We start from the raw sequence: 144179 nt of genomic DNA, 5'->3' as shown, positions 1-144179 counted from the left end.
CAGAGAAGAGTGGTTTAGGGAAGAAACCCAACATGTAATTGGATAATACCTTCATCTTAGGATGGTAAACTCTCCTATATCCTTTATGGAAAAGATCCATGCTTTTGACAACTGTGATGGGTGTTTCCTAGTGTCTGAACCTAGATCCTTTTAAACAGTGACTCTCAACCTTTCCAGATTACTGTACCCCTTTCAGGAGTCTGATTTGTCTTGCGTACCCCTAAGTTTCTCCTCATTTAAAGACTACTTGCTTACAAAATCAGACATAAAAATACAAAAATGTCACAGCACACTATTATGAAAAATTGCTTACTTTCTCATTTTTACCATACAATTATAAAATAAATCAATTGGAATATAAATATTGTACTTATATTTCAGCATATAGTGTATATAAAGCAGTATAAACAAGTCATTGTATGAAATTTTAATTTGTACTGACTTTGCTAGTGTTTTTTATGTGGCCTGTTGTAAAACTAGGCAAATATCTAGATGAGTTGATATACCCCTTGGAAGACCTCTGCGTACCCCCAGGGTAAAAGACTGATTGCTTTTGAAGAGACTTTTTATTCAAGCCCATAGGACTTTGGCAGATAGCCAAGCACAGAACACTGCAGATACAAACATAAAGCTAAAAATGCTGTCCCGATAAGGAATGTTAACAGAACTTGAGTCGCTGGTACCTTGCACATGTGTTTCCCTGAACGTATGCTTTATACTTTAGAGGAGACCTGAAAAGCTTTTAACCTTGCTCTGACTGATTTGTGAGTTCTGTGCTTTTATTTAACTTTGTTTGAAATCACTAACTCCTAAAGCAGAACAGAAGTGCAAGAGAATGCTGCTGCTGGGTGTTAGGTACAGTTGCAAGGGAAATACAGAGCAGATAGTTCCAGACAAGGCAGTTAAGTGAAAAATACTGTAATTTGATTTGCAAAAGCAGTTGTAGTTCACGTTTAAACATGTAAATGTGGTCCGTTAAAAAAAATACACTGACAGAATGTTCATGTTCTATGAGTCAGTCTTTTTTCCTGGAACTCCATGACTTGGGATGAAATTGTCTTCCAGCTTGTTCCTGCAGATTTCAAAGTATTTCATGGATTCCAAGGCCAGAAGGGTTTGTGATAATCTAGTCTGACCTGTATAACACAGGCCATAGGGCTTCCCTAAATACATTTCTATTTGAATTTTGAAAGAGCATCTCTTTTAGGAGAACATCTAATATTGATTTACAATTGCTAGTGATGGAGAATCCCACCACAGTTTTCGATAAATTGTTCCAATGGCTAATTACCATCCCAGTTAAAAATGTGTGCCTTATTTCTAGTCTGACTTTGCCTAGCTTCAGTTTTTTATTTTGGTCCAGTGATGTACCTCACATTAAATCCGATTCAGACCCAGACCCTGTAGGAAAAGGTCCAGAGATTATAGTTCAGCTCCAGTATACTGTTGGTTATAGCAGAGGTTCTAAAACTGTGGTCCGCAGACCACTCCATTCAGGTGGTCCATGGATAGTTCCTTGTAAGGTGTGCACCTGAGCAGGCACGGCTCCACTAATTAGGTGCCTGGACCCTGGTGAAGATGCACATGTAAGGTGAGGTGGTGGCCTCAGGGGGAATAGGGGATAGGGGGGAGGGTGAGGTGGGGGAAATAGGAGGTGAGGTAGGTGGGGGGGTTAGTGGGGTGAGAAGAGAGGGTGGGGGGAATTTGGGACATGCAGGGCTGCGGCAGTCAGAGAAAAGCGACTTGCTCCAGGGCTGCGGCTGCCGGGAAGAGAACCCTCTCCTTCTTGGCCCCAGCTCGGGTGCTGCTGTGGTTGAGGAGAGAGGGAGAGACACCCCCTCCTTCCCAACCCCAACTCGGGAGCTGCCGCAGTGGGGGAGGGAGGGAGAGACCCCCCTCCTTCCCAGCTCGGTAGCTGCTCCGGCTGGGGAGAGACTACTGATAGTAAAATATGAGTTGTGTGCTTTTATTTGTAGAACAAAAACATCTTGTTTTATTATTTAGGTTTTTTTATATAGCACTTTTATCCAAAGTGCTTTACAATAGTTAGCTAATGGTACAAACAACATTTGGAAAGATTATTAAGTGGTCCGCCAAGACGCTCAGCAATTTTCAGCTGGTCCGCGAAAAAAAAAAGTTTGAGAACCACTGCGTTATAGCAAGCATTTGGGTAACAAAATGAAAACAAATCTAAGGCCAGACTTTTAAAGTTCTCAAGACCCAATGAGACCAACAGGAACACTTTGAAAATCTGGCTCCTGATCTCCTCTATCTTCAATTTTTATTTCCTACGGTTGAGCATGTAAAGTAAACAGAAGTACTATACTACAGTCTGTTTTGTATGACATAAAGAAAGATACTGGAAAGAACTGTCCTGGCAATTTTAGCATGGATTAAGGTTCCCTTTGTGGAATTAAGGAGCAGTGCAAACTTAAAGCTCCTTTAAAAAAATAAATTCTATCTGTTGTGGTTGTGAAGATTCCCTCCATCCAGGAACGGATTCATTGTGCCTGTAGAGTCACGCAGCAGTGTAACAACAGTTCTGGGACCAGTAAGCTGTCCAATTCAACTCAATGGTATATTAACTCAGAAGCACAACAGTTTAGGTCATTAATTGTTGCACTCCTGATGCTGTGCTTTATTCCTATATGATTGAATTCATTTGAAAAGATAATAGAATAATGTAAAGGTGAAAGATGCAAATGGGAATGAGCCCAAGCTACCCCAAGATTCCTGCAAGGTCTCTGCCAGATGGGTTGGGCACAAAAATGAGTCAGCTGCCTCTGCAGCCCCCTCCCTTTACCTTGTGGGTCTGAAAATCTGCAAGTTGGGAGGAAGCAAGTCAGGGACAGACATTGTCTTCTTATTGGAACTGTGGAGATATGGCACAGACTTTAGATTTTAACTTTCCATGATGGAGATCTGCTTTCAAATTTGTTCCCTGTAGGGTCCACTGGCTGAGGAAGTCTTGAAAGCGTAGCTTTAGTGGAAGGCTACAAAGGACCAGGGTGGGGCTTTCCATGGATATAGAGCCGGTCAATGGCATGGAATTCCTGTGCCTCTGAACTCTGGCCTCTTGCTGATCCTGCAAAATGCTGTGGAACTTGGGAGTTGTTCTGTATGTAGTAACCCCACCCCTCCTTCCCAATAACAGTCAGGAAAAAGTCTCAGGAAACCCTTATTGCCACTTCTTCCTCTGGGCCCATTGTATCGAAAGTCTTTTGGGGGAGAGCAGGGCTCCCAACATAGGTATCTGAAAAGGGGAAGAGATGCTTACGAGGGATTGAAAGATCTCTAGGGCCAGGGAAGAGAATGAGGAAATAGAAGGGGGACTAAACAATGTGAAGATTAAAAAAATTAAATAGACTCATAGACTTTAAGGTCAGAAGGGAACATTATGATCATCTAGTCTGACCTCCTGCACAACGCAGGCCACTTGCTGAACAACTTATTGGTGGGTTATTTAAGTAAATTTGCTTAACAAAGCAAATATTCTAAAATATTTCTGCAGAATCTGGTGTGTGAAATTCTGCATATAATTTCCATGGCATTAGCTATAAATATATAGCTTTTGCAGTATTGTAAGATGCTGTTTACTCACCTGAACTATATTTGGACTCTAAAATGTAGCTTGTGCAGTGTGTGTTTATTTTCCACTTTACCTGAGAGGTGGGTGTGGCTCGGAATAAAACGAGTATTTTAGCTACCAAAATTCAGTCCTCACAAATTAGGAGTTGGCAACTATTTTACAATTTAATTACTCTGAATAGTGTTTTCCTAGTGATGGCTTAGTTTATGCTTGAATGCATTATAATGCATATGCACCTATCAAGTGCATATAAATTACAAAATAGAAATGAAAACCCTTTCAACTGACTATAATCATGGACAAATTAGCCCAAAGGGTAATTCTTCGAGTGCTGGTTCCTACGTTTATTCTGCTGTGGGTATGTGTGCACCCCACGCCTCCCCACAGTGGGATACATGTAGGGACCACACATCTTGAAGAACCTCCAGTGACTAAGGTAAGTAACTGCCTCTTATCTAAACGTGAAAGATATTTCAGCTGTTTTTATTGTGCTTGGGATGGGATGACACTCATGGCTTCTTTTTGAAACTTCATACTTAATACACACTCAGTTCTTAAGGAAGGCAGGTGCCTCTGACATGTTACTTTGTCAAAGTAAAGCGATGCATCTTATTAAATCTCATACTATATGTTGTGTTTTGGTATCATTTTTATAGATCAAAGTACACTGCTTCAAGTTTAGTCATGCAGAGTGTGCATAAGTGGCGCTTTGCACTTTAGCAGGTCCAGCTACTGCATCTCCCTTTAATCTACCTGCTAGGTACCATCAGTTCAGTTACTCTTTTGGCACTCCAGTGGAATTTATGCCCAAGAGCACATCTTGCTTCCAAAAATACCAAAACTCATGAGACTTGGCTGCAGGATTTTAGACGTGTGATTCGTTCTAGGTGTAGTACAGAAGCAGGAATGAAGCCTGGGAAGGTTCTTGGGTTGACCACATCACTGGAAAATGTTGTTGGGAGAAGAGGGAGTGGACAGCCCTTAGGGTTTCCCTAGCGATCAGACTCTGATAAACTCATTATAGCCTGGAACAAACATTTGGGGAGTGTCCAGGCTAGCCTTTTCCAAGCTGTTGACTACCTTGAGTTAACTGGCAATCCCTTTAGCTCAAGGTAAACAGCTCTAGTAGAAACAGGCCCCAAGACTCTTCATTACCAGAAGTGTAATAGGAGGACATTTTGTTAAGCTTGATTTCAGGATGGGTGAAGGTTAGGGTAAATTCTTACTTCACCTGAACTGGCTTTCACATCACTGTGGGCCAGTTCTTAACTCTTTCCAACAATCATTCCCAAATTCCTTTGTGTGTTCTTTGGTGGAATAAGTTTTAGCACCTCTCCTCTGAAACTTTTCTAGTAGCTGTTTTGCACCAATTTAGTATCTTTCAGTTTCACTAGCTTTTTCTTTTTCTGAAGCATCCAAAAATTTGTCTAAAGATGTATCTCAAATATCCAAAGTAGACACTGGTAGTAATTTTCAACATTCCTTTATTGTAATGTCCTCTGGTTTCTTCCACTTCCTTGCCCCACCTGCAGAATTGTCTGACTGGTCCGTGCATGCGAAAAGATTATATATATTTTTCACAATTGGTGTCAGTGTGTGCTTTTTTCTTTCTGTAAAGTTTTGCTTATTATAGTCCTGTTCTTCGTTGACGGTCAAGTACACAACCCTGTATTCTGTTGTCTCACTTGCACATATAATTGGGTCATTATGTATAATGGCCACCCCCCCAAAATTCATTAATAGATTTTCCCCTTGAGGTGTTCCCCGCACACCTTAATTTTCTTGTCCTACTGAATCCAACAGCCTCCCAACAATGTCTGCTCAGTTGGTTGGAGCGTCACCTGGTCATAAAGCCTGAGTAGTCTCAAACCGTTCTGAACAATTCTAAAGGAAGAATTTTTGTTGCCTGTGTGAATCAAGGGGTGTGTGTGTGTGGTTTTTTTGTTTTGTTTGTTTTTTTCCCCCCTTCTATGGCGTCTCTTTGGAGTTTGAGTCAAGCAAAACAGGACTAGCAGAGTTCTGACCTTCATGGAAGAGGCTACTCTTGTTCAAGGCTATAACGCTCCTGTTCTGGATAGCAAAAACATGCAGTAGTATCATCGGACAGAAGTCATTCTGTTGTGACAATAACACTGTATTACATGCAGATGAATTAATTTACTTGTTTAAATTATCATAGTAGTTTTAATCTGTAGTGTATAGGAATTGAGTAGTATCCTTTTAAATAGTTTGGGAGCCCTCTAGTGGGCATTTCTATATTCTATTGCAGAAGCTGCCAGAGCCTAGCAGAGTGGAAGTGTACTCACGCAGCTAGGGCTTGTATGTTTTTATACAGTTAGTAACCTCTGTTGTCTGAAACCCAACTGTCCCTATGGCTTCCTCATATTCTTTGTTTTGTGTTGATAGCAAGGATGTAACCGAGTCTAAATTACAAATGGGAATCATGCATTGAACTCATGACCCTCTTTGCACTCTCAACATTCCTGTGCATTCAGGACAGCCCTTTAGGGCAGAATCACAATCCAGCTGGGCAACTGCTAGCAACAGAGTGAAACAGAAGGGCCAAATTCTGTGCTGGCCTACCCGCTGTCCATCCTTATTGGCCGCTAGTCACCACAGAATTTGTCCTTTCTCAGTTTTCCATTAATAGGAATGTGCCGTTCTCCAGTGCGGAGGGGGTTGTGTTGAGTTGAGTGGTCGCATTCTGGTAATACAGGACGGGGTGCGAGATGAGACATGTAGGTCAGGAAGCAGTAAACGAGAACCTCCTGATTCATGCAGTAATCCAAGTGGGTAATCACTAGCGCATGGACAAGGCTTTTGGTCGGTAAGACTGGAGAGGAAAGCCTTGAGCAGACAGAAGTTGGGGGCTGGCTATTTAGGATTCATTCATTAATGTCCATGAAACGCAGAGATTCTTGTAAGGAAGGTGCTATAGAAATGTTTTCTTTAATTTTCGAATACTCTGAGGAGAAAGCTAGTCAGCCCTCTGGAGACGCTTCCTTTTTATTGAGCCCCACCTCCTCCCCCACCCACCGAAAATTCCACCCAAAAAGTACATCATAGACAACAACTAATTAGCCCAGGAGAAAAGGAGATTCAGTACAGAACGGTTTGTCATCAAAAAGTACAATACAGACGGGGGGCAGTTAGCTTGGGAGAAAAGGAGATGCAGTGCGGTACATTTTTGTCATCAAGATTTAAAACCATCAAATGAACAGGAGAACTTAGTAAACCAGTATCTTTCAAGCCTCAAGGGCTACTGAGAGTAGCATAACAATTATGAGAGTGGGTGATAGCGAGGCTATGGTGATATGAATCGGGTTTGTTTTTCTTCTTCTCAGTAGAGTTTTGCCAAAAAACAGACTAGTTCAGGATTAAACTGTCTACTACGTCTCTCTGTATCTGCATGAGAGTGCTCTGAGAGATTTTCTCTTGTTGCAGAGGAGACCTTCCTGCTGAACACGGTGTTTCTGTTACATGCCTTGCATAGATATAAATGTTAATTAAGGTGGGAGCAGACTTGCTCCCACCCATTTGAAAAGGATGCATTTTCTGGCCAATTGTTGGAGTGCAGAAAGGACGTTTGCTTCAGAGTTTTGTTTTTTCTCTGGATTTGTTTGAGTTCTCGCAGACGTGTGGTTTGATTGGGGCACTTTTCCAAGGAATTCCTTACTCAGGTGGATAAGTACATTTTCCCTAAACAAGTTCTGTCCTGGGACACTCCCACACAACATGAAGGGAAGCTGATAGAGTACTCCCATGCTTTGATATTTAGTTGGCAGCTGTGGATATGTTTTGGCACATGTGTATAGGGAGGTGGAATCTGCCATCATTTGAGATGTACTGCCAAATAATTAGCCAACACTAAACGAGGATTAACTCTGAGGCTCCCAAGCTGACTGGCCTTTAGACTAATGGTCTGGCATTTCTCTTTGGTTTGAGGAATTTACCACATATTTGAACATATACAGATGAAGTAGTGCACTTAAGGGAACACAGGCAGCTTAAAAACACTTTCACTAACATTGTGGTGCAAAATGTAACCTTTCATTTATGGGGTTTTTTTAAGGTGACCTATGAAGATTATTACAAAAAATTTGGGCTTGTGCCATTTTTAATAGCTTTGTTGAAATAAAGGAAGAGAGAAAGAGAGAGAGAGAGAAAAAGTCTGAAATGTGTTGGCTTTTACATTCAGAAATTTCTTTTTTAAGTTTGCATTGAAGTTTGTGTGTTTTTTAAAGTTCAAACACCAGGAATGATAACAGGTTTCAGAGTAGCAGCCGTGTTAGTCTGTATCCACAAAAAGAACAGGAGTACTTGTGGCACCTTAGAGACTAACAAATTTATTTCAGCATAAGCTTTCATGGGCTACAGCCCACTTCATCAGCTGTAGCCCACGAAAGCTTATACTCAAATAAATTTGTTAGTCTCTAAGGTGCCACCAGGAATAATGTCTGTCTTCCCTGGGTTTGCTACAGGGCCTCTTTGTGGAGCTAGTCAAAGAAGTTTTGGAAGTTATGGAAGTTTTCACCAATAGTTTTTGTTGAAATTTTGTCAATTTTGAAATTTGTTTTTTGTCCAACGGTGAATGTTTGAGAGTTTGTACACTTTAAATATCCCTAGCTTTTCAATTAATCCTTAACAAAGGCTTCTCTTTCCAAATGCTCAGTAGCCATTGGGATAAGTTTGTGTGCATAGAGGGGAACGTAAGGAGGGGAACATTCTTGAGTTTTAAACAGCTTGATTAAAATTCCCTCCTTTGTGTTATTCAGCTCTTAGTCTTTTAACTCTTGTGATATCATGTCACCAGTTCTCCCATCACCACAGTGGCTTTCAGAGAAGAAGAGACCTGCATTTCTAATCTGGGGGAGGGATGGAGGAGAGGAAAAATCTAGTCATCTTTTTATACAGCTGTAAGACATAAAAGGGCACAGGCCCAATATATCTCTCTTCCTTTGTAGGTCACCTTTTAACTATAACTTTGGCAGGACAAAAATTCAGATAAAGCTCCCCTTTGTATCGAACAACAGTAAGTATGGCCCACCTGTTTCCATGAGTTCTGATCAAGTGGTTACCAGCATAAACTGGCTCCAGTTAGCCTGAGCTCAAGTACAACAGAATGGGTTTGGAGATAAAAGTAAAGTACTTGTGACTGTGCAAGAGAGGCTGTAGAGATTATCGTCTGAGATCCCAAAGCGTAGTGATTAGGAGGCTAGCACTGTACACTCAATAACCTTATTGTCATTGGGATTATACCCTCCACCCCACTTTTCAACACTGTGTGCTGGGCAGAAAGAAGTCGGATGGTCAATAATGGTATAGTCAGAGCAATTCTGTTGCTGAAGAAAAAGCAGTAGTAAGTTCAAATGATTACAAACATGCTCTCTTTGTCACAAGGACAAGTGTCAACATTCTGGGCAACTTTTCCACTTTCTTTTTATAATGCCATCCATCGTCAAAGTGAAAGCTCTGCTTTTATCAAATGAGAGAGGTATTTTTTACTTCCACTTGAAAGCAAGCGCTAGAGAGGGATTTGCCCAGGGATCAAACTGGGAATGTACCTCTTATCTCTGATTAAAAGTACAGCCAAATTTAAGCGACACAGAAAATGGATGTATGGCAAATCACACATTGAAACAGTGTAAAGAGAATGTGTTCAGGCTTTTGTGACTTTCAGAAGCTTTGCAGTACGTGAAACTCCAAAACTCACAAAGCTCCTTGAACTGTGAATTTCTTTCAGATTGTGCCAAAGAGTTTAAAGAATTTCAGGGCTTTTTTTTTTTTCTTTGCCAATTTGCATGTCCCTGACCAGACAATTCTGATCATCTGAAGGGAAGTGGAAAACTTTTTTATTTTTTTAATAGATGAAAATTGCCTTTTTCTAGTTAAATAACAGAACCCTTCCATCCCATCCTGTTACGTAAGTTAACACAGAACATTGCTGGCTTCCTGCTCTCCATCTCCAGACTTGCATGTCTAGTAAACTCCAGCAAAAGCTTAATGTGGTTCTTGGGTGCATTGTCTCTTAATAGCAGGCACCCCACAGCTTGCTGATCTTAAAGAAAACAACAACAAGCCATGTGAGCACAAAATTTGAGGTGCTTCTCTTATAGCAAAAAGTCCATGGGCACAAGATTTACTTTTACACAATTTTCATGACCCATTTGAAAACCATAACAAAAACTTACTAAATGATCGTTATCTTAAGTGTTTTAGTAATACACATGCAGATGTCTCAACATGTACAGGTGCAGAATTCTAAAACCATGTGAAGCTTTTACACAAGATAGGTGGGCATATATGCATATGCCTTTTATCCAGAAGGACCCCACATTTAACTCTTAAAAGCTTATTACAAACTATACAGAGATCACTTCTGTATAGCAGAAGCACAGTTGCATGCTGAGCAGGGCTGGATTAAGATCTTTAGAGGCCCTAAGCACTGAAAAGATTATGGTGCCCCCCCAATATGTAATTCAAAATAAAAACAATACTATACCGTAAAATAAAATTTTATATTTTGAAATGACACAAAACGTACATGTGTGCTGAAATTAAAATAGTTTCTTTCTAGATTTTCTGATTGCAAAATTCTGGATAAGTTCATCGAAGCTGACTCGACGAAGCATGTCAGCTTCCATACACAATAGGGAAAGTGAATCAAGTCTGTCCTGACACATTGTTGTTCTCTGAGGGTTTTTTAATCTTTTCAGCTGAGAAAAAGAGCGTTCTGCAGAGCAGTTAGTAATCATCAGTGTTAGAAAAATACGTAGTGCGATCTCTACATTTGGAAATACACATTGTATTCCGTCTTTCAATATTGTGTCATGAAGATCAATGCCACTGAATTTCATTTTTCCTGTTTCATTAAACTTTGTGCACATATAACAGTGGAACTGCCATACTTCTCTACAGAGATTCGTGTTCAAGTCAACAGGGCATGAGTCAACTAGCTTTTGGGAACCTCATGAATATTGTTAGTCAGATAAGTCCATATCATTTAGAAAAGAAAATCTACTTGATACTTCTTTGTACACTTCACCTTTCCTCTTCATATGAGCTTCAAATGTATCGATTATAGCATAGTAAGTAGATACGCGAAATTTGTCTCTAGGGGCTAGTTTACACTTACCAGCCAGGTCGACGCGGTGAGTTTGACTTCTCGGAGTTCGAACTATCGCGTCTAATCTGGACGCGATAGTTCGAACTCCGGAAGCGCCGCGGTCGACTCCGGTACTCCACCACTGCAAAAGGCGGTGGCGGAGTCGACCTTGGAGCCGCGGACTTCGATTCCGCGGCGTCTGGACGGGTGAGTAGTTCGAACTAGGGTACTTCGAATTCAGCTACGCTATTCACGTAGCTGAACTTGCGTACCCTAGTTCGACCCCCGCCCTTAGTGTAGACCTGCCCTAGGATTCAATGCTATTTCTGTTGCACTGCTATCATTTGCTTGTTTTTCCTGATTCGCTTGCGGGACTGGGCTTCTTTGTAGTTTAGTATCAGGCAAGATATCTTTTGATATGTCTTCAAATCTTTCAAAATCATTCCTCAAAGTGTGTAAGTGGTCTGCTAATGATTGACAAGAGGTCTGCACATGTTTTCAAATCCAATTCTTTTTCTTGGAGAGCTTGACTTGTGTGGTAAAAGTGTTGTAAAATTTCATTCCACATGGTCAACATGAATACAAACTCTAGTTCTTGCATCTTGTTTGCAATGTTTTCTGCCTCTTGTATAGTTTCTCCCTTTTGTGATTGGTCTTCAGCTATACTTTCTAATGCATCCACAATCTTTGAGTAGGACTCCAGAATTGCACTTGTTGCCACTGCATGTGCCTCCCGCGAGTATTAGAATGAGATTTCAGCATACGATCATTGCCTAAATATGTTTTAAGAACTGCCCATCGGTGTATTGAGGGAGAGAAAAATGTATAAAGTAACTGGACTGTTGAGAAAAACCTTACTGCCACCAGACAACAATCAACAGCACTGCGGCCAACAAGATTGAGAGAGTGTGCAGCACGTGGTATGAATGTAGCATATTTGTTCTGTTCTAAAAGCTGCTTATGCAGTCCTTGAAAATGCTCTGACATGTTGGCAGCGTTGTCATAAGATTGACCTGTGCACTTTGAGAAATCTATTTTGCAAACTTGGCACAGATAATGCAGTACACCTCTGCCCCAATATAACATGAATTCGGATATAGCGCGGTAAAGCAGCGCTCCGGGGGAGCGGGGCTGTGCATTCCGGCAGATCAAAGCAAGTTCAGTATAACACAGTAAGATTTTTTGGCTCCCGAGGACAGCGTTGTATTGGGGTAGAGGTATACTTGATTTGCCATTTCTTTACCAGTGTGGCTTTTCAAATTGAGGAATGTTATAAATCGTTCAACTGGTTTTCCATCTGTGGGAGACACACATCTTAGTACAGTACTCAATTGATCAATATGTGAAAGATCAGGTGTAGAGTCGACAGATAAACTGAAGTACCCAGCAGTACTTATTTCATCCACAATAGCTGAATGAACTTTGTCACTCATTAGCCCAATGAGTTCATCACATATTGTCTTGGATAAGTATGATGGGTTACTTTTGCCAGCATTCCCATATTTTGAGATATGGCCTACTAAAAATGGATCAAACTGAGCCACAAGCTCCAACAATCCCAAGAAATTTCCATTCTGCAATGATCCAAATGTGTCATTTGATCCCAGAAAGGCAGACCACGTTAAGCTAATCTTTGAATAACAGCTATAACACGCTGCAAGACATGTTGCCAGTATTCACGCTCTCCTTTAATTTGTTCTTCCAATTTTTGTGTCAATCCAAAGCCCTGTCTTCAATTTAAATATGTCAACATTGAATCTCTGTGAGTAGTGCTATTTTCATGTTGTTCAATTAAAACAGTATTCCGCCAGTCACTAAATCCATCTGCAGCAAACCGGGATGTTGAAGGTTTATATGCAAAAAGTTTGCAAACAAAACAGTACACAGACCCTGAATACAGATGGTGAATACAGTAGCCATTCTCGAGCGTATTTCTCACTATTTGCTTTCATGCCGAAAAATATTTTTTGTGGACAATATCTTGTTTGTTTGCCATTGGTAAAAGTCCGACGTGATTTCTCAAATGGCCCAGTGTGGTGTTGAGTCATTTGGTCCACGATCTATCCAGTAAGCTACATCATCAGAACTGAAATCAACCCACACACCACAGTCTTTCTCCTATTATTTACAGCATGAGCAGGTTCAGTCTCTGATACATCCACACCTTCTAGAACAATGTCTGTTTTACCACCAGGAGTAGGATGATCAGTTACAGTCTCTGACACATCCACATGGTCTGGAATAGTCTTTGTTTCACCAATAGAAAAAGGGTCAGTCTCTGAAACACCTACAGGTTTAGAACAATGTCTGTGCTACTGAGAGAAGATGTTGCTTCTGATGGATTCGCTTTGAAAAATGATGTCAGCTTTGGAAGATTTTGGAAAATTTCACTAGTTTTTTGTTTCGTTTTTTTCGCCAGTTTATGTTTCTGTGCTCCACTCGGTTATGTTTCAACCTGCCCCTTATCTCCGTTATCTGAACTTAAAAAAAAATAATTACACAACGTACACTATTTCTGTGTGTGTGTAATATATATATGAGAAAGGAAAAAAAATCAAGTACCTATAACTCAGAATAATATATCAATAATAAAACATAAATTTATTGCAATACATGGCAGGATCTGATTTCCTCGCATTATTTCGATCTACGTTAGTAGGAAGCCTCCCTGGTTAAGTGGGGATAAGTAATAAAAAGAGAACAGAAAAACAGAGGAAGTGTGTGTAGTGCAGTGTAAGGAAGTCAACAAAGTTCTCATTTTTTCCATGATGACTACATCGATGCTTTTTTTTGAAATATCAAATATCAAAATTAAAAAATCTTTTTTTTTTTTGGTGCCCCCTGCTTTGCTGGTGCCCTAAGCAGGTGCTTAGTCTGCCTATTGAGTAATCCAGCCCTGATGCTGAGTGAAGTGCAGACAGTAGCATATAGCAAGAGTACACATGTTTTTAGGGTGGAAGGTGAAACTGCAGGGGGCTTTGTTGCAATGTGACCAGGACAAAGATCTCTTTTTAACCTCTGTTGACCAAAAGTGGTCCAACCGTCTGCTTTAATATCTTCTGTATCTCAATGTCCCTTCACACTATGCCATGTTAGAGCATTGGTGCAGTACTGAATTACCAGTACCACTTTCTGCACCAGCATGTCCTTGGAAATCTCCCATCCAATAACTGTCTAGGCCTGATTCCTATCCAGTTCATCTCGGACAACAATCACAGCCAGAGGTGCTCTGGCTTCAGACTTAGCATAATTATTGGTGTGAGATATAAATGATAGTTTGTGTTAATGTTTGCCGCCCTGTTGGGGTGAGGTTGCATATTTTCCCTGTGGGCTGACACTTGTTGGATGAGTTTCATTCTGTTCCCAGACACACCTTGGTTTCAGTATAATTAATTGGTGCTTATTAAAAAAAAAAAGATATTTTAAGTTTCTAATGTCTTAATTTAGGTGAGGGGGGGAAGCATTTTTCTGTTAATCCTTTCTCCGTCCCTAGCCTTGATCCATGCTGTATTTCAGGATGTTGTAGTGTCTGCAGAGTGCAATAGGATGGGTTGCTAATGCTGGATGATCAATATAGCAGTTGGGAAATGTCCAAGTTTCCTATTTTCCTTATCTGATATGAAGAAGAGAAACAGGCCTATAGTTCCTTCTCTGTTCTTAAGAGCAACTTTGTTCACTAGATGGCAGTATGGACAAGTTATATGAAAAGCTACTTTAATTCTAAAAATCAAAATAATGTAGTATTCATCATACAGTTATTTCAGCAGTGATTATAGATGTGATTGCTGAACACTGCATATCAGGAGAGATCTTTAGTTGTCAAGCATTAGTAGGTGAATGACTTGGGAAAAACACCTTAATTTTAAAAAGGAAGAGGAGTACTTGCGGCACCTTAGAGACTAACAAATTCATTTGGGCATAAGCTTTTGTGGGCTAAAGCCCACTTCATCAGATGCATGCAGTGGAGAATACAGTAGGAAGATCTATGTACTGAGAACATGAAAAAATGAGTGTTGCCATACAAACTCTAACGAGACCAATCAATTAAGGTGGGCTATTATCAGCAGGAGTAAAAAAAAACTTTTGTACTGATAATCAGAATGGCCCATTTCAAACAGTTGACAAGAAGGTGTGAGTAACAGTAGGGGAAAAATTTGCTTGGGGAAATGGGCTATCACTCTGACTAACTACAGACTAACACAGCTACCACTCTGAAACCTGTCACCTTAATTTTAGACTGTCTAAATTCTTGCTGGATAGGGAGAGTTTGTGGTGAATGTTCATAGCTACAGGAGCACTTAATCCCAGATCATCATAGCTTGGGCCTGCATGTTTGGAAGTGGAGACATTAGAATGAGTCACGTTAGATACCCTTTAAGGGTAGTTAAGGAAATGCGGTTAGGGTTCAGAATGAGGAGCGTGGATCAGGCACTGAAAGTCTCTTCTCTGCAGAGCCCTTCTGAATATTTTATTTGGGAGTCTGAGTTAATGCGCTCAGAAGAAGTGGAAGAGGAGAGTGGGGAGGAGAATGAGATGTGTGAGGCATCTCAAATTTCTGGGTTTGTATTGAAGTTACCTTGAGATATCTTGCTGCTTCCTCTGAAACGATGCCCATTTCTGCGGAGCTGCTGGGGGATGATGTCTTTTAAAAAAAAAAACAACAAACATTTTTTCTGGGTTTCTAAGAACCTGTGAGGAAAGAGTTGGGTTTTCCCCATGTTTCTTTATCTCCAATACACGTATAAAAGAGCCAAGTTTAGAGGTCTGCCCCCAGATGTCAGCAGAAAGCATGAGTCACAGACCTTGTCTTGGCAACTATAGCCAAGCCAGAAGCTTTGCTGCAGCTCCTACACTAACTAACCGGGATAAAGTCCATGACTAGAGCTGGTTGAAGACACTTTTTGATGGAACCATAGCCCATCTGTATATGCAGTTATGTTAAAATCAAAATACTTAGCAAAATTTGGTCAGTTTTGCTGGAATTTTGTTTCTGCAAAAAAACTGGCAAAAAGTTCCAACAAGGTTGAAGTGTCCTGAATGAACATTTTTCTGAATGAAATGTTTCCGTTTTTTGTCGAAACTACTTTTTGTTTGATTTATTTATTTTTAAATTTGGGGCTAAATTATGAAACAGTGGAAATTGAAATACATTTTCACAAAATCAAAACATTCTGACATGTCAGTTGATCAAAAATGTAAATTTATTTGAATTTTCTTTTGTGGAGAATTTTGAAATTGTCAGGTTTTATTCTGATTATGAAAAAAAGCCAAATTTTCAATCTCTAAATCCTTCATGAAACAGAACTTCTGTCCTTTGCACAGCTCTATCTACTGTTAGAGCTTGCTGGAAAATGGATTTTCTGTCCAGTGGAAAACTGAGATTTTTTCATGCTGAATTGGGATGAAAAGACAGTGTCAAAACTATTCACAAACAAAATTTATTTTAGGTCAGTCCAAACTATTTTGACACTTTTAAAATTTGTTTTATGTAACCTGGACATTTTAACACTTGCAAAACTTTTTTCCAATTATTTTCAAAATTAATTTTGTCAGTGACTTCCCAAAAAGTTTTGATTTTTCACTGAAACAGCATTTTCAGTGAAAATTCTTCCAACCAGCTTTTCCCACTACCTCTACAGTCTCTTTAAATTTAAACTCTCAGGTAGTTTTCCAGCAGGGGAGTTAGATCCAGCTTCCCTTTCTAGTGGCAGCACATTGTACAAGCCATTCCCTGGTCCTTCATTAACCGGTGGTGGGAAGTTTCAGGCCAGTATGTTTATTCCTGTGTGAAGTTCTTTGTGTTTTCTGTTATCCCTGTGATAAGTGCCTGGGAGTTGAAACACAAAGAAAGTGACAATATATAGAGAACACCAATTCTTAGGTTAGTAATTGGTGCTGCTACCTGCCATTCAGGGACATCAGATCACAACATATCAGTCATGGATTAGTTGATTTGAGGATGCAGAAAACTAAGGGTGCAATCCTGGTCCCATTGACGTTAATAGTTTTGCCACTGATTTCTGTGGGATCAGGATTTCACCCTAAACGTTTTTCACTAATATTCTTTCTGTTTAAATTCACTAGTGGTGGTGTTTTATGTTGAAAGGATTTGAATAGAAGGTGGGAACAGAGGGGAGTCAGAAGTCCCTTTCCAAGTTGAATGGATCTACTGCATGTATATAAGCAGTGAGATAACAAATGTCTGTACCTTCTGACACTGTTAATGCCAGAACATCTTTTAGTGTTTGTATGGGTGCAGCCTAAGTACTTCCTGCCTGTCAGAGCTTGTACACCCAAGGAGAGAGAGACAAGAGGTTCCTTTTCATAAAACACAGGACAGTGAACTGTATAACCACTTGCATTTTAGTTTCAAATTGAAAAAACAAATTACTGGCAGGTGTAACAAATTTGTGCCTAATTACTCAATCATATAGTAGCTTTAGTGGAAAAAAAATCACTCGAGCTCTTAAGTGAAAACTAAAATGTGCCTTAAGAACTCTAAACTTAATTTCACTAAACATTTTGTAGTAGTTACTTACTAGCACCATAAACCATAAGCTTTTCTAATTAGTAGTCAATTGTTTTATTAGACATGACACACTCAAAGGTCAGATTAGTGATATGGAGCAGAACTGATAAATTATGGAAAGCGACGTTAACTATTTCAAACTAATCAGGTTCTTAGAATTCAGGTGTCTTTTTAACCTAAAGCAGCTGTGGAGAGAATCTATTCTGCATGTCTCCATGCTTCTAGAAAAACAAGAGACTAAGTCTTAAAATGTGCCAGGCAACCCTCAAAAAAGAATAAACGGTAAGTTTCAAGCTTCACATTCTCTAACACTATTAAGACAGTATCTTCAAAGCAAGGGCTAGCTAATAATACAGCCAATGCAGTATATTTAATGAAAGCTTTTAATTTTTAAACACTCCCTCTTTTATAGTGTTGGGTGGAGGTGCAAAAGTGATCTTGGCGAAATTAAGCTGGATTTAATTACAAGTGTCCAACTCTTGTGCTCCTGGTTTTACCAGGTAGCAGTTGTTTAACTGTACAGGGCATATATTAGGTTGAGTACATAGAGAATTCCAAATTTACAGCAAATATTCTCAATGCACTTTAAATAACTACAGTGATCTTTATCTAAGGCCTGGTCTACACTGGGGTGGGGGGTGTCGATGTAAGATACGCAACTTCAGCTATGGGAATACCGTAGCTGAAGTCGATGTATCTTATTCCGACTTATCTCCCGTCCTCACGGTGCGGGATCGACGGCCACGGCTCCCCCATCGATTCTGCTACCGCCGCTCGCTCTGGTGGAGTTCCGGAGTCGACGGGGACTGCATTCGGGGATCGATTGCTACCCACCGATACGGCGGGTAGTCTGGACGTACCCTTAGAGCCAGTTAAATAGTACAGAAATAGTCATATTTTCATGGAATAAAGCTGGTAAGTTTATTATTTGTAGGGTTCCTAATTGTTCATGAATATTCAGATGATGCTGGTTTCTTCATTGAAAAAAATCATGAATTTTATTATAATTGATGATTCATTCACAGATTTATACTGTAAATGTTATTTTCTGTTAATATGCCTTACAAAGTTTGTCACTCCATCAGGTTGCAGAAACAATATAGTATGATTTTGATGACCAATAACACATACATGAGCCAGAGACTTAGCTTAAAACAGACAAGTGAAGCATCTCTTGAGTCCTGTCCCCCGCTTTTCCAGCTCTGGCTTCTGTTTCTGATGATGGACTAGCTCCCTTGCAGGATCTGACATCTTTTCTCTTCTGACTGGGATTTTTCCATGCTCCAACCCCCATCAGTTGCTGGGGGCAGAGTTGTTAAAAGTCAGCCTCTCTGCTACTAGGAACCTTGTTTCAGCTTCCCAAACAGTCTTTCTGCTACTAAATGGAGGTTCCAGTCGACACCGAAAGTTACAATTATAAATGCTGTTCATAAAACAGAATGGAATTCATAAATTGACTTATTCCCCAAACTATCACATTAGTCGGATAGTCTGCACTCGAGTATAACTTGACCAGCTGTAATCAAAAGAAAGGCAGCTTTATTATTTCTTATCTGAGCATTGTGATTGTGTTTACTCAATAAAGCATGGTGTGATTCCTATCCCAAATAGCTCCCAACTGGACAGATAAGTGGTTTAGACACAAGGCACCACCTGACCAGATAAAGATAAAAACTGAAGATGGTGCAAATTTATTTAAGTGTATGCACTTCTTCTGAAATGGATTGTTATTGATAGGCTTCAGAGAAGAGAGGGATCTGAGTAGAGAAAGGGAAGTTTCCTGATACCCAAAGAAAGGGGGAGAAGTCTAAGTTTAGGAGGAGGAATGGACAAAGGCATGAGGATGCAAAGGAAGCATTTAAGAGGACTTCATTTTTCTGACTGGCAAGCCAACAGTGTTCATAGGCACTACATTCACTAACACAGGGGTCCCCAACGCGGTGCCCGTGGGCGCCATGGCGCCCGCGGGGGAATCTAAATGTGCCCGCGGCCTGGCTGGCGGTGGAGCATCCACCAAAATGGCGCCGAATTTCTGCGGCGTTTCGGCGGCGACGCATCTCGGTGACGTCACTTGCCGCCGACAAGCGACGTCATCGAGAGGCGTCACTGCCGAAATGCCGCAGAAATTTGGTGGCATTTTGGCTGGTGCTCCACCGCCGCCACGGTCCTTCGTCTGGCGCCTGCCAGACGAAAAGGTTGGGGACCACTGCACTAACACAAACCAAGCTGAAACATTTTAAGGTGCTTTTTATTATATTCTAAAGACACCCCTGGATTTTATATTTCCTGACAGAACTTTAGAGTCTGTTCAGTTGTCACTACTTATGCAGTTCGTTTGCTTTCTGCATTTCTCCCAGACTGGACAATGAAAACCGACTAGTCAGTTTTTCTTTTGTTTATAATCAATTTCTATTTCATTTCACCTTCAGATTCTTATCCCCTAGCACAGGCTGCAATATCTGGGTTGCAAACACTTCAGGGAAATGTTTGTTTTGAAAAACAACTTCCTCTAGAATTTTTTTGTTTTTAAATTGAAAGCACTGCTACTTGTCTCAAATCATAACATTTATAAACCCAAATTTAGAGCCACAGTTGACCCTGAAAAGAGAATAAAGTTTCAGTGAAAACATTATACTCCACCAAAGATAAATGAAAATATATAAGTACTGTAATATAAGTTATTTAGGAAATGGAGTAATAACTAGTTTACATAACTTGTGTAACCACTGCACTGCTTGTTCTCTCTAATTTAAGTCAAAGTATTTTATTATGACCAAGAGAGAGGAAGTTTATGGACAGTAACAGTGGTTGTACTCCAAATCCTTGCAAGAAGCAAAAACAAACTTAATTTGCTGAAGTTTTGGCTCATTAAGACAGTATCTTTTCAGGTAGTAGAGTCTATAGAAAATTGGCCTTTCAAAGACCTCTACTCACTTTTTACAGTATAGCATTCAGAAATTCACGTGGCAAGACTGATCAGACACCAATTGCATGTGAAATCGAAGCTTTTAATAGAAAGGAGCATATGAGTTTCTTTGATGAGGCAGTCATATTGCTGGAATGTGAGACTTGTGATGCTTTACCTGTGTGGCTTGTAAATTATTCAGTTCATACCAGTAAGTGAGCTTTGTGTCAGACCTTACAAGCCAATTTCTACACTGCTTTAAACATCTACTGATTCACTTTAAATGCTGCTTAAAAATCATTGTTTTTCCAAGACTGACCCAGGTACAGGTATGAAAACAAAGGGACTGTTTTGTTTTTGTTTTGTTTTGGTTTGTTTTTTTTTCCAGAAGAGCTGAGCACCTATAATTTGAGTGGGGAGTTGCATGGCACCTCTGAAAATCAATCCTAGGTGTCCCCAGTTGGACAGCTAAAATTAATGGACACTTCTTTGAAAACGCTGGCCTGGATAATGTGTCCAAGTCACGGGTGTCTTATCTCTCTCTCTCTAGTAGTTGGTGCACACAGAGGATAACAGCTTACTACTGCTACCAGTTTCTCTGGTAGTTCAAGTGGTAGAGGTCTCTTCTATGAATTTAAAGGTTGAACCCTGCTAATGATCCAAGCTGGGGGTCTGTATAGCACCACATGAGAGAATTTCTGTTTATTCAGGTTGTTTTTAAAAGACAAAACGAACAAAACATTACTTTGTTTGTTTTGTTTTACTGTGCCAAATGTGAATGAGTGGCAGTGCAGCCCTATGCACCCAGTCACAACACCACTCACTCAAATTTGCCTCAGTTTGCCACGCCCCCACCTCCTACCCCATAGATAGACTTGGAAGAATTTTGAAGCTGCTCTTCTTTGAAGGCAAGTACAAGCCAGCCTGCTAAGAAATGTCATAGTCATCAGTTATTGTGATTACTTTTTCATTTTCCTAATGCAAGAAAATCAACAGTTAAGGTAGGAAAATGGTTGGGGGAAGAATACAGGTGATAATTAGCATGGGAGGAGTTAAAACAAATACATTAAACCAACTGAGTTAATGAGAGTTACTTTTGCTTATTATGTTGACAGGGAAATAATTTAAAAACAGGTTAGATTAGATTGGTAATCTTATAAACATTCCTAGTAATCATTACTCCTACATTATAACTAGGGTAAACTTACACCCACATTATAACATGTTTTGCACCAAACCATAAACAGCTTACTATTTTTCAACATTTCAATTTTCATCACACCATCCTAATAATGTTCCTCAACATCCTTTAGAATGACCACTTCTAGGAAAAGTAGGGAGTTCAATCTTTATGTCCCTTAGACATTGGCGCTTCTACTGAGATAGCCAAGAAGTGCCACTTGGGTGTTGACATAGCTACCTGTACTAGAAGCTGAATTAGGACCACTTACTCACTTCACATAGGCCACCAAACAGTTAACTGGCAGGCAGTACTTAAATATTATGGCTTGAAGTATATGCAGGTGAATTTTATTACCATTAATCGGTATTCGTAAAACGTGTACAGCTCTGTATCTGGGGAGTCCGATCAGGTTATTAATAAGGCCGCTACTTGGAGTTACACAGCAAATGTGTTCAAGATCAAGAAACAAGGCTTTCCCTAGAAATGATAATTACAGTAACTGGATTTGCGTATAAAGACAGGCTAACTAGACTGCAGTTTTGCAGTTGTTTCTTGTTTTTCACTATCGTGAAGTTTACACAAATCTTCCACTGAATTGCCAACTTCTACACACCTGTCTTGTTTAGGTATTTTTGAATATATAATATAAATGTAACTAAACTTTCTAAGTAACTCAGTATTATTGCCCAGTATTTTAAATGCAGCTGATCATATAAATTAATAATAATAATATAAATAATATAATTTTCAATGCTTTTCTTAAATTCTTAAGACAAAATTTGTTGCTATGCTAACTGATAAAATGATTCGTATGTATTGGGTTGTTGCACTGTAATTCTCAAATGATCTCAGATTTTCTTTTAATTGATTTTGTCCTGTATTTTATTATTCCAGTAAAATAAATATAATAACCTCTCCAGCTCTCGTAGGTTATGCTTAGTATGTTCACAAATCTAAAGAAGATGAGAAATGATTCATAGGCATTCTGTTCTAATTTTCTGTAATTATCTATATGCCCAAAGTTAAATGAATTCTACCAGTAGTAGTCCTTGTATTATTGTTTATTTGCTGTTGATCAGTAAAACAAAGTGGACTCTCCCTAGTCTTTTGCACCTTGAATTACTCTTCTTTTGACCTCTGAACAGGTGCAAATTGGCACTGGTTTGCCGTGTTGTTTTCATGTTTGTAGGCATGTGACCCAGGTACAGACAGACTGGTCCAGAAGCGGAGGTAATGGAGGGTGATTGTAGTGGACTATGATTTATTGGAGTGTGCGACAAAATATGCAGACCATGTTCTCAAAGCCCTTTCCCAGAATGCACTTCCATAGCTCAACACACCCAGCTCCCTTTTGGAGTTGGTAGTGAAGCACAGGGGTTGTACAACTGTGTCATGCAGGCTGGCCACCTCTCTCTCCATGCACCTGGAGCTCTGTCCTGCAAGGAACTGATTGCCCTTTTCCATTGACTTCAAATTATCAAATAGGAAACCTTGATTTAAAGAATCAATTTTAATCTTGTTTTCTATTTATACTTTTCCTAAAGAAAGTTTAATTCTCATTGCTTTGGTAACCATTAAAACATGTTGATTTGCAACTAAATATAGCCTTTACACTAAATTTGGTGGGACTTTTCGCTAACCAGGAGGTTACACTATATATATACACACACATTTATTTAAGAATTATACAGCCCACCATGCATTGATTCACATTCTTAATGTTTACTTTTTTGTTACAAAATGGTGCATGATGCATTTCTTACTTACTAAAGGACTAATTTTTTACTTGTGACTTCTGTCAAGCTATATTTGGATGAAAATTAGATTTCAAATTTAAAATGTTTGTTCATTTTTTGATCTTTTGGTCAAATAAATCTACCTTAAATGTGCTGGGTACATAAGAAAAAAAGATATGTTTGTGAAAACGTATTCTCCATTTGAAACTGGTCTGTTAAACAAAGGAAGTATCGTTTGTGAATAGAACTGATTGTTTCTGGTCACCATGTCCTTTGAGGTTTTTTTAAAGTAGTAGATCTCATCCTCTTACCTCATTTTTATTCTGAGATTAAAAGGAGAAAAACAAGATTTCCTGCTTTTGCAATTTTGTTTCTCAACTTTGAATGAACTGATCGTTGAACTGAGTTAGTTGAATAAGGTAAAACAAAGAAAATATTTTCTCTGAACCTGTAGAAGAGGCTACTACTGTCAAATGCTGGTTTTAGCATTTCTACAGGCTCTGTTAGCCAACGATATCTCGCAGTTCTGTGCTTTGGCTCTTTTAAAACTTCAGCAGCAAACACGTATTGCTTATTTTTATTTATATATATGTAATATTTTAATTTAAATGATTTTAGTAGATTATAGTAAGGTTAGGTCTAATGTTTTAATTTCAAATTTAATTTTAATTTTAAATAGATCTATTTTACAAGTATTTTATTTAAATAAAAACACTTTTTTTCATTGATTTTGTGACTTCGGCTCAAAAAGATAAAAATGTGGCTTCCGTGTCTTTTTAAAAACTAGCTTCATTTTTACCACAGCTCTCCTGACCTGCCTTGTGTTTGTTCAGTCAGAAGTATGAAAGAAAGGGAGGAGTAGCTGATCTGGCAGGTTTTACACAGCAGGTACAGTATTTGGGTTAGAAATAAGTATAGATTGTGCTTCTCATATCAATAATTTGCAATTCAGTTGTTGCAAATTGTACTCTTAAGCAATTAAATGCCACATTCATTTGTAAAATAAGTGCTCCCTGTAAGACTGACATGCAGCTTTGATCTGTACACTTTGACATCTAAGTATCTTCTTGTTTTTTGGGAATAGTGTAAATTAAAGAGCATTTCCAAATGAGTTTAGTTATTTAAATACCATCTGCTGTTCCTAAACTTGGCTTCTCAGGAGGTAAATGCATTACTTCATTTCCTTGTGGAAATATAACTTGTCTGTATCTCCTTTATAGGTGGTGTGGTGTAGCTATCATATGATGACTTTTAGCTAAACTTAGATGGGGGTTATCTTTCAGTATTTAAAGAACTTTAGTTTGGTTTGTGATCCTGGTAGCTTTTACTCCCTGCTGATCATTCTCTATTTTTATATGTGGAAATTCAGTATGATGGCAGCAGGTAAGAAACTTAACTGAAATCTGTTCATATCTGAGTAACTTTTTATCTTTTGTATACAAAGTATTTTTATATTTCCCTTCTCCATCTTTCAAGTGCTGTAAAACATTAGTCTGCTGTAAAAGTAAAGACTTAAATTGTAGTCTTTCTGCAAAGTAGGGTCTACTTAATTATCCAGAGCATAAAAAATTTATTCAGGCAGTAGATTGAGCACTCACAAATATTAAATATGCTCTGTATTTCCTTCTCCAAAGCAGGACTTGTTTAGTGACATTTTGAATTTTTTTTCTCCTCTCTCCACTTTCCTGTTTATCTCGAATGAAACAAATGATGTCATTCTTACTATTAACATTATTTTGGGGAAAATGTCATATTTACAGACCTACATTGATGGTACCTTAAAAAATGAGTGTGTGTGTGTGTGTGTATATATGTATGTATGTATGTATATATATACACAATACCTATTTAAAAAAAATTACTTCAGAAAAAGGCATTAGACATTACAAAACTTAGAGCCGGTCAGAACCAAAAATAAACTTTTATGATTCTCCTGCTCCCCCAGTTAATATTATGTTACAGCTGTTCTGGCAGCGCTACATGGGACCTGATCAAAGACCACTGATGTCAGTAGACAAATTCCCATTGATTTCTGTAGGCTTTGGGTAGGTCTTGCAAAATCAACCTGTTTAGTGTAAATACTGTTTCGAAATTAAAATTCAAAGCATCTATAGGCAATTTAAATTGAGGAAAAAAAATCAAATTATCCAAAGCGTGTGAATATTTCAGTATGAAAATAGATATATTTTACTTTTACTATTCATATTTAGAAAACAGCAAGCACATTGTACCCTCTAATGTTACTTCTGTTCAGCAAAGGATAAACTGAATAAAACAATTGTACAATCTAGTACTGCAGCCAGGATACTGTATTCAAAAATTGGAAGAACAATGCAGCAAGAATACAAGCATCATTTATAATTTAAAGGATATTGCTGATGGAATTCCTTTTTGCTACATTCAGCCAACAAGTATAAAAATACTAAAGAAAAAGGATTGTTATGGCTACTGCCAGTCATCATCTAGCCCCCGCTCCCTGGGGCCGACGGCAGTCTGTAAACCACTCGTCATCGGCAAGGGGGTTAGGACCTGCTGCCTTTGCCTATCTTTGGGCTGCCCCTCTGCAGCCCCGGTACCCTATTTGGCCCTTATAGCAAGACCTGCAGCCTGGGTTTTTTCCTGGCTGGAGCTCCCCAGCTCTGTCTGCACTTCCCTTCTCCAGCACTGCTCCACCTCAGGTACCCTTCTCAACTCCCAGGCAGCCAGATCCTTCTCTCTCAAGAAGCTAAAGAGAGAGAGAGTGTGGCTTAGCTTCTGGCCCACAGCCAGTAAGGCAAAATAGCTTACATTAGAAACTGTATATTTGTAAACAACGTACAACAAATAGCACAGAAGCTCTCAGAGAAACTATACATAATAGCTTGGGCAAAATGAACACAGTTTCACTTTTCATTTTTCTCTTCCCTTTCTTGTATCCTGGTGGTCCAATCTGTAGGAAAATTAAACTTTCATTCTGTAATAAGTACATTTTAATCCCATAATAAACACATCTCTTTTTGCCTGAGCTTGAATCAGCAACGTCTGCATTGTAGTGGCAGAGATGTGTAGTTAAAGATAAATATCAGCAACCATGACTTTGGCATTATTTTTAATAAACATAAATAAAATCATTTCCCACACCTCCATATTTTATTTTACTGCGTATTTATTGTATTCGGCATAGGAAATACAACAAACACTGGCAAATGTAAACTAGCTTTTGTACTTTGCACTTTGTACACAGAGCGTTCTGTGGTTTCATCTGTTTCTTGTGCAGGAACAATTCAGAGGAATTCTCAGTTGATGGCTTCCTTCCTGAGGTATAAAATAAAATCACTTTTGGGGTGGTAAAACACAGAAAAGAGTTAAAATATTTTGTAATCATGTTAACTAATCCCTTGTTTATAATGCATTGTGATAGATAGAGGACAGAAAAGGTTTGGCTCACACGGGACACAGACTATCTGTAGCCACAGATGGATAGAACACCTACTGTACTCTCTTGAAATGGAAGGTAAAAGATTTTTGCCCATACTGCCTTTGAAACTTACACTCTTACTTGTCTGCTTGTTAACTAATACCAATGATTCCTTCGTATTGCACTCTTGAGAAGAATGCTGAATTGCCTTGAACTGCAGTGCAGCCGTAGGAATTATAGAAATAGAGCTAAAATTATGAATAAATGAATCAATAGAAACTCTTATTAAAACTATTGATTTGGTGTATAAAGGAAGGGCATTATAACTTATTTTTTGTCTTGCTATTTTATTAGCAGGAACAGTGAGAATAATCTCAGTGCATCATGTAGACAGGTGCAAATTAATACTTTGTCAGTGCTTGTTACATTTCCAAAGCTATACAAGCATTAAAAGAAAGAAATATGTTAAGGAAAAAACTGAAATTAAGAGGAAAATAGCTAGCCACAGAAGTTTTAAATCCAGCTAGGTGTTATTACCTTGTAACATTTTTGGCTCTCTTCCTTTCCTCCCCTCCCAGGAAAAATTCACAGAAGTGTAATAAATCCCTTGTGATACCTGCTTTTGGCACTGACTCTATCACACTCAGTAACTGGAGCAGGTGGAAAATACAGCTAGCTCTCAGTAATGCTTGCACTTCCTTGATGATAGAAACAGAAGTGAAAGTGATGAGTGCCACCAATCAATGCACTTGCTCCTCCCTATCCCTGTGCCTTTCAAGCCAGAGAATCTGTAACATAAAAACAGACAGACAAAATTAAAAACCCTCATCAAGAGGCAGAAAGCCAGCTAAGAGTCAGTGGTACTAAAAACTGAACCCGTATATGGGCACATAGGGCCAGCTGCAATACAGAATCCTCCTAAATCACCCTACCCAGTGTTACCAACCTTGGTTCAGTGGCTTAGTGTCTAAACTAACATTTGGAGTTTGAGTGGGTCAAAGACGTTCCCCTGTTTCATTCCAAACTGCTTTGGTGTGAAGGAAAATGGGCAAGGTGGTAACGAGTCTGGGATTGTCTTATCCCTGGTTCCTCCAATGTGGGGACAGAAAGTACTGCTGCTGCCTCTTGTATGAGTTCACTTCCTGCTGCTACGCTGAACTCTCCTTGGACTGGGTTTCTGTAGCAAGCTGGTAGTATGAAGTAGTGAGACGGGCTGTTAGCTTTTAGGGGAGCTAGCTTTTTAGCCTGGAATAAGCACAGCAAAGAAAATATTCTGCTCAGACATCCTGAATAGTTTGGGAAGAGAGATTAATGGCTTATTTTGTCCTGTGGACAATATGACTATCAGTGAAGCCACCCTCCCTTGTTACTAAAAATATCCTATTTATTTTTAGTATTGTACACCATACAAAATTGCCTGCCTATTAGGCAGCCCATACAGAGAAACCAATAATAAATCACATTTCAGATTTTATTGCTTCACAGTTGTAAACAAATACAACTCTGGGAGCATTCTTTTGAAAGAAAAACCCCCTAATTTATCAGATATCTCTAGGTACCTTTAGTGGAGCATATGTGTTACCAGGAGTTTGCATCATACTATGATGTGCACAGAAATACTTTATTTTACTTATTTTCTTTTAATGTTTTTGTAGCTAAATATTGAATGGGGAAAAAACAAAGCCAAAGATGGTTAATTAGTCACATTATGGGTCCTTTATTGATGTGTGGAGTTTTAGCAGCAGTTACCTGGGTTGGGTTTGGTCCAGTATTTCAGTGTACTGGAATGTGACCTTTAGATCTAAACTTCAGTTAGGAAATAGGTGTCTGATTATAGCTTGGAACACGCAGTGAGGTACATAGTGAGCCGTCCAGATAATGTCTATTTGCTCGTGTCAGCATAGAGCTGTAGCCTTGGCCCATACAGAGTTTACATGAAAGTCTAGTTTACTGGCACTTGAATGCTGACTGCTTGTTAAAAAGAGAGCTGCTGTGCTGTAAACCTGAGTCCTGCGAATGCCAGTGGTACTACTTACTTAAAATTAAACACCTCTGTGTCAGCTGAAGTAGAAATTAGCATGTATTTAGCTCACTACTAATTTTTGTTCTCATTAAAGGAATAACTTTAATAAATGCCTAACACAATTTTAGTACATCCACTCAGTGAAAGTGACTGGTCTCTTTGTGGGGGCTGCTGCTTCAGTAATATACGGTACAGTGTCATTGTATTTCCCAGCAGTGACTGAGCCTCAGGAGACAGACTAGGACTGAGGATCTATCCTTAAATACCACCTAAAAATTGGAGCATTTCAAAATTGTTGTAAAATGCAGGCTACAAAAATAATATAATTTAACAATTGCAAACGCTCTCTTTTAAAATGCCTAGAGTTTTTCCAAGTATTTTTCCTGCCTGGCTTCCCGTTGCAGATATAAAGAAACAGTACACACCGTACTAGGGGCTAGGAAACTCATTCACAACAGTCATGTAATCCAGAACTCTAATGTAGGGCTTGGAGATGAAAAATTAGTTCATGAACCTACTGTGTCTCTCTCAGCTTGTTATTGTCATTTTAGTTATGTATTTGAACTAGGGTTGCCAGGTGTCTGGGTTTCAACCGAACACACAGTCAAAAAGGGACCGTGGCAACTCTGGTCAGCACAGCTGACCGGGCTGTTAAAATTCCAGTTGGCAAAGGGCTGGCAGGCTCCCTGCCCAGCTCCGAGCACCTCCTGGGAAGTGTCCGACATGTCCCTCCGGCACCTACACGTAGGGGTGGCCGGCCATGGGGCTTCTGCGCACTGCCCCCGCTCTGAGCACTGGCTCCACAGCGCCCATTGGCTGGGAACCATGGTCAATGGGAGCTGTTGGGGCCGTGCGCAGAGCCCCCTGGTCCCTCCGCCTAGGAGCCGGACATGCCGTCCGCTTCCAGGAGCCGCCTGAGGTAAGTGCTGCCAGAATCCACTCCCACACTTCAACCCCCTACCCCAGCCCAGAGTCCCTTCCTGAATCCTGGAGCCTGCACCCCCAGCCGCAGCCCTCACCCCCTCCCACACCTCTGCCCTCTGCCCCAGCCAAGTGAAAATGAGCAAGTGAGTGAGGGTCGGGGAGAGCGAGCAGTGGAGGGAGGGGGGATGGAGTGGGTGGGGCCTCAGGGTGGGGCAGGGTCTCTGGGAAGGGGCAGTGCAGGGCACAGGGCAAGGGTGTTGGGTTTTATGCAATTAGAAAGTTGGCAACCCTAATTAGAGCTGAAAAGGGTACATTGGAATTTATAAAATACTGCTTTGCCTGTCTCCAAATAGCAGCAGCAAAGGACTGCACCTGTGCCTCTATGGTTTCTGTGCTGAAACTTCTTCATGGGAAGAGGAACACTGCTATTATTGTCCGTGTACTGCTGCTCGGTTTTTGACAACAGTAGTGGAGAAGGATGGTAGGTAAAAGCAACAGGACAGGCACAATCCCGAGGGGGATTTAAACATTTGGGGCGTGTAGGGAGTGGGAAGGTAGAGGGTTCCCACAGCCCTGCATTGAATTTAAACATCTGATTTCTCAGAGGCAAAATAATTGTGCAGTGACGCAGTGTATTCTCGTGTGTGCAGTAGTGGAGGGTGTGTTGCTAATTTAGCTAGTACCAAGGGGTTAATTGCTACAGCTATTGAAAAGAATGTGGGCATCTACCCTAAGAAAGATCATTATCCTTCAGACAACCGATACAATGGCTATGTAAATCTCTCTAGGCGAGCATGAGCTAGAACTCAGCTTGGCCTCTGCCTCCCAAAACAGAGGCCTTTACCACTTGAGCTAAGTGGGAAATCCCACAGCTGGCATTAGAAGCAAGTTCCTTTTTCCCTCTGTGTGGGAGCTGCTAGAGAGTAACCTCGCACTCTCCTAAATGGAAAGCCAAGTGCATTATAGCACGCTGCGTCCTACCTGCCTTATCTGGGTCAGTTCCGTTTGTCCCTGTAACCATGCACAGTGATAACACCACCCACATGTGAGGCTGAGGCAGTGCAGATTGCAGGAAGTTGGCAACTCCTTTATTTAGTGACCCATTAAATGTAAAGTATTGAAAATACAGCTGCAGTCTCCCAGCTGTCCTGAGCTGCAGCTGCTTCCAGACAGTCTCCTGGTAGCCTGTGTCAGCTCTGGGTCAAAACACTGAGTGAGGCACTGTAACTTGTCACATGCTCACTCATTGAAGACAGTTTTGAAAGTGCTGTGTGGAAGCAAACAGGCTCTTCAATTAAGACTTGATGCACTTGTGGAGGGCCCCCCACACCCCTCCCAAGAGTGTCCACACATGCGCTATACAGGCGGCGACACTAGAACAGTTGCTCCACAGGAAGGGCTTGAAAAACCCACTTGTCTAGGATGAGTAGAAATTTTACCTGAGTAGATGTGGCTGGGGAGCGGCTGGCTCCTTCCTTGGCGGGGCGAGGGGAGGCCTGAATTTCGTGGTCTCTGAGCCACTTGCTCTTGTTTGGGAAGGGGGAAAAGCTGCACCAGTGTTTTAAGGAAAGGGAGAGCAGCATAGGCATTGCTTTTCTTGTACAGGATGGGGAGCAATGCGTAAAGAACTCCATGTGGATAAGAGCTGGAAGGCCGAGGGTCTCTTCTGTATCCAGGAGAGTGGTTACCTAAGAGCAGGCTGCAAAGAGGTGAGGGGGCCCATGGTCATTTCCCCATGTTTGGGGAATAATGGAGCCCAGTATTCAGCAATGGTGGCAGTGGGGTGTGAGGAGGGGTACTGCTTCTTGAAATGTGTATCAGGAAGCCAGGCGAGGAGTAAGATGCAGAGTGAGGTTTGGGGAGATTTTGGGCAGGAGCTCTGCAGTGAAGCAGAGAGACAGCAGCTTTAGGGTTAATGCTGTCGCTCTGATTCCAATAGTCACGTTCAGCAGTGGAAGAAAGCGACTCTTTGTGATATCCTTTATCGCTGCTGCATGACATGAGAGAACCTAGAGTTCATTGATTTGGTGGAGAGATTAGATCCCAGAATGTATTAACGAGGAGAGTGCCAGCGTATATGTTGCAGAGAGTGTTCAGAATTGATTTTATCTGGTGGAGAGCAGAACTGATGGGGCTGCGGGATGAGGATAAAGATGACTTGTTGCTGAGGAAGTGAAGATGTGACAGTGTAAACTAAAAAGCCCTGGCTTTAATGGGTGTTGCCTTAGGGGTGGTGATGCAACGAGTACTTCTCACCTGGCCAGGTAGGTTGTTCCTTGGGCAAGAAGCTTCTGGACATTTTCAAGCCCACAGAGATTAGTCACCAGGAAGAGCTGTTCTGTTAAATTAACTGCTGTGACTGTCATGCAGTATTAGGATTAAAGGAAATATGTCACCTCTTTACCAGAATGGATGCATCTGCCACAGCTTTTAGCAGCTTCTCAGGACTCCTTTTCTGTGGCCTAGCTTCCTCAGCAGAGGGATTACAGCTGTAGGCATCTTTTGAGATGTTGCTGTCATAAAGGGGGCATCAACTGCAGCATCTCTAACCCATAACCCTTCTCACCAATATGCCATTTTATACCAAGCTTCACCCCAAAGTTCATTGTTCAGGCTCGTTGGAGTTAAATGTCTCTGTTTACCAAGGATTGGCCTTAAAATTCTTGACAGTCCGTCCGTAAGCAATTGCCAAAGTTGCTTTAATGAGCTTAACACAATGTTATAAATGTCCTTACTGCATTTATTGCTACCAACTTATCTTAAACCTTTTGAAGAAAAACAGTTTTGTATTAGTAAGATCTTGACTTGTGAATGTTCTGAATGAACATTTAATTATGTAAGTAAAAAGGATGCTGTATTTTGTCCTATGCTGTGGAATGCAAAGCTCTGATTGTCATAGTCTGTTATGTGCTGTGGGAGGAGATGTGTGGAGCTTGCATTGCTTCTTGTGCCAGGAAGAGCCGTTCCAGGATTTTCAGTGTTTGCAGGCCAAGGCCAGTGCATGACTGACCTACATACAGAATCCTGAAAAGGCCTAGTGTGTGATTTGTGTGTTGTCTCCTCCCCACCCCCTTCCAGTTAACACCTGCTTTGGGAGACTTTAACTCTGTACTGGTGCTGGGTGATTTTCATCTCAGCTTTCAGCTTTGTCCTGGTAGATAAAAACATTTTTAACATTTTGGTTTTGGAGGATTATCAAAACAAGCAATGCAAATATTCTCATCCCAGGTTGTTTCTTATCCCAGGTTTTAGCAATTCACTATAAACACAAAAGAGAGCAGGGAAGAAAATGTGCACGGAGGGAATATTTCCTTTTCATCATCATTCCTTCATGTTGGTAGAATGTAATGCCCATGCTAGGGAGAGATGAACATTTCCTTTTCTCTGCATTTTATTTATCCTGGGTGAGAGAGTTAATAACTGCTCACAGCTGAGCTGTGGATACTGAATGTAACTAGAGCCTGCTGAGGTAATCACAGTTAACACACAGGAGTCTGTAAACCCAGGTTCTAGTCTGAGGCCAGGTCCATACTACCAACTTACATGGATATAACTATGTCGCTCAGGGGGTGAAAAATCCCTTATACTGACCTCACCCCCGGTGTAGACTGCACTGTGTTAACAGGAGACATAGCTACCACTACCTCCCGCAGAGGTGGCTTAACTACATCGATGGGGAAAGCTCTCCGGTTGGCGCAGTAGCATCTTCACTAAAGAAGTACAGTGGTGCAGCTGCAGCGCTGTCCGTGTAGACCAGCCCTTAGTGGGAGAATCACGTAATTCCACCCCGAAGAAGGTGATGGCTTGAGGCTCATTGCCTTTGCAGATGCACTCTGATTGCACAGTGGTGCAGCTAGCCTGGTAACTGAAGTTAGCTGATGATGAATGACAAAAACAATGCTCATGGTTTGGGGATACTTAATGGCTGAGAAATAGGGTTTTGCGGTGCTGGGCTGAATTCACGTCTCCTTAGACCAGGCATATAAGGACCATAGCCATGCAGAGACATTATAGGCAGTGTACCCATAGGTATAATTGCCCCTGCACCAGAATCCAACCACATGATCTACCAAGAGGCAAGACTTTGGCAGGTGTGTATGCCCTTTTCTCTCCTCCCACTGTTCCTAAGGGGTAGCCAAAGCATTATGTGATGTGTCCTCTTAACTGCACACGAGAATCATAGGACTGAGGGCTTGCAAATGAAAATGTAATATATATCCGGTGGATACTGAAAAGATGACTTCTGCAGAGGGGCTGCCACAGATCTTAAAGGGAGTAAAGCGAGTTTCAGTGCAATAGGAACCGAAAGAAAAAATGGAGTCACTCCCACCCAGCTATACATAAATGTATTTGGCTGCTCCTGGTAGGTGAACGTCAATTGTTCAGCTTCATAAAATCTAGCGATAGGCTATGGTGCTCTTGGTATTTTAATTATCGGAATCTAGAATTATGGAATATTTTATACTCTCCAAGTTCTTCTTCTCATTTGACTCGGACTGACATAACTCTCCTTCCTTTAAATAATTCTTCTCAAGCGTCTGAGACCCATCCCCTTTGTGGGGTTTCAGAGTCCAGGAGCCAGCCTCAATGTGTACACTGCTATTTTTAGCCCCGCTGCATTAGGCCGGGTGGGTCGACCCAGGTTCTGAGACTTGCTGCTGCGTGTCTTTTTTTTTTTTTTTTTGTAGTGTAGATATACCCTATGAGTCCCAGGTAAACTGAGTCCCAGCTCATGAGTTTCCCTACCTTTTCACAGGAAAATTCCTTCTAAGGCATCTGTCCCTAATTTGCAAATTGGAGATTTATAAATTAAATATGTTAGAGAATATTCATTAACAATCTTAACTGAGAATTTCTGAACTTTTACTTGTTTTAAAGTGTGTGCACACACTGAAGTCTGCACAGCTGTTTTAGCAAGTGAAGAATAAGTTAATACCCTTTAATTAAAGTTAAGCAGGCTTTTTATACCAAATACTTTTGTTGATCTTGTAGAAATCTTCTATTCCACTTCTGGAGACCACTTACACAGAAAAGGAGCTGGCCTTCACAAATAGGGCTGCTTTATTAAGAAGCAGTTTTGACCATTTCTATCAAACAACCTATACACTGTGCATGTTAACCCTTGAACTACTCTCCATGAGTCTGCATCCCCTGTCCTCCCACCAGCTAAAGCAGAGGTGGGCAAACTACGGCCTGCAGGCCCCTCCTGCTTGGCCCCTGAGCTCCTGCCCTGGGAGGCTCGCCCCCGGCCCCTTCCCTGCTGTTCCCCCTCCCCTGCGGCCTCAGCTCACTGCGCTGCGGGTGCAATGCTCTGGGCAGTGGGGCTGTGAGCTCTTGCCGAGCAGCACAGCTGCAGAGCCCGGCCTGACCCAGTGCTCTGTGCTGCGTGATGGCGTGGCTGGCTCCAGCTGGGCGGCGTGGCTGCCTGTCCTGGTGCTCTGGGCGGTGCGGCTGTAACGCTGTCAGCCACCAGTGCTCCAGGCAGTATGGTAAGGGGGCAGGGAGCTGGTGGGGGTTGGATAGAGGGCAGGGGAGTTCAGGGTGGTGGTCATGGGGCAGGGTGTGGATAGGGGTCGGGGCGGTCAAAGAGCGGGGAACAGGGGGGTTGAATGGAGGCAGGGGTCTGGGGGGCAGTCAGAAATGAGAGGAGGGGTTAGGTGGGGCAGTCAGGGGCAGGGGTTCCGCGGGCTGTCAGGGGACAGGGAATTGGGGGTGGGGGGGTTGGATGGGGCAGGAGTCCCGCGTGGGCCATTGGGGGCAAGAAGCAGGAGGGGTCGGATGGGCCGGGGCTGGGCCACACCTGGCTGTTTGGGGAGGCACAGCCTCCGCTAACTGGCCCTCCATTCAATGTTGGAAACCCGATGTGGCCCTCAGGCCAGAAAGTTTGCCCACCCCTGAGCTAAGGTATATGAGTAGTCTTCTAAAATTCTCTCAGAGTTGCCCTATTACCCACACTAATAATGATGGCAGTGCTAAGTAGACAGGCTACCAGATTTTTAACCTTCAATGATCTATATTTACTTTGAACAGCTGCAGATGACAGTGATAAAAATGCCAGCGGCTGCTCAACACGAGCTGTTTCACTATTGGTGGAGCTGCACTAATGCCAGAGCAGTGGTGGGAAAATTTCAGAATATAGCTGGTATAGATGCACCCTTAACTTACTATGTGAAACACCCTCATTATAATCAGCATGTCACGAAATACAGGCCAACTGCCAAAGCTTTATGTAAACGGAACAAATGCTTGTAAAGTACAGCTGAGTCTGGCTTCAGTAACCAGCTCCTCTAAAGGAAGCTAAGGCTTTATTTTTATTTGACAGACGTTATTCCAACCAGAATTATGTCAACCAAACTCATCTGCAGTTCAGGAAGCAAGCAGCTTTCCCCGAAACAGGCTGAGGTTAAAAACAATCCCTAAAGTGTCATTTATTAGGGTGAGTGAGCAATAACCTCGTGACCCAAGTCTAGCAGGACTAATCAGCGGGGAGGATGCTCTTCGGTGTTGAAATGTAGAAAAGGTCTTTGTATGAAATTTCTCTCTAGTCACCAGAATCTAAGCTTTTATTTAAAAGAAAAAAAGGGTTTCTAGAGTTCCTGGCAGTGGAGATATCCTAGTTATGTGAATTAGTGTTATGGTTTGCTTACTTCAGTGTGTTTGCAGACTCAGAAGCAGACACCATGTGTAAAGACTGTGAATTTCACTTAACCCCCTTCTCACCTTCATCAGGATCACTTGTATGCTGCTGACACACAGATCCTAACTTCCGTACCCTGGCCTCACAATTCCTGCAGCCCACCAGTCAATTCTGTAGCAAATGGAAAATTCTGAGGCAATACTGATGGCAAAAATCATTCCAAAACATGTTTTTGTTGAATCAATTTAAAGAGACAGTTCTACAGACTGCACACCATTATATTTTAGAAACTTTTCCTATTTGCATCGAGGTAGAAGAATAACAATACAGAGTAGGACATGCTCTGTTTGACCAGAAATTCCCAGGGAATGATGTGGAAAACACTCCCTTTCATTATGCATTGGCTTGATGAGCCAAAGTCACAGGGAGATGCAGGATTCCTTGCCAGAAGAGTGGTGCTATGAGGAGTGCCAGCTGCGACAGGGAGCCCCAAAGGACACAACTGAGCTATCCATGTTTTTCTTGGTTTCTCACTCAAATTTTTTTTGGGGGGTGGGAGGAGGGTCCAACCAGTGCTGAAGGCTTCTACCATTTTAAAAAGTTCTGCTAAACATCAAAACGTGCTAGACTTCCCCCACTAGTGTTTACTGCATGCTCTTACATAGCTTGTTATGGGAAAGTTTATTTACTGTGTACTCTTAAGTGGTACATAATTTTGCCCTTTTATTATTCTGCCCAGGCTCCAGCCTGAGTCCGAACACCTACACTGCTATTTTTAGTTCCATACTGAAAGCCCCACAAGCCCAAGTCAGTTGACACAGGCTCTGAGACTTGCTGCCACAGGTCTTTTTATTTTTTGCCGTATAGACATACTCTTATTGGTGGGGGGAGGGGTAAAGGAGCAATAGATGCTCCACCATTGATCTAGCTGGGGGTGTTCCACTCCCAATCTTGCTAAATCCTTTTAGATCCTAGAGGCCTTGGGCCATCTCACTGGCTTCCTGCTTCCTTACAGCTCAGCTCCTGCAGGAGCCTACTGTACAGGTCTCTATACAGAAGAGGCTGGGAGGAAGGCAGATAAGTTAATGTGACATGATTAGGATCTGCATTTACTTGCCTGCAAAAGCTAAAAGGATTTCCAAGCCAGCTACATAGGCTTCCTTTTTCATCCCTCTTCCCATAAATCCTGCTGAGATCCTTCTGTGGGGCTTGTGGGAGAGGGGAAAGGTGTCACAGTGGTGGGTGACTTTGCTGTAATGTTCAATGTAGTCCCAAAGCAAATACCTGCAGTACTGGATGTGGTTAGATGTGGTGACTGTGTAAATCATAAAGGATCACGTTGTCATCTCTATACGGGACTGAATCACAGAGGATGCCTCCTTGGGGCAGAGCACATGGGTACAGACTAGGAGAGTGATGTCATCAGAGGATTGTTTCTTTTGCAATGTGGGATGAGCCAGCAACAACTGAGTGAACAGCCACTATCACCAACTTAATTCCCCCAACCAATCAGACTTTAGCAGGGAAATTAATTCACTTATGCATTTTCTTCACCTGCAATGTGGAAAAGCTTAGAAGGATTAAAAAATGAATTGGGTGTTTATATGGAACCTGAGACCATTCACGGTTACATGAGATGGGATTAAAAAAAATTACAAGGGATGTAAACCCTCATTCTCCAGGGAATAAGTCAATCACTAACACCCTAAATTTAGGAAGAATGGTGCTATGATTAATCTTGCTCTGGATATACAACTCTGTGTATCTTAGGCCCACTGCCATGCACCCCATGTAGTTATCTGCTGTCATGATTACAGGACTAGCTACATCTTTGACTCATTCCCTGGTCTCTGAGTGCACATCCCAAGCACGTCAGACCTGTTTTAGGATGGAATCCTGCAGTTCTCCCACTCTTACATCACATCCTAGCCCACAGTGTCCTGTGCTTACCTACAACAGGTCAGACTGGATTCAGGCACCAGTGGTTTTTCTGATCGGGAGCTTGTGACCAGTGTTTAACAGAGTGACATGGCAGCCTTCTTAAACCAAAGTGTCTTTAATCTTAACAGTAAGAACAATGCATAGTAAAGAACAGTGTTATCAGACACAGAAATGAACACAATTTGTTGGGGAAGAGTCAGCACAGTTGTTGTTGTTTGTTGTTTTTTAAAAGGGAAATCATGCATCAACAATCTTCTGGAATTCTTTGAGAGGGGTCAACAAACACGTGGACAAAGGAGATCCAGTAGATAGTGTGTACTTAGACTTTTAGAAAATCTTCGACAAGGTCCCTCACTGAAGGCTCTTAAGCAAACTAATCAGTCATGATATAAGAGGGAAAGTCCTCTTATGGATCAGTAACTGATAAAAAGATAGGAAACAAAGAGTAACAATTAATGGTCTGTTTTCAGAATGGAGAGCAATGCACAGCAGGATACCCCCAAAGAATCTGTACTGAGACCAGTGCTGTTAAGCATATTCATATATGATCTGGATAAAGGGGGGTAAACAGTGAAGTAGCAAAGATTGCAGACGGTACAAAATTACTCCATGATAGTTAAATCCAAAGCAGACTGCAGAGTTACAAAGGGATCTCACAAAACTGGGTGACTGGGCAGCAAAATGGCAGATGAAATTCAACTTTGATAAATCCAAAGTAATGCACATTGGAAAACATAATCCTAACTATACATACAAAGTGATTGGGTCTAAATTAGCTGTTAGTACTCAAGAAAGATCTTAGAGTCATCGTGCATAGTTCCCTCAAAACATCTGCTCAATGTGCAGCAGCAATCACAAAAGCTAACAGAATGTTAGGAACCATTAGGAAAGAGAGCGATAATAAAACAGTAAATATCATAATGCCACTGTATAAATCCATGGCCCACACCTAGAATACTGTGTGCTGTTCTGGTTGACCAATCTCAAAAGAGAGATACTAGAAATGGAAAAAGTACAAGGAAGGGCAACAAAAATGATTAGGGGTATGAAACAGCTTCCATATGAGGAGAGATTAATAAGATTGGGACTTTTTAGCTTGGAAAAGAGATGAGTAAGGGGATATATCATCATAGAGGTCTATAAAATCATGAATGATGTGGAGAAAAGTGAATAATCAAGTGTTGTTTTACACCTTCACATGACACAAGAACCAAAAGTCACCAAATGAAAGTAATAGGTAGCAGGCTTATAACAAACATAAGAAAGTATTTCACCCAACTCTCTGGCAATCTGTGGAACTCATTACCATCAGATGTTGTGAAGGCCAAAAGTATAAGTGGACTCAAAAAAGAATGAAGTAAAGTTCCTGGAGGATCAGCCCATCACTGGCTGTTAACCAACGTGGTCAGGGATGTAACCTCATACTCTAGGTGCCCTTATGCCTCTGACTGCCAGAAGCTGGGACTGGAGGACAGGGGATGGATCACTTGATAATTGCCCTGTTTCGTTCATTCCCTTTGAAGCACCTGGCATTGGTCACTTTTGGAAGACCATTGGTCTGGCCCAGTATGGCTGTTTATGTTCATAAAGTAATTGAAAAAGTTGTTTTCAAACAACAAATACTCTATATGCATGGCTCTTACCCTATCACCCTAGGATGGAAGGTCTAGCTTCAGGCCCCTATGTGAGTAGGTGTCTGTCTGTTCCCTGCAAACTGCTCCCAAACAACTGCCTACCTCCTCTGGGCAGAGAGACTTGAAGTGTTTATAGCCTTTTGATCTGTTGGTTCTCAGCACTGACAAAACAAGCTGTGAAATGGGGCCAGGCCAGTAGGATCTTCCCAGTTAATAGCCCAGACATAGTTTCTGAATGTTATATAAACACTTCAGGGGTTAAGAGACAATTACAGAATGCCCCACCTACTTCACATCTACATCTATGCAAAATGTCACCAGCGGTGTAAGTCGGGGGATAATTCTAACTTGGTAGGGTTTGTCTGGGTATAAATGACCTGACAGGGTGCAGTGGAGGATTGGGCCCCTTGGTCTCGCATAACCAGTAGAGATTTTTAGCAAAGCTTTGTGTGTTGGTAAAGAACCCGCTTTCTGCAATTGAATCTCAGGGCAGAGGAGAGCTTGAATATCTAATTCAAAACAATTTAAAAACTGCTTCATTGAGCAATAGCACTTTATATAGCTAGTCTCTGCTTGTTTTGCATTTACCCTTAAGACTTTAGTTCTTAGTATTCACACGCAGGCATGGGATAAGCATGTAAAAACATAGGGCTAGTAAGGGCAGCAACCTTAAGGGTGGGAATGAAAAATGTAAGCTCCTTTTCTAATTCTCTTTTGTATGCTCTCTGTATTAGAGGGTGTGTTTTGTGTTTTCTTCCTCTTTATGGAGTTGCATTTTTCATTTGAACTCTCCTGTCATCCATAGCCTTGTCCATGTTAGGAAAGTTTCTCACTGACCGTGGTGCAGCTGAACATGGTTTATTTTGGCCTGCATCTCCAAGTAAACCACGTACAGCACTATTCCAGGAATGGTTAAAACTTGCTGTACCACAGTTTGAGTCTGTGCTTGTTAAACACAGATGAGCATCGATTTAGCTGAGCTGTACCTATGCAGACAGTACAGTTCAGCATGAATTGTGAAAAGAGAGAGATGTTAAAACATTGTTTTGTTGAATATATTTGGCTTATATCAAGCTAGGCCAGCTTTTTCCATCTTGGGACAGACACTTGGCAGTTGAGGTATTACCTACAGTTGCATAGCTGTGATGGACAGGGGTGTGAAAAAAATCTATGCTGACCTAAGTGCCAGAGAAGACACAGTTCTGTAGACGGAAGAGGGCTGCTGTCATTTGGGGAGGTGGTCTTTTGTGCACCAACAGGGAAAAAAACCTTCTGTCAGTGTAGTCTGTGTCTACATTACAGGGTTATGCCAGCATAGCTACAGTGATGTAGCTATGCTGCTATAGTCTCTCTAATGTAGACCTACCCACAGGCCTGTGTTGCTGTAGTGCTGTAGCGTAGATGATACAGTGACAGAAGACATTTTTCTGCTGTTGTAGTTAATCCACACCCACAAGAGGTGGCACTTAGGTTGACAGAAGAATTCTTCCATGGACCTAGTGGTGTCTACACCAGGACTGAGGTCAGCTAAATTATGTCTGTCTGGGGTGTGACTTTTTAACACCTCTGAGCAATGTAGCTAGGTTCACCTGCAGATTTAGTTTTGACCAGACTCTGGCCTACACTTAAAATTTAGATCACTGTAGCTGTGGCACTCAGAGGGGGTGTGTGAAAAATCCACCCCCCTGACCAGCATAGCTAGGCCGACCTAACCCCTGGTGTAGACGCAGTTAGGTCAATGAAAGAATGTTTCCATTGATGTGGCTACTGTCGCTCAGGGAGGTGGTGTTCCTACAATGGAAACCCCCTTCCATCTCCTTATGCTGCATCTATGCTGTGGGGTTCAGCTACCCATTTGAAGCTGTGATTTTAGGGCTTGTCAACACACAGTTTTTGTATCACTTGAATCATGTATGTTTAAACACCAATACGGTTCAAGTGGTACAACCCCCAGTGCGGATCAGTTATACCAGTATAAATAGAGCCCTGTGTGGATACAAATTTATATCTGTGGATGCGTATATCCGTAGATATAAATCACTATCTGCAGAATCACAAGGCTCTCCTGGGAACCACAGTGATGAAAGGAGCAGAACGTGGGGCTGCTGCTCCCAGGAGCCAGCACCCTGCACCGGCGGAAGTACTAGCGTGGCTGCACCCCCCCCCCCCAAAACAGGAGACCCAGACAGCTGCGTGGAAGGGATGGGAGTGGGGTTGGAGGTGGTACAGCTGCTCCAGAGGAGCTACCGGCATGGGGTGCTGGCTCCTGGAAGCGGCAGCCACACATTCTGCTCCTTTTGCTGCTGTGATTCCTGGGAGAGCCCTGCAGTTCTACGGATATAAATTTGTATCCATGCAGGGATCTAAATATAAAGCCTTGCCTGCACAGGAAAGTTTTACCAGTTATACAGGTGTAGTTAGATAGCTATAAAGTATAACATGCCTGCTCATCCCCTCCCCAACCCTGACACTTTTTATTCTGATGTTAAAGTGGGGGAGAGCATGGGGGTTGGTTTATCTTAAACCCCTTCCCAAGTAATATAAACTGGAAAAGGCCCTTTTTTATATCTGTTTAAGACCATCGCCTATGGGGGAAGGGAGGAGCGTTATACCTCAGTAACACTATTGGCCTAATTTCACACCTCAGCCTACACCATAAAAGCTTTTCCACATAGAAAAAACCTAAAAGTGTGCTTATATTGTGTGTCATACTATTGTATTGTATTGTGCATAGACAAGACCGCGCTGATTAGGCCTCAGCTGGAGTATTGTGTCCAGTTCTGGGCACCGCATTTCAGGAAAGATGTGAACAAATTGGAGAAAGTCCACAGAAGAGCAACAAAAATGATTGAAGTTCTAGAAAACATGCCCTATGAAGGAATATTGAAAAAACTGGGTTTGTTTAGTTTGGAAAAGAGAAGACTGAGAGGGGACATAACAGTTTTCAAGTACATAAAAGGTTGTTACAAGGAGGAGGGAGAAAAATTGTTTTGAACCTCTGAGGATAGGACAAGAAGCAATGGGCTTAAATTGCAGTAAGAGAGGTTTATGTTGGACATTAGGAAAAACTTCCTAATTGTCAGAGTGGTTAAGCACTGGAATAAATTGCCTAGGGAGGTGGTGGAATCTCCATCACTGGAGATTTTGAAGAGCAGGTTGGATAAACACCTGTCAGGGTTGGTCTAGATGATACTTAGTTCTGCCTTGAGTGCAGGGAACTGGACTAGAAGACCTCTCAAGGTCCCTTCCAGTCCTATGATTCTAAGACCTCAGAGCTCCTCAACAGAAGTTTGCTTTGGATTTCCTTGGTACAGATTCAAGCTGAATGGAAAGCTGCAAATTGGCAGTGTCTGTGTTAACAAAGAACAGGATGCCTGATACTGCAATGAATATATTAGAAGCTGATAACTCTTAAGCTTAAACATTCAGCATGGCAAGCTAAAAGTTGACTTTTTTTTTTTTTGTTGACAAACTTTCCGTGGAGCTTACAGTATCTCAGGTACCCTAAATACATGTTTTGTTCTTTGGGAGGAAAATGGTTATTCTTTGTTAAAAGCTTTCATATTTTAAACATTGGCTCTGACTACAAATTTGACAAGTTGGATGCATTTTCTATTTTCTGCTGTGCTTGTTGATTCAGAAATCTGTATCCTGTTATGACTGGAATTTAACTGTGCAGCAGGCCACATCTGGGACCTCTGAAGCTGTGTGTGTTTTCTTTGCAGGCTGCCTTGGCTGCTTTCATTATTATTTTGTGATTATAACCTTTGTTCATTTGGCCCATATAACAACTTTTTCACTTCCCTGCTTATTACAGTATTGCCCTAGTCCATAGTTCCTTCCACATAGGAGGTCATAAATGGTAAACACTTGTTGCAGTAAGGTTCTTTTTGTGTTTCTCAGAAAATAGATGGCTAAATCAGTTTATCCCTCCTTTTCTAGGTTTGCAACAATAAGATGCATAAGCCCTGTTGGGAAACAACATACTTGCATGCATGTCACAAGGGACAAATAATTGCTAACGCAACGTCTGTAATTTTCACTAAATGTAAACAAGGGTGAGTTGCCTATTTTGTGCTTCAAATGAGTTTTTAAAGCATCATCTGATTTTTAGCTCTTTTTTTTAGCGTTCTAGAACTTTACACATGTAGCAAAGTATTTAAAACAAATGTAACTGGAAACAGGTGACTAGTTTACAGGGGAACAGTCAGTAGGGGGGTCAAGGGAAGGTATTTGTGGGGAAAGCGGTGGATGTAATGTATCTTGATTTTAGCAAAGCTTTTGATATGGTCTCTCACAGTATTCTTGCCAGCAAGTTAAAGTATGGATTGGGTGAATGGACTAGAAGGTGGATAGAAATCTAGCTAGATCATTGGCTCAACGGGTAATGATCAACGGCTCAATGTCTAGCTGGCAGCTGGTATCAAGTGAAGTGCCCAAGGGGTCTGTCCTGAGGCCGGTTTTGTTCAACATCTTCATTAATGATCTGGATGATGGGATGGATTGCACCCTCAGCAAGTTCACGGATGACACTAAGCTGGGGGGAAAGGTAGATACGCTGGAGGGTAGGGATAGGGTCCAGAGTGACCTAGACAAATTGGAGGATTGGGCTAAAAGAAATCTGATGAGGTTCAACAAGGACAAGTGCAGAGTCCTGCACTTAGGACGGAAGAATCCCATGCATGCTACAGGCTGGGGACCGACTGGCTAAGCAGCAGTTTTGCAGAAAAGGACTTGGGGATTACAGAGGACGAGAAGCTGGATATGAGTCAACAGTGTGCCCTTGTTGCCAAGAAGGCTAATGGCATATTGGGCTGTATTAGTAGAGCATTGCCAGCAGATTGAGGGAAGTGATTATTCCCCTCTATTCAGCACTGGTGAGGCCACATCTGGAGTATTCCATCCAGTTTTAGGCCCCCCCACAACAGAAAGGATGTGGACAAATTGGAGAGAGGCCAGCGTGGGGAATGAAAATGATTAGGGGGCTGGGGCACATGACTTATGAGGAGAGGCTGAGGGAACTGGGCTTATTTAGTCTGCAGAAGAGAAGAGTGAGGGGGGATTTGATAGCAGCCTTCAACTACCTGAAGGGGGGTTCCAAAGAGGATGGAGCTCAGCTGTTCTCAGTGGTGGTAGATGACAGAACAAGGAGCAATGGTGTCAAGTTGCAGTGAGGGCTGTCTAGGTTGGATATTAGGAAACACTATTTCATTAGGAAGGTGGAGAAGCACTGGAATGGGTTACCTAGGTGGAATCTCCATCCTTAGAGGTTTTCAAGGCCCAGCTTGACAAAGCCCCGGCTAGGATGATTTAGTTGGGAATTGGTCCTGCTTTGAGCAGGGGGTTGGACTAGATGACCTCCTGAGGTCTCTTCTAAACCTCATCTTCTATGATTCTATGGTTCTACTCCAAACTCCACCTGTTCGAGACAACAAAATGAGATGGCACTGCATATGTTAAAAATGTAATCACACATGCTGTGCTCTTTTTGGTTGTTCCCCATTACTGGAGTTCTAATACATCCATAGGCTGTGCTGGGTTCCTCTGTGGGACTCGGTCAGATGCCCTGCTGAACTTCTGCTGCCATGGCTCCTTCTTAGTTGTGGCCTGGGAGGGAATAAGTGGTGGTACTCTTGCCAAGCCTACTCAACTTGTGGGGTCACAATGACCTTGGCACTCAGATTGTGCAGATTTTGGCAAGAGTCTCTCCTCTTCTCCTTTTCTAATATACCTTGATGAGTAGCAAAATAGCTAACCATGTTGACCTCTAAATTATTATTACTGGCACTTATTGAAGTGAATGGAAAACCTCACCTTACAGCTATTGTTTCATGCAGTGGTGGTGTAGCCATGTGGCTCTCAGGATGTTAAGAGGTACAACCTCATCTACCCTGTCTCTCTCGCTATTGTTTCAGGCTGTCTGCAAACTCTCAGTTACCTTTACATCATTGACACTTTGGTCACATTTACTTCATAAACATAACAGCTAGAGAGATACTTCTTACCCCCCCATCCCCCCGCCCAAAAAATAAAGCTGAAATGATAGAACCAGAAGGCAGCATGGGAGAGGAGCCAGTATGCTATTCGAGCCCTGGCCCTCAGGTTGAAATTAATGGCCCAGATCCTCTGCTGCAGCCAAGGAGGGCGTTGTGCAACTGAGGGTGGGGCCAGAATGGAAAACCAGCTTTAAGCCACCTTTGTGCTTTATCGATCCTGAGTCTGCTGTGCATTAGACTGATGCCCAGTGTAAATCCTTCCTAACTTGGTGCATTTACCAGGTTACCAAGGGATCTGTATGGTATGGGGGTTTAGCAGTGGGTAGGGATACCCTACCTCACATGTCTCCTGGCCACCTCTCTTGTGCTGAGACACTGTAGGAGCCTCTTTTAGGCTACATCTGCACTGAGAAATTTCAGCCATTCTCCCACGGTTCATCTAGCACAGGTGCAGCTGCATTGATGTCAGCAACTGTGGGAGCTCTAGCATTCATGTGCTGTAGGTATTTTTACTACCAGGTTATCTAACCCTGCTTAAACAATGGTGATAAAAATCACTTGCTCCGTTGACACCCTTCCCACCGCTGCCAGCACTGATGGTGCTGCTCTGGTGCTAGATCAGCATGGGGAAATGGCTGAAAATCCTGTGTAGACAAAGCAGTTAGAAATCCTAATGCTTATGTTTTAACCCTGAGTCCACATTGCAGAATGGTCCTGTTAGAGTAGATCACGTGTTGGCAGCACATGGGCTTCAGCCTATCCCACTTGGCAAGCCAGCCAACTCTGAATTAAAACTCTACCACACTTGAGATAAGGGTATCGTGGGTGGATAGGACTCAGATCAGGGGCAACACTCAAGTTAACTTTGTAGTGAAGATAAGCCCTTGGACACTCAAAATGATCAGCTGTTGGAGCTATATACTGGAAAGGAGCTGCCATACAGTGCTGTCTAAAACTGTCAAATTTTAACTGCCTTTTTCTTGTTGTTTCAGGTTGCATGTCTGGTTGGACTTGATGCATGAAATTTGCATGATTCCTAACAACATATTTCTGGATTTGTCAGTGAACAAACATGGCCTACCCAGCGACTATTAGTGGCAGTACCTCAGGTAACGAACGTTGGGACGCTTTTCCCTATTGAGTTGTTTTTTTAAATTCTCTCTTTCTATAAAATTTTGAATCTGTGAGAAAGATCAAGGTGCAAATGACTTAAACTAATATTTCAAAGTTTTTTCCTGCTTTCTCCATAGTTATTTTTGTTTCCTCTTTTGAGGTATTTTGCAAATAGCTCTCCTAACTTGAACATACGAACTAAGGTTCTAGTGGCAGATCCTCACCTGGTATAAATCAATTGCAACGGAAGTAACTGCACTGCACTAGTTTGCACCAGAGATGGATCTGTCTCATAGAGTTTCACTGCAGAAAAACAAATGGATATTATACTATAGTTGTAGTGGAGTTTTAGGGCTAAGGAGCTCTCGTGTGACATTGGAAGCCTATGGTGTTAAATATCCCTTATATGTCTGACTAGTACTTCTTTTGGTTTCCACCATTATTTAGAATTAGTTTTAATTATTCATTTTACTGTCCCTTCTTTGAGTTATGAAGATCCATGCGCATTTATTTGGGTCTGGGTACTCTTTAAAATTTGAGTCCAAGGGATGTTCAAGGGTTATTGATAAGGCTGATAGATTAGAAGGGGCCAGAGATTAGAGAACAGTTGATAAAAGTGCTGCAGCGCTTTTCCTCACTGTTCTGTCAATATTTTCTTGATCTCTGGAGCATTCCACAAACATGACTTTAGCATACTACAGTCAGGACTTCAACAGGGACTACATGGAGAATTTCGGGTGCAAAGCAGAAACTTATGCATACTCCTTTAACACCAGTGCACTGAGTTTTCCTAATGTATGTATGCTTGCAGCATGGGTGTGTGAATTGAGGTTTGGGTAGGTGGGAAGGGTGTTACATTTTTTTCCCATGGCATTCATGTGAAACCTTAAACATCTTTCTGGTGAGTCAAAAATCAAATTATTCCTATTTTAAAGATCATACAAAGTATTTACTGGACTCACGCATGCTTGTTGAAATGTAGTCTAATAGATATTGACAGGGACAGTATTTGTATTTGATGCACATGTTATTTGGCAATGTCCTAAGTTTAGAAACTTCTGTTATAGGACTAGTATGAAATCCAAAAGGTACTGGCTGCATCAGTTATATTTGCGATAGAATTTTGCTATAGAATTCATCAATACAAAGGACTAGAAAGTTTTCTCTCTGGGCAAAAGGGAGTGCAGTTGTCTTTGGGTGTGCAAAGAGATGGGAACTCTTGTGTTCCCAAGCCTAACAGACTGGTAGGATAGATGGAAAACTTTATTGAAAGTGAAGCTATCAGTAATTTCTGATAATTGTTTGTCACTGGTAAAAACAGCCTTAAAACATGGCGATAGCAGAAACTACTTCATTTAAAAAAAATCTTATTTTGAAAAGATTCAAGATCATCATATGATAAGGGAGGGTTTCCTCTTTTTATATAAAGAAAAAAGGTTGTATTGTGTGTGTAACCTTTTCTAGAAATAAATACAAAGTTAATTTTAAAAAAGCTTTATAAAAGCCTTGCATTCTGAATTAGACACGAGTACAGGGTTAGCTCCTCACCCCCACGTGTTTTGGCTTTTAAAAATATATATATACTCTTGATTCAGGCCAGGCAGAACTATTCACTCCTAAAAAAATGTGTGGAATGTTCTGTATAGATTCAGTGCATCAGCCTTACTTTTGACTATAGCTAATTGACTTTTTTTGTGTTGTAAAATTGTCTAATAACAGAAAATGGTGAGTCTGATGACACTTCAACTTATAAGGAGCTAAATGTTTGAAATGGGGATATATTAGTACAAGAATCTTTAGTTTGGGGATTGATATGTAAATAGGATTCAATGCAGAGTAGAAACTGTTTGCTCCCTTACTCATTGAGAGCAAGTATGATCAATTGTGTCAAAACAAAAAGTTAGGTTGTGTACTGTTCCACTGCTTCATAAAGAACTGTCAGGACTTGTCTGCTTTATAAACCCTTGAGGCCGCAGTCCTAATGTGTAACACTTAGTTTTGTATGTGCATGCTTCTCCAATCCTTGACTATTTCACAATGGGTTAAGCGCTGGACTACAGACGTATGATTTGCTATTCTGCTGTACTGAGTGAGGGAGATTGCCTTTAACTCCTGTTCATCTGGGCGTTGGACATATTAAAGCAGGTTTCTTAATTGCACAGTGTTCTAAGAGTGAAAAGGAACTTCAGAGGTGGGGATTTTCTGCACACAGTACCCTCTGAATCAGTTGTCACCAGGAAAAGAACTAGGTAGTTGTGTAATGAGCTTCAGCACTAGATTTATGCTACTTAAATAGTTTGACTGCTTTGAGTACAAATTCAACCACCATCATCTACAAGGTGATTAAAGAACAGTGCTTTGCTTTAGCTGCTAACTTACCAACGTGAGTACGGAGACCACTAAATGTGTCTTTTTGGTTAATTTTCTGAATACTTGAGCCTATCTGGTATGATTGGCAACTGCAGACAAGGTCTTGAGGGAGTTTTCAGGTTTGTTTGTAGGCAAGGTTCTCTCTATTTAGCATGTATATACAAATACTCTGAGAACTTTTTTGAGGAGTATGCATTGAAATGAAAATACATTTAGTTATAAATATTTTGTTTGTGTATGTAAGGCCATCTACAAAGCAAATGATAATTTTATCATGAAAGCAAGCTGTGAGAGAGGTTGTTGATTTATAAATTTTAATAGTTCTTGTATATTTCAGCAAAGATGCTGTTCTTTAAATATGGCTAATAGATAACTGGAACTGTAATGGAATTCAAACCTGTCGGTCAGTGGTTCAGTTTGCTGATAAATTACTAAAGTCAAGTTTAATTATTCCTTTTTTGGTTTTGTTGCACAGTATTCATCTGCATTGCAAAAGTGTTTTTTTTTGTGCGTGAACTATAAGCTTAGTTAATCATCCTCAGATGTTAAAGGAAATGAGTTTTTAATAGGGACTCGCTTTTAATTCTTGGTTTAGGTCTCACTAACATCAAGCATTGTCAATGTATAACCTGTTCAGGAGGCAGCCAATGTTGCTGCAGATGACCATGAGAGATAACTGGCTTTCTTTTCTCTTTATAGGAAATAAGTTTTCTGTTTTGTTTCACTGTGGGTTCCTGTGGGGCACTGAGTACTCTCAACTCTTCACTTTGTAGTATCCAGTCCTGAACTGGGTTTGGGTTTTTGTGCTGACTGAATAGGTCTCTCAACTCAGTGGGTTTGAAGGTGCTGGGGAAGCGCATAGCGGCCTAATGCACTTGTTAGAGCAGCTGCAGCAGGCACTCTGTTGTTAATGTCGTGCTTAAGTGAGGAGCTGTGTGGAAGTTCGGCCTCATTATGTCCCTATACCAACCAGTGACTCTAAACAAAGTTCAAGCACTGAAAGGCAGGGCAGCTAAAATGATTATTTCTCAGATTAGTAACAGTGTCTTCACCACCGTCTGGGTTCAATTTACAGCAAATATTACTTGGTTTATGAATCAGCCTTAATAGACACAGAAGCAATATTGTGAGGCCCCCCACCACCACTTTTGCAGTTAAGTCTATCCAGGTTTTCACTAAACCCCTGTTAACAGAATGTCACAACTCATTCCAGACTGAAACTTACAATATGGGGGTTTCCTTGGAAGTAATCCCAGTCCCGCCCCCCCCCCCCGCCCAAAAAATCTTTAATGCTTTATTTTGAATGCAAAAATCTTGATTCTCTTAGCTGCTTTCTGATCTGTTTTAACTTAAATAAATTAGTTTTGGATCAGGTACACCAATGCGCAACAAATCCCATAATATGAAAGTGGATTCACTGGTGCAATGAATACCCAAGAAATTACGCTATTCCTACAATACAACAAAGCTAGAAAACACTGCTAGAGAATTGATCAAGAGGGTCACGATTCAATCTTGTACTCTCCTCAAAGGCAAAGAGCAAAACTAAGCATAATCCTTCTTACTGATACCTCTGCAAATTTGTGTGTAGAGCTTGCGGAAGCATCCCATGCATCAATGCTTAGCAAGGAAAATATCTTTCCTGAAACCCACAGTCAATTTGAGGGGAACTGTTAAAATTTTAAAGGCATCCTTGCATTGCTGTGCAATAGGTAAGGCCACAGGGGTCTGTATAATAGTACGGTAGCATAGGCCCTGTGATGGGGTATTTACTCCACAAATGCTGTGAATGGTTTAATATGGGCCTGAGAAGCTAATTAACCTATCTGCTTGTGTAACGCCAACAGACCCCAGTCGTTGGTGGGCAGGATCGAACTGCGGACCTCTGGAGCTTAGTGCATGAGCCTCTTAACAGATGAGCTAAAAGCCAAACTGGCTGTTATCTAAGGCTATAGACTCATTTTATCTCTCTCTATGTGGTCTCAGTGCCACTAGATGGGACAGAACACCACACCCAGAAGGTGTGTGGGTTACACTTGCACCCATTTGAAAGGGCCAGGCCTACCTAGAGAGAGAGCCCAGCTGGAGAAGAGCTGGTTTGTTTTCCCCTTAAAGAGCTGGGTGAGCCCAGTTTGAGGAGGAGACCCAGAGGAGAGGAGGTGGAGAGTTCCCTCCCTCTGGGAAGCAGCCCAAAAGAAGGCTGAGAAGCAAAGAACTGACAAGATTCTCCAGCTGGAAGGCTGACTAGAGATAAGGGCTTTGATAAGCTGTAGCCGTGCTGAACCCCTGAGTGAGGGGACTGTATCCCAGCCCCTGGACTGTGGGCTTGATCCAGGCACAGAAGCCTGTGGTTAGACACGAGAACAGTCTAGAGCAGCAGAGATTCCTGAGGAGGTGGCTGTCTGCTGTGTCCAGCTGGGCTCAAGGTTTGGTTTGTATACATTTTGTTGGACTTTTTAAAGGACTCTGTGGCCTTGGAAGGGGCCTGGTCTGGCTGGAGGGTCAGGATACGCCTATGGCCGGAGCAGGACAATGGAGGGGCACTGAGGCACAGCTGCCTCAGTGCCACATCCAGCCAGGAGGGGGCGTGTTGGGGCAGCAATTTTGCCACAGCCCAAATCAATTTATTCTTTGCTTTAATGTTGTTGGTTTTTATGGGGGGTGGAGAGGGGTGAGTGTCTGTGTATTTTTTCCATTGTCATATGCACTGTTGTTCCCAGATCAGTCCCATGATATTAGAGAAACAAGGTGGGTGAGGTAATATCTTTTATTGGACCAACTTCTGTTGGTGAGAGAGACAAGCTTTAGGGCCACACAGAGCTCGTCCAATAAAAGATATTGCTTCACCTTCCTTGTCTCTCTATTTTTTCCCTCAGGCTAAATTTTTTTCTATAACTTTTCATTGTTTTTAGAATATTTTTCCTCTAAAAACCTATTTCTAAAAGATGTGGGGATTTTTCAAACTTACCTTACCTTCTCCCTTGCCTGTTTTACTTTCAGTGCAGGGTTTTCTGTCTCAGGTATTTACAGGGCTCTATTGCTGTAGAATCAGAGTGTCTCAATCTTAATGTAGTTATCTTCACAACCCCTGGGAGGGAGGGAAGTGCTGTTATCTCCATTTTACAGAGGCACAGAGAGATCAAGTGATATATGCAAGTTCACATAGGAAGCCTGTGGTTAAGCAGGCAATTAAACTTAGATCTCCCATGTCTTGGGCTAGAACCCTAACCTCTGGATCATCCTTCCTCTTCCCCCTTTCCCTTCTCTCCTTTTTCTGCTCCATGCCCGCTTTCCAGTCGTCTTGAGATTGGGGCTGGAGCACAGGTGTTCTACGCTCTCCCCGGTGTGTGGGTGTGATGCATTAATTGGAGGGTGTTGTCTTCTACATGCAAGTGAGCTGAAATCTCTGAGACTATGGATTAGATCCTGCATGGAATCTTTCTGGTTGAGTGAGATTTTAAATATTGTCCCCCAACTAATTTTCATACTTTCCGCTGTACATAGAGGAATATATCCTCAGAGCATTCAGTGTAATCCAGTGAGAGTCAATGATGGGTTAAAAGGGTTTGGAGACCTGCTTCATATAAGCAACCAAGCCTTTAGGTAGAGCTCTAGAGTACAGGCTTCCAAGCAGCAGCTTATCCAGTTCCCCTAATTTTATTTATATTTAATTTTAAATATTGAAGTCTGATAGTCAGCTAGCTCTCAAATACAACTGATTGAGATTCCCTGGCTCTAAAGAGAAAACTGTAAAAACTACTGGCCCACTTGGCAGAGTGTTTGTTCTCTAATGGCTTAATCCAATTTAGGGTGACCAGACAGCAAGTATGAAAAATCAGGACAGGGTGTGGGGGATAATAGGCGCCTATATAAGACAAAGCCCTGAATATCAGGACTGTCCCTATAAAATCAGGACATCTGGTCACCCTAATTCCAACTCCAACTGAAATCTCCCATTGACTTCAGCAGGACATGAATTCAAGCCCTAGGTTTCAGAGACCTGATTCTGCAGGAGCATACTGACACTCTCTAGATTTAAAGAGGGAGCAGGGCACAAGTAGTGCATGAGGAGAAGAGCGGCCAGCTCTTCAGGAATAAGCTGTACTACAGGTTTGGGGAAATGTTGCCAAGTCCTGTGATTTTTATCACAAGTCTTGGGAGTTTTTCTTAAAGCCACATCTCCTGGGATCATCTGATTGGGAGAATCTCTGCTTGCTTTTTTTAATTACAAAATAATCATAATAAACTTTGAAGCCCTCATGGTTGCAAAAAAGAGGCTTGAAAATTTGAACCATAAAGGCACCCAAGGCCAAAACGCAAATAAAAAGAATCCAGCATTACTTTTTTAAATCTCATCTCTTGGGCTCTATAACAGTGTGTAATTGATCAGCCATTGATTAAAATGTCTATTAATAGTTTATTAAGCCTTTTTATTAAGGCTGCATTTACAAAGTATGACTATTTTAAAGCAAAACTTCTCACTGATTTCTAGGAAATTTTACAAAATATTTATAGGCATGTTCTCCATTGCTTACAAGTTTGCTTGAGCTACCAGGGTATTTTTATGATAAATCGTTACAGTAGCTTCCCTGATTATTTTTTTTAAGGCTACAGGAAACTTCTCAAAGAATATGATCTTGGACCATGTACAACTAAGCACAAACCTCTGGCAGACCCTGCAGGGTCAGGATTTGTAATGTATGCTAGTTAAGGAGAAACTAGATTGTAATAGAACTTTAGAGTGTTAATGGAATCTGTTTGGTGGTTCTCTTAGGAAGGCAGTTGTTTTTTTTGTCATCTAGGTTAAAGTTAAAATACATATATTTTGGTGTGAATTTCAACACTAAATTGAGATGAGCAGAAGTGAGTGTTTAAGATCGTAGCAGCTCAAGACATTTGGCTTCTGTGATGAAGGTTGAAACTTCAATACCATTTTTGCACTAATTTGAACATCATGGATGACCACTGGGAAATGACAGGCATATAGACAACTGTTAGCATTCTTCTTATACTCCAGGGCTGGTTTCCTGAAGAACAGGCTTTACCAGAGTAGTGTTGCAGTGCTACTGAGTCTGCAAATGTTGAGTCCCCTTAGTTCAAACTTCATAGCGTTTGCTTAGTTCGGCTGTTATGAGCTAATCAGGTTCAGATGAGTTCATATTTTTGTTGAACCAATCACCCAACCAGTGCTGGTTTTGTTCAATGGGACAATGTGACTCACAGTATAAATATGTAGCTATGGCTTGCCTTTCCGTCAGTATTCAGAGTGCGATAGGCATACATCCTATCGTGATTACAGTGAAAGAGAATCAACTGAATGCTTCCTCTTTTTTTTGACTGTTGATTTGGCACCTTTGCTTCCAAACAAGAGAACAGTGCTGAGTTGCTGCATCTCTTTCTGTGTTCCATGAATGGGCAGACTGCAGCAATACCCGCAAGATTTATACAGCTGGTACCTTACCAGTGCCTCACCCTTGGAGATGTGCTGATTCACCTTGATGATGCACACCACTTTAAAACAAACTAGGGTGGAGACCTTGACATTAGTGGAGTGGAGGGTTGAATGCACCTCAAGCAGTTTCAACAGCACAATGCCATTACAAAACTTATCTAAATTTTCATTAAACCCAACATCTCTTACATAGTAATTCCAAATCTGCCTAAGGGGCAAATTTCTAACAATTCTGAATGGACACATGTTTTAATAGCTGACTACCTACCTGTCTGTTTAGGGTGGATTTATAGTAGTATCTTACACACTAATTATTTGACTCTAGAGGTGCTGTTGACACCACTGCATCCTCTCCAGCAGTGTATTGTCATGGCATTAGCCTGACTTTGCTCATGCATCTCTGATAGATCCTAAGAAGTCATAATGGGCAACTGATTCTCTTTCCTGAGAGCTCTCACTGAAGGACTGGGGTCCCAGGACTCAGTCCTGGTGTCTCTCTCCTCACCTGCCTCCACTCCCTATGAGTGTTGTTTCTCTCAAGCTTCCCCAGTAATTTTACAAACAAATGTCATTAGGGGCTTGTCTACACTGAAAATGCTGCAGTGGTTCAGCTGTAGCGCTTTAGTGAAGACACTACCTACGCTGAGGTGAGGGCTTCTCCCACGGGCATACCCATAGGTACTCCACCTCCCTGAGAGGTGGTAGCTATGTCAACAATCCCTCTTGGTGACAGAGCACTGTCTACACTGGGAACTAGATTGGTGTAACTGCGTCGTTGCTCAGGGGTGTGGAAAATTCACACTCCCGAGTGACGTAGTTATATTAACATAAGTTGCTTGTGTAGACCAAGCCTCCACTGTTTCTTCATGTGTGGATAATACTCTCCGAAATGTCCCTTTATTTGGGAGGAAATTGAAGTCTGGCTGAAGATAAAGCCAGATAAGATGGCACTGATGCTAATAGGAAGGGCATAGCACTGAGCACTGACAGGATCAGTCACTTAATGTTCTACATCAGGGAGCATTGCAGCCAAGGTGGAGCACAGTCTGTATCTTGTTGGATTGCTCATTTCTCCTGGACACCCAAAATATCCAGCCTGTCTACAAACACCTTTTATCTTTGGTTAGCCAAAAGACTACTCCCCTTCCTCTCTAGTGCGGATTTGCCTATGGTCATCATCCTCTTCTCACTTCTCAAACTTCTGCTGTGTACTATGCCTGGTCCTGACCGTGAAAGCTGCATGGAGATAGCAACTGGTCCTTCTTGTGTGGTCTGCCTCTTAACAGGAAGAACTGGATCCCTCTCTGATTTGAATCCAGTTAAAGATGCAGGTCCTTACCTTCTAAAATCATTAATGGTCTTGGGACGAAAGTATCTCAATGACCACCTGTTCCCTATCCCCACCACAGTGGTTGTGATCAATAGGGGCATGGACACTCACAGTCCCCAATGTGAAACTTTGCAGAATTTATGTGAGTCTCACTTTCATATGACACTATGACCCGGATTCTACTCTCACTTAGACTAGTGTAAATCCAAAGTAACTCCACTGATGTCAGTAGAGTTACTCCAGATTTGCACTGATCTGAAAAATAGAATCTGGCCCCGTGGTGAAGTGTTAGATATGTTTAACTCATTTGTTTCCAAGAGCAATCTTGCACACACAGGAGACAGCAGTAGATGTGTATGTAGGTGTCTCAGTAGAAGCACTAGAATAAACTGTCCCGAGACTTGCGAGACGGGGAACAAAATCAGTGATGAGCTTTTACCACCTGACACTGTTAAGTGCAGATTCAAGAGTCCCAAATCTTTCTGTATCCCTTTGATCCAAAAACATTTTTCTGGCACTTTTCTGTAGTATTCCTGACACTTTTCTCTGAGCTTCTCCTGGGAAAAGAGGTTGGGAATTATCTATAGAATTGTCACTATTTTCTAGCTTTTTAAATCCATGGACTTAATTGAAGTTCTGGTAGTTTGTTTACAGCTAGTAATTTTGTGCCTGATGTCTGAGTTTAATCTAGTTCCAATTAATAATTCTGCAACAGAAATGAATGAAGGAATGACCTTACTTGGGGTATTGTAATAATTTACTCACTCCACACCCTTTTATATAGTACATAAGCCCAAAGATTACATAAAAACAGCCTCTACCAGGTTTTGCTTTCTCAACAGTACTAGGGAGTGAGTGAGTTCTTCCAGTGCATACTTCAGCATTACCCTCATATCTTGTAATCCTTCCTCCTGAAATGCAATTCCACTCTGCTCCCAATGGGACGTAACTTTGTATGTGAACATACTCATGCTTCCTTCTTCTTTCATCCAAATTCATAACTATCACAGTTATTGAAATAAATGGTTGAACTTGTTATCTGTATGATACACATTGCAGCTTTCACAGCACATGGTGCTTAGAATAGTAGCAGTGTCTGACTAACACAGTTCCTAGTTGGCTGGATAGACTTTAAATTACAGACTTCCTCTTGGAGACTTGTTCTGATGGATCCTGGTCTGAGCTTGGACACAACCAGCTTTTTAGAGATCCCAAAATTTGAATTTAGAGTGGCAGATGCTGTTGCTTCACATCCATCTTGCTTCTTTTCTGTCTAGTTACAAACGTCTAGACATTTTTTCCCTCCAAAGTGGACAGTATGATACTGCCTCTCTGGTAACCCTTCCCTATTTGTCCTGTCATTTGACTTTTTATGAATGTGGCTTTTACTACATTTTATTTTATTATACTACTGTCCTGTACCCCATGTGCTGTGTGTGGTAACTTACAGAGAACAAATATTTTGAATATGGAACTTCCTGGAGCTCCTTTTTCCTTTTCATTCACAATTTTTGCCTGCCATATTTGAATAAATAGGAGCTTCCTATAGTCAGTGAATAGATTACCTCCCCCTAGAAATTTCCTTGAAAATCCACTTCACATGTGTTATCCCAAAAGTTCATACTTGGCTGCCACATTGTTCAATATAGTCCACCGATCATCCATGCTCATAATATGCAGCCTTTCCATTTAATATGATGGACTCCAAAGATACTTAATTCAGTAAGATCTTCCAAAGGTGTTGCAGGAAATTGCCATATCTGTCACAGGCATGGCAGCAGAACTCCAAATAGACGTGAGATTATTTTACATCTTTCCCTGGAAAAGCATTGTGGAAAAAGGCAGTGCATATTTTTCAAGGTTCAATAACTCATTCCTTCCTCGCTGCAATTGTGGATTTTTTTTTATTTTTTTTTGCTCCACGTTAGTGGTAAGTGTCTCCATACCTTTTACATAAAGGTGCTGTCACAGATCCACAAGGCATGCTATGACTCTGGCAGTGTATGCTTCTAAGTGCTAGGCCTTGAGCCTCTGCTTTTTACAAAGGTGAAGCCCTGTGACTCCACTACTCTGAGACTGAGGCTCTGGTTTCAGCACATCCCTTTCTCTCAATGGCTCCTTCCACAGGTCTAAAAGAGTTTGAACAATGCTGGAGACTTGCCGTCTTGTGAGCTCTACAGCCAGCAGATGACACAGGACAGCCTGTTCAGAACAAGATGCCACTTACTAGTCAACTGCAATATAGTATTTAGGGACATTGAGTTAGAATGGTAAAGCAAAGCTTACGTGCACATGCATGTTACAGCACAGTCCACCCATCTCACCCAAACATCCAAGATTCCACCCCCTAGTTCATTCGTTAGCAACATTCTTACTACAGTCTGCTAACATGTCTGTTCTTTATCTCAAGCTCCAGTCATGCTGTTTCCACATGTTGTTATATCCACATTGCCTGGCAGTCCTTAAAAGATAATGTCCAGTCCTTCATCTTCCATTCTATCTCCAAGGTAACTCCATATATATGTTAACTGGTCTTGACAGATCATTCATACCCACCCCTACCTCAGCCCAATGTCTATGTGGTGAACACCAAGTCACTTCGTTGCTTTCCCTCTGCTGTGTCCCAAGAAAGAAATTACCTCCTTCATTCCTGGTGGGTAACAATACAAAAGGAAATGGGGAGAAACTGAGTCCTATACTTGGCTTTTCAAAAAACAGTCCAGAAATTTTCCACATTCTCCACAGGTGTGCTCAAAGGGTGTCATGAGCAAAGATCATATGGTATCTGAGTCAAAATATGATGTGCCTTGCCTATCCTGCTTACCGAAAAAGGGCCTGCACTGTATCTTATGGCATAATGGCCACTTCTCCTTAAATAGTCCCTTGAAATATGTGTTAACTATTTATGCTAAACAATCTGTTCCACTTTGTATTTAGCAGTAACACTTTTTGAGTTCAGGGCCGCCCAGAGGATTCCGGGGGCCCGGGGTCTTCGGCGGCGGGGGGCCCTTCCGTTCCGGGACCCGCCGCCAAAGTGCCCCGAAGACCCGCAGCGGGAGCCCCCCGCCACCGAATTACCGCCGAAGCGGGAGCCGCCGCCGAAGCGCAGCCCGGTCTTCGGCGGTAATTCGGTGGCGGGGGGGGGGTCCCCGCCGCGGGCCTTCGGGGCACTTCGGCGGCGGGTCCCGGAACAGAAGGGGCCCCCCGCCGCCGAAGACCGGGCTGCGCTGCGGCGGCGGCGGGTCCCGCTTCCCCGGCCCCAGCCTCTTACCCGAGCGCGTCTCCGGCGGGGCCTGAGCTCCGTCCCGCTCAGAGCTGTGTGGTGAGGGGGCGGGGCTGTGAGCTCCACGCCGAGCAGAGGCAGCTGCCCCGCCCCTTCCCCACGCCGCTCTGAGCGGGGCGGGGCTCAGGCCCCGTTGGACCTCCCAGCCCCGCCCCCTCACCACGCGGCTTGGAGCGGGGCGGGGCTCAGGGGCTCGGCCGGAGACTCGGCGCTTGATGCACTGAGGCTCCAGGAGAGGGGCGGAGGCGGGAGCCTCCGCTCTTCTCTTGGGGGCCCCTGCGGAGCCCGGGGCAAATTGCCCCCTTTGCCCCCCCCTCTGGGCGGCCCTGCTACAAGTTAGTTTCCCAGACCTGAAGAAGAGCTCGGCATAGCTTGAAAGTTTCTCTCTCACCATCAGAAGTTGGTCCACTAAAAGATATTCCCTCACCCTCTTTGTCTCTCTATCCTGGGATCAACACCGCTACAACAACACTGCATACGTCTTATGGCTCAAGTTAGTCTCCTCTCACTTAAACTGGCATTCTGGTTTCTGTAATAAAGACGCCTTCCAAGAATTCTTTTAAAAGGTGACATTGAGCCATGAGTGCACAGCACTGGTCTGGTGTCAGAGCAATTAAATTCTTGAAGGACACTCTTAGACTTTAAGGCCAGAAAGGACCATCATGATCATCTAGTCTGAGCTCCTGCACACTGCAGGGCGCAGGACCTCACCCACCCACTCCTATAATAGACCCCTAACCTCTGGCTGAGTTACTGAAGTCCTCCAATCATGGTTTAAAGATTTAAAGTTACAGAGAATTCACCATTTACACTAGTTTTAAATCTGCAAGTGACACATGTCCCATGCTTCAGAGGAAGGCAAACCTACCTCCTCCTCCCCCAGGGTCTCTGCCAATGTGACCTGGGGAAAAATTCCTTCCTGATGCCAAATATGGCGATGAGTTAGACCCTGTGCGTGTGGGTAAGACCCAGCAGCCAGACACCTGGGAAAGAATTCTCTGTAGTAACTAGGAGCCCTCCGCATCTAGTGTCCCATCCCGGCCACTGGAGACATTTCCTGCTAGCAGCCGCAGAGCAGCTACATGCCATTGCAGGCAGTCTCATCATACCATCCCCTTCATAAACTTATCAAGCTCAGACTTGAAGCCAGTTAGGTTTTTGCCCCCCAGCTCCCCTTCGAAGGCTGTTCCAGAACTTCACTCCTCTGATGGCTAGAAACCTTCACCTAATTTCAAGCCTTCCCTGTACCTGTTCCAGTTTGAATTCATCTTTCTTAGACATGGGAGACCAGAAGTGCACAGAGTATTCCAGATGAGGTCTCACCAGTGCCTTGTATAATGGTACTAATACTTCCCTGCCTCTACTCGAAATACCTTGCCTGATGCATCCTAGGTTTACATTAGCCTTTTCTACACCTGTATCACATTGGTGGCTCATAGTCATCCTGTGATCAACCAATACATCCAGGTCTTTTTCTTCTTCTGTCATGTCAAACTGATACATCCCCAGTTTATAGCAAAAATTCTTATTGTTAGCCCCTAAGTGCATGACCTTGTACTTTGCACTATTACATTTCACCCTGCTTGTATTACTCCAGTGTACAAGAGTTTGAACAGGGAAATCATTAACAATATACTAATTGCTGTACTCAGTTATTGACACTAGCTCCCCTGCTTGGCCATCAAAAGTGCATGTAAATTTTATACAGGCATGTAAGTAAACTAAGTGGACACTTCATGACATAAAGGGTCACGTTTTCAGCTGTACCTCTCTATGGGTACATGAAATTGATGTTTGCACATAAACTGGATTAGCTAAATACCCAGTCTGTTCTCTTAAATTATTTGCATACTTAAATGCAGATTTTGCATGTGAAAGCTTAGAGGCTGAGTTAGGGCTGGCTGGAAGGGTGACCATAAATCTGCTTCCGTCATTGGTATATCTGCTAAAGTTTGAAGTCTTTAAAAGCAGTTATTTAAGCCAAAAATACATGTTTGACATTTTATACACTAAATTGGCCTCTTAAGAGGTGGGGGATAAGGTGTTCTGAACAACATTTTTAAAAGCGAGCACTTCATCTATATTTTTCCATCAGTGGTGGAACAAAGACCCTCTTGGACAAATGTCTGAGATGAATCATGTTCAGCTTGCACTTGGACCTGTGTCCCTTGGTCTGTCTGGTTTTTGTTTTGGAAGGCGTTGTGATATAATCTGTTGTTGTATGAAGCCAGAATGGCCACCAGTAGACTCCTGTCTATATACTGGGTCCTCTGTTTTCTGCCGACAGATCGGGTTCTCAGTCATTAGTGCTATTCTCTAGCCTTTTTTTTTTTTTGCTTCCATTGTAAACAGTAGCTGATAGTTTTTGTTTGGCACCATAATAATCTGCAAGGCCAAGAGAGTGAATAAACACACAATATCTGCCTTTGGTTTTAATATTCATTAGTCCAAATAGATGTCAACATGTGCTGTCAATCTATGGAGGAAATTCTGACACATTTTCAGATATTTTTTCTCCCCTTATGTTTATGGCAGAACTTTTGGGCCTGCTGGATTATTGAGAGAGCTTTGAAGAAGGTCTGTTATGGTTGCGTGATCTTGGACGGGAGAAATCTCTGTCAGATGTCAAGCACTTGAAACCACAAAATAATAAGAAGCAGATGGAACATGTGGGGACAGCTGCTGTTCTCTTTCCCTTTCCAGAATGTTTCGCTATCCTTTAATATGTGTTTTCATTACTCCGTTTTTTCCAAAAGAATTTTGGCATCTACTTTTGAGCATAACTTCAAGTTTGGGGGGAAGAGGAGGAACTGTTTCATTTTCATCTCCTGTATCCAACAAACTCCTATGGAAGAAAACTAAAGATGGGCTGTCCTGTTTTTCTTTTACAACTGTTAAGAACCTGTTGATCAAACCAGAAATCGTATAGTAGTTCAGAGGCTTCCTGTGAATTACTTTTTCTTAAATGAAATTGGTAACTACTTGAAAGGGACAAATTTTAGGTCTGATTTCTCCGCAGGCAGGAATTCTGTATAGAAGAACAATGAGAGCAGCATTCTACATGGAATGGGTGATGCAGGGTTTGGCCACCATTCTAACTGGAACTATACGCTAGAGTACTGTAAAGACCAAATGTGGGCATGGTCCCAGCTGCCTACGTGCTGCTCAGTTAGCTGTACACAATGAAGAATGAGGCAGATTGTGCATTGACACATCAGCAAGTGGCGTTAGTTGTTTGGTTTCCACCCAAGATTTGGGCACATACTTCTGCTTAGTGCCATGGGCAACATTTTGTTAACTCTGCCCAGATACTTATTGTTATTTCCTCCATTCTTCTTGAATCAACTTCAGATCTGCTCTGCGTTCACCTGACAGTGGCATGACAGCTGGCAGAGGGCTGGGTTGCAGTACGTACATAGTGACCACCTGTATTTCAAGGAAGTAAAAGACAATTGGACAAAGCTTATTTTTAAGAGACCACTCCCCCAAAAATATTTTTTCTTCATGTTAGAAAATCCTGGATTTATATTACAAGGGTGGGATTCTACTCATGATCAGTGCTTGAACAAATTCTTTTTCATCTCATTAAATATTACTTTGCTGCTTACTGAATACAGGTGGATATTAGGCAACAGATACAGGATGTCCCTTAAAATATAGCTCAGATAATCTCACTGCGGGCTAGTTTTTTGGGGGGGTTTCATGCTGGTGTGTAGCAACTTTCATGTCCACGTACACACGCAACACTGGTACAAGGCCCATTTTCAGCTGGGGCCATGAGTCTACATTATACATTTATGTCAGTGCGGTTGCACCAGTGCAAAAAATATTCATGTAGACCAGGCCTGAGCATGTGAGATGTGCAGTGTAACACACTGCTGCCTTTGTGGCACAAATGTAGTGACGAGAGCGCTGAGATTAACTCTTTGTTTTGGTTTGGTGGCAAAAAACTTTAGCAAATGGAAAAGTAAAAAAACAGAACGCGTTGTGAGTTTAACAAAACATTTAATTCAACCTGCAATGTAGTGTTTTGTTTGGTTTTTGAGCTTTTTTTTAAACTTAACATTGAAGTGCATTTTTAAACAAAACAATTTTTGTATAAAAAAAATTGAAATGTTGCATGTTGAAAGAAAACATGTCAATGTTTTAGGAATATTTTTTTCAACCCAAACCGTTCACCAAATTCTACATGAATTCATTAAATATTCATGTGAACTGAATCTGCATTTTTTGACGTAAAAAGTTTTTTGGCTAAAATTTTTTCCCCACTTGTGCTGACATATGTCATTTTTGAGAGTGAAGTACAGTAGTAGGATCCAGTAAATCAAGGGCAGAGGAGAGGCATTCAAACACAAACCAGGGAAACACTACTGATACGCTATTCTTCTAACACAGTTTCTAGCGCTCAGCCTGCATGGATGCTGCGAGGGGTCTCCACTTCCCTTTTCTTGTAGAGCAGTGGTGGGCAACCTGTGGCCCACAGGCCACACGCGGCCCATCAGGGTAAATCACAGGCAGGCCGTGAGACAGTGTTTACATTGCCCATCCACAGGCATGGCCGCCCACAGCTCCCAGTGGGCGTGGTTACCAACCAATGGGAGCTGCGGGAAGTGGCAGCCAGCATGTCCCTGCGGCCTGCGCTGTTTCCTGCAGGTTGCCCAGCACTGTTCTAGAGCCTGAATTCCTACAATGCATTTGGAGGAACTTACTCTCTGCTGTTCACCACAGTTCCAGTTCCAGCTGACAGTAGAATCTATGGCTGGGTATGGCTATCGTGTTTTAGTGGTGTATGTACCGTTTCACTGCTGGTGAGCCAGAGTATCATACCACTAGAGCAGTGGTTCTTAATCTTTTTAGGCTCAGGACCCTCTTTGATTGCCTGTCGCAACCCAGTAAACAAGCTTTAGTCCAAAAAAAATCTGGATTACTAAGTATTTCTTACCCACAATATATAATACACAGTAACGTAATAAGTACACCATGCGTACCATAGCAGCAGCTCCTGTCCTGTGGGGCTGGCTGGGCCATACTCTGGGTGTTGTGACCTCGGAGGTCACAGCACACCACAGGTTTGGCCTGGCCCCATTGATGGCGGCTAGTCACGCCAAAGCTGCGTGAGTGGCATTGCAACTTTGTGCATGAGGTTCCAGTACCACTCACTCACTCAGATTGGTGCAGCCGGAACCCCTTCCCCTGCCCCCATCATCATGACTGAGGGGAGGCTGAGCCAAACTCAAGCAGGGAGCCAAGCCCAGTCACCCCTGTGAGACCAGAGCCACTCAAGCCACTGCTGCAGGGTGAGTGTGGAGACAGGCTCAGCAGTTCTGCTTTCCCCGCCAACAGCTTCACAGCGTTGCCAGGTTAGATTTTAAAAAAAAAGAGCAAAATCAACTTTTTAAAAGAAGTAGCTCAAGCCCAAAACAAGCTCAACCAACAGTGGAGGAGAAGCTGGATATGAGCCAACAGTGTGCCCTTGTTGCCAAGAAGGCTAACGGCATTTTGGGCTGTATAAGTAGGGGCATTGCCAGTAGATCGAGGGATGTGATCATTCCCCTCTATTCGACATTGGTGAGGCCTCATCTGGAGTACTGTGTCCAGTTTTGGGCCCCACACTACAAGAAGGATGTGGAAAAATTGGAAAGAGTCCAGCGGAGGGCAACAAAAATGATTAGGGGGCTGGAGCACATGACTTATGAGGAGAGGCTGAGGGAACTGGGATTGTTTAGTCTGCAGAAGAGAAGAATGAGGGGGGATTTGATAGCTGCTTTCAACTACCTGAAAGGGGGTTCCAAAGAGGATGGATCTAGACCAGGGGCGGGCTCTAGACTGTTCTCAGTGGCACCTGATGACAGAACAAGGAGTAATAGTCTCAAGTTACAGTGGGGGAGGTTTAGGCTGGATATTAGGAAAAACTTTTTCACTCAGAGAGTGGTGAAGCACTGGAATGGGTTACCTAGTGAGGTGGTGGAATCTCCTTCCTTAGAGGTTTTTAAGGTCAGGCTTGACAAAGCCCTGGCTGGGATGATTTAGTTGGGAATTGGTCCTGCTTTGAGCAGGGGGTTGGACTAGATGACCTCCTGAGGTCCCTTCCAACCCTGATATTCTATGATTTTATGATTCACTGCCCCTTTATAAAACAGATCTCAATACTCCTTTGCTTAAAAAAAAATACTACTGTGGTTATATTATTACTGCACCAGAACTTAGGATCTGCCTTGTGCTATTATTTGTAAAATGTTCATGGCCACCTGCACAGCATATGGACCTCAGCCTGCCCCTAGTCGCTGCCACACCACTTAGCTGCCTGTGGCTATTGGGTTTTTTTTTACACTCTTCTGTGTGTTGAGGAATTTCCAGCATGGTAGATGTACCCTGGAGAACTACAGAAGTGAGTCTAGTGAAGCTGTGGAGCACATGGGAGCATTGTCCTAGACACGCTTCCCACATCCACTGGTTCTTTCCAGGGAAGAACAGAGTCTTCTCCCTGAATCCCACAGAGGCAGAGAATGGTTCATTTCCCTTCCTTAACACGTTGGGGAGGGAGGAGCCTAACTTGGGAATCTTTGTTTAGTCAACCCGGGTTTGTTGTAGCGTAATCTTGTTCAGTTGATGTTTACAGTATGCATTTTAGGCAGAGATGAAAAGCAGTTTAGCTGAGAGATTCAGGAATCTCTTTAAGGGCTTGTCTACGCTGGCGCTTTACAGCACTGCAACTTTCTTGCTCGGGAGGTGTGAAAAAACACCCCCCTGGGCACAGCAAGTTTCAGTGCTGTAAAGCAGCAGTGTAGACAGTGCACCAGCGCTGGGAGCCGCGCTCCCACCACTGGGAGCTACGCCCCTCGTGGAGGTGGGATTTTTTAGAGCAGCTCTGCCACGACTACACAAGCCACGTTAAAGCGCTGCTGCTGCAGCACTTTAACATTGCCAGTGTAGACTAGCCCTAAGATGTTGTGAATTAAAATCTCTGGGCCTGGATTCCCAATTACATTGACTTGAGTGAGGAGGGATATCAGATCGCTATGGAACCAAATAAGCTTATGTATCATTTTAAACAACTTGTCTCAATGTGAAAGGCACCAGCTGTAGTTTGACCATTTCCTTGAAAAAAAAAATGCTTGTGTCTAATTTATATAGAAAGGTTTTATTTTTATCCTTCAAATTATAAGTTGCATTAGAGAAGAGTAAAGAAAAGCAGAGTGCATTGGGATGATGGCAGCTACAATAGAGATGATTATTTGCCCAAATTTTGTGTGTGTGTGTGTGTGTGACAGACAGAGAGAGAGAGAGACCAACAGACACCAGGGAGGAGAGGGTAATGAGTAAGAGAAATCATCACAGCTTTTCATTCTTTCCTAGTCTGACATCATCTGAAACATTTAGTCCTTTTTTGCTTATGTTTTAGTACAGTATGTTTGTCATTGTTTGTTTTTATACATTTAACTCATTGTGAGGAGTAGTCCTCAGTGTCAATTATAACTGTCTATGATGCAAAGAAAAACATTGGAATTAAGCTTCACTGGCTGGCAGGCAGACTAGAATTTTGTCAGGAAATTCCAAAAGAGTATAAATAAATTCTCTGTAGCAAACCCTGGGCTCCTTGCCTGCTGATGTGTCAGGAGTACGCATTCCCTTTACGGCTGAGGAAAAGTGTGCTTCAGACTTAATTTCCTGAAAACGAAACACTGAAACATTCAACAATTACCTCTTTGCAGAATGGTAAGTAAGGCTGTCAAATAGAGGAGAAGCTAGAGGGGGAAATGGATGTTAGCTTTGTTTGCCATTGGTAAAAAAAAAATGGAAAAAAATACCTTTTTTTTTTTATATTTCCAAATTGGTGTAATTGAAAGCCAACCACCAAGTCCTGGTACATTAGTTGCATACATTCTTGCTGTGGTTTGGTTTGTTTGTTTTAACATAAAGTTTCGACTGTTCTCTTTGACAGAGTCGCACTGTGTTAGGCTGCAGACTGAAGAAAGTTTGTGTTTATGGTTTACATCAACTCTGGTCATGGTTCTTGTTGTTTTTGTTGTCCTGTGTTTGTTACATACTGAGAAGTTAGTTTCTTGAAAGGATGCATATTTTCTGTTCAGCGATGTGCTTATATATCAGGGTACTTTTTATCTTCAGTTACATGAAGTGCCAGACATATTTACTTATATCAAGGTCTCGGCAGCAGAGGTAGCAAAATCTCCTTTGGGTGGCTTGATTGTGCTGCTAGTGATCTACTTCTAAACCACTGTTTTCAGCTATTTATAATTTGCTCATAAAACAACCTTTTAGGCTGATATTTTATATGCTTACTCTGGCTGATGCTGAACTTTATTAAAAAAAAATAAAGTTTGAAAAAAATCAGGTCAGCAGTCGGAGCTATCCAAGTATGGAGAAAAGGTGTTTTTTGTTTTGTAGGGGTTTTTAGTTTGTTTGGGTTTTTTTGTCTTATTCAGACAATGGTTCAGATATTTTGTTTTCAGATAATACAAATGGCTTTTGTTTTAAAGTATTAAATGCAGCATGTATCTAATCCCAAGTGAGGAATCTGTGCTGGATTTTCAAATGGAAAAACAAAGCTAACCTGTTTTTGAAATTGCATACTGAGTGCATGTAGAGTATATCACTTTTCTTACTGTCCTAAGCACATACCAAAAGGTAGCTGTCCCAGCGCTCAGAAGTGAACGTATTTGTGGAATCATTATTCTATAAACCAGGTTTTTTCCAGTTGACCTTACAGCTGCAGAGAGGGTGACCTGGAAATGGGGGTCTCTGCTATAGTTTCATACAGTAAGCTTATATATCCTAAAGAGATTAGAAACTTTCCTTATGGTGACCCTTTTCCCTATAACAGTAACCCTATGTAACTGTTCCCAACTTCTCACCTGTTCAGAGGTTTATAAACTAAGAAAGGTAATGACATAACAAACTCAATCTGTTTCTGTGAGTACACAGCTGTGTCTGGGTAGGAGACAAAGGCAGCTGCCTTTGCTTGAGTTTCAGTTGATGTAATTGATTGAAGAGTTGGTTTGAGGGTTAGGTTGGGGATATAGATATGGGATGGGAGAAGCCCTGTAGTTAAGACCTGAGTTTTATCTGTGTCCATCCTGACTGGCAAAAGCTAGCAAGAAGGCGCTGGAGCCATTGAAGTTGCTTGTCAATACTATCTCTTTAAGGAAGCACTGATTAGACTATCTTGAACAATATTGTGCCCAGTCTCATTACTCTCTTTTTGTTAGGGAATGTTATCGAGAAGGCTGTGTGGCAAGACCTTTCCAGCAGAATCTGAAGTAGTGTTTGTCCTTGATTTTAGCTGATTTGGCTTTACGTCTGAGCCAGGGTGACAGACTGCATGAATGCAGTTGGTTGGTAATCTGCTGATGATAGATGTGAGGTGTGTGTGCTTATACAGATGACCAGAAGGAAGTGGTGACCTGCCTTTGGACCCCAGCAGGGGTGGATGAGTGGCTGTGTTTCTTTCGTTTTGACAGATTCCGGGTATTATTGGTTAGCTGCTCTCCTCTGAATCAAGAGCTCTCATAGGCAGAGTTTCAAAGGGTTCCCTTCTGTTGCCATCCTGTTCAATGTGTGTATGGGCTTGTCTTTGCTAAGAAAAAGTTATATTCTCAGATCCTTTCAGATAACTCACAGTAACAAACATGAGGTGAAATCCTAGTGGAGACCAGGCAGATTGTAGTTTTAACTTGTGTTAAAGTCAGTCTGCCTAGTCTTCACTACAATTTTACCTCATATTAGTTATGGAGAGTTAGCTCACGTGAGTTGAGAATGCAACACTTTTCCTAGTAAAAATGCACCCTATAGGGTAACTAGGAAGGAAACATGGGCAGCTTCATCCTCTATGTCAGCAGTTCTCAACCAGGGGTCTGTGGCCCTTTGAAGGTCCATAAGCCTTTTCAGGGGGTCCGCCAAGCAGGGTTGCTCAGAGCCCCAGTGGCTGAAGCTTGGAGTCCTGAGCCTTGGCACCCTGTGGGGTGGACCCCCCCACCCCTGCCTTGAGGGGGTTAAAGCTGGCGCTGCCACCCCTCCTCGCTCTCCCCTTCCAACTGCAGGGCCGTGGAGTTTTTATAGTACGTGGTGGTGGTGGTGGTGGGGGCTCTCTGTGCTGCTTGTCACCCAGCTCGATATCTCCATCTCCCTCACACTGGTCTATGTGGATGAGTGATTTGCCTAGTGCTAAATGGCAGCCTGTGGCTTTGAGGCTGGTTACTTGACGCAGTTCAGACAAGACTTAGAGGAGCAACTGGGAAGAGTGACAAGATACTGTTGCCCCATGCCTGCCATTGGTACGCAAAGCTCACAACCTGGAGGTGTTGTGGTTGCTGAAATCAGCTGCGGTGCTTAAACTAGTACAGTCCCCTGTGACTTAAAGGAAGGGGCAGTTGGCATTCTCATGAAGTTACCTGCCAGTCCAGCACTGGCTTTTCCTCTACTTCAGCAGCGCCAGAGTCAGTTGACAGGGCAAACTTTAAGGCCTTTTTCCATTCAGGCTTTTGAGAAGTGTGTAATTAGGGGGTGTTTACTGATCGCCATGACATGTTAACATGAATAAGGTGGAGTTTATTTGTTCATTGATTGATCTTGAACCTTTTATACTTTAGTTTTTATGACACATGCCTAAAACAAGTGGCTAGGCATGTAATAAAGAGAGTGGAATAAAATAAATATTAGCAGATGATGGAGATGCATCCTCAAGTAGATAAATCATGAGACCTGCAGAAAGCTGCAATTTTAGAGTATGCTTGAAAATAGCCGGGCACCTGAATCTGCCTGATTTGCATCTGGTTTTGGAAGCAAAGTAAACTGGGTTGGGATGTCAGTGCTTGTATATGGAGACCACTAAAGGCAAAAGGAGCCTGCAGATACACCATGTAGTTCTTATGCAGCAGCACATTTGAAAGAGAGAGAAAGTAAATTTGTTAAAGCAACTTTTCTGAAGGCAGCGAGACTGTTGTGAACCAATACTTGCTTTCTGTGGCGCTCCCTCTGGTCCATGATAGCTGCCCACTTTCTTCTGATTGCCCTTTTTCCAGGGAGCTCTGGAATTTGAGTGGGAGAACGTCTCCCGTTGATACAGTGTAGTGTGGACCCTGCGGTAAGTAGGTCTAAGTACATCGACTTCAGCTATGTTATTCACGTAGCTGAAGTTGTGTAACCGAGATCAATCTCCTCCCATAGCATACACAAGGCCTAAGTTATCTTTTCAGTGGCCAGAAGGCTTGATTTGGTACACTTACAAAGTGTCTGTGCTGCAGTATCACCAAAACTAGCACTGTACCAGGAAAACTAGTACAACCAGAGAGTAGGCTTCAGCCTACAGTTTATAGGCCTCAAATGAGGAGGATTACTAACAGAGAAGGTAGATTGATTTGAGTGTGATAAGAATCATATTGTATTTGAATGCAGATGATCCTAGTTCAATTTTGTGTGTGTGCGTGTGTGCAATGATTCCTCATAAATAAGCATAATCCTTTATTTGGTGTTAATTAGCTTTGGTGACTCCTTATATCCTGCACTCATTGTCCAGACTAGCCTTGTCAACTGTCATTTATTCTTACCAGAATGCTCTTACTCATTAGCTGTTCTTGATTTTAAAATCAAAATGTCACCTCAACCATCGCTAACCGTGGAGGTACAGTGGCATATAGCCTTACAAAATTGCCACCTTTTGGGCTGCAACTTCTCAGCTCAGAGGTTTTTTATTTTTTAAAGAAAAATGAAGTTCAGCTCAAACGTGTAATGAAAAAGGAAGTTCAGCTCAAATGTATAAGGATCAAACATTCAAATAAATGCATGTAACTATTTTTGGCAAAATACTTTTAAAATGCTCTATTTATACTTCATCTTTCTTTCCTCTTCCCCTTTGAGAGATTCCAACCTGCCCCCCCCAACCAAACCCACTGTTTATTGCTCTTAGTTACTTCCGCATGAATGTAAAATTGGAAAATTCCAAGATAAGGCTCCTACAGCAAATTTAATTCTGCCCCCTTATGTGTGTCTATTGCATTTCAGCATGTGACTTGTAGACATAGTTATTAGGCACATTTTTTACGAGTACTAAAATTAGACTCGGCAGAATTCAATTTTTATTTTTTTATTTTACAGATATTGATTGATTTTAAATTTTCACAGCTTTGGGAAATTATGATGGGAGAAGGCAGACAATTTTTTAATGATAGCAGATGTTGATATTCAAAAAGTTAGTTTTATAACAGTTAAAACACCAATTGTCAACCTTGCATGTCAAAATATGCAAAGTAAATATTCTTAAATCAAACTCTAGTAAAAGTTCTTAGGCAAAGTAAGAAAAATGCTGCATAGCTGTACATTTGATGATTATTGATTGAAATGTTTTTAATCAGTTATTGTGTGTAGGGTGAAATCTACATTTGCCGATACTTACTAAAAAAAAGCCCCTAATCGATCCACGCCTAACTGCAATATAAATTGTGTAAGTCACCCACAATGGCTTATGTTAATTAAAATAACCAGTTACCTCCAGAAATATGTTGACATTCATGGTGAAGATAATGTAAATACAGATATGGAAAAGGTGTCTCACATAGTGTCATGAAAGTCCTCAAACTGTGTTGGACTGTTACTCTGAAAGTAAACTTTTTTGTAATTGAACGATGTTACTAAGGTCCCAGTCCTACTTATGCCCATATATAAATTAAGCACACGAGTAGTCAGGCTGACTTCAGTAGGGCTCCTCACATGCGTGAAGTTCTGCACATGCATACATGTGTGCAGGATTGGGTCCTAAGGTAGCACTTGAACATGCTTCCCAAAAATAAAACTATTACTACGTGTACCATGGTCAGGCACAAGTAGTCAGCACGCTTGCAGAACAGGGCATAGAACTGCAGAGGACTGGACTAGATGACCTCTCGAGGTCCCTTCCAATTCTGTGATTCTGTGAAAAGCCAAAGCTTCTTTCCTGTGATCTAAAGAAATGGTTCCACTATTTTAGGAACTAAACATTGAGCAGTAAATAGTCATGGGACACGTATAAACAAGTGAATTGATTCGATCACTTAGAACCAGACCAAAGTGCCATCACTGACACTGTTCCTGTGATGTGGTGATTTTTGGGGGAGAAAAATTAATTCAGTTGAAGAAAGTCTGTTCACTGTGGGCCTGATCCAAAGCCCAGTGTAGTCAGTGGAAAGACACACCTCTTGACTTTAGCAGATTGTGGATCATGCCCTGTATTCTTTGTTTTCTTAATGGGCCCACTTAAGCTAGAAAGAGTAAAGAGTTAAGGCATATGATCCGTACTATAAATGAAATTTCTCTATGACAGGAGAGCCGGGACAAAAATCCCTTCCTTTTCATTTCGGAAGTGGTAATGGAGTCTCTCATCGCTTTCTGCAGTTGTGGTAGCTCAGGGTGGGATGGAGAGTAGGTTCTGGAAGTCCATACCTTTACTGTCTATGGGAAACAGCTATAGCTATATCAGCTCCTCTTCATTTCCGGTTGGGAGCAGGTGTAGCAAGGCTGGAAGCAAGAAAAATCTTGTTCCTCTACAGGTTAGTGGTTCCTTCTCTGCATTTGCCCTGCTTAGCCAGAGTAGGTGATGAGGGGGAGATGATATTGTAAAACTTATTGTCATGCTTTTAAAAAAAAATCTGGAAAGGGAAAAATGAGATTTGGTGCTGTTTTGAGGCATAAGGAAGGCCTGACAGGCTTTTTTCCTCTCCTTATTTGCTTGATATTCCTCAGATAGAAGAACAAATGAGGGGTGGGAGAGGGGTTCAGAAAACCCATTAAGTTCCTTGCAAACACAACAAAGAACCAAAAAAGACACCCCCTTTTTTTCCCTCCCTTTTCTATGTTACCTTTTAAATTTGAGTCCGGCACATAAGAATACTACGTGGTTTCACAGTTATACCAAAGTTCTGCTTCTTTGCAACATTCCTTAGATCTTTTTCTATGTGGTTATTCTTAGAGAATGTATTATTCATAACATTTCAGTGGAAAGGGTTTTTTTTAAATAGTTAGCAGACTGAAAATAAAATGCCTGAGTGCACGTCCCATGACCGTATGGATTAGATGCAAGCTGTATATTCTTAAAAACATCTTAGATTTAGAATAAGCTTTTAAAATGTTTTCAGGCTGCCTTTCTTCTCTTCTATTCACTACTTCTTGACCCTCCCGGGACACTATACAGTAGTGATTTGTTGTCTTAATTAGCATGTTGAACTGAAACTACATCTGTCCAAATTCTCCCTTTTTCTCCTTTTCCTTACGCTTACGTGATACTAAGGCTTTTAACTAATTTGAACCCGTCAATTAAACATTGTCGTCTTTGAATCTCCCATTCAGGGAGAAGAAGTGATTTCTGTGGGCTATGCTAGCTCTGACTCAGTGCTTTAATAGACTGAAGTTCTTGTGCAGTGCATCGGATAGGATATAATTTAATGGAAATTGGCAAGACTGCAGTGTTTAGACAGAGCTGGTCACAGCAGTTCAGGAAGAGAGAACAGAACAGTGTGTTTGTTAAATGATGCCTATGTCCAGTTTGTGATTATTATTCAGCAGGGAGACGGAAGTGCAATTTGTGCACACTTCTAGATAACTGAATTAATGGTGACAGTAACACAACGAGGCCTCTACAAATTAAAAAATATTCCAGAATATGTTGTTTCACAACCACTTGTCCAAAATGAGCACGTACAATGTAAAGTCCAGCTTCTAACGGTTGAGTGTTCAAGCAGATGAAATAGCAATGCGTATTAAATTCCCAAGCTGATGACTTATATCTCTGTGTGTGTCTGTGCAACTGTGTTAAAGTTAGCCTTTGCAAATCAACATGCAAAGAAAAGAAGTTCAGTATGGCGCAATGATGTAATTTATGGTTGTCTGAAGTATTGCAGAGATCTGCGAATGTCTTTTATTCGTTGCAGTGTCCATGTTCAGCTAGCCAAGGACAAAATAAGAGGCTCAACAGGAACCTCTTTAGTGTTCTCTTTTGCTGCTCTTTTTAGTGGCATTGGGATTTCTTTCTCACTCAAAGTCCCAAGATATGCAGACCTTTCCTCTTGGCTGAATGGCAGATAGATACTCCTCAAAAGTTAATCAGTGCTGCACAAAGCACAGTACTACTCACGAAATGCTAATGGGGCAAGTGCATCCATGGTGCATCCAATATATCATGGCTAGGAGAGAAAAGAATAATGTTCTCACAGGGTTTTATTTCCTTTCCTTTTTAGTAGATTTTTTTAAACTGGCAGAATCATTTTCCATTCCCCTAAAATAGCAACTCACTTCACTTTGTTTCTGTACTTTTAAGCTTCACAGCAGAGTCTGAAATGGATGTGCCTGTAAAATGCGTAAAGGCTCGGCATGCTGCATCATAGATTTTTTTTTTCTTCTCCAGATTACATAACTTCTCCTTGTTTATCTGTAGCATCAAGAACTATTGCTGCAATGATCCGCCTACCGTGGTGTAATTGTGCTAGTAGAGTGTACCCGGTGTTATTTTAATGAAAAATTATGTGTGATTAACTGCACGCATCTCTTAAAAAAAAAATACAGGCAAGTAATTCTTAGTATGGGCTGGCAGGTGCAAAATGTCAACATTACTAAGATAGCCAGTTTACCCAGAGACCACCAAATTAGCCACAGCCTCAATTGCAAAGATGCAAGGAATTGATATGATCTTGGAGAGGCTTGATTTCGGTAATTTCCACCTGAATTGTTTCAGGGAGAAATATTTGACAGTTTAGCTCTTATGACTTAAACTTAAATGAGCTGTCTTCAGAGGTTTTGAGTAATTTTCCACTGATAGGTTAATTCTGGAATCTTGGGACTTTCCTGCCACAAAAGCACAATGCATGATATGAAGGGTTAAATGTTGAATAAAATGATTACTACTTTCTCCTTTATGGTTTTGAATTTGACAGAAAAATATAACTGGTTAATTTAGAAAACAATACAATCATTTCTATGGTATATGCCAAAGTTCTGAGTCCTTGTAGTAAACCAAATGCTTCTGCTTTCCGTAAACTGGTTTTACAGAGAAGAAAGTCAGGGAGAACATCTGACACATAAAGTGACACTGTCATCTTGTATTTTTTAAAAAACTAAAGCTAATTTTCTGAGATAATCCTTTACAGAATATGTCATGAATAAAGGTCTATTATTGGAAGCGGGCAGTGTGGCTGGTAGCAATGTCTACTGATAGGCTTGCCTGACACTTCTATTTACATATCTGTTTTCAGTTGCTTATAACATTGCCAAGCTTTAACTGTTTGGGCTGAAATTGTCCATACTGGGTGTCTGTCTCAGGCTGAATATTTTTGGAAATATTGAGCCAAAAGGCTTCAACAGTTTTTTGAGAACAAGGCCAGAAAAAAAAATTATTGTTTTGCCCATGTGAAATTCTGGCGGCCTTTTCTCTGAAAAGCTCTAGTATCCCCTGGCTTTAACAAATTCCATCCCTGCCAAATTTCAAGGACTTGCCTTGTGCCAGCCTCATGAAAAACTGCTGATATTTGACCACGTTATAAGCCCTTTTGAAAATCATAATTTACACATGCCAAGTAGAGACTTCCTAGAGCTATGCAACTAAAAATGGCAAACATTCAATCCACACTGAGCATGCCTCGGGGCTGCAGGAGGCTGAACAGGATTTTCCCTGTGATTGCAGTCCTCTGTGCCAGGACTGTGCATGGAAGCGGAGACAAGAAGGGTGCATCTCCTGTGTGCTTATCGACCCCTCTGCTGGGACCAGGCATTGTGGAGGAGGAAGTCTCCTGCATCAACTGCAGGGGGGACAAAAGCCAGATCTGAGGATGAGATGGGGGAAGTAGGTTGGGACAAGGAGGCAACTGGGGCTTAAGGCTGAGAGGGAAACTGAAAGTGTAATTGGGATGTGGAGAGGAGACCGGGACTGGCTGGGCAAGGGGATCAGGACCGAGAGCCAGGAGGGCAAAGAAGACTGGGACATGTTGGTCAGGAGATTAGGCCTGCAAGGTAAAGGATCCCTGGTCTGCAAGCCAATGGGTTGAAAGGAAGGAGTGGGGAACAGGGAGGGGAAATAGATCTGACAGGCAGGGAGGGAGTTTGGGGAGAAATGGTGCTGGCTGGACAGAGAGACTGGGACATGGAGCCGGGGGTTGGGAGACTGAGATTGGATGAGGAGCCTGGGGAGAGAAATTAGGACTTAGGAAATCCCTGGGGGAGATGGAGATCGTGGGTGGGGAAGCAACTGGAGGGGTCAAAATCAGATCGGTGGAGAGGAGCCGGTAGGGGGGAAATCAGGAATGGGTAGGATAGGCAAGGAATGGGACTTGAGCATGAGGGGAAGAAGGAAAATACTATGATTGCACCTGGGAGTCTGGAGAGGGAGACTAGAACTTCCTCGGCAATGAGAATTTATCTGGTTGAGGAGAATGGGACAGGGATGAGGAGACAGGAACAGGGAAGGGAGAGGACAGGAATGGGGCAGAAGGGACCAGGTGGGGCAAGGGGGGAGGCAGAAGTGTGTGCCCACTCAAGCATATTCCCCAGCTTCCTTCACTACACACTGTCCACGTTCTGCAACAAATGAGGCAGAGATCCAGTAGAGAATGGCCTCCTTCAGTACACAACCCTGATTCATCTCGTGTGGGAAAAATAGTACATGCTCATGTGACTAAAGACTGTTACCCCTTGGGACCAAGCTATTAGGGAAAAATTTGGGATCTTATGAGTTGTTCAGTCAGGAGGAGAAATTGATGATGGAGTCAGGTATTTCTTTGATGCAATCCTTTTTATTTACAAAGACTGTACAGAAAGGCCTGTTTCCCTGAACACAGTAGGAATAAAACAACAAGAGAGTATGTTCGCTCCTATTTCCAAGCCCCCTTTCCAGTCAGCACTTAGCCCAAAATCTCCCTCATAGCTTTCCTCAGGGCCATGTTCCCAGTGCTTGTCCCCACTCTGTCCTTAGCTTTCCTGCTGTTTCTTAATTCTTTGGTGTTCATCGCTGCTTTACGTTCTCTCTTTTGCATAGTCACACCCTCTATTAAAACAATACCCAGTGACTCCTCTACTCCCATATAGTTCAAATTCCTGAGCAGCCTCACCTGTTCCTGTGTTTGGTTGGAGAGCCCTATTGTTTCACTACCTGCTTCTCTAAAAGAGCTTAATGAAGTCTTAAGCTATCTTAAATGAAGGGCAGCAGTTACACCCTCTAGATTCAATGAAGTTTAACCCAATAATATCCTAACAGCATCATCATGCATACACCCAAGGGAGCTGAATTAAAGCTGCGCATGCAACCTTAATTCTGCCACTTCCTGTCTTTTGAGTGCTTGACTTTGCAACCTTAATAATATTCTTTATAGTTTTTCTGTGTGTAATATATATATACATACACATGGATATTGTTGCTGCTGATATTTAGAAATTTATTTTGGGTAAGTCCATGAGTAAAAACATCAAGACCCCAGTCTGAAACTGAAGTGTTTTATCTGGCAGTCCAACCCCATGCTGTCAATTGCAGGGTTGGCGCCTCCCCTCCCTTTTTTAGTGCATACACCCACCAACTACAAGCTCAGTTTTGCTGCTACGACTGCAAATCACCATTTTTCAGGACCTTTGTTACAGTGTGAGTTCTCCCTGACCATTGAGGAAAGTGTGGTGCCCACAGGTTGCTGCAGGAGTGAGGAAGCACAAGTGACTGAGAGGAAGGATGGTTCAGTAGTTAGGACAGTACCCTAGGAATTGGGAGATCCAGGTTCGATTTCTTGTTCCTCCACAGACTTCCTGTTGTGACCTTGGGCAAGTCTCTGAGCCTCAGTTCCCCATCTGTAAAATGGGGATAATAGCATTCCTGGCCTCACAGGGGAGTTCTGAGGATAAATGCATTGAAGATTGTGAAGTGCTTTGGAATCTACTGATTAAAAGTGCTATTAAGAGACACATGATATTATGATCCTCAACAAAACAGTGAAACTGACTAGTATTTATTTGTATTACTGTTGCATCTAGGAGCCCTAGTCATGGAACGGGACCCTTCCCTAGTCATGGAATGGGACCCTGTTGTGCTAGGCTCTGTACGTATGCAAAACAAAAAGATGGTACCTCTGTTGAAGAGCTTACAATTTAAATAGACAAGACAGACCTAAGGTGCGGGAAAGAGTGTCGAGCAGGTCGAGTGAACAGTGTGATGGCGTCAAAAGTCATATTAGTTCCACAATTTTTATTTATTTATTTTTTGGTTGGTTGGGTTAGTGAGGAAGGGATAAGCTGAAGGGGGAGCGACTGAGGACAGGAAAGGGAAGAGTAGGGTAAGAGGAGTGACTCTCTGAGATGAAGAGACTGTGAGGGAGAGGGAGGGTTAGTGCAAATACCCAATCAGCACAGGGCAGAGAAATACCAGTCAGAACTATGAAAAGTTTTCCAAAGCACCAAAAGTATGCTTTGGTCAAATTGACTGAGTAAACTGAAAAACCTAGAGATTTCTTTATTCTAATCTTTGTTGCTGCATTCTTAGGTGTCACTTCTAGCAATAGTAGATTCAAGGTGATTTTTTGTTTAAGTTGCGTATGTCCCTTTAAAAGGGACACCAATTTAAAATGTAGTCATATTCAGAAAATGAGCTAGAAGTTGTTTTCAGGTACTATCGCTGCCTGCAATAGCCTGTGTTTCTTTGTTGGGGGAATACTGGAGGGGTAGCCAGTTTAGCAAACATACAATAGTAGCTTGTAAACCCAAGTGCCAGATCAACTTTATATGCCCAGAGACTGTGAACAGTTGTTTTTAAGGAGGAACTAAAATACAGTAAATATATACAGTAAAAAGAAATGTATATGCAAATTAACAATGATTCATGGGTGAGGAGGGGACAGAGGAGAAAATGGATGGAGATTACTGCACCTTTAAAAGATTAACAGTTCTCTTATTAAGACGATAGAGCATGGTGACTGCTGAGGTTCCTTACGGGTGCTAAAAAGGCAGTAGTTTTCAGTTCTGCTGTAGAACAGAACTCATTGGTGAAAGCTTAGCCTATGAAAATGTGCTCTGCTTGGCTAAGTTTACACTAATGTGGACTTTTTTCCTTAAGGGGTGAAGAATGAGAAAGTTGAGAGGCAGGGCTTTAGTGAACAGAGAGCTTGTTGAAGCTAGGACGGCAAGGAGAAAAATCAGAGGCCTTGTTTTATTTGGATGGAAAATGTATGGTCTGAGAGCAGAGATATGTAGCTAATTCAGGTAACTGGAAAACTAACTTTTATTGTTTGCCCTGCAGTTCTAAAGTACCTGATTCCTCTAGTGAGTTACGATTTGTTTTTGTGCGGAAGGAGGAGCAGGCTCTGCAGCGACCTCATGTATAAACGTTCTGTCTGCAGAAGCACAGCAGATTTGGCGAAGTTTTATTTAGAATGCTTTGGTGGCATGTGAGTCCAGTGTCTGCAGGAAGCTGTGCTGTCCTGACATCTGAGCTGGCGGTTTCTCTTTTGGCTGTGGAATTTTAGACTGCATTGGAAACAGGTCTCGCTGCATATTTTTAGTGTATGGACTTCATGCAGGATTGAAATATAAAAGAGACAGATTCACAGACACACATCAGTGTGCTCCCAAGCAAGAAGAGAGCCTGTATTGCTGCTCAGACTTAAAACTGATCTGAAATTATTTTAACCTTTTTAAAAACTGTTGCCTGAAGTCTAACTGCATTGGTAAATTAGGGAGGAATGATTTCTGTGTAATCCTTTTAATACTCCCTGAAGGGAGCACTGTCTCCAGATGGTTCACTGCAGCACAAAGAATCACCTGATCCTTTCATGACAGACTAGCACTAGTCTGTGTGAAAGTTTGTTGTGATGTGGTCGTACTGCAGAAGTTCCACAAAGTATCATTTCATGCTATCAGTAATGACTTTTGTGGTGCCTTCATAAATTAAAACAACATATTTACATAAGTTTACTTATGATTTCAGCATTAGATCTGTGTGTGCATGAGAGAGAGGGAGAGATGTTTTTCAAGGTAAATTAAGACAGACAAGTAATATGTCTATTCATAGCACAGACTGAACGTTATAAGTTGGAAGAGTGTAATTATCTTTTGCTTTTCAGCTGTATAGTTTAGCCAGAAGTAGCTTTTTTTATATATGTTAAATGTATTGATTTTGGTTTTTTTCCTACAGAAAAAGAGGAAGGTGTTCTGAGTGGAGAAGATGACAAAGAACAGAAAGATCCCTATTTTGTGGAAACTCCTTACGGCTACCAGTTAGACTTGGATTTTCTCAAGTATGTGGATGATATACAAAAGGGAAACACGATTAAGAAATTAAATATCCAGAAGAAGAGGAAACTAGTACCAACTTTTACAGGTACCAAGAACTCCAGTGGCCAATACAGTGGGTGGACCTCAACAGAGTCTCTCTCTTCGTCAAACAGTGATGAGAATAAGCAGTCCTCCTTTGCAGCAAGGAATCAAGTAGCATCGTCTGTCACTGCAAGGCCATCAGTTTCCTTTGAAGCCTCTCCTACCTTCTTAACCATTCCTGAGAGCAGACAACTTGCCCCTCCTTCACCACAGCTTCCAAGGCACAATCTTCATGTAACAAAAACTCTCATGGAAACCCGGAGAAGACTTGAACAGGAGAAGGTTATAATGCAGGTGACTCCAGGGGATGTCCGCAGGCCCAGGCTTTCCAGCTTTGGAGGCTTGGGCTCAGCAAGCTCCCTTCCTTCCTTTGTAGGATCTAGTGGGCACAATCAGATGTCTCAACAGCTTCAAAATGGGTACCAGGGTAATGGAGACTATAATGTCTATCTTGCTTCCTCTTTGGGCAGCTCCATCCGTCATAGCCCATTGAGTTCAGGAATATCAACCCCTGTGACCAATGTGAGCCCAGTGCATTTGCAGCATATCAGGGAACAAATGGCAGTTGCCCTCAAACGCCTCAAGGAGCTTGAGGAACAAGTCAAAACTATTCCTGTGCTCCAGGTCAAGATTTCAGTATTACAGGAAGAGAAAAGACAGATGATGGCGGAACTCAAAAGCCAAAGAATACCCAATCAAAATGACACTTATGGCTTCAGAAAGCGATCTTATAGTGCGGGAAACGCAGAGCAATGGGGACATCTGTCTCAGGTCAGAAGAGGAGGTGAATTATATATAGACTGTGAGGAAGAAGTGGAGCAGAACTTACAGAGGACAGAGGAGTTTAGGCAATTGACTTTTGAAATGCAAGCATTGGAGAGAAAAATCCAGGACAGCAGCTATGAAATCCCATCTAATCTTCGGACGAACAGAGAAAATCTAACAAAAGAAAGCAGGTCGGTTGCTGTGGGTGCTGATGAAAATATGAATGATGTGGTTATATATAACAGGTCTTCCCGACCATGCACGGAGGTAGCAGTAGGAACAGAGAAAGAAACTAGAGATTCTGGGGTTGGGGTGACAGAGGTGATGCTTGGCATCACCACAGAAGCTGAAAAAGAAATAGAGCTTCAGCAACAGACCATTGAAGCCCTGAAGGGGAAGATCTACAGACTGGAGGTTCAATTAAAAGAAACTACTCATGATAGGGAAATGACCAAATTAAAACAAGAGCTGCAGGCAGCTGGATCTAGGAAAAAAGTGGATAAAGCATTGATGGCTCAACCTCTGGTTTTCAGCAGAATGGTTGAAGCTGTCGTACAAACAAGAGACCAAATGGTAGGAGATCATGTGGATATTGCTGACTCCTGTGTGGGGAACCATCTACAAATGAGAGATATTGGAATCTCCTGCAGGCCTAATTTGCAGAGTACAGCTGTGGGTCCAGAACTGCTAATGAATCGATGGCTTGTGAAGGAGAGAGCAGACATGCGTGACCAATGCACGGGGAGATCTACTGAGATGTGCGACAAGAATGTGGGCACAGAAATGAGTGTTTGTGAAACTGGCATCAACACAGAAGAGTCTGTGGATAATTTGAGTCTCTGCAAGACAGAAGCGGAAATCAAGGAAGTACGGTCGATAGGTTGTGGAGATTGTTCAGTGAATGTGACTGTTTGTCCACCAAAGGAGTGTGTGTCTCGCAGCACAAACACAGAGGTTGTTTGCAAAGTAGAATCTGCAGTTATGGCAATGCCTCAGACAGCTACCCAGCAAACCAGTACAGTATTGGCAATGGTGAACCAGTTCACCAATACAGAAACCGCTTCTCTGATGGATTCCAGCACAAACACCATTTTGAACACTTACGATAAACAGACTAACACTGTGAGTGTCGAGTTGCGGACTGTAGCAGTGGGAGATGGTCGGGTAAAGGACATAAACATATCTGCCAAAACTCGTTCTGTTGGAGTGGGAACCTTGCTTTCTAGTGACTCTAGCTTTGACAAGCCATCTGTGATAAAGACCAAGGATTGTGGAGTAGGGCAGATAAACATTCATGAGAACTATCTTGTTGGTCTTAAAATGAGAAATATTGCGTGTGGTCCCCCGCCATTGTCTGTTGTGTCAGCCAGTACCAGAAGCATTGGTGTTGGGGATGAGCCTGTGTATGAACCTGTGAGCATTTTAGTGGAAAGTCCTCTCCCTCCACCTGAAATGAGGACTGGCTTGGATCACTACATTGAGCGAGTACAGAAGCTGCTGCAGGAACAACAGATGCTGCTAACTGAAAACTACAGTGAACTGGCAGAAGCTTTTGGAGAACCACACTCGCAAATTGGATCTCTGAATTCTCAGCTCATAAACACCCTTTCGTCTATCAACTCTGTCATGAAATACGCAAGCACTGAGGAGCTGCGGAACTTAGACATCCAGAAACAGGGTATGGACAGAAGTGCTACCCCAGGTATGTTGAGTATGTGTGCATTCCTGTCACTCTCAGAAGGTGGGGAAGAATAGTGCTGAGCTTGTAGAAATGCTTAAATAGATATATAGTAAAAACATCCGGTGATTGGGTGACGTGACAGAATTTAACCTGGGATATTTATCAATTTTTATGATTTAAGATTATTCAGATTGACATCGTTTTTGCTCCCCTTTCCCTTCTTAATGGCAGAGTGCAGCTTTTTAAAACCATGGCAAGCCATGTTTGACTTTCCTATAAGCCACATTCATCTTTTGTAAGTTGAATATTCTAGCTGATGATGAGGCATCTTCGGCCTCTTTCTCAAAGGTCAGTGGCTTTGCTTTCACATTCTTCATTCATCTTCTCGTGTCCCAGTTAGACCACTGTTAGGTACTGTTCCCCCCTCTGTTAGCGTTGATTACCACTAAAGAATGTTTAGTAACAAGAACATCTATGTTTCAGTAAGCGCTTGTAATAGTCTCCAGTTACAGCAGTACATTTGCAAGGCATAAGAAATATTGACTACTTGGGTTTTAGTGGTGCTCGGGTGAGGCTTAAATATTTTTTTCTCGGTGTCCTGTTTATTTTAGAATCTGCGTAATTAACTTTGGGGATGTTTTTTATGCTTCTGTACCTCTGCTCACAACTTTAAAGCATATTGTCAGCTACAAAAACCTAACTAGATATTTTTTCTAATAACGTATGTCTGTGAACTATGTTCTAGTCAATTCATAATCGTTGGCTTCTTAGAGATTGTTATGAGATCACCAACCAACAATAACTTCTGCACAATGCACTCTTCCCACAGTGAAATAGTAAAAATAAACAGAATACTAGAAAGATAGGAAAGTTGTCCATATATACTTGAATATCTGTATCAGAGATAGTGAATTGGAAAAATCTCTATAATAAAAAGTCTATTTAATAGTGATTATCTAGTACACTGTTAAATGAAGCTTTTACAGCTTATTTACTATCTTAAATAAATTTCTTCTTGTAGTTTTGTAAAGACAGCTGAGTAATTCTAGAATTTTGCCTCTTATGCATTCATTGGACCCATCTATTAAAACTTTTAATTTACTATAGTACAGCAGTAGGCAACATTTACCTTGGGATAAAGAAAATATACTATATCCTATCTATATCCATACACCATAATATTTTATTTACACTATTATCTTTCTAGTGTACACATTATACATTGGACTTCATAAAGGTAATGGTACTATAATAAGAATATCCAACAGGCATTAAAATGGCACTTAAAAATGTCAACCAGAATTTTAACAAACTGTTAATCTGCCACTCTATCCCTCATTTTTAATATATGATATCAGACATTTAGTCTGAAGAACCTAGAAACTATCTAGGCACAGGTGGAGTGGTGGATCATCTTCTAATAAAGGCATTTTTACTAGGCTTTATATTTCACATTCTTGCCAAAAATATTTAGGAAAAAATTTGTTTGAGCTTGTAATGCTATTATCTTTAGCACTGAGAACATAGAATAAAGTCTTTATTAATGTGATCAATCACATTCCTGGTCAGAATTACATGCTACATCTCTGCACAGGTTTTGAATTTGTCTCTGATCATTTTAACTGTTGTGTAATTGGGTTAAGAGATCATCATCAACTTTAAAAAATTGCTTCTGTTGTAAATAATTCTTCCTGTCAAAAATCTGTATATAAATTGTATACAATATCTGAACTTGCTGAGCAGTACTGTCTATTAGAGTGAATTTGGTAAATCCCTCAGTTCCCCCACTTCACCGTGACACATGATGTTCAGGGCAATTAATTTACTTAGAGTTCTGCTCCTTTGGTAACGAGCACATTTATAAATATCTAATCTGGGTAGATTCCCATTTTCCAATAAAATACAGGTTCAGTTTAGCTACAGTAAAGCTTCAACCTAACCGGTCAATTCTCCTAAGGCAGAGAAAAGAGAGTTTTGGAATGACCTTTTCTGCCATGCACAGCATCAAATGATACTTTGATTTGACATTCAGCAGCAGCATTAATAGTGACTTTAACCTGACTTCACCCATTTTTTAATGAAGAAAATCTTTCTTATATAAGCTGATCAGCTGCTTATTTTATGTTCCAGCATCTTCACTTCAAGAGACCTGCATTTTCTTCTAGTTTCTATGTACCAGTCTCATTAACTGGTCTGATCATGGAAAGTAGCCTCTTAAAATAGAGGGACCAGAGTTAAAACAAAATTAGAACTAGGAGATCATTGTCTAAACTTGAGCCAAATTCAACTCTGTAAAAGGATGCGTCTCCCCTTGTAGCTGCTTGTGCCTGAGCTACATTTGGCCTAGTATGTGAACAATATAAATTCATCATGCTTGGCTTTTTGGTTTGACTCATACTCTTATATGGAAGTGGGTAATGGTTTAAAAGTGGTTTTTTGTTTTTTTTAATAAAACAACAATCAGTCTTGTGAAGCTAAACTGTATCTCCAGTGTATTCATGAGGCAATAAAGAAATTATGAAAATTCCTCCAATGCTCTGACATGAGTGATACAATGAATAACCTCTGAAAGTGCAGGTTTACTCTGAAAAGGGACTAGAGTTACTAGTGCTTATTCTTATTGCCTTCCAGAGTCAACATTGCTGAGAGGTGAGTTGGGTTCTGTTCCTCCTTGCGCATCAACAACAGACTTGTTCATCTAGTTCCAATCAGCTACACCTGTGCAAATCCATTATCAGCTGTGGTGTGTCATTAAGGGCATACTTTGATCTCTAGAACCTGTATTATTGGTGATAATGTGCAAGATGGAAAGAATCCAGCTTGACTCTCAGATCTCAGGTTGAGTTTGAAGGTCTGGTAGTTTGGAAGGGAGGCATAAAGTCAACTCTGAACATTTGCCATGTAACTCACTGCCAGCCAGTAAATACAGAACCCAACATACCAACCGTAGAGTCTCACTTTTCAAAGCAAACTTGCACAAGAATACCAATGGCTTTCCCTTTCCAATTTTGTCAACTAAACAAGGGCAGGTCTTCACTACCCGCTGGATTGGCAGGTAGTGATCGATCTATCGGGGGTCGTTTATCGCGTCTAGTGTAGACGCGATAAAATCAATCCCCGATCGGGCTCCCCGTTGACTCTGGAACGCCAGCTCACAAGAGGTGGAAACGGAGTCAACGGGGGAGCAGCAGCGGTCGACTCGCCACAGTCCTCATCACAGCCAAGTAAGTCAACCTAAGATATGCCGACTTCAGCTACGCTATTCATGTAGCTGGAGTTGCGTATCTTAGGTTGACTCCGCCACTAGTGTAGACCTGGGCCAAGTCTGTGTCACAAGCAAGTTCCCATTTGATTAAATTGGAAACTTCAGAAAAAAGTCGCACACCTGTGACCTGTGAGCACTTTCTAGACAAAAGCATTGTCATACATCATTATAACGTATTCTTCTAAGAAACTGGCTGACCTGTTTAGCGTTGGCATTAGAGCTGCAGTAACTTCATGACCCATACAGTAGTTAGGTTTCTATCCGTTGAAATTTTTAAACAAGAATGCCTTCTGTTCTGAAGTCTGGCTTTCTTCTAAGGTGCTGTTTGGTAGGTCATCTTCATCTTTAACTTATGTCATAGTTGAAACTTGATCAGAACTTGTTGCCCATCTTAATTTGAGCCCTGCAAAATGAATAAACAGAGAGAGGATGAACCGGGAATGAACAATGGTGTCCCTTTTTAAACAAAGTAATCACTTTAATATGGATAACTTTCTGACAGAAGAACAGTTCTGACTGAAGAACAATATTTTAAGGCACAAGTTTTTCTCAGTGTGAGCTTAGATACATTTTGTGCTTAAACATCTCTTTAGCACAGCATTTTATTTACCTTAGTAAAATATTTTCAGTGTCATTAAGTGTTCTAATATGAAGCGTAGAACAAATGGATAATGGATAAAGTAAAAAATCTTCCTAAGGAGACTTTGGACCACATCCTGCAAAATGTTGAGCGCACTCAGATTCTAGTGAGCTCAGTGAGAGTTGTAGCTGTGTTTGTATGTTACAGATCATGTATCTAGTATATAAGTGAAATATTTCCTTCACATAGTATGACACTCAAGAAAACCCATGAACTCTGTTTTTTAATGTTAATAGTTCACAGTGTGAAACCATGTTCAAATAGATACTTTTGCTCAGATAGTGTGATGATGAGGGCCATAAAGTATCTGCGTAGATAGGTTAAAAAACAAAATCCACATTGCAGTCAATGAATAGACCAATTAGCTTGTCCTTTTTTAGATGGAATTCCACAAAACTCAAGAAAAAAACTTGCTTCTAATCAGTTATGCTGGTTTAATTCCACTGACTTCATTGAAGCTACTTCTGATTTACAGGAGTGGTGTGAGAGCAGAATCAGGCCTAATAGTCTTGGTCAGTGTGACTTAACTGTTCTGAAACCTGTATTGCAACAGACTAGATGTGAGATTTTCAAAAACTCCCCAATCCCATTAAATATCAAAGGGACTTGTTCTGCTAAATCATTTAGGCACTTATGAAAATCCCACCCTAGATTCCAAAGTGGATTTAAAAATTCCTGGAGTGTGAGTGGCGGCCATTTGATGTGATTAACTAGCAATATCAACCCTTTGGAACCTCATGTTGAATGTGACATCAGTGCCACAATAATAAACAAACAAAAATATCAATATACCAAACACATTTGAATGTCAGTGGCTGAGAAAAATCACACACTTAACATCCATTTTTATTGTTGTCCCCTCAACAATATAATGCAAGTCACTATGAGGTGATCCCAACACCGATGCAGCAAGTGACAGATTACTGGTGCAATAAAGCATGTTTTAACCCCTCTGCTTCCTTGAATAACTTAAGATAGAACAATCAATGGCAAGAATGGGGTTGCTGCTGCACTGAGCCACAGAAGGGCAAAAAAATTAAAACTTAAACTTGTCTCAGACAGTAGCTTTTCTAACACCACTTCTACTGGGCATAGGCCTGTCAACTTGCCTGCATTTTCTGGGTGACTGCTGAACATTTATTTTCACCTGCTCACTCTCAAATGCTTTCATATTCCTCCTTTTAAAGTGCTGGAGGTTGACTAGGATTCTTCTAGCTTCTTCAAGTAGCAGTATTTCTCACCTGTGAGAAATGTGGGGGAAGCCTTTTGGGTTTCGTTGTATCAGTGATGGTTTGGTTTTGTTTGTGGGGTGGGGAGGAGAGAAATTCTGGAAGTGGAGGCAAAGACCAACTTTTTCTTCCCCTTTCTCCCTCCTTCCTGTTCCTGCTGCCCCATCCCCATCCCTACCCACACAGCACTACGTTCCAGGGCAGGGGAAGAGACACGCCAAAAAGCTGTGGATCTGGCTCCATAGTCTCCTTGAAGCAGATCTTCCCAGCCTCTGGAGTTGAGCACTGTGTAGGGGAGGAGTAGCCAGGCCACCCACACCCAGCTTCGAGCCGTCTCAAACCAGGACCAGCAAACTTCCTGCAACAGCCCCAGCAGCCATTTTGAATCCTACTCATAGTGGGACCAAAATCACACACATTTTCTTACTGTGCTATGGATCCCAAATCCTGCTGCAGCATCTGAGTTCAGTATAGGATCGTGGGCCATGGTTCCTCTCCTGCTCCATGACAAACACCCCTATTTGGCCTGGCTTGGCCCTGCTGGTCAGCACGGCATGCAGCAGAGTAGGAAATGTAACAATATTTTATTGTAAAGAAGACAAAGGTTTCTAATCTTTTTTCAGCAGCTTGATACTACACTGAAATGAAGTGCTACAGCACATCCAGATGAAACTGTTCAAAACTACGCATCTCTCATGGTCCCTCCAGTAGCCCCTGTCTATCAGTGCAGTGAGGAGAGAGACGGGGTTGGGAGAAGAGAGGATCAGAAGAAGGAGAAGAGGGGGCTGTATACTATATATCTCACACATTCTTTCTGAAAAGCTGACAGTCCATGATCCAGTGTGTGCTGAGGTTATATGCTGTAACCCATCCTGCCGCGCACACACTTCTCTGACTTTCTGTTAAGCTCATAAACCACTCACTTCACAAACCACTCACTAACCACTCATGTGGTGCATTATCAGTTCATGGAGCACCTGCCCAAATAAAAAGTGTTCCTAAAACAACCTCTTCAGGAATTAATGCAAACACCTGAGTCATTTAAAATCCTATTTGTTACACATGCGCTGGAACTTTCACTACTCCAAAGGGGTGAGAAGGGGTGTGTGGAGGTGTGATTGTTTTTTCAGCCAAGGGGTTGGATAAAGTTTGTGTTAGTTTTGAGGGGAGGGGAGTTTAGTAGCAAAACAATTGGGTGTTTTTCTGCTAGCCACTTCTAAGGTCATTAGGACCAGCCGATGAGAAGTGATGTTAACCCAGCCAGTCACTGAACACCAGGAAATGCCCTGTGTTACATTAATTGTTGAGGTCACACAGTGAAAATTTGGGATATGAAAGGAGTTTATGCAGACGGTTTGATTTTGTTTGTAAGGAGGACCATTTCAGTTGGTGTGTGCAGAACATTTCTGGAGGGTTAATTCCCTGCACCTGGGGCCATCAGATTGTTTGAATCCTCTCCCAGCATTTCATTCAGCTTGTATTGCTATTTCAACCAAACTGGCACCTTGCATGTGCATGGTTATTATTCATTTTTATTAATGTGGGATTGAAAAATCCACTCACCCAGACTTAGTAGGAAGCTACCCAGAGGAGTACCATTAACTTTTGCAGAATATAAGCGTTTATTGAAAATAAAATATAACTTTCTAGACCTTATGGTAGCAAAGCATTCTTCCAAGTATGAACTATGTATAAACTGGAGCTATGCCAGATTCTTTAATCTGCAGATATTTCCATGACTCAAAAACGGGGGCTGATTGAGAGGTTAGAGTAGCAGAGACTTCAAAGGAGCTAGGAGACTCTGAGGTAGGACAGTGAGCAGCAAACAAGAGAAGAAACGGCCACGAAGTGATATTTCACTATTATTATTAGTATCATGCTGCCTAGGAGCCCATTACACTAGGGGCTGTACAAACATCATATTCTATTATAGGAAAAGGAAAAAGTGGAGTGAAGCCAAGGAGGAAAGACAACGCAAGGAAGGAAGATGTAGTCAGGTATATTTTAAAGCTGACTAATAGAAAGTCGATTGACACTACGCAACAGTTAAATGTAGTATCATAAACAGTACAGCTCTCTCATATAAATGCAGGCTTCATGGGGAAATGAACTTTGGGTGTATGGAAGGACAGGTATTTTTCACTCTTACTGGTACACTTTAGTCCTTGGACTAGTGCATTTCAGAAACCCTGTTTAATTGCTGAAGGCAAAAATTCTTTATAATGGGGAAGGAATAGATCCACTGCCTTCCCGGTGAAGAGATGGCAGTGTTAGAATAGATAAAAACACATCCTCTCCTTTGCATTGCTGAACAGTTTACTTAAGTGGAGATATATGGGGAAAAAACAGCACCACTGCAAATGGAGCATGTTTTGGTGGTGCAGCCTTTCCAGCCCATCACACTATGGTGGATTCCATGTTTAGACTGCAGAGTGGTACATGAGAGGTTCCAGATTGTAAAAGAGAAAAATAACATAAGGACTACCCTGTTAACCTGAGAGGAGAAATGGAGTCATGCCAGATACACTTTTTCTCTAGGCCCGTTAAACTTCTGGACATTTGTGGTAATTTGACTTGAACCATCTCACCAGAGCCTAAAGTGGTGGTTATAATTGCACTGTCCAGAAAATGCTGCAAATGAATTTGGCAGGTGGAAAAAGGCTGTACTACCTGGATAACTAGACAAGGTACAGAACTATCAGGATTACTGGAAGCCTGAGAAATATGGAAATTTAACTTCTGAATTGTTTTCATGGACAAGGTCATTCCCTGTAAAAATTACTTTCTGATAAGACCCTAATCACGTAGGAGCAGACTTCAGAGCATGATGCTGAGAGCCCTGGCAAAGGAGCAGCTGTGGTAGTTATTGCCACAGATCTGGGGGACAGGGATTACAACCTGACAGAAGCTTAGGCTGAAGCCTGGTCTACACTACCCGTTTAAACCGGTTTCAGGAGCGTAAAACCGATTTAACGCCACACCCGTCCACACTAAGAGGCCCTTTATATCGGTATAAAGGGCTCTTTAAACCGGTTTCTGTACTCCTCCCTAACGAGAGGAGTAGCGCTAATATCGGTATTACCATATCGGATTGGGGTTAGTGTGGCCGCAGATCGACGGTATTGGCCTCCGGGCGGTATCCCACAGTGCACTACTGACCGCTCTGGACAGCAATCTGAACTCGGATGCAGTGGCCAGGTAGACAGGAAAAGCCCCGCGAACTTTTGAATATTTCCTGTTTGCCCAGCGTGGAGCTCCGATCAGCACGGGTGGTGATGCAGTTAAAAATCAAAATAAAGAAAGAGCTCCCGCATGGACGATGCGGACGTGATCGCTGTAAGGGCAGGCAAATCTGTTCTATCAGCGCTCAAAATCATTTTTTAAATATCTCCAGACAGATGCCATAGCAGGGACTCAGCGCACTGCTGCGTGACAAGCGTAACGGAAAGCCAAAGAATCAAATGGACGCTCATGGACTGGAGGACTCAAGCTATCCCACAGTTCCTGCAGTCTCTGAAAAGCATTTGCATTCTTGGCTGAGCTCCAAATGCTTCTAGGGTCAAAAACAGTGTCCGCGGTGGGTCAGGGCATAGCTAGGCAATTTACGCACACCCCCACCCACCCCCAGAAGTGAAAGGGAAAACAATCCTTTCTTGACTCTTTTACATGTCACCCTATCTTTACTGAATGCTGCAGATAGACGCGATGGTGCAGCACTCAACACCAACATCCTTGCTCCCCCCACGCTATGGATGGCTGATGGTACAAAACGACTGGTATCCGTCCTCATCATCAGCCTATTGGCACATGGGGCAGTGCAAAAGGACTGGTAACCATGCTGACTAGCATCTGTTAGGTCGATCAAGGGCGCCTGGCCCTAATTTTTCCTGGTAGATGGTACAATATGGCTGATAACCATCGTCATCATAGCAACAGGGGGCTGAGCTCCATCAGCCCCCACCCTTCATGTGTAAAGAAAAGATTCAATTGCCCCTGAACTAGCAGAGGGATGCTGGGCTCCTCTCCTACACACTCCTTACTGTCCTGTCTGGACTATCATAGCAGCTGGAGGCTGCCTTCCACTCATATCTCACTAACAAGTCACTGTGTCTTATTCCTGCATTCTTTATTACTTCATCACACAAGTGGGGGGACAATGCTACGGTAGCCCAGGAAGGCTGAGGGAAGAACGGAATCAACAGGTGGGGTTGTTGCAGGAGCACCCCCTGTGAATAGAATACAGCTCATAATTTCTGCAGGATCTGACACAGAGCAGCTGTGCTCTCTGGTTCTCTGATACAGTGGTTCTGTAGTACACTTGCCCATATTCTAGGCAGGACTGATTCTATTTTTAGATACCAAAAAGGAGGGATTGACTCAGGGAGTCATTCCCAATTTTGGCTTTTGCGCCCCTGGCTAAGAGCAGCCAGGGGCACTTATGACAGCGGCAAATGGCACAGTGCAAAAGGACTGGTAGCCACGATCATCTTATTACCAATTTATGGTATGGTAGATGGTACAATATGGCTGATAACCATCTCTGCTATCATGCAAAAGCAAAAGCATGCTGCTGTGTAGCGCTGCTGAATCGCCTCTGTGAGCGGCATCTAGTACACATACGGTGACAGTCACAAAAGGCGAAACAGGCTCCATGATTGCCATGCTATGGCATCTTCCAGGGCAATCCAGGGAAAAAAGGCATGAAATGCTTGTCTGCCGTTGCTTTCCCAGCGGAAGGAGTGACTGACGACATTTACCCAGAACCACCCGCGACAATGATTTTTGCCGCATCAGGCACTGGGATCTCAACCCGGAAATTCAAAGGGGCGGGGGAGGCTGCGGGAACTATGGGATAGCTACGGAATAGCTACCCACAGTGCAATGCTCCAGAAATCGATGCTAGCCTCGGACCGTGGACGCACACCACCGATTTAATGTGTTTAGTGTGGCCGCGCACACTCGATTTTATACAATCTGTTTTGTTAAACCGGTTTATGTACATTCGGAATAATCCCTTAGTGTAGACGTACCCAGAGAGAGAAATCCTGGAAGTAAGGAATAGAATCCAGGAATGGAGTAAATCCAGGGTTTATGGAAGGAAAAAGGGGCATGAGCATGCATACCCCCGGAAACGCTTGCCTGGATGATGGCCCTTTACTGCCTGGATCTCAGTAGTTGTCTTTTTATTGTGTACTTTGAAAGAGGAAAAAAATCCATAGAACTGATTAATTTTTAAACTTGTGAAAATCACCATACTCTTTTTTAATGGATTTTTATAACTGAGCAATATAGTGTACAATTTATTCAGTGGTGCAGCATGATACTTTCCTACTGGTACTAAGCAGTAATTTTGGTTTGACTTCTCAGTACTAATAATGTCCACCCTCTTTGCTGACAGATGCTAATCTGGAGTACTTTCCACATGGTCAGCTTGCTAGTGCATGCTTGACTTCTAGCTCCCGGACATTGACATTTGAACAGGAGGCTGGGACCATCCAAGAGGAGAAGATGATTGCCACAGTAGAAAGAGGATGGGGAAAGAAATCCTTGTCTTCTCAAGACAATGCAATACCTCCGATTAATCTAACAGATGACCAGCTTGCCTCTGGCCTCTATGGTAACTATCTGCAGAGACATAGCTCTGTTAATGCTGATTGTCTTTAATATTCAAACACAGTTGGAGTAAATCACATGGCTTCTCATGTATAGAGGTAGGAGGAATACTTCCAGAAGAAACAGAAGTGAAGGGGAGGGACATTGTGGGTGCTATCATGTCCCATCGATATTTAATTTTTAAATGGTAGGTTACAGTGTAATGTAAAATGGTTCAGTACAGTTTGTTAATGATTTATCAGACAAAATCTAATAAGAGATAAATGTGGCTTAGCATTTGCTACCCTTTAATGCCTGGTACATAGATATTTTGTAATTGTAATGTGTTTAATAAGTTGACTTACTTCAATGAATATTTAAAGTTAAATTCACCAATCTAAATAAACCTTGCCCACTCCCCAGTTAAATGAGTATTTGTCAGACATGTTTCCTGTGCATAGATGTTATAAAAATATCTAGCCTTCTCTTCCAACAAATTGGCAACTTCAGTGTTGGCACTCAAATACTTGTCATTTGACACCAAGAATTAGGATTTTCTTGACAGACTAAATGAACCAGTTTCAATGGTCTGAAAATTGACACCAGCAACAAAACAGTAAAAGTGTATCTGTCTCCAGGTTGCCATCAAGCAAACTAAAACACCCTCTTAGATAACCTTATCTCTCAGTTTTCTGCTTCTGGACCTGATTTTCTGGGTAGCTTTTTATGTTTGTGTTTCCTGCACACAAACAACAATAGTTTGTTTGTAACTTTAATGTGCCAGTGACTCTGTATATAGAAGAAATAAGACAAATCCACCTTAAATCTACAGGTTAAATAAAGAGCTGTTTGTTTTAAGATGATCTAAAACAAGCAGTTACACCCAAAGGTGGTGCAAAACTTGTACTGATGCATGCATTTGACACTCTCTCCAACAGTATGTGCAAATAATGAAAGTACACTGAAGTCCATCATGAAGAAAAGGGATGGGGAAAAGGATTTGAATGGTGCAAAGAAGAATCTGCAATTTGTTGGTATAAATGGAGGGTAAGAGGAATCCTGTCTTTAAAAATATCTGACTATTCAATTCATCAAAACACTTTTCTTCCTTTTCCCAGGACAAAACAAGGGAAGTATACATAGTGGTGCAGCAATTCTCTCAGAATTTTGAGAGAGCAATCTTGAAGGGCATGAATTAGAGGGGGAGAGAAATGAAATTTTTGTCTGGGATGATTTTACTGAGATCTTTCATTGCTGTGCCTTGTTTTGTTTTTGTTTTTATGGAAGCTACCATGTCACACATGGTCCCAAATCTAAGTTTTTGTATATATAAGCTTTTACAAAACTTACTACCAAACAAACAGACGAAGACCCATGGGAACACTTCTAATTTCACTAGAATTGTTTTTCAACACATACAGTTTTAACAAAGAGTGGACAATCAAGATATTGCAGTATTATGCTATCTGTATGAGATCAAGAAGTGAAATTGACTAAAGTAAACATAAGTACCGTAGTCAAAAACAAATTTTAGCTTAAAAATCTTTCAGTTTTAAAATCTGATCAATTTCAGAATGTTACATCAAATTATCAGCTAAAGCAGGAACTTTCAAATAGCCACATCATTGTCTTTTTAAATGCTTTGTTGTTAAAGAAAAAGCGAAAGACTTTAAAAGGTAATTGAAAAGTAAAGCCTGAACATCTTACCTACACATTAAACAATTACTTACTATTGTAGTTGTAGTTACAGTTTTGTCATTGATTGCATTGAGGCTGAGATTTCACCTATTTCTGCAGATGTGAGGATGTACATGTAAACAATCACTGAGGATCACATGTGTTCTTTAAAAACTCAGTAGAAAGCAGGTAATTCATTAGAATCAGTTTCAAAATGGTCTAACCCCCCATTATTTTTAATCTAAAAAGACAAAAGTTTTCCCATCATCATAGCAAACAAAAAAATGTGTATGGGCGGGGGGGAATTGCTTCTGATCATAGATAACATTAGCTTGGCAGGGAAAAGGATGGAAGCCCAAGGCAACAAATTCCCCTCTAAGCAGGAGTTTGTCTTTCCCTTGAGCGGCTCAGGTGGTAATTAGGGTTGTAAGAAGGTTTCTACAGATAAAAGGGATGTTTCTCTCTTTTTCCCCCCTACCAGTTGCATTACACAGTCTCAGTCATGGGACAATGTGAATGTAATGGTCAAAGTGTCAGAGAGAAAATATGGTTTAGCAGAGATTTATTTAGGCATTAACTCTTAAATAAGTATTCTAAAATTCTTTGGAAGATTTTTATCCTCATCTTTGACTATCAAAGAATTTAATGATCAAATCTAATCAGCTGCCTCATTCTCTTGAGTTAATGAAGAATTACCCAGTAATCTAATATTGGATGTCTTACTAACATTTTTCTGTTTCAATTTTTCTGTGTATGATTAGAATTATCTTCAAAAATTGTCTCACTGGCTGTTGTCCTATTGAATTGCTATTTCAGGTCTGAAGCTAAGGCCCCAGTGCACAAGAGCATATCTTTTCAACAAAACACTAAGAATGTGTCATGGGACATAAGCACATAATTAAAGTTAAGCATGTGCTTAATTGCTTTCCTGAATTGGGGGCTTACTATGCAACCTTTTGTCAAGCCTCTTAATTTCTTTGCATCTGCATTCCCCGCTCTATGTAAAATGGGGATGATCTTTACCTCAGAGTGGTCTTGATGTTTGATTAATACTTGTAAAAGACTTTGAGGTTCTTTGGATAGCAATGGATAGTAATATATGTGCAAAGTATTAGTTTAATCTGGCATTGGTCAAATATCGAATGTCACTGAATGAAATCTTTCATGGAATATTTCTACATCTCTCAATTGCCATCTAGGTATGAAACCACATCGAGTGACGAGTCTAGTTCAGAAGAGAGTTCTTCCTCAGAGTCAGATGATGAGTGTGAAGACAATGAGTATTCCCACCAGGAGGAGAGGCGCAGCCGGCATAAGATGGAAGGAGGACATCATGAGCTTAATGCTGAAGATGTTGGGTGTGTTGGGGTGAATGAAGAGGTGCAGGCTCAAGAGAGTGAGCCTGAAAAGGTTGAAATCAGAGAGAGGTGTGGTATATTTCCCTGTTTAATATATAATATGGCACTAGAGCTGCATAGAGCAGGCCTTTTTATTTTCAGTAGTATAGCCTCATCATTGCTAATTACTGTGTTCTGGAAAGCACAAAACTAGACTCTTACTGGCATGCTACCCACTTCCTGTATCACTAGGTCAATGGAGACTATCCTTTAAAAACTGTAATTTTAGGCTTGTTTTGAGTACGCCTCTTCCTGATAGTGTATTCTTCGCTGTTCTCCCTTCAACTCTTTGAATACTATACTCAGCGGGATCCCAATATGTAAATACTAAACTTCTCCCAGATTTATCTGCATATGCTTGTTAAAAATGTAGCCAGGGATGGTAATCCCAGAAGAGAGGGATTGTTACAGTAGAAGGATTATCTGTGAATAGTAAGAACATATCAGAGGACTATGGTTTCTTGCTACTTTTATTGTTTTTAATTGACTATGTTCTTGTAATATACATGCTTGCCCCATGTCCAATTTAAAATAGTCCGTTTATAACTAGGTCCAGGTTATTTATAGCCAGTACAGGCCATCCCCTGATAACCCATGGCACTCATTTTTAAAAACAAAAAAGGATAACATTTTCCTAACCACCTCATCAGAAAAAAGCCAGAGCAAACAGATGAATCTTGCACCAGGCCCTGCAGGTCAACAGACTGAACACTTACCACTCATCCATACTAGTCTTGAACTTGGGCCTGTCATCAGAAATGCCTCAGCTGATTTCAGCTGCCATGATGATGCATTGGCGGGGTGTGTTGTGTCAGGTGGATCAAGTCCCAGACCATGTAAATTAAAGTTTCCATCATGCATTATACAGCATACCACTACCAAGCTTCTTTTTAATAAGGTTGCCTGGTGATGAGCTAGGGAAGATAGCATTGGACAGGCAATACTTACCCTTTACATAGGTGGCAGATAGTACTGTGTTGTGGGTTGCTGCCTGCTACATAACAAGTGCTGTAAGAATAGAGAGAGGGGTCTTAAATCTGAACCAAGATAAAATACCCATTTAACACATAAGATTTGCTAAAATGTAAAATGCTAAGAGTGCACTTACTTGTAAAAATAAATGTGGCGTCATAATGGCCGCTGTGCTGCTCCATGTAGATATGTGTCCTATGGGGCTGTGATTACTAAAGCATTCTAGTGTGTTGTGCATTAATTGGTCTGTGCAGACCCTGCTGGTGTGCTCTAGAAGTACCCTAGTGCACTGTAATATAGTGCAGTTTCAAACTACACTACATTGAAGCACAGTAGGGAACTTTTAGTGCTCACTAGCAGAGTCTACATGGACCCATTAGTAAGTAACACATTTATGCACTTCAGAAATCACATAATCCCATAGGCTGCGTTGCTGTTCCATGTAGACAAGCCCTTTAGATAATAGTTATTCAGCTGTGGTATTTCAATGGGGATAAAACTTAATAGCAAAACATATTTGTATTTATCTACTGCTAAATAACAGGTATGCACCACTACTAAATAGTTAAGGGTTATTAATAAACGTGTTTAGGCGGTGACTTTTAAAGTCTTCTCTATTTTATTTATACAGTGCCATAGGTGGGTCTGACATTTGAGACAAAATAAAAATGACAGGTCTATTCTGCAAGGAACTTGCATTTAAATTTCGATTTAATACGTAGCAAGGGGTGATAAAAGGTGAATGGAGAGGGAAGAAGGTTACAGTGGTGAAGAGTATGAGATAAGCCTTTTATTTTTAACCAGATTGGACGGTCTAGGTCAGAGGCCCAGGGGCTGTCCTACAAGCACAGATGCAGTAGGTGTGCAGAAGCATAACCATGTGATTTTTAACATCTGATTTCACGTGAAGTGTCAAAGCTAGGAAAAACTGCTTTATGTCACTGGAAAGCTAAAACCTCCAACTTTCCCGTGGACGTGTCTTCTATCCCTAGTGCTTCATAAAAGACTATTGCTTGAAATTGTCGCTGGTCTCTCAGACCATGCGAAAACAGGCCATTTCCCACAGACAGGCATGTGATCAGCAACCTGGGCAGTTCAACCCCAGTTGCTACATTCATATCTTTTAGTTCTTCTTCTCATTTTAAAATAAGTATATTGCAGTTTGGGAACCATGTCAATCATGAGGGATGGGGAAGAGGTCAGTGACAGAAAAGTAACAGGGATTTGAAGGAGCATAGTGAAATCACATGTTGAACAGGGATTAGCAAGGGTGCTCCTGGCATATGGGGTGTAATGAGAAAAGGCAAGGAGCCAGAGCTTACATTGCTTCTCACCCGTTAGTTTGATTTCCTTTTAATGCTGGTAACGGTTACCTCTGAGAGTACAGAATGTAATTGGCATTTCATGTAAAGGGTAAGTGCATCTAAAACTCAGGAGTTAAATATTGCTCAACTTTATTAGTACTAATTATCCTGCTGGGGCATCTGGGAAACCTACTTTTTGTTCTGTGGTTGAAGTGCAATGGTGTAGCCTGTTCTTCTTTTCGCACTGAAAACTGCTGCCAGGATGGATTCCACAGTTCAGCAGTTGTGGCAGGGCTAGAACCATTTGCTCCTTTGTAAGTTTTTGAAAAGTTACAAGATAAAACATTTAAATCAAGAGGAACTAATTTACAAATGCCTTTTTATTTTGGTTTTGCTCCACAGGTATGAATTAAGTGAAAAGATGTTGTCTGCATGTAATCTACTTAAAAACAACCTAGATGATCCAAAGGCCTTAGCCAGCAAAGACATGGTAAGTCCAGTCCAGTGTAAAGTCACTGCTCTGAATGTTTCTCACTTATTCAGTCTCTTTTAGCACAAGTCAGGGTAACTTCCTGTTTTCAGGACTGTAAATTAAATAGTTGGGCCGAATAAAGACTGTCTTTAGACAGTCTCAGAATGTCATTTCTGGTTCCACATCAGAAGACTTTTGTCAACCAACCCATGCATCCTACTGCATGCCAGGAATGTATTCATCCAAAAGACAAGCACATAAAAATAGTATTACTTATTAAAGGGCAGTTTCATTGCATCAGTCCATTCCACTTATATTTTAGAAAGTGTTGTGCTAATGTGGCTGGCAAGGTTGGATGTGGATTTGGTAACCACACTCCTGTGGGAAAATATACGGCTTCGGGAGTTAGCATTCCTTTTGATTACAAAAGTACAGAGTATGTTCTGATGTGGAATGTGCTCTGCCTCTTTCCAAACACAGACGTACATACTGTTTCTTTCTCAGTTGTGAAAATAGTCTTAATATAGTGCAAACAAGCAGAATGAGGTTGCTGTGCTAATATTATCTTAAAGAAATAATATCACTTGTTAAATATGGAAATTACCTCCATTTGTGCATTTTGTGTGGGTTTTCTGAAGATGAATGAATGTAGATTGCTGTAAATATAATGTGAAATTGTGTTCTGTACTTACAACTGCAACTTTTATAACTGGAGGAGGTGTGAGATACAATATCAAATGCCTGACTGCCAGTGATGGGAAGCACTGCAGCCCCTGATTTCCAGGTGCTCAGCACCTCTGATAATCAGGCCAAAGGTCTCTAACCTAATGTCTTTCTAGTTCTGATTTGGGCCTGACATTGTTGGTTAATGTATGGGTGACATACAGTTTTAATCTCTATATTAGTCCTGCCTGCCCTGGTAGTTTTTCTTGAAAAGAACAAACTTTCAAGCCTAGTGGGTGTTAAAAGTGTCCATAATGAGATAATCAGACGATTGTTTTTGCCCAGCAAGGGTAATCTGAACTTGTGCATTATGTTTCATGCTCAAACTGTTTGCAAGCACAAGTGGTTCTCTGTAGTTGAGAACTCCAGTCTAATCCGCTCTAGTTCTCTTTATCTGCAAGCTAGAAATGAACCTTGTGCAAAATGTTCAAACTTGGGCATCCAACGTTAGTCACCTAAATAAGTGGTCTGATCTTTTACCAAGGTATTGAGCATTCTTAGCTCCCAATTACATTAGTGGGAGCTGCAGGACACTTTTATTTAGATGCCTAAATATGAGGTGCCTGAATGTAGGTATCCACATGTAGAAAGCATTGTCCTTATTCACAGTTTATTTGCTATTTACAAAACAGCATATTGGTGAAATGTTGGTCTATACTGCTTTCTAAAGTAAGAAAATATTTCTGTTTGTAACACTAAAGGGCATTCTGTATTAATAATTATTGTTTGAGTGTTTCTCTTTGGTAGTGCCCACAATATGCTAGGTGTTATATAAACAAAAGGGACTATACTAACAGTTTACATCCTAAAAGTTGTATGTTATCAAGCATAATGCCCTGGCTTAGGTAGTAAAACAAGACGTAAAGAAAAACACTATCCTTCCTTTGAGGCGCTTACAATCTCTGGCCCTGATTCTGTCTCAAGATCTACTAACACAAGTGCCAGGGGCAGCACCAGCAAATACTGATGCAGCATAAGGGCCTAAAGAAACACATTGAGTGAATACACCATTGATTGCCCCTGGATTTCTTGATGAGAGTTAAGTTTCCCTGCCTGTGAGGCTTTGTATTGAAGGGAGCAGTGCTGGGGAGAGACCAGAACTAGAGAATGGAGAGGGAGGGAAGGGAGAAATATCTGAGTCCTTCCAGGTTAGAATGAAGACACCTTGGTGAGGCAATATAGGGAAACTTGCACTGTAGCTGTGTACTTGAAAAACTTCAATGTCCATTGCTGTTAGTCTGGGACATTTCCCTAAAACAAGACTAATAGATACACTTAGTTATTAACTGTGTAAGGAGTGAGTTACCATCCCAAGCCCTGCTCCTATCAGTCAACACTTGATACGTATGAATTCTGGTGCCAGTCGTTTGTCGAACTTAGTACCACCGGAGAGACAGGCAAGCTTCCTGGAAATTAGGTGAGATGGGTAGAAATTAACAACCTCTGAGTTTCACACGGAGGTTTGTGGGAGGAGAAGATTTCATTTTTATTTCTTGGGTTTGAGTTGAATACTTTCTGCCCACATCTGACTAAAGAAGTCTTGGTTTCCTGAACTTTCAGCTCATGGGCCAGAAAACACTATAAATAGTGCATCCATCTGAAAATCTTTTTGTCTTGTTTTTGGCAGAGATTTTGTTTAAATACCATCCAGCATGAGTGGTTTCGTGTATCGAGTCAAAAGTCAGCTGTTCCTGCAATGGTTGGAGACTACATAGCTGCTTTTGAAGAGCTTTCTCCCCCTGTCCTCCGACACATAATCAACATGGCAGATGGGAATGGCAACACAGCTCTGCATTATAGTGTGTCACACTCTAACTTTGAGATTGTAAAGCTGCTTTTGGATGCAAGTAGGTTGGCTGTTTTTGAGGGGATTTTGGGATGGTGGGTGGTTTTTGTTTGTTTGGTTTTTTTGTGTGTTACCCTCACAGGTAACATCCCGCCAGTCAGCTCCAGAATTCTGGGTTTGGGCTTCCTCCAGCAGAATTCCTCCAGAATTTTAATTCTAGAACAGCACAGTGTAATTTCACACTAAAACAGCACTGGGAAGTAGGGATTCCAGACTTGCTTTAGGGGTGATGGTTTTTGTTTAACTTGCAGAAGAGAAGGCAGTGTTGTCTAGTTGTTAGATTAGGCAACTGGCATCTAGCTTCCTAGGTTAGATTCCAGACTTTGCCAGTGACTTGCTGAATGGCTAATCTAGCCACTGACTTAGAGGTTGAGCCTGGCCACCGCCTCAGCACCTGTTCACTGCCCTGATGGCAAATGGAGACTGTAAAGGTGCAGCAGCAGCCAGGGGAGAGTTTCCCTAGCACAGGAGCAGTGTGGGGCTGCCACATGTAGTCCTATGCTGCCCCCTTTGCAGCCCAGCGTAAGCGGGGGAGGGAAGGAAGGAGTGGTAGGAGGGAGAGTTGCCATAGTGACTGCTTTGGGCTGAAGTTCAGGCAGTGGATAGCCCAGGTAAGGCTGCTGTAAATTAGAGCTGGCCCCCGGCAGAAGGTGGATAGCGTAAGGGTAAGCCAGACCCCACCCCGCCTCACATGGGCTCTGCCCCATGTGAGGTACAGAACAGAATTTGTCCCTGCAAAATAGCTACAATACTTACCTGCTGTACCTCAAAAGGGTGTAGAGAGGCTTGATTAATGCTAGTAAAGTGGTTTGAGGTTCCCAAATGAAAGGTGCTATGCTAATGATTGTTCAACAACAAAAATAGAAACACCAGCTAGAGAATGAACGGATCTTAATGTAATGTAACAATGCAGCACATCCAGCACCAAAGACTTCCTCGTCCGTCGACAGGAAAACAAGCACTTCAAATGCTGTAGGCTGGCTTGAACACAGGCTGAGTGGAAGCAATGAGTCACTGCAGGAGAATGTGGGTAATGTCTAGGGCACAGTGAAATGTGACAGGACTGAGTTCTAATGTAAGCTCTAGACTATGTTGGAAAGAATTTTCTCTCTTACCTCCCTGAATATATCAAGGTAGCATGAGCACGCTGCTGCTGTTCTTCTTCAGGCCACAATAGCCAGTGTAGTTGCATTAGTAATTAAATGAAGTGACTGGAATTGGAAATGCCAACTATTATGGGCTAGTGCCGTGTGAAAAGGATTGTTGCACCAGGCATCCTGTTAAAAGGTTTAAACATAGTGGAATTCCTTCGTAAGTGTCCGTGTGGACAGCCCTTCCTTTAATTACTGTATGTGAATGGTCACTAGCCGCATGAAACCGAACTTCCCAAATCAGGTATGTGCATAGGCGCAAAAGCCCCAGCTGGCAAGGATGGAGTGAGTTGTAATAGCGCACAGTGTCTCTCAACCTTTTGCAATCTGTCACCCAGTGTCACAATAGAAAAAAGGTTCAGGACCCTTCCCTCCCATCTAGCTATAAAGAAAGGGAGGGTAGTTGAGAACTCATTTCCTATGAGGCATTTTAATGCTTAGGCAGACCAGTCAAGTAAGAATGGCTTCAGCTGGCACTACCACAAGGTGTAGCATCTGTCACCCACAGCGAGCAGCACTTAAAAGGGGTCAGATTCTTTTCTGCCCTTTGAAAACCTTTGATTCTTTCAGCTGAATTCCCCACTGGTAACTGAGGGGCCAGCATGTTGGCACTGGAAAGCAAGAATGGATCTCTGTAGTTGGTTATAGTAGTATAATTGACTGCCACTCCTCTGAGAGGTGGATGCATACGTTTTTTCACACCTTCCCGTCCTGCTTTTTCTTCCCTCATCACTTTTGCAAATGCCATTTTTGTCTGAAAAACAGGGAGAAACATGAAGATGTTGCTGTGAATTTTTTTTCCAGAGGTAAATCTGCCGTGGAGCTGAAACTTCAAGCCTCTTACAGAAACCTTATATAAATCCCCTCTCGCCCTCCAAATGATAATTAAAATATGAACACATTCAAAAGGTACTGGATGGTAAATGAGTACTAGCCCCACTGAACTCAAGAATTTTAGGAATAGAAGACAGACTGGTGTATTAGGTTGGAACAAAAAGAACAGCTCTTTTAGTTCCCGACACCTCCTCAGAGGACTTACTGTATTTGTTCCCAGACAAGTAGTTGTTAGAGCTTGAAACCTTTTAACTGGAAAGCCTTTTCTAAAGCTCCAAAACACGTCAGAGTAGCTTGTGCAAAACGTTAAAATGGTTAGCACCAATGTAAGTAGCTAAAGGAAAATGTGCTGTGAGGGAACCTTTTGGTCTTGAATTTCATTGGCCAAAATCACTGACTATTTTGTTTTTGGAATGAGGATTCCCTACATGTAATTAACAGGCTCACCCAGATGGCCTGCCCCAAATTCCAACCTTAGGCTGGTATTGTATGTAATGTTCTTGTAAAATTTCCAATCATTTTTTAAAATTTAACTGTGCCTCAACAGTGACAAATAAATTGCTTCGTGTCCTTTCTGTGGCACGTATGTCATACATGTAATGAAGAAGAATTATTTTCTTTTTTTGGTTCAAGAGCACCTTTTCTTCCTCAGCTTTCCTTTGAATGCTTTCATTATGTGAGCGACTACTGCAGATTCAATAGGCTGTTCTAATACCAATTTATTCAGTTCATTAGTACAATTCCTGCTTTCCAAAGAAACTATCTCATTCCTCTGCAGATGTTTGTAACGTAAATCATCAGAACAAGGCTGGCTATACCCCCATCATGCTGGCTGCTCTTGCAGCTGTGGAGGCTGAGAAAGACATGCGAATAGTGGAAGAACTCTTTGGCTGTGGGGACGTGAATGCTAAAGCCAGTCAGGTCAGTGCTGTCGCACTCAGATACCATTCAAAGCTGTTTTGCTTTGTAAATTGAATATAAAGTTGCCTTTATTGCAACTGCAGAGCAGATGTGTGACTTTGCATTAGTTCAGAGTTTGCACTGACTGTACGCAGCCAGTCACTGCCTCTTGACATCTGTATGTATGGTTTTGGTTCCTGTTTACAAAATGGAGCCATGGAAAAATATTTGAGCTTTAAATAAGATTTTTCTTTTTCAAGCGCCTCAACTGTCCCTCTTTCAATTTTGGGGGGGCACTGTGTGGAAAAACAAAACTGAATTTCGGGAGAAGTTTGTAAACTCTGTAGAACTCGTAGTTCATTATACTTTGTAAGATATTGTTACCCCCAACTTTTCTCCTAAAGCGAATCTTCTCTTGTGATCATTTTGACTTCTTTAAGCAGTTGCAGATGAGAGTGAGTATGTGCATGTGCTTGGTTGGTTGTTAATTTTTGCTGTGATTTTCCTCACAGGCCGGCCAAACTGCTCTGATGCTGGCAGTAAGTCATGGACGGATAGACATGGTTAAAGCTCTGCTGGCCTGTGGTGCAGATGTCAATATCCAGGATGATGAGGGCTCTACTGCTCTGATGTGTGCTAGTGAACATGGACATGTAGAGATAGTGAAGCTCTTGCTGGCTCAACCCGGATGTAATGGCACCCTGCAGGACAATGTGAGTTGCCTTTCCAGACACTGCTCTACCTTTCGACGAGATAACTTTTGGAATGTTGATTTCTTTTTGACGGAATGGAGAGATTCAAAGATCTACTTACATGAAATTTATGGCTGACAACCTAAAGTAGAAATGCCAGAATCTTCTTATTAGTCATAGTGCATGCTGTGATTATTTTTCTTTTAAATACATGATTTTCTGAGCACTTCCAAAAATCAGGTCGTTCTTATTAAGGTGCCTAAACCTAGATGCTTAACTTCACGCATACAAGTTTGAGGGTGGGAATTGGCCTTAGTACTCAAACCTCATTTTTTTACTGAATGATTTAAAGACTTGTGGTGAGAAATCCTTTTTAAAAAACCAAAACCTAATTTTCCATATGTTACTTTCTCCTATGACTTAATAGTCCTCCTTCAGTGCTTCTGTATGATCATGACAAATAATCAAAATACTGACTGTTCTTCGTAAGTTCTTCTCTTGCCCAAAGCAGTGATGCCGTGAGTTTGTGACTTTCAGTTTGCCATCTCCAACCATTGAACAACATTACACATTTGTTCATTGTTGAGGCAATGTGTGTGCTCAACTGCAAATGATATGCTTGTATATTTCTTGGTTAAAAAAGATCACTGCACCCTGTGTGAGTAGATAGAGGGTTTGATCAATAGATCCGTTAAAACTTGAGACTGTCTTGACTGAGTATTATGGCTGTGTCCTTGGTGGCAGTATTGTTCCAGGGTATGTTTGGATTCTAGCTATTACTGTCACCCAATTATTCACTTTCAGCCCTTACACAAAGTCTGGCTTTTTTTTTTAATTTGAGGGTTTAACCTCCCTGTACAACAGTTATAACACTTTCAGTGCATCCACCTTAGTCAGGAAGCTCAGCTGGTTTTACTGCCCTCAAAGTGAGTGGTGTACAACAGCTGGCCTCATAGGCCATGTCTCCATTGAGATAAAAAACCTGTGGCTGGCCCGAGTCTGCTCACTCTGGCTCATGGGGGTTGGGCTCTGAAGTTGAAAAATTGCTGTGTTCAGGCTCTGGCTGGGAGCCCGAACTGTGGGACCCTGCGAGGGTGGAGGGTCCCAGATCTCAGGCTCGAGCCCAAGTCCAAACATCTACACAGCAATTTTTAACTCCACAGCCTGAGCCTGAGTCAGCTGACCCGGGCCAGCTACAGCCATTCCATGAGGCTTATATCCCTGTATAGACGTACCCATAGACGTGTGAGTGAGGTTACCTTGGTGTAACAGATCCCTTCTTAAAGCAGTCTAGGGCCACTGGAAACAGGTGCTAATTTTGAGCAGCCTGTCAACATTCTGTCACTCACCTTGGTGGTGCCTAAAATATAGGCGATGCTATGGCACCAGCCCTGGCTTAGGTACTGTGGTGCTGTCCCTTACACAAGCCATACAGTTGTAGATCTGTTGATATTAAATTACCTCCAGTTCTTTGATATGGGCAAGTACCTTGCTTGCAATGAAGGGTACTTTGGCATTTTTAAGGAAGGATTATATTTCTACTGGTCCCCTTTAATGACCAAGAATTTGGTTTCCAGCTGCCATTATGGAAATGAGCTCTGTGCTATTGATTTGTGCCATCTTGCTAATGATTCAGGAACTTTGCTGAATGCTTCCTGCTTTTCCAGGACAAATCTGTGTACACCACATATGTCCCAGTGTTCCTCGCTCAGCACCAATATCCTAGTGGTTGACCACCCCACCTCCTGCCCATTCAGTAGAATTAAACATATTAATCACTCATCACCACCTGATAAGGACGCATTTCACTTAAAGGTGGCTCATGCAAAGATCAAGGCTGCAGCTTCCTTTAGATTGGTCTTGACTGCTCTAATACCAAATGCCCCAGCAATAGTTAACAAGCCTGCTCCTCCCAAACATCTAACTGTGATGCCAGTCATAACGCTGGTGTTGTAGTGGAAACTTGTGTGGACAAGGGGAGAAGAGGCTGGCAGCACACTGGTGAGCTGTGGTGATATCAGGGCTGTTATTGGCAAATCCCCTCATGCCTTGTGAGCTAAAAATCACTGGTCAGCACGCACTATGGCTGAGTGATGCCTGCATCCGTCTCAGGAGCTCGACCTCAGGAGGGGAAACAAACACTAGCTGCACAGGAGGGAGACTCAGGGCAGGGAGAGCCTCTCTCCTGACTGACTTGTGTGCTGTGCAGGAGGGGGTCAGAGATAAGGAGTCAACTGTCACGCTGTCTGGAATGGCTCCAGAGGACTGTGGATGCCACCCTCAGGGCAGACTGTCAAGAACCAGGGCACGAACCTCAAATGGGCTGTGAGCTCTATGCTTAGATTTCACCAACCAAGTAACAAGTGTGAACACCTCCAGCACTAGAACAGCCTTAATAGGCAGCCTTGGGAATGCCAATCTGGTCTTGCCACTCAGGCAAGCCTGCGTCTGTGATAGCTGGTCCCTTACACCAAAAATCACAACAATATTCAGGTTAGTGCCAGTCCCAAAGGACCAACCACTTACCCAGCTCAAGTGCACCCTACATCTCTCACTAAAGACAACACTTGCAGCCAATCCTATTATAAATTAATTAACAGTTTATTAACTAGGAGAAAGAAATAAGAGATTTATTTACATGGTTAAAGCAGGTAAATGCACACACACACAAATGAGGTACAATCTTAAGTTCCGCTCTAATTTTGAAATAAATAAAATATCTTGTGACACAAGAAAATAATATCTATATAGGATAATATTCGTGGGTAGACTCTCAGCCGGGTGCACTTGGAATTAGGAATGCAGCTGCTCTTACTCTTAACTGGAGTTATAACACCGCTAATTCTCATTGTATCTGATTAACTTTTATCCCTCCCTTCACTTCCCTTCCCCTCTCACCAATAATGCCATTTCTCTCAAGCAAATTCAGACCAATCTCCTGAAATCACTGGTCTTACACAGAATTACTTGTAACATTATTGTGGTAATGGCACACACATTCTTTCTCAGCTATAATCCAGTCCCCTTGTTGAGAGAAATTATGAGGCCTCTGGCACTTGGATTGCCTCATAAAACAGAAACACAAGGCTTGTTGTCACTTAATTATAATAAAGGAAATTAAACAGGACCCTAAATTAGGCTGGCTGTTTGAGCAATAGGGCCTCATTTCAGTAACTTCTATTCTCTGTAGACTGAAGGAGCTTTTAAGGGGCTTGATAATGCACCCGAGCATTCATTTTTTTTCTTTTTTATTCTTTAAGGATGGCAGCACAGCACTTTCGATAGCCCTGGAAGCTGGACACAAGGACATAGCAGTTCTTCTTTATGCTCATGTAAACTTTTCCAAACCACAGTCGCCGGTTAGTATGTTAAATGTTCCTGGTTGCTGAACACTGAGTTCACCTGGTATCTCTCTGTCCTTGAGACTAAATATTGAAAAAAATATCATGTGGTCAGTGTCTGGAGAGGCCGTGCTTTAACCAAAGAACTTTTTAGAGAGATGAGGTTGGTGAGGTAATATCTTTTAGGGGACCAACTTATATTACCTCACCCACCTTTTCTCTCTAATATCCTGGGACCAACATGGCTATAACAACACTGCATACAAAGAACTTCAACAGTGCCATGTAGGTAATCTGTCTGTGAATATGCTACCTACCACTGCATGCACAAATGCATATAGCTTGTGGGTATCTCTTGTTTGGTAAATACTTAGCTTCTGAAAGGTATTGGGTGGGCAGCACAGGATAGGACAATCTGTGTTTATCCACAAGACAACCTTTAAGCAAATAGTGCAATACCGACCAGGACAGCCTGGACCCTGGCAAGAGGATACCTCCTCCCCTTTCTCTCTGGGTGAGGACAATTCATCGTCTGTGTTAAATCAGACATGCACGTAGACTGGCCAATGTACAAGTTTCTTTTGCATAATTGCGATGCCTATTACAGAGCAAGTCATCAAAGCAAGGTCAGCTCTAGTTTTGTTGCAACCCTATGCAAACTGGCAAATATCCACCAACTCTCACAGTCTGCACTTGTCTTCATGATAAACAGTTCCTAAATGTTTTACTGCCGATAATACCGCGCTACTTCAGACACTAGGCTATATGTAGCCAGCACAGCTGCTCCTGGACTGAAACAAAACACGTTACTTGTTCTATATAGGTTGAATTTTAATTGCTGCCTTCATAAACTGAAGGGACAGTGGTTCATGTGCAGTCTGTTTAATCTCTTTAATTAGCTGAATTCAGTTAACTAACTGTTCTTCCCTTTCCCCTTTCTAGAGCACACCTAGGCTCAGCAGAAAGACATCTCCTGGTCCTACCCGCAGAGCCACGTTTGATTAGTAATGCACAAATATCTGTAAATCTTAATGCCATCTCTAAGCTGCTAATTGTTACTGTATTACAGAGACAGATACTGAATGTAATTGTCTTGTGCCTGAACTCACCAGCAAATTGAAAGCAGAACCTAGTGCTAAAGGTAGAAGACTATAAACTTGAAGAAAGCATACAGTTAGATAGTAGTCTCCTAGTAACATAGCCAGAACCATTCTTTTGTCATCTATCCATCATTGCAGGATACGGCATAAATCCTGTTTCTCTTTGCGGTAGAGTCTGTTCCGTTGCATTATGTACAGTTTAGGAATTTTAAGCTATCTTCACAGGTATGAGTGTTTTTCCCCCCCCTTGGACAAGTGTCATAGCCTCCAGGGCACTTTTTAATTGTTCTCTAAAATATTTATATTTACTGTACATGGAGCTATTGGCAATTATTATTTTCATAAATGTCATTCCAATATAGTTTTGAGTTCTTTTTAATTATAAAAATTGCAATTGCTTATGTAGTCAGCTTTTTGGAGCTTGGGCTGGTGGGTTGATGGTTTAGAAATAGAAGAAGGGCTCTCTGACAGGTCTGAAATTAGCTAAATAAATGAGTTGTCACCAGTTGGATGTATTGTATAACTTTTATATTAAAGATAATTGTATCTATAAAATTAAATGGCACAGTATTTTCAACATTTTATATTCTCTAGTAATTAAAAACTATATGAAGAATTACATGTATTGTTACCATATGTTTATTAATTATGTGTCAGTGTCCATAGGATCCATACATAATGTTTATCAGAGAACAAAATTAGCGGTATCAGCTATATGTTCCTCTCTAGCGGAATTAAGTAGTTCTCAGTGCATATTTATGGAATGCTATTACCTTGTCACGTTCACTTTAGTCATATGTATTTAAATGTTTGAAGTGCCTTAGACTCTTGCCATATTTTCAAAATAAAATTTCATTATGCTGTTATACTCCTCTGCTACTTTAGTTGTGATCTACCATCATCCAAAATGTTGTGAATTACAACTGCAGTAGTGAAGCATGCTGGATTGATCGGGTCAAAGCTGTGATGAGTGGATAGTTCAACACTCTGGGGTTACTGTTAACATTGTCGGCTGACATCACTCATTCATCTCCTATAGCCCTGATCAGGTTATATTTGGTAGCTACAGGTTTTAAGAGTTTCAGTAGGCAAACAAGTCCTTGTCTGGCCATCTCCATGAGATGAGGCTGTAACATGGGATCATTTTGTCTCAGATTGCTGTTGTCATGAAACGTACAATTGAAAATCTAGTTTCACAAGTTTTAAAATGTTATTGATGTTGGTCACTTTTTACATTTTGTACATCTAATCTTTCAACTGAATGTCATTATTAATAATCCTTACCACTGATGTTGCCAGCTCCTTTTATCTGAGGGTCACAGGGCACGTCACAGAGAGGGGCAGATGTCCCTAATGGACAGGGAAATTGGGGCACAGGGAGAAATGAAGTGACTTTCAGCAAGTCAGTGGCAAAGCAGGAGTAGAATCCAGGTGTGCTGGCTAACATCAAGGCTGTGCGGCCTAATATCACTAATAAAGGAATCTTAGAGGCTTTTTTAATGGCGTTGCTAGGGCAGGATAATGGCTAGAATGAGTCATTCCTTAGAGTGTGAAGAAAGAGTTTGAAATTCTTCAACAGCAAGTCCTCTAGCTGATTAACCCTACGGAGATGTCTTCACCCAGGTGGTCAGCATCCTGTATCTGAGCAGCCACACTGCAAAGCCCTACCCCATTTCCTGTGTCATCACTGGTGCTGCACTCACCTGTGTGTGTGTCATTAGCACTTGCGGGAGCATATCCCATGGTTCTTAGTGCTGTAGTGAGTTGAGACAATCTGATTCTTTCCCAGTGAATCGTGGGAAAACTTGTCTGTCCCTTTGGGCACATGGAGAGAATTGTGGGGAGGCACTGGACTATCAGCACTCAGATGGTTTAGCCTGCATCCTCACTTCAAAGTGGGCAGGTTATGAGGCCTGTGAACACAGCAGTCAGGGTTTAGATTAGACCTCCAGCTGGCCCAGCTTGTCTGGGTTGAAAGCACCACCAAACTCAGGTGAGACAGTTTTGTGTGTTGACAGAAGCTGGGTTTGAGGCAATACCCAAATAAGAGCCAGAGTTAATTCTGGAGACAAGACATATGCTAAGACAGTGAGAAGGAATATACTTGAGTTTCCCCTTCAAAGTACCTGTCCTCTTCTCTGCGCCTGTTCTTTACTTTTCCCCCAGCTTTCACTGAGTTTTGAAAGAGGGCCCTCTTTTTAACACCCCTCTCTCCACTTTCCTTTCAGCTAGTCTCATTGCATAAAACAGTGTGAGTCATATGTCAAAAATGATTTACTCCTGCTGTTATGGTGCCTGCACTATGCTCCTTCCCACTTTAAGGGGAGGGCCCAAGCCTGGGGAAGGTATGTTGGGACTTCTTAGAAGTCCCAAACAGGCCCCACCCTCCAGAGGTTAGATTGTTCTTAGCACGTCACACCCTTGTGGGACCCCCTTTCCCCTCCACCCACACACATTGAACAACAAAAAGAAGCCACCAAAAATCAGCCAGTGCCTATCCAACTGAGGAGGAGGTGGAGAGGAGCTAGTTTCCAAAGGCTTAAGGAGCTGTGTAGATGTATGTTCTTGCTCTCACTACAGGTTTATTTGAAATTTAGGTCATTTACTTACTTTACAGCCTGCATGTGAGTTTAAACTGTGTATCACTCATTCTGCTCTGACTGAAATGCTCAAGGTTCAGGCCCAAATGGTACTCCAAACCCAGCTGTGTTCTTATGTCCTACCTATTCACATTCATCGCATAGGATTAGACAAGGACTAGCATCTACTTTTTTTTTTAAACATTGCATTCTTTTGCCTGGTGACTTTATCTCCAGAGAGGTCAGGTCTCCAATGAGTTCATTTGAACACCAGCTATGTCTTTCCTTTGCATGACTAAATGAACTACTGATGTGATCCCTTCATAGACTTATGCTCTGAACGTAGATATGTGCACAACATCTAGACTGCCATTCAAGGTTGTAGCCTTGGAAAAGGAAAAGTACAGAAACCAAGATCAGCACAGGATCCCAGTAAGTAGGTATATTTCAGTGTAACTAGTACCCTTTGAACTGCAGCAAAGGACAAAGTCTCCAGTAGGGTCACACCACTTGCTTTCCAATTCCCCTAACCCACTGCTCAAGGAAAGTGGATCAGAAAGCTATACTCTGAACAAGGTAATTTGAATTATAGGTGGAGTTCCTTTGTCTTTTCAGGATACCTACAGAAGTAATGATTTAAAGCCTTTCAGCACAGCCACAGGAACTAAAGTAGAGAAAGTGCTTTCTGGAAGACAATCATCTTGTGCTTTACTTGGCCAGACTGAGGATTGGGACAAAATATTCCATCTGCTTAAACTGTACTTTGTGTCTTGATTTGTAGGTACCTAATACCTGTGTAACTATTTTGACTAGCAAGCTTTTAACTCTTCATCTGAAAGGTTGGTTATTTTCATTCCTTGCATGTGATTTTTGGCAGGACAGGATGTTGATCAGGAAACAAAAACATGTGGGTTATGCCATCTGATTAAATACAGAGGGAGTAGATTCTGTTCCACTGACTTCAGTGGTGTTACTCCAGATCTACAGAGGTGTAACAGAGCAAAATGTAGCCTACGATGATTTTTACCCTGTCTTTTTCTCCTCGTTTTTGTACAAATGACGTGGATGGCAGGGAACTTTTCAAAGGGGAAAGTAAAAAAATGACACTCTGCATTGTTTTCTTCTAATTACTTGCACATACATTTCAAAGTACCTGTTAGGTAGAACAGCTGTCTGTCCCCCAGTTTCTTGTGGGAGAGACTAAGTCAAGTCCATAAAACAGAGCCAATCTTAAAGTGCCTTCACCACTGCAGTACTACAATAGCTAATGATTTAAGAGTTAGAGTTAGTGCTAACAGAGTATTGGAAGAGAGGTACAACTTTTTGTTTCAGGGCCTAAAATGATCTCTAACTACAGTATTGGGGATTAGGATGTGACCTTCTTGAGGATGGGGGGCAGATTTCCCTACATCTGCATACTGTGGAATTTCTTGCACCTTCCTTTGAAGCATTTGGGGGTGGCCACTATCCGAGACAGGATACTGGACTAGGTGGAACCATGCATCTGAGGTAGTAGAGTAATTCCTATGTTCTTGTATTCCTAAGTGACTCTTTTGCGTATAAGGTCCAAATTTCTGCAACATCTACTTCCAGAAGTGATTGTTTTAAGGGGAAGTAAAGTTTAAAACTTGTCACTTGTGAACACCAACACTTCAATCATTTAAAAAAAAAAGTCAATTAGGCTGAGGCTCTGGGTTGCTCAAGTGATTGGTAATAACTATTATTTCTAACAGGATTAAGAGTATTTTCCTCTCCAGCTCAGTAGTTCGGATCTAACCCAACTTAGTGGTGACTGAAAGCCCTGCTGAGTGACTAGTGATTTTATCTGTATGAAATTAGTCTAGGTTCTAGTTCCCAAGGAACAGGTGTCTATGCCACACAAACAACAATAACAGTTGGCTCTTACTAGCACCCTCTATTTATCAGTCACAACACACACTAATGTCACCCTTACCTTCCTGTCCTCAGGGACAGAGATACTTGAAGTTCTATCCAACAAGATGGAGGTTCTACTTGTAGGCAGAATAGAACTCTGAAGAGTCTGCCACTAGCATGACAGGTCCACTAGCTGAGAATGTATGTCAAAGTAATCTGAACTCTAAGGATCCTCTTGGGCTCTTCACTGACACTGGGCTCCTAGACAGCAGATGTCAATCACTACAAAAAGCATACTCTCTCCCCTACAACGATTGAGGAAATTGCAGTCCATCCTGTGCAATGATAACTGGGACTGCATCATATGCGTCTCTGGAAGCATAATCTTTGAAAAACAGATTTACAGTGCAGCATAGTAACTGCCTCAATAGAGGTCACAAGGAGCACGTCACACTGTGCTCGCCACTGGCTCAATACTCAGGCTCTCTGCATGAAATGTTGGCCCCAGTGAAGTCAGTGGAAGTTTGCCATCGACTTCAATCAAGTCTGGATTTTACCCTCCGTCTTCATTTTCAAGGATCTCCATGGTCTGGGCCTAGGTTATCTAAAGAAACAGCTTTCCCTCTGGACCTCAACAGCTCTGCTTCTGAGGAACAATACAACTGTTCACCACAGGGGTGAAGCTTGTGTATGCAACAGATAGGGCTTTCTTGGCAGCAAGCCCATGGTTCTGGAATTCACTCCCACGGCAAATTTAAAGACCACGAGCCCCAACACTTTCAGATCCAAATGCAAATCCCACTTCTTTGACCTTGATTTCCCACACAGCAATTCCGACCCCAGTATCACCTCTGAAACAGAAAGCAGGATAAAAGCCTGATCCTCACAAAACTTACTCCCTTCAGGAGGGGTGGGAGCCAGCAGAAACATTACTGCCATGCCTGGCATTCTACAGGCTAACCCTGGAAGGTGCTCAGATGCCACTGTGATGGGTGTGCAATAGAACAATTCAGGCAAAGAAGTCTGGGACTGGATAGACGTTTAGGGTCTGTCCACCCTGCAATTGGATACCTGGGCCTGGCCCAGGCCAGCTGACTTGGGCTTTTGAGGCTCAGGCTTAAGGGGCTGTTTAATTTTGGTGTTGACTTCTGGGCTCCGGCTGCAGCCAGCGCTCTGGGACCCTCCCACCTCGCAAGGTCCTTGAGCCCAGACTGCAGCCTGAGCCTGAACATCTACACTGAAATTAAACAGCCTCTTAGCCTGAGCCCCATGAGCCTGAATCAGCTGGCATGGGCCAGCCAGGGGTTTTTAATTGCAGTGTAGACATGCTATCTAAACTACCCTATCACCCGTATGGCTGCTGGGTGGTAGGAGGGATTTATAACACTGGCTAAGACTACCAAGGGCATGTTAGGCTCATCAACATGATGGAATTGGAAGAAAACTAGGATGCTTTAAACTCCCTGCTTTAAAAAGAAGTGCTGAGATATTTGCTTTACTATAATAAATATTTTTTTAAAATTTAATTGGGGTTTAGGAACCTACTGATTTCATGTAAAGAGGCACCTGTAAACCAGTCTTATCAGGTTGTTTGTAGGTTTCTCTTCTATTTCCCTTGACCTAGCAGCAGGTACTTGTGCACTGTGTATGGTGGAGAGCCAATGAACTGCCAGACAATATTTGGACGTGGGACAACTTTCTATTTTCTGTTTTACTGAGAACATGATTTTTATTTAGCCTTGGTCTGTGGCCAGAAACCAGTTAGCTGTGCTTCCTGCCATAAGGAAATTACTAATCATATGTTTGCCTCTTGCTTATTTATCATGGCAGCACTTTGAAAGCCAGTGGATCATATAAAAAATACATTTTGCTAAGGATTACACTGTGCTGTGAAGTTACTGAACCAGCTCTCCATAGCCCTTGAGAACCTGGATATGCACAGTAAACACCCTCAAACCACTCTGGGGCTTCTTACTCTGTAGCAAGCACCTTGCACATTTAACACATGTCACAGCTCTAGCTACAAAAATCATTTTTTTTATATAATTCAAAAGAAAAATGCTATAATTTGTCGAAGTGAAGCTACACAGGCAGTTTAGTGGTTCTCTGGGACTGCAGACACAATTATACATTTGAATCTCTCGTAGCCCTATGCTAAAATTTCCAAACTTGAGTGTCCCAAGTTAGGCTGCCTAAATAAACTGGCCTGATTCTCAACGGAGCGAGGCATCTGCAGTCCCCAAGGAAACCAGTGGGAGCTCTGGATGGTCAGTGCCTTAAAAAAACCACACCACTTATTCAGAGGGGTAATTATAGATATGGGTGTCTAAAGTTGGGACCTAAATTCAGGAATTTTAGCCCAGAACTCTAAGCCATGGATGGTGCTAGTGAGGTGAACGTGCAGGCCTAACTCACAAAGTCTAGATCTGAATCTGAATGTCCAAAAGTTTGGAGGAGTTTGGATACAGGTCACAACCTTCCCTAGTGTCCTTACATGATTATGGTCTGGTTGGTGCAAGAGATGGTTCAGAATTTGCACATATCATCTTCTCAGACCATGGGGAAGTTCAGATTCAGAACCAGGCTCTGTGACTCAAGTCCATGTCTGTGCAATAATCTTCAACTCAACAAAAGCTAATTAGCACCATCTGCTTAGGCCATTGAAAAGATAATTTTTACCATGCTGGAAGCAGGGCCTGCTCCCCCACAGTCAGGAAAACTAACAAGGGCGGCAAAAGCGTAGCCATCCATGGCTGGCACTTGCTGTCACAACAAGCAAACGCTAAGAGTACATTTTCCAATTTGCCAAAGGCAGCAAAAACCCTACAGCCTGTTTTGACCTGCAATCCTGTTTTCAGATTTAATTAATTGAGCAGAATAAACAGTTTTAAAAAAAAAGTAATTACTCCCCTGGACTTCCGTTCTCTTGATGCCCCTCCTGTCTCAAATAGCTTGACACCCTAAATAGTTCATACCTCGAAAGCCAGGTCCTCAAACAGGAAATACTTTGGAATTCACAGTAATGCCTACATCCACTGGTGCCCTTTGCTAGCAATGTTTAATTCCATCTGTCAGTGTTGGATGGAATTTATCACAGATGGTTGGATTAAGGGGCTTACCATACATACCAACTCCATACTGGATATGTGCTGAGATCACCAGTGGTTAGTTTCTCAATCCAGGTCAGACAATAAAGTCTATCAAAATCTGAAATTGTAACCACCTTTGAACCCTCACTCTGTAGGGAAGTTTAAAAGTTCCATTGTTCTTGGGGAAACTGCAAAATACCGCACTGAGTGTTGCAGACTGCAAAGGTGTGTTCTAGCAGCCCCAGTGTAGATGAGTGACACAATCCATCTCATTTAGGCCAGACTGTTTACTTGTTTTATAATAATATATAAAACATAAATGTTAGTCCAAAGGAGAGGAATTGTGAGACTGCTTCTGCAACCACTTGCATTGAGAAGTTTTACACCCTATCCAGTTTTCTGCGGGAGGAACTTCAGTCATCATGAAGGTATGTGATGTGTATACAGTTAGTGGGGGACTGTCACTGGCATGGTACTTCTGGGTGAGAAGCCTGGATGCTATGGGTCCATTTCAAACTGGTTGTGAGCAAGCGTTGCCAACTGATTTGCTTCCTTGACATGCAAAGTTATGATTCACTGGTATAGAGGGGGACTGGGATTATGGCTCTCCGCATGCCTTTGAAAAAGCTAATGACAGCAACACCGTAGGGTGCACCCTACACCAGTTGTGTCTGGCCCTTTACAGAGGCACGGGGATGTGTGTGAGGAAAAGACTTCATCCTCTCCCACTCTTGTGACCTCATCCAGAAGCAACCTGGACCTCTCCAAATTAGCAGGTTTAACTAAAAACAATTTCCTGGCTCAGAGAAGGCTCAAGATTTAAGATGGACTCCTACCAAAACCTCAAATCCAAGCCCCGCTAAGTCTTGGGGAAAGTTCAGATCCTGATCCAAGCTTTGAGGCTTGGGCCCATCTCTGCAGGAGATCCTGGAAAACAAGGCTAGGTACATATTTTGGGGGTTCCACAGCACAAATTGAGAGAGGAACTTTATCTCAGGAAGTTTGAGTTCTCATCTCTGAGACTGTAATATTAAAGAAAGCAGCTCACATTTAGAAAAGAGCTAAAAGGATCCCAGAGTTACAAGCTCCAGAAGCACCATTATTATCACTCTGCTAGAAACAGGGGAAAACTTCCATCAGACGTGACTTTACAAAAGCAGTGAGATATTTTTAATTCTTGGACTGTAAGCTCATTGGGGCATGGATTGTGTCATCCAATGTGTTTGTAACGTGCCCAGCAAAAAGGGAACCTATTCCTGATTAGGGTCTCTAAGTGCTACTGTGATATAAACATCTAATATGGCTTTGATACAGAGGAAAGGCTTTGTTCCTCTGAAACACAACTTTGTAGAGGTTCATTCATACTCCCAGAAAACCTGAGGGTGTCACATAGGAACCGACCAAATACCTTCTGGGACCTCGCCTCTGTTTTTTGTTTTTTTGTTTTGTTTTGGTTTTTGGGGTTTTTTTTAAGTCCTTTTAGAAAAACACCCTGAGAATCCTGTGTTAGACTCTCTTACAAATACTGAAATGAAGTCTCAAGGAAGGTGCCCTCAGACTCATGTTTGTTCCATATTTCAGTTGAAAATTGTAAAGCTATTAGACTTCCCCACTCAGGGCCTGCGCCAAAGACCATTAAAGTCAATGATTTCAATAGGCTTTGGATTCGAACCTGAATGTGCTGGATCTATACAGATACAAGGTTAATACATTTGGCTGGTTAGATATGAGGTAGCTGAATGCTATGTTTTGCTATTCCTTTGCCATTAATAATTCCATTGTAACAACTATTTGTTTGACATGACATGATCTGGTATATTGTAACTCCTCACTTCCCAGCAGAGTAGTGCATCCTTAAGATGCACATTTTCTGTTCAGGTAACCAGCTCAGCTGGTACCATAAAATAGAAATTGCCTTTGGATACTTTGTGTTATATAAACAAAAGTACCCTCTGGTGGCCAAGAGGCCTTTCTATTCTAAATGCCTGTAAATGCAGACATGGCTATGCTCTTAAATGGAGAATTATGAGAGAACTTTTCCTATTGCTAGCATGAATCTCTCTCCATATCTTCCCAAAGTCAATACATTCTATCCCTGTCTTATTCTATAGACAATGAGAGGTAAGTTTTCAAAGCAATGGTAGGAATTTTAGCTGAGGAACTCTCATTAAATGGAAGTAGCAGAGAAAAACCTTTGGGATGTTTACTTCTAATTATTTTTATCTGCTCTTCTTTTAATTACAATGGCCAGAGTTGAAGAAGCATCTCATTTTAAATTACTACTACATTGCGTAGGCTAACCACAAAAATCAAAGAATGGGTCCAGAACAGTCAATGACAGATTCCTGAAGGGAGGGATTTGACTTACTCACTTTATTTGCATGCATTCTTTGCTCTTGTACAGCGTCTTTCATTCAAGCAAGGTTCTCCAAATGCTTTATAAAGCCTCCTGTTGCCTCTGGCTGTCTGGAGTCCTGTGCAATATCTGTTTCCTCAACTTTAGCCACCCACTCCCTAAACGTAACCTCAGACCTGAAGAGCACCTTCTTTAGAGTCCATGGGTGATGAGAGGCTACTGTGTAGATGGTTGAACCTCCTTTCCATAGAAGAGAGGCCATTCCATGGATCAATCAGGTCTTGAGTTAAGGACTTCAGGATTTGGAAATTACAACCATAAACCAGTCTTGCAAATTTGTCATGAGCTCAGGCACAAAATCTACTCAACTTGTCCTTTCCTTTGCTGTGGTGATTAATGATACCCTCCGGCCCTGGAAGAAGGCGTAAGCAACATGTTAATAATCTCTGCAGATAATACTAAATTGGGAGGAGTTGCAAACACTAGTGAGGACAGAGGAATAATACAAAGGGATTGAGAGAGATTAGAAACATGGGCAGAGAATAAAATGAGATTCAGTTTGGTAAAATATAAATACTTGGGAAAAATAATCCAAACTACAGCTAATCAGTGGGAGGAGAAGCCTTGAAAGCAGTAATGCTGAAAGAGAGCTGGGCTGAGAGAAAACTGGGCAGGAGTTTGCAAGGAGTTGGGGGCAGTGAAAAAGACCTGTGCAATTTTTTCTGCTTATGCATGAGTCATGGAGGTAAACATCTCTCCCCATATACTGGTAGCTCTGATGCAACTGCATCTGGAAGGTTGTGTTCATTTCTGGCCAGATCCTTACTGGAAAGATAATGACAAATTGGCAGGAGTTCAGGGCAAATCAACAAAAATGATCAGCATGCTGGAAGGGTCGACTTATGGAGAAAGGTTAAAGGGATAAAAATATCTATAGTTTGGCTAGGGAGACAACTGCTGAAAGTGGGGAATGTGGAAAGAACTATAAATATTTGAAGGGTTTAAACAGCAAGTAGGAAGTGACATTGAAAGAGAACAACGAAGTAATTATTTGCAATTAATAATAAGAGGCTTTCTGTGACTAAGAGGCAGCGGCGGCTCCAAGCACGTGCCTAGGGTGGCAAGCTGTGGGGGGGCGCCCCGCCAGTCCCTGCGAGGGCAGCAGTCAGGCAGCCTTCGGCGGCTTCCCTGAGGGAGGTCCGCCGGTTCCGTGGATTTGGTGGCAATTTGGCGGTGGGTATGCCGAAGCCGCGGGACCAGGGTGGACCTCCGCAGGTGCGCCGCTGAAGGCAGCCTGACTGCCATGCTTGGGGCAGCAAAAAAGCTAGGGCCACCCCCTGCTAAGGGGACATGGCAGGTTACCTCTGGAGAACTGAGTCCAGTTTTTGGAAAGACACGGATCACAGTATAAGTGAACATGGGCTTATGGTTCACCATTGACACACATGACAAAACCACCATGGTGTTTGTATCTGCTCAAGAACAGGCTGGGAGTAGAAGGCAGGGTTTTACAGCTAAGGACGGAAGTGCCTGGTAGGGCTGCATAGGGAAAATTGCAGAGCCCCAGCCTGCAGCCTGCCTGCCTTTAGTCTCTTTCATTAATGCTAAATTTAGCCACAAACTTAAAAAAAAGTCTTGAGACTTGGGACACCTGCTTGGCTTCTCTCTTAGCACTTCATGCATGATTAGACATTTCTCTAAGGAGAAGGGAGACCTCTGGTGGGAGGAAATGCCAAATACTGCAAAGATTTACAGCTTTGCAGCAAATGCATTCTTCTCTTTTACAGGGTGTTTATTCACAGCATTTGTCACAAGTCACCCACAAGTATTCTAGTCTTTGAGCTTGTTTCATTCATTTTCTGGGTTTTAAAAAACATTTTCAACGTGTGAAGTTAAGGGACCATACATGTGAAACTCAGGCTTTTCCAAGGAGAGATGATGTGTCTTAATTCACTTTGGGTTACTAATCCATTACCTTCCTTGCGTCTCCATCTTACTGGAAAGTGCAGTAATACTCTGCAAAAGGTAGAGACCAGCAGCTGGAAGGAAGCTGTGGGGGAACCCACCTGTAAAAAGGTATGGAAGGGCTGAGTATGGGTGCAAAACAGCAACTCAGGAGGCGCAAGCTCCATGCACAAGAGGAAAATTTTCCTTTATATATAGACCCTCCGGTAAAAGCAAAAGCACCAAAGTCCCACTTTCAAAAGTGACTTAGGCACTTGGAATCCTAAGTCATACTGACTTTTAGGCTCCTAAGGGCCAGAATTGTTAAGGTATTTAGGTGCCTAGATATGCAGATAGGCACCTAGTAGGATTTTCAGAAGGACCTAGGTGCCTAACTCCCTACCTTGGCACTTTTGAAAATACCACTATGTGCATCTTTAGGCACCTAAATACCTTTTAAAATCTGGTCCTAAGTGCCCAAGGCTCAGATCCTACCACTGGGATTTAGGTGCCAAAATGCCTTTGAGGATCTGGGCCTTACATCACCTTTGAAAATTGGATGTAGTCTCCTAAGTCCCTTGAAACCATTACCCATAAGCAATTAGCAGCCTAAATTCCATTGAGTTTCTCTAAGACCTAGGCTCCTATGTGCCCTATGAAAATGGGAATTAGACACACACACACACACACACACACAATTTTCCAATTAGGGAAAGTCAATCCCTTGATATGGCAAAGAATTTGGCCAACATGTAGTTTTTGTTCTTGTGAAGTCAATTGTGTTCAGAGTGCATGTGCCCAGCACTGGGGAAAGACAGAACTTGAGAACGTCTCTGTGTACTTGACCAGGGGACTGAGATTCCACTTAATCACTCCCCCTTTCCTGTGCTTCAACCTATTCTTCTACAGAAGCACATAGCAGAGCCCAGTCCTTCCAGGACAAAGATTTGACATTAGACACGGTTACATTTCTGACCAAGAGTGTGACACAATTTCTATTGAAAGTAACATGGAATAAGTATGAACAATCTTCAATCGATGTTTGACTTAGCTGTGAATATTTTTCGCTAACAACTGGTATGTGATAGCTCTTCTTCAGTGTTTCTCACCCAAATTGTCACGTTTGTTGCTATTACAAAATATTGAGGAAATATGTATTTTGTAACCACACATATATATTCACTTCCCTCCAATGGCCTCATGGGGTGAGCCCTCTGCCTTCTCTGGTTCCCCCTGAGTTGTGGAGTACACCATGTGGCTCCAACTAGAATGGCACAGTCTTTAGATATAGGCCATGAAGTGGTCATCACTTATCACTGCATGATTCAGCTGCTAAGTTCTCCCAGGCTGGCTCCAACTTCCCTTATTGATAGCCTCCTCCTCGGGGACCTCAACTGGCTCAGTCTTCAGATGGTTACTTTTAGTATCTCCTGCCAGTTAGCTTGCCCACAAAGTTTCATATATAGCTTCAAAATGGCTACCGGGCATGTTTAGTGTACCCAAATTTTTGGCTGTTTCTAGTTCTTCCAGCAGAGCCACCCCAGAAAGGCTGTACAGAACCTTCGAAATAAAAACAAGAAACTATGTGTTCTCCCTGCTGCTTCTTCCCTTATTTGCACCGCTGAGTGCTGTCGTGCATGAATGTGGGTTAGATCTGCTCTCATCATTGGTTATTTTCCTTACATGCCAAAATTATTTTTTCAGAATGCCACCAAACTGATGGTTTCGATTTAACTGCCAGGGAAGCTTCTAAGGGGAAAAATGTCTTGAAGGTCACCTAAAGAAATCATCTTTGTTCCAAGTGGTACCAGTGCTAAGGCCTCAACAGCACCTGGGACACTAACTCCATCTTGTGACCTTGGGTAAGTAACCTAGCCTCTATTTCTGCTCTTACAAAACATGGATAATGATCCATCCTCGCATGAAGTTGTTTTGCAGATCAATTATTTAATAAACCTACATAGGGAGCTCTCAGAGGCAGGGACTGTTTTCTCATTACTGTGTTTGTACAACGCCTAGCACAGTGGAACTCTGAAACCCTACTGTGATACAAACAATGATTATTTGTTCTTTGACTATGAAAACACAAAGTAATTGCAAAATATTACTGGTAACATTCTCATGTTCTCTGAGAGCTCAGTCACAGCTATATTAGGGAACTGTGGTGTCACAAGCCCAGGGAGATGAATACATTTTTTCCAGATAAGGCTTTTGTATTTAATTTTCTTTGTGTGTTAACATTAGGTTTAAAAAAATGAGAAAAGCAATCTTACTGAAGTGTATGAGAATAAATAGCTATTTTAAAAATTGCTTAAAACGTGTATTATTTACCCAGTGGACCGTAACAGCTGCAGTCTGATGGTCTATCAGGTAAATATACATCCAGACAGTTTTTAAAATGTGTATCATTTACTTGATAGACCATAGCAAGTTCTACAGAGTGGAATTATGGCCTCTTGTGTAAATAGGTATTTGGACAATTTTAAAAATGTGTCCTATTTACCTCAATGAGCTTGGTGAAAATTCTTCTCAGAAGTCATTAATGTGCTTGCAAGGAAGTTGCTTTTCAGCATCTAATAGCTTGGTTGCATTCAATGACTTTACATATAAAAACGAGATAAGACAAAATGATGTGTTAAAGCTGGATCCTTGCAAATTTATTGCTTATTTAAAAGGTTCATTTCTGAGCCTGCATCTATGAATATTGTTTTTTAATGTACTAAGACGTCAATCTCCTAGGTTTAGTTATTTAGTCTTTATTTGGGCAATAGGACTATTTGCATGAGCTCTGCAATGTAACTAGGGGTTGCTGAATTGCACCCAAAATACTTTTTTGTCAATTGCAAGGGAAGGTTTCCAAGGAGTGGGAGAAATCAAAACATCTGTCTAGCCAGCTGCTAGCAGCCCACCAAACAGCTGTGTCTAGAAAAAGTCATGCTCCCTCTAATTAAAATCAATAGTCTGCTAATTAGGAGAATTTGTAACAATGTATCATCTTCTTAAGCATCACCTAACCAATAAGAACATAGATGTTCATATGGCCTTTAATGTAGCCTATGTGTGTATATTTTTAGAGAGTACTAACCCTTACATAGCTGAACTGCAATATTGTGCAAAACACACATCTAACAACAGAGGAAAACTGTTACTAGGGCTAAACAATTATCTTGATGTACTGAGTACTCACTCTTACATGCCATAACAATACCTTGATGTCCATATAAAACCTTATACACCAGAAGCCTGATTAAAGGCTTGAATAACAATAATATAGCTCTCATCAAAATGGTCTAAGTCGTCCAACTCTATCCGAAGTGAAGTCTGGCCTATCTCACCTACACAGATGATTTGAAAATAGGGGGAAATGGGTGGGGAGGAGAGCGGGGGGAGAAGCACAGAACTCAAGGGACAGAATTAAAAAAAACAAAATAAATAAAGCAGGAAAAAATTCTGCTCTTGGACCCATGCTGTTCCAACTGCCTTCAATGGGAAGTCAATCACACTGACATCAACAGATGTGTGTGCCTTTGAGAGCAGAGTTCAGCACTAACAAATTGTTTGTTATTTATTTACAGTTAAATGACAAAAAAAAACTTCTACAAAAAGCTGTGAGTGCTCAAACAATTAATTAGACTTCCAGCCCCAAATAATTGCTCACCAGCAAAAAATAATCATATCCAAATAAGGAATTAACTCTGCCAGCCAGTAAATCAAAGCAGCAAAACCAGTCCCTTTAACTCTTGGTACACGGCCTCAATCTTTCCTCCTCATACTCCAAAGCTCTGTGAAATAAATAAATGGCTTTCACAGCCAAAAACTGATGGTGTTCCAGTCAGACTATTTCAAATGAAGAACTTTAAAATACCTGGAACTTGAGCAACTTTAAAAATTGTAGATAATAAAGCAACTGCTTAATAATTTGAAATGATCTATTAATTCCTTTAAATAGGAACTAAGGCAGTGGCTTTGTTCACTGAAGTGGAAAGTCAGCTGTATCCAATGAGAGATTAAAGATCATAAAGAAAAAACATAGCAATTAATTGTGTAGCTTTAAAAGATCCGAGTTTGCCACAGTCTGGAAATGTATCAAATTTCACTGTCGTGCATCAGTTGTCTTGTATCTCAATTGATGTTGGTATTCAAATCTGAAGGGAATAGCACTATTCTTTGATAAAAGAGCTCAAACATATAGATTGCTTATAGGATTCTATCATTCTTATAGAGTGAATTACAAATGTTAGAAATGTCAGTTTAATGAGTCATGCAAGCGACCTCAATGTTCTAAGTCACTGGTCCAATTAATTTTTTGAGTGTGCCTAAAATGAATGTGAAGACTGCTCTGGAGCAATACAATAGTTTCCTCTTGCATGCTCTTCTACCTTTATTTTTATAAGTCAAGCCTAATAATGTTTTGAAATAGCTATCAAAGTAAATTATTAACAACAGCTAAAAATTCCAGAGAGCCTGATAGCTCATGCCCTTCCCCCGGTCTTTAAATCTGGAATGAAATGATTCAAGAACAAAGGAGAAAAACAAAAAACAGACTTTGGTTCTTCAGAGGGATAAAAGTGTTGTTTTTCATCTTTTGGTCCCTATCTATTACTAGTTATAATAAGAATCCCATCTGAGACTTTTAAAGCTCTTAACATCTGAAATGTTAACATCTCTTAACATCTGAAACGGGTATGAATGTTTTAATTTAATTTGCTTTGCCAGATTTGCAAATTGTTTACATTTTGCATTTTACTCAGCACAGTTTGGTAGACTCACTTTTGTTTCCAATTTCATTTTTCTTTAAAGCTACAGCCTGATATTGTTGGCTAGGTTCTTACCCCCGGAGGGGACTATTTACAGGGAGGCACTTTTGGAGTTATTTTGAAAATATTTTTCAACATAATCCCTTAATTTCTGGGATCCTACTAAGCCACATCTACCCACTCACTGGATACATGTTTACTCATACTGATGGTTTCTTTAACAAGTAATGTATGTGGAGCTACTGATACCTTAACTCCCTGCATGAAGTGCTGGGAATGGTGCTGAAAGCAAATTCCATTTGTGTTTGAGCTGACATGTCCCGCTTCTATGTCCATTCAGGGATGCAGCATACTCCCCTTGCTGCTTCAGGCCTGAACTATGAGTTGGAACACAGTCCCACATGCTGACCTTCCCTCCACACTTTGGGACGATGTTCATGCCCAGGTGCAATGGAGGGAACAGCCCCTGTCCACCCCTGAGCACTGGGATTGAGGTTATGACTGGCTCTTGTATAGGGCACATAAGAACAAAGTGAAGACTCCTAGCATAGGGCCCTCCATCTTCTGGCCCCTGTTGTAAGGGGCAGTCACAACCTGGCCTAAAATAAACAGATGGCCTCAGAAACACAGACATGATACTTATCCTTCTCCACTAATTGGGAAAAACTAGTTCCTGGGTGCACAAGTAAATTATAAGTGGAAATTGATAAACTGTAAAAGAAGCACCACTTTTCAAAATAGTAAGAGGGGAGCTCTTTGACGTGCTGTAGGTTGGATGGAAGGGCATGTTAGAAAGAATAACAGGGTCATTGGACCTTAAATGTAATTGGCCTTGAGTTGTATTGTAGAGTCCTAAAATATTTCTCACATAAACACTCCAAAACCTGTCCCGAAGAGCTGGCAACTTTGGGTCTCCCTCCAGAATGTTCACTGAATTCAGCACCAGTGACCTCTTCAGCAGATGCAAAAAAACCTTTCTGGTTGGAATACAACTCTATGGAGTTTTGTTTTGGCGTATATGGAATGTGATCCCATTGACTAGACTTCAGCTTCCTTATAAATTAAAGACAGCTCAGATTAAGGCTCCAGAGACAAAAATAAATTAATAAAAAGGGGAGGGGAACTATGCAGTACAAAAGATGAGGAAAACTCAAAAAACAACATGCCACCTACTGGATTTTTACTGAAGTATATTTTCAGTGGGTTTGGGTGGTACAGTCATACACTCTGATCTTGCAAGCACTTGCACATGTGAGTAAAGCGACTCATGTGAGTAGGCCCATTGACTTTGATGAGATTACTCGCATAAGTAAAGATACACATGTGCTGAAGTGATTATAGAATTGGAGCCATGTGGCTCTTTATTCTGCTAATTTGATGATCAGGCAGCAGCTAGGATATTTAGGGCCTAAGGCAAGTTACTGAGGTGGCCCCCTGGGAGGTCTAATTGGGTCTAGCAAGGCAGTCAAGGCTGATGTCATATCAAAGTGAGTCTGCCAAACTGACACATAATGATGTGCTCAATGCCTGTCAGCAGTAGCTAAAGATCCTAGTCGGGGCGCGGGGGGAGAGGAGGAGTTGGAATTTCCAGCATAAGAAGGTAGAATAACATCTCAGTTAAGTGTCTCATAAATGTTTCCCTCTGTACGTAGAAAATAATGATAATTAAATGGGTGCTGTGGGTGTACTGCTGTCTGTATTGTAGTACATCAGCACTGTTTCAATTTGGGAGCAGTGCAAGCAGTGCCATCTAGCAGGCACTCTTGGGGACGGTGGGTTTTGTACCAGCATTTAAGAGGATGTGGTGTAGCTGGCTCTGCCTTCTTTCCTATCTCTTCCCACCCACTGTGTAGAGGTTAGCATTGACAGCAGCCCGGACCACACATATTCCATGTGCTTCCTGAGCACAAGGACTCCCACTAGAGTCAATCCCCTGTGAGTGATGTTCCAGGTGGGGAGAGGGTCCTAGCACCATCTCCCTCCTTAACGCATCATATATGAACCTGATATGGTGGGGCTCTGTTTTACAGTTTGTTCTGAAGGTAGTAGTGTTCATGGACATTCTAATCTCATCCACCGCAAGACCCAGTTGCTGTGAAAGCCCTGTCTTCTTTACCCCTGAGTCTCACTCCTCAGGTTGACAGTTCCATCCTCCCACTGTACCATAGCTGTTGCAGGAAGCTATAATCATGCAATGTGAGGTGGTCCCTCAGGCAAGGAATCACTATGAAGACTGGGACCAGCACCTGGGTTTTGCCCCAGTATTCAATGTGGAGCTGGTAAAGAGAGTGGATCACCATGAGTGATGTACTTCCAGCTGCCTGTGTAGTAGATAAGCATGTTGGATGCTATGTTCTCTGACCCAGCTGGAGGTAAGAACCAGGGAATCACATTCATACACATACAAGATGTAGGCTGTTTTTTTAACTGTGGCAAAGAAACAAGCAAGATTCTTCATTTAATAAGGAGTCCAAATATAAATCAAAACAAATTAGACATTTCCGAATAAAATAGTCTTTGGAAAGAGACTGGTGCGGTAGAAAGTTGTCCGTTTTTCCACAGAACCACTACAACACAGACAAGAGCAATGGAAGCTTCCTCCCACTGCTCTCAGAGGAGGGGCAGCACCTCACAGAATTGGGTCCTTAATTCTTGGTCAACAAGACTGGTAATTAGTGCCAAACCTAGTATTGGGGAAATTAAATTTAGGTTTTGTAATGACCCAACCACTTCAAGTCTTTATTCAGGCCTAATCTGATGGTATCCAGTTTGCAAATTAATCCCAGTTCTGCAGCTTCACGTTGGAGTCTGTTTTTGAATTTTTTTGTTGAAGAATTGCAGCTTTTAGGTCTGTTATTGAGTGACCAGAGAGATTGAAGGACGTAACCACATCAGCCACAGCATCAGGGACTCGTTCACCTGCACATCTACCAATGTGATATATGCCATCATGTGCCAGCAATGTCCCTCTGCCATGTACATTGGCCAAACTGGACAGTCTCCACACAAAAGAATAAATGGACACAAATCTGACATCAGGAATCATAACATTCAAAAACCGGTAGGAGAACACTTCAACCTCTCTGATTTGCGGGTTGCCTGAACCTCCAGAAGCCCAGGCCCCAGCCCGCTTTAAGACTATTGTCTGCTGGCTGCCTGAGTCTTGCCCAGGCTAAAGCCAGCGCTGAGACTGTGTTGATTACGGGCAGCCTGAGCCTCCTCAGCCCCGGCCCCAAACTCTTGATAAACTCAGTTTAAGCGATGACAGCTTGAGTCGCCCAGGTCGGGCTAACTCTTGCCGCGGACTGTGTGCCACCCAGCTCCACTGGGGGCCCTAGACTGTCCTGTGGACTCTGGTTCTGGCCAAACAGGACCAGACAGAGTGGCCTCCCTCCTCTGGGGTGAGCAAGGGTCCACTACAACCAGACAGAGCAATTTCAGGCCTTCATCTTGGAGGGTCAATTGATAGTTAAAACTTGCCATTAAGCTGCCCTAGATGCTGCACATGTGGCTTCAAGGTCCATAGCCATGGCTGTGGTTACATGGAGAGCATCTTGACTCCAGTCTTCTGGTCTCCCAAGAGAGATGCAGAACACAGTTGAAGACCTGCCTTTGGAATGGGCCTAAGCTCTTCAGTGCTGACACACATTCCTCCCTCCATACCCTGAAGGACTCAAGGACAGTCTTACGGTCTCTGGGAATTTACATCCTTGCAACAAAAAGAGCCTCAGTACTATCCATGCCAGACTTTTCCCAGACCTTCAAACTTTCTGAGGAGATCTAGACTTCAGAAAACAGGACCACTCCTCCAATAACATTATATGCACATCCCTCTAAGAAACAGTTTTGACATCTCAGTTGAGGGCTGTAAGCAACCTACTTTCTTGGATCTTGTGCTACACGATTCCATCCATCCCTGTATGGAGACTGACTATTCCACTTCCTCCCTGCCTGGGAACAGGTTACCTAGACAAATGGATCTTGGAGGTGATCGATGTGAGATATTCCATCCACTTCCACACTTTTCCTTCTTCCCACCCCCCCTTCCCTGTCCCTCTTCAGGGACATCTTAAAACAAGAGGTCCAGTCTCTCCTACTTTTGAGGGCTGTTGAACCATTTCTCCCAGAGTTTGTCAGAAGAGGGTTCTATCCCTAGTTCCCAAGGGGGAGAAGATGGAGACTGATTCTTCACCTCAGAAACCTGAACACCTATATCCTTTCCCAGCACTTCAAGATGGTAGTGCTAACCACTATAAGCCCATCCTTGGATCTGGTTCGTCACCCTTAACCTCCAAAACGACTACTTTCATGTAGCTATCCCCCCATCCCACAAATGTTTCCTATGTTTCATAATAGGCTCAAAACAATATCAGTACCAAGTCCTTCCCTTCGGGCTTCCTACAGTGCTGAGGGTCTTTACAAAAATTCTTTCAACAGTGGTGGCCCATTTATGTCAATGGAGTGTAGCAGTATTCTCATGGCTATTTTTCATCTTTTCTCCTTTATTTTTTCTCCCCCTGTCTTTTCTTTGTACCTCCTCTCTATCCCCACCTGTTTCCTGGCTGCTTCACTTTTTCATGTGTATCTTGGATCTGACCCAAATCCCCCTTTCCCAGAGTCAGTGGGAGTATTTCCATTGCCGTCAATGAAAATTGGATCAAGCCCCCGGAGATCAACAATTGCCAGTCTCAAAAGCATATAGAATGTCAGAGACTGGAGCCTGTTTGTTTCACTTTGCTGCTTCACTTGTACATGGACTAAAGCATCAGAAGACTGATCCAGTGCTCCTTGGAATCTTTCCATTGACATCAGTGGGTGTTGGATCAGACTTCAAAATAGAAAGCAGGGAGCAGCTCACTCCATATTAACCTTCTTCAAACACTGACTATAATTAACATCATCCATTTAACAGCCACATTTAGTTCTGTCCCCAACAAATGTTTGTTTTCCGCTGTACTATTACTGTAAGTGTATTGACATAAAAAATGTTGAACCGTTAAAGTGAGGTTAGAGAAAACTTTCATTCACATAAAATATATCATTCTTGTATCAAGACAAGCTACATTTCCTCTGCTTTTCTTTGTTGGGCACCTGATTTGGGGGTTATTGTCACATCTTTGGGACTCGGGAGCCATCACTTAGTAACAGTGATTTCAAATATAAAATCCCTAGATGGAGTATCTTGATCCTGCATCCTGAAGTAAATAATTTGTTGCAATGTATTTAGGAAATAATAATGCAATATTGCCCTATGGATGTATATGGCATTCTATTCACATAGGGCCAGATTCAGAGGTGAGTCTAAGGGTATGTCTATACTGCAATGTAAGCCCAGCATTCAAATTCAGGAGCAAGACTAATCCCCCCACTTCTATCTACACACAATTTGTGCTAATCGAGGGCAAAGACCTAGGGTCCCAGGCATAGGTGCTCAAACTAGGGATGCTGGGAGAGCTGCTGCACCCCCTGGCTTGAAGTGGTTTCCATCATATACAGTGTTCACAGTTTGGTTCAATGGCTCTCAGCATCCCCACTATACAAATTGCTCCAAAACCCTTGGTCCCAGGACCCCACAGGGGTGGAGGATCTGAAACTGAGTCAAACTGGGACCCAGTCCTATTGCTTTGCAGTGTAGACACAGCCCCACTGGACTTGTGCTCTGGGAGTCTGCCCAAAGTATTCCACCTGGTTAAGGCAGTGTTTTCCCCAGGAATTGAAATTAGAAGAGGTATTCGAATTTACCAGGGAATGACAGCTGAGGGGTGAGACTGTGAGGGCGAAGGTGGGCTGTATGGCACCATATTAACAACTGAAAAATACATAACTGTTTTAGATTTCTAATAAAAAATTAAAATGTATTTAATTTAAATTGACTTTTGAAAAATTAACTATAATATATTATTAAAAATGTTTAGTACAGAAACTCCCCAAGATAATGACATCTCGAGATTGTGACAATATGAGATAATGACCTTGGCAAATATTGCATTTTAAAAATCTTGGCCTACTAGGAAACCTATATTTATATAAGTTTCCCAGTCGCAAATCTAGCATTCTGGAGCAAAGTCACTAAAACATACTAATCTAGTTGTCCCAAGAATGAGAAATTATATTAATTCCTTTTATATATGCATAAACTTTCATGAAATTTCAATTAAAAAAGAGGAGTTAAGCTTACTGTGTCTGTCTGGTTGCTGTAAGTAAGTTTTGTACATTTTCGTCAGCAAAGTGATTCAGCGCTAACTTTCAGCACCACATTTTAAATCTCATAAAACACCAATAAACATAATTTGAATGTATCATGATTTATTGATGTTTATAAATCATAATTTGAAATATTAGGTCGGTCAAAATCATCAAAATGAATGCGCTGACATTGTCATAACAAACACAGCTGTATGAGGAAGCCAGTCTTAGTTCATACTTTCCAAACTTATTATGCTTTTTCAGGTACAAGTATTTTATCTTATATATGCTTTTAAAGTATGTATTAATGGTTCAATTTCAATTCAAATTTCCAACCAACAACTAAATGGACTTTTTTTCCTACTAGAAATTTTTTAAAACAACTCGATCTAGTTGGAAAATGACTAAATTGGCCTCACTGCGATGTAACTAATTGACCACTAGGAGGAAATGGGTGAGTTAGGGAGGGTGTAGAGAAGTCCGTATGGGGAAATCAAGGCAAGGAGTGCCTGGAGCACCAGGCATGGCCAATAGGGGGTGCTACAGGGCAGCCATGCCCTATGACATGCACACTACTGTTGTGCAAGAGATTCTATTCAATACCACGTTATAAATAATCTCTGAATTTAAGCTATGTCCTGACTCCAAGGATCTTACTTTAATTTGGAAGGCTCAAATGCAGAAAGATAAGGATGAGTTGTGTTACAAGTAGATAGAATTCCAGTCAACCAGTGATGAAAGACTAACTGAAAGAAGTATGCTTTGAGGGGAGACTTCAAGGAAGAGATGGCGGGTGCTTACAGCACAGGAGAAGCAAGGCTGTATTTTGTGCCCCAGATCCACAAAGATATTTAGGCTTCTAATTTCCATTTAAAATCTTTTGTAAGAATCACATCTGTCCCAGATGATGGGATTCTTACAAGCAGAGTCTTAGTATAGGAATGATTTTTTGTCCCAGTGGTTTTGACCATTCTATGCAGTTGATTCTTAATAAATGGAGTGCACTGTACCTTTGGATCGGGGCCTGCATATTTTATTTATTTATTTTTCAGTGTGAAATGTGGACATACCTCTTATCAAAACACCAATGAGGCGGATCCTTAGCAGGGAGATGTACTTGTTTAGGATGAATGCCTCAGGCAGCTGGTGTATGTGTAAAATCTTGTCAAATGAGCGGATTCCAGCTAGAGTCCCTGAGACATAATAAACATGGCACCCCTATGGCATTTTTATTGTGTGGCTCTTAAAGAGAGCAGAAATGCAGTTTAAAATGCAACTCTCTTCCCATCACCAAGAGACCTGGAACTCTATATTTGTAAATCAACTTCTCTTGGATTTTTGTGTAATATCTTATTTAGATTGTCCCACTTATCCCCAGGCCTGGAGCAAAGATAGCATGGACCTGGCCTGCTCAGCGCCCTGGGCCCTGCTGCAGCAGCTGGGCGGGCGGGAAGGAGTGGGAGGAGCTGGGAGGGAGAGGCCTCGCTTGCTTTCTCCTCCCGGGGAACGTTCCAAAAAGTATCCAGCATTCTGAAAAAAAGTAGCGAATGTTCCAAACCTGCTGCAGCCCGCCCGCCCGCCAAAACTCAGCCAGCACAGGGGGCAGGGGCTGGTGTGGTCAGTGTTACTCTCTCTGCTGCTGCTGCTGCTGCTGCAACCGCAGCTTCCAACTGGGCAAAGGGTGGGGGCAGCTCTCTTATTTGGGTCTCATCGCAGCGACTCCTTCCGTTGCTGCGGGAATTGGCTAATGCTTGTTAGCCGAACCTCTCTTCTCCCAGCCACTCCCTACCCCCCGAAGCATTAACTCCTTCCCCCGTCCCCCAATTGTGCAGGCGAACCAACCGGTTAGAGACGATGCCCAATGACTCATTCAACAAGCCCTCCGCTTCTTCGGACCATCATGTCCAGGGGGGTAAGATGTGCAGCTTTGGGAAAGCCGCCGTTCTGATGGCTGCTACTACTCCTGCCGCAGGTGGAGGTGGTGCCGGGGTCTTAGGTCAAGCCGCCGCCGCCACCGCCGCCTCGGGAAAGAAGTCTCCCCGTCTCCCTAAGTGTGCCCGGTGCAGGAACCACGGCTACTCCTCGCCGCTGAAAGGGCACAAGCGGTTCTGCATGTGGAGGGACTGTCAGTGTAAAAAATGCAGCCTCATCGCAGAGCGGCAGCGGGTGATGGCTGCGCAGGTGAGCTGGGGGATAAAGGGGGACCAGGCCTCCTCGATTGAATCACAAAAGGGGCCCAGGGCGGTGGAATGTGTCTTTCCTAGCACCTGTCTGAAACGCAGATACTTGACAGGCACACGGAGCAACCTGCAGTGCAGAGAGGGGTTTAAAAGCTCTTATTTCAGGTTGTCCCGTGCACAATAACGATTCCCCCACGGTTGCAGGTGCTGCTAGACAGTCAGTAGAAAAGCTTTCGCAAGAACATACATCCTGCTCCCAAAAGCCTCTTTCCCCTCAGATCTCCTCGAGTGTCTCCATGTTTCCCTCTCGACCCAATAGGCTGAAGTTCTGCTTTGCGGATGGCACATCTCTTATTACTCCAGACTGTCCGTTAAAACAGAGACTTGGGGAATTCCACCCTGCACCTACTCGCAACCTTTGATTATTTGCCGTTATATGGTTTCCATCTCACACAACTACTAAAATACATTCTTGATTACAAATAAATTTTATAAAACCCTTAAAACCTGCCTAGAGGCCTGCTAAGCGTTTTATTCATCTAAATTATCGACATCATGTCATTCCCTTTAGATGTTTTGGATAATGTCCATAAACGTACGTCTGTTTCACCGGTTTCTGTATTTATAAGCTGCTCAGAGTATGTTTTGAAAACGAACTTCCAAAGAAATTAAATAAGTGCCCACAGATATTTGCTTAAGTCTCCCACTGTAGTTTGACCGAGTATTGCTAACTTTGTAAGTAGAGTTGAATAGCTGCATTTCACAGATGTGAAGATAATACATACCAGGCTTTCAAGATGAATGGAAATAAATACAAATCAGGTTTTACAAGGCTAGAGTTTAACACATGCTTGTTTTTCCCTTTTGCAATCAACAACCTAAACCTGTAACCTAAATCTACACCAGAAAAAGAAAAAATCTTCTGAAGAGCAGGTGGATCTGTTTGAGTGAAAACACCCCAATAAAGTGACACTGGAGCCATGAAACTTATTTTGTTTGTTTTAAAATTGGCAAAGAATCTGAAACAGAAACATTTTAAAAACAGATTCTTGTCACACAGTGTTTTTTTCCTGTTAACAAATGACCACATATTTCCTCATCAGTTTGATATGTATATTTAATTTACCTTAGGTAAGGAAATAGTTATTTGTCTTCAAACTGTAAAATATTGATCTAACTGGATGGAAGCATCTGAACTCATTAAAGGAACATAAAAGGACCACATATTTTATTCACTCCTGATATAGACATAGATTAAAGATTTGAGAGTTTAACCTGTGTTGATTGCAGAAGCTGGTCCAATATGATATTTTTATGAAATGTAATTGGGTTTTTTACATCTACTATCATGCATATTTTGTTTAATCCTCTAACCAATGTAATGAATCAAAGAGTAAAACATGAGACTCTTAATAGGAAAACAATGACCTCAGGGGAAAAAAAAGAATTTCTTTAAATTTTGGAATTACAGTATGCAAAAGGAAAGAAGAAAATGATTGGATTATTTTTAATCTGAATAAAATGCTTTACTTTGCTGCTATCTCCAGAAAATGTGGTCTTGAAGAGCATCCTATATTAAGTAAAAGAAAGCTTTTCTTTATAATTTGTTACGACATTTTGACACTTTACTTACAGCAGTATTCAAAAGTGGTCTTAGTAAGTAGCAGATAACTAATATAGCAGATTTTTAATAATTAAATGTATTTCCACTGCAAAAATAAAATATGGTTATAAAATAAAACATGTTTATAAACTTTAAATTCTATTAAGACATTCGAGATGCAAGATTTCCAATGAAAATTTTGAATGATGCATTTTCTATTGTAAAATAGAACTTCACTTACCCTACATGGATATTTTTTAAAAAATCTTCATGTAAGATCAGCTAGTTTTCATATTTTTGTAGGTAACTGTTTAAGTTAATTATCTTAAAAATAATTGGGGGTCTGATCAACTCAATGAATGGTGTAAGCAGGATTGAGTTGTAGTTTTCCAGTTTGACGTGCTTATTTTTTCTGATGTTTTCTGTGTTTTTAGATATACTATGGTTCATTTCTAAGAGTAAAAAATGTTTTTCATAGTGTTTTAAAAACATGTTTCCCTTTAATTATCTGTTTAAAAAATATTGGCCATTCAAAGTTGTATGCTCTTGAGTTGCACTGGTTTTAAATTTAAAACTGGAAACTAATTATTGGTGCTGGAACTGGGGGGGTGCTGCTGCACTCTCTGGCTTGAAGGGGTTTCCATTATATACAGGATTTACAGTTTGGTTAAATGCTTCTCAGCACCCCCACTATAAAAATTGTTCCAGCAACACTGAAACTAATAATAGCTAATAGTCCAAGCTTGGTCCAATTCTGCATGGGAGTAACTTTACCCACTTAAGTAGTCCATTGAAATCTCAGTTATACATGTAAATGTTTGCAGGATTGGATCCATATAAATCCAGTTCTGCAAACCCATGCTTATGTGAGTAATTCTGTGTGTATAAGGGCTTCTTGGGTGAGAAAGATTGTGTGGCTTTGAGGTGCAACAGCCTGTCTTGCATTCCTTACTTGTGCAATTTTACTAGAATAAATTCTTTGCAGTCATTAGATGTACTTATGTGAGTAAAGGTTGCAGGATTGAAACCTCTGGATTCAATTCTGCAAGTGGTTTTCTCTCAGAACTTCCAGAATCCACATTAACTATAATTCCCTTGCTCCGTGACTGAAGTGTGTGGCTGGTTGACATATTTTTAAAACCTTGCAGTGCTGGGGTCAAGTTCCATCCCAGTCCTTGTTCTTGGACTGGGTCATGTACTCCCATTTTCCCCAAATATTGTTGTTTTTAGGAGGTCTTACTTAGAATCCTACAGTAATTATTTTGGAAAAATTATAGGTGCTTTTTTTATCTCAGTGGACATAATACACAGAGATCCTGTTGGGACATCCTGTGAAAAAGAACCATTTGAAATTTTAAACGTGTCAGTAAAAGTATCAGATTCTGTACAGATTGTTCTCATGCTGCTAGGTAGCTTCCACAATATGATTAACTCCTCTCTGCACATAGGCCCAGATGTCCAAAGGTATTTAAGCTCCTGAGTTTCATCTTACCACCTGTGTGGATCTGGACCCTAAACTTCATTGTGCCTTATTTGGGATGGCTGTCCTTACCTAATCCAGAGCTTCCTGGAAGCGCTGAATGTTCACACACATCATTTCAGTTGAATTTTTTTTATATATAGGAGTTAAGATCCTAAAATCGTCATTTACCACTCCGAATATATTTTGCAATGACCCATTTCCACCAGGTGGAATCTTCTAGCACCATTCAGCTGATAGGTTGCTGCTAGATTTTGCAAATGAAATTCCAAGAGCTTTTGTTGGAATATGTTTTTGTTACAAAAACCATTATTAAAAATGCTGCTTTTTGAGGTACAGCATCATTACAAAAGTAAAGAAAAATAATACTATTCAATGTAGTATAGAGGGAAGAAGAGGGTCTAGGTAAATTATACTGTGACATCTCAAAAACCGTGCCCAAAAAAATCAGTTGTCACCTCTTGTAAGTTTGAGGGTGATTTTCAAAATTCAAATGAAAACATGGACCAAACTGCCACCTATATGGGAAATCACAGCACAGGGGATTATAAACTCTGATGCCATGTCTGTGCTAGCCAAATGACTTGTTAGTGACAATGGGTGTTAGCCGTGGGTGCAGCTAACCACTGTTTTGCTGCCACTGCAGACAAGGAGAAATGATGTTGAGAACTGCAGCACAGTCGTTTTCCCCCAAGGGTACACATACCCCTGGTTGTATGCAGGGGTCTTCCAGGGGGTACATTGAGTCATCTAGATATTTACCTACTTTTACAACAGGCTACATAAAAAGCTCTAGCCAAGTCAGTACAAACTACAATTTAATACAGACAATGACTTGTTTATACTGCTCTATATACTAGACACTGAAATGTAAATACAATATTTATATTCCAATGGATTTATTTTATAATTCTATGGTAAAAATGAGAAAATCAGCAATTGTTCAGTAATAGTGTGCTGTGACACTTTTGTATTTTTATGTCTGATTTTGTAAGCAAGTAGTTTTTAAGTGAGGTGAACCTTGGGGTATGCAAGACTAATCAGACTCCAGAAAGAGGTCTGGAAAGGTTGAGAGCCACTGCTGTAGCAGGATGTGTGGATGACTTCTCTTTCTGAAGTGGTGCTGAACATGGTTTGGTTGTGGACTTGTGCCTACACTTGCAGAAGCTATTTTTGGTGCTGGTTGTGACATTTGTTGTCCACAACAGGTTATTTTGCTCATGAAGACGAGGCTGTAGTTTGCTAGCTCAGAGTTTCCCCTGGTTGTGTGTGTTGGTAGGATTGCTGTAGAATGAAGGGGAAATTCAGGCCACAGAACCCAGGGATCTGGAGTTCATTGGTACTGGAGGCATGCGTGTCTTGGTCTATGGTCTCCAGGGCAGCCATATTACCATGGGCTTTGTGATTGCTCTTGCCCTGCTTTCCTCCTGTGTGCCATGAAAACTTGCCTGAGGGGTTTCTGGGGCAGCGACCTGCAGGGCAACCCAAGAGCACTACTCCTCTAGGCACTGGCTTCCATGGATCTCCTGAGAGCTTCAGACTTGCCAGTTCTTGTGGGGCCAGAGCTCCACCCTGATGAAAAGCTGCAACAGCTACTCTGCAAGTGGGAGCTTTCAGAATTTCCTGCCCCGCTGAGATTATCTGTCTCCTTTGCCCAGATCCACAGCAAGTAGAAATAAACTAACAGCCACATATCTTTGAAAAATCTTCCTGTCTCTGCCCAAGCGTGACCGTATCAGCTGAATGCAGCTGACCCTGGCTGAATCTTTGATGAGAATGGTGTGATTTTAGCCAGTACTAAGTATTTAATTCCTATGCCTCTGCTGGAAACAGAAGATATATTTGTTTATGGGTGTACCATTTTACAAGAGTGTGTTGTGTTACCTGCGTAACCTAACTGAAGTTTGCATGGCTATCAATGAAGGTAAACTTTGATCCACATTGTTTCATAGCATCTCTTTCCTCTATACCCCTCAGAATGTTATTTTCCCCCTTTCATGTCCTAATATTAATAGTCATGAGTTGTTGGCATATGTTGTATGCCCCTTAGTTTGGGACTAGTGGATAATTTCCCTTGTAATTGTAATCATTGTCTACCTAGAGAGTAGACACAGAATAGTTGTTCTTGTTTCCAGGTGGCATTGAGAAGGCAGCAGGCCCAAGAAGAAGAGCTGGGGATCAGCCATCCCATCCCTCTGCCCAGTGCCCCAGAGCTCTTTGTTAAGAAGGAAAACAATGGTGGCAGCTCCTGTTTATTGTTGGAAAGCAACAGCCCAACACATTCAACAAACACAGCAACTACAGCATCCACCACCCCATCAGGTAAGGGAGTGGGGAGAAGAGAGAGGGGGGTTCTGCTCACTCTAATGAAGAGACCTGGTTTCAGAGAGATGCTGGTTTTTGTTTTCCATGCTTGTTACAGCTGCAGCGACTGGGCTGCTGTATGTTTCCTTCTCTTTTCTTTCCCACAGAGCAACATTGCTGTAGAAAGAAGTCTGACAGAAAAGGTGGGGGAGGGGGGCGGAATCAGCAAACAATTTTTCATATTTTTTTCTTTTTTAAAAAAATGTGGAAATCAAAATGGAAAATTTCAGAAACCATCAGCCAGTTCTTCTACTGTGTAGGTGTGAAACAAGTCTGCAGACTTAATGCAATCATTTCCATTCATATCTGGGATTTAAGAGTTCTCTCAACGCCATCGTGGCTGAAAATGAAGCCACTGGGGCCACATCCACAGCTGATGCAAATCATCAGAGTTCCCTTGGCGTCAGTGGGGTAACGCTGAAGATCTGATGCTTTGTCTTTACAAAACCTCACATATTTAGAAATACCAATTGGTTATAAACAAAAGTGAAACCAGCTTCACTGACTTCCATTGACCCAACTGAGAGAGATGAAAAATCAAATGAACACATTGAGAAGGAAACTGGATTTTTGTTTAGGTTTAGTAACCAGGGAGATGTTAGTAACATAGGTAAAGCAATTTGTTAAAAATATGTTTGTGAAATGAACATTGTCCCACTAACTAACTAAAGATCATCCCTGGCCAGTGTGCTTCTATATGTCAGCCAGCCGGCACCATTGCCTGCTCCAGTACATTTAGAGCTTAGTTCCTGCACCTGCCAAATGGAATTGCTATATCCCGTGTTGACCAGGCAAGCCCTCTGGGTCCAATCCCTGTACGCACAGAATGGCAGTTCCATGATTTCCGTGTGTTGAGAGGGCATTGTTTTGGGTTGTGTGTAGAAAAATTGTTTGTTGGAATTAACAAGTCAGATTCTGTTTTCATTCAGAAACAATTCTGTTAAGATCGTCTTTGGTTGACCATGAGCCCTTTCATAAAAAGAAATACATTTGGAACACTGGGTTTTGTTTGTGGTGGGGAAGGCTGGTTAAGGATTAAAACAGCTTGTAAAATCACTTACAGAGATTGTGGTTAATTCAGACAAAAGAGGGGAAAAACTTACTCCAATAAATCCAAAAAATGAGATCACGTTGCAATCAGTGAAACATTCAGAAACTTCAGTCTCAATGGATATAGAATGGAGTATTTAACATACTCAGTTTTTACTACAATAAAAATGTGCATTCAGCACCCTTGGCAATATTATAAAAAATACATAGATCCATAAAAAGATCTTAGGAGAACTTTATGCTGAACTAAAAAATGTAAAGTGTAAATACTGCCAATTTCAAAATCTGTAGAAATATTTTTAAAATTTGAGTAAAGGACTAATTAATTATAAACATCTTTCAGCCCACTATTTTTTTAAGTGGAGTGTCTTTGTCAGTATGTCAGATAATGATGTTCTTCAACATAATAGCTCCATGTTCTTCTTTAGCATTTTAATAAATAGCACAATGTAGGCAGCAGCATTGATAATATTGTGCTTAGACCTTTGCAAAGTAGATGCATTTCCAACAAAGGACAAAATAGGGGTCAGCATTCGTTTGCCAGAAATGAATTCAGAAATCATGTACAGTATCTGGGAATGAAAACTTGGGCTGAGATTTTCAAAAATAGGAGCCTATGTCCATATTTAGGCACCTAAATAAGGCCCTGGTCCTATAAACACTGACACATATCCATAACTTCAAGCACACACACAGTCACATTAGTGAACTCCTGGCCCAGTTGAAATAATTGCAAGTTCTGCCACTGACTGCAGTGACGTACTGTTTTCACCATTGACTTTGATGTGACTACTTGTGTCCTTCAAGTTAAGGACACGCATAAATATTTGCAGGATTGAGGCCCGAGTGGCCTGATTTTCAGCCCTGTGCACCTGGCTACTCCTACAGAAGTTGCTGTTCAGCACCTTTGGAAATTAGGCTTCTTAGCTGCCCCAATAGAGATGTACGCACCTAACTTGGTCTTTAGCTCTGGATAGTGCCCCTCAGTTATATTACGTCTGTGCCTGTTTTCCTCCCTAGATGCAAGTACTGAGAAGCACAGGTATATATGTCTATATTAATATATATAGATTAAACTTCCTTTGCAGGGGATCTTTATATGGTTAATATGGCGCCAGCCCTAGAATGAGAGCTGCAGAGAATCTTCCCCTTTGCAATCCAGGGTGCTTCCAGGTATCCTGCGCTTGTGTTTAATCTGTTTAATGTTACTCTCAAGCGAGAATTTAATAAGTCACCTGATTTGGAGACGAAATGAGTGGATTGCGTGTTAATGGAATGAGGGGACAATAGGGGCGTGGAAAAGCAAGACAAAGGGGGCAGCAGTAATGAAAAACTCCACTTTTAAAAACAGAGTCTAGGAATCCAATTCTAGTGACCAATCATATCATGAAAGACCCAAAGCCTTCAAATGTGCCACATGAATGAAATATAATGATGACTCATGGTGAAGCTGGTATGTACTTGGGCAGCCACACTCCTATTTTTAGTGCACTAGCTTGCGGAGAGCTAGCATGTCTGTCCACCCACACTGGGAAGCTCCGTTCCAGCTACGGTGTAGACATACCCTTAGAAAGGTAGCAGGCCGTGCCTCACTCTCATGAAAAGGAACTGCAGGGGTTGAATAGAGCTGGTTCATAGCAGCCTGGCATGTGGGTCCTATTTTGGAGGTGGTGATGTTGTGCCCCAGAGTCTAAATTTTCACTGAAAATAAAAATGAAGTCTTTAGCTCTGACAGTTGAAAAGATAACCTTCCAAATATGAATGGAATATAATTGATGGAGCGGTGTCTGCCTGAGTCTGCAGGCAGCCTGAGCTCTGAATTCTGAACTGCTCCCCTTTATCTCCTTGGCGTTAGGGAGAGAGATTGCAGGATGACCCTTCCCCAAGGAATGTGTGGGGAGGAGAGGAGGGAGCAGAGACAGAGGAGATGGCCCAACACACCACTGCATACAGCCCTCCCCCGAGGACAAAAGCCCCATTAGTGCCCCACTGTGCTAGATCCTGTACAAACGCATAGTAAAAGTTAATCTCTGGTCACTCTATATAGATGAGACAGACAAAGGATGGAAGGGGCAACAGAGACACAGAGTGGGGAAGTGACTTGCCCAAGGAAAGGTCAGACAGTAGGTCAGTGTCAGAGCTAGGGTTAGAAGCCAGGTTTGCTGAGTGCAGTCTTGTGCCCTCTCCATGGGATCATGCTGCCTGACCTTTCACGGGGCCTTGTTTGTATGTAGATGCAGCTCTTTGGAAAACAACCATCTACAGTAGTAGTCAATGCTGACTGAGTCAAACCGTGCCCTGAGCTGGAGGCAGACTGCTTTCATTGACACCCAGGAGAATGATGCAGACACCCCGGAGGACTCCTGTGAGGACAAAACTCACTCTGTCTAACAGTATATAGTACACAGGAGGTCATAGTGACAATAGTTAATTCTATTCCTTATGCAAGCTGTTGGCTTTAAAGGCTTAGTAATTTTTCTTTTGAACTTCATCACACTGCACATAGTTTGTGTGTGAAGGAGTCACACAAATCATATAGGATGCCAGGGAGAGAGGGACTTTCCTCATTGTATCTATTTTATTGGCAGGTCAGAAATATTATGATATCTTGAAAACCCAGAGACAATTTTTCAGACCTCTTGCGACACACCATTTTTGGAAAAGAGG

The 144179-nt window shown here is 41.8% G+C and overlaps 2 protein-coding genes and 1 long non-coding RNA gene across 3 annotated transcripts in view; 2 read left to right on the top strand and 1 right to left on the bottom strand.

The window, feature by feature from the left end:
- Window positions 1-25951: 25951 nt before the first annotated feature.
- On the bottom strand, window positions 25952-27541 carry LOC123372454. The gene is made up of 3 exons (XR_006580299.1): window positions 27391-27541; window positions 26982-27232; window positions 25952-26341 (listed from the first exon to the last, which is right to left on the bottom strand). It is a non-coding gene; the product is annotated as an uncharacterized LOC123372454 (long non-coding RNA).
- An 18902-nt stretch (window positions 27542-46443) lies between these two features.
- KANK1 (KN motif and ankyrin repeat domains 1) lies at window positions 46444-110917 on the top strand. Its single transcript, XM_045020533.1, has 11 exons — window positions 46444-46708; window positions 80287-82935; window positions 93447-93665; window positions 94579-94687; window positions 96517-96744; window positions 99393-99480; window positions 101813-102032; window positions 104795-104937; window positions 105429-105629; window positions 108869-108967; window positions 109892-110917. The coding sequence occupies exons 1-11, from the start codon at window positions 46672-46674 to the stop codon at window positions 109952-109954; spliced, it is 4056 nt and encodes a 1351-aa protein (XP_044876468.1). The 5' UTR covers window positions 46444-46671; the 3' UTR covers window positions 109955-110917.
- Window positions 110918-134419: 23502 nt separating this feature from the next.
- Window positions 134420-144179, top strand: part of DMRT1 (doublesex and mab-3 related transcription factor 1) — a 79895-nt gene continuing 70135 nt past the window's right edge. Inside the window, exons 1-2 of the mRNA XM_045022316.1 lie at window positions 134420-135016; window positions 140234-140420. Coding sequence (XP_044878251.1) covers window positions 134690-135016; window positions 140234-140420 — 514 coding nt within the window. The 5' untranslated portion in view covers window positions 134420-134689. The remainder of the gene's footprint in view (window positions 135017-140233; window positions 140421-144179) is intronic.

Source organism: Mauremys mutica, chromosome 6 (assembly GCF_020497125.1).
Source record: "Mauremys mutica isolate MM-2020 ecotype Southern chromosome 6, ASM2049712v1, whole genome shotgun sequence".
Classification (NCBI taxonomy): Eukaryota; Metazoa; Chordata; order Testudines; family Geoemydidae; genus Mauremys; species Mauremys mutica.
The sequence above is the reverse complement of the archived record's forward strand: the minus strand, read 5'-3'. Positions and strand labels throughout refer to the sequence as shown.

What these genes read in the sequence shown, in the direction of transcription:
- KANK1 (XM_045020533.1), top strand. Translation starts at nt 46,672, where the DNA reads ATGGCCTACCCAGCGACTATTAGTGGCAGTACCTCAG. An exon ending in GGACAGAAGTGCTACCCCAG is followed by an intron (nt 82,936 to 93,446) that starts GTATGTTGAGTA and finishes CTTTGCTGACAG; the next exon opens with ATGCTAATCTGGAGTACTTT. An exon ending in ATGGCACCCTGCAGGACAAT is followed by an intron (nt 105,630 to 108,868) that starts GTGAGTTGCCTT and finishes TTATTCTTTAAG; the next exon opens with GATGGCAGCACAGCACTTTC.